Source organism: Arachis stenosperma, chromosome 7 (assembly GCF_014773155.1).
Source record: "Arachis stenosperma cultivar V10309 chromosome 7, arast.V10309.gnm1.PFL2, whole genome shotgun sequence".
NCBI lineage: Eukaryota > Viridiplantae > Streptophyta > Magnoliopsida > Fabales > Fabaceae > Arachis > Arachis stenosperma.
Window position 1 is genome coordinate 21,677,145 of NC_080383.1, and position 144,179 is coordinate 21,821,323.

Consider the following 144,179-nt stretch of genomic DNA (forward strand, 5'->3'; position numbering starts at 1 on the left):
ACCCATTCTTTGCACCGTCATCAACCTCAATCCAATCAAAATCATCAATCCACTCAAAAAAGTTGCATTTTGGTATCTTCCCACAAGTAACATACCTCCTACCATGGTCAGAAATGGCTGAGAAACGGTGGACGGTTACTGCTTCTCCACAGAAACACAGGTGTCTTCTTTCCTTCGAGTACGAGCTCCTAGAAACACAGCTTCTCGAAGAGAGAATGAATGAGATTCCTTGACTATGAGCCATAAATTTGGAGAATATGAAAACTGAAAATGGAAAAGGGAGAAGAAGAGAAACCTCAAAACTGCAACGAGAGTGTTTATAGGGAGAAGACAGGGGTAAATAAGTCATTCCACAGCTCACTAACGTTTTTTTAACATCAAACGTTAACAGGAACTTAATTGAAAAAAAAAGGTACAGGGAACCAATTGAAAAGAAAAAAGTATAGGGACCTAATTGAAAATTCGGTGAAACTATAGGGACCTGTAGAGTAATTAAACCTTCTTTTTTTATGGATACTTTTGTCAGTGTTCCCAAATTCATAGTTATAAATTGTTGTTTTTTCAAAAATCACTGTCTCACAAAGTAGTTGTTATGCAATAGCTAAATTAGTAAGAGTAGGAGTGGTGGTGGTAGTGAAAGAGAAGGAGGATTGGAAATTAGGAGGAGAATAGGATTAAAGTGGAGGTGTGGTTAGAGAGCAATAATATGAGAATTTTTAATATTTTTTAGAATTTTGGTAATTTTGTCAATAGAATCTAATTATTTATGGGTACAAGGTTAATTTTGCTTTTTTTTAATAAATTTGTCATTATTCTACATATTAATGAGTAGAATTAGTAGTTTATCCTATTTATTATTTGTCGAATACTAATTTATTGAAGAGTTCAATAATAATTTGTCAAAAAGATATTATTTTTAATATAATGTCTATATTTGTTTTCAACTCAAAAAGACTATTATATTGTGACCTATGAAGCACGAACACTTCGTTGAGTTGTCGTGTCCGTGTTGGATACATTTCGGACACGACACTCACCGACACTTGTCCGACACATATATCTGCTGTGTCCAACTGTGTCTTAATAAAAAATTAAAAATTCTTCTTCGAACACGCTTGGACATACCTAAATTTTTAGAATATCATAATTAGGGAACAAAATAAAAAAATATCAAATAATAAGGAAGATGATCAGAAAAAAATCAAAGTAATTTGTTAGGATATTCTTTCATAATTAGCATACTCATAGTCTATATATTGAGTAGAATCTTATAATCAAATAATATAAGAAATCAATATGATACTTTTCTAAAATATTCTTCTTCTTTTCTTTCCTAAATCCTTTGTACCATTGTGACATGGTATCAGAGCAGTGTTAGGTTTTGAAAACTCAAAAGTATCATTACTGACCCAGCAACACTACCAAAACCCAACATGTCGGTATTAGATGAAGAAACCAGCAAGATTACCAACCAAAAATCAACCACTTATGACGAATTGAAATTATAAATTGTAAATATGCTACGTAATAGTCTTAAAATACGATCAATCTGATAATTTGTCAATTGGTTTCAAATTAAATAGAGATAATTATCCATTATGGGCAACTCTGGTGAAAAAAGTAATTGGTGGAAGAGCAAAAAAAGCTCACCTAACAGGGGTACCTCTGACACCAGCAGAGACGAAACCAACATATGATCAATGGGAATAAGTAGATCAAACAGTTTTTACCTGGATTATCCAAAACATCGAAACAAACCTGATGAACAACATGTCTCAATTTCCAACTGTAAAGATATTATGGGACGGTCTGGCAACACTTATGGAAGCGGTACCGATCCGATGCAAATCTATGACCTACATCGATGAGCCAATGCTCAGAAACAAGAATAGGATACCTTAGAAGAATTTTGGAACAAATTTCAAGCCATATGGATGGCCATTAACAGAAAACAACCAAATCCCATGAAATGCCCAGAAGATATTCTGATTTTCAATCGATTAAAACAAGAATAGAAGTTGTATCAGTTTCTTATTGGAATTGGTGAAAGATTTGAAATAATTAGAAGGAATTTATTGAAGCAAGAGACAAATCCTTTGGTCGAGTCCGCCTACGCCGCTATCCGTAGGGAGGCATCCCGATTTCAGATCTTGAAGTCCACCACCGACGGAGGCGATGTATCACAAGGAAAATTGGGATCGGACTAGCTGCGAAAAATAGAGCAAACTAAGACGTACAGGGATGCAGCCGCTCAGAAACTGCTTTCAAGCATTCATCACCACGGGACAATGAGGACAAAAGTCATCTCTCCTGCGCACAATATGAAATTAAAAAACACACACAAAAACTACTTTAGGATTGTGGGTTACCCAGATTGGTGGAAAAACAATCCCAAGTCATCTAAAAATCAAAACAAGAAAACTGCCGCTATGAGCTCTGATCACCAGCAGCGGCAGCGGCGAGGCCAGAAGAGAGGAAGCAAATCGTGATGCAAGGTAGCAGTGGCGGTAAGGTCTAAAACTGTGCCGGAAGATAAGGAGGAGGAAAGTTTGTTGAGCCCTAACGGACTTTATAGCCCAAGAACTATCGAACTCCTTGGCTGCTCAGCCCAGACCGTGACTCAATATAAAAGGGAGACCCAAAATTAGAATCTAATTAAGAAAAATAAATGAATGGATTTTCGATAGTGGGGCTACCAATACTATGACTCATGACCTCTATGATTTTAACAGCTTGACTATACCCTCAAAAGCCCATATTGAAACCGCTAGTAGAGAATTAATTGATGTAAAAGGAGGAGGCTCCATTAATTTTTCAGAAAAATTGAAATTAAAAAATTGCCTCTATGTTTCTGCACTATCATCAAAATTATTATCTGTTAGTCAAGTAACAAAGAAACTAAATTGTGTGGTATTCATGTACTCTACCTTTTGCCTTTTGCAGGACATTCTTACGAAGGAAATCATTGGGTGTGGTACTGAGCGAGGAGGCCTTTACTACGTTGATGAGGTAGCACACCACGGTCATGCCATATTTGCTCACGGAATGATTACTAGGCAACTTTAGTTATGGCACATGTATCTCGGACATCCTTCATTTGGGTACCTCAAGTTTTTATTTTCTGGTCTTTTTACAAGTAGCACTGAACTTATCAAACGTAAAACATATATTCGTGTAAAAAATCACAGAGTTTCTTTTTCTCCAGCCAACACTAGAGTCAATTCTATTTTTTCTCTATACATTCCGATGTGTGGGGTCCGACCCCCTATTTTTCATAATAATTTTAAATATTTTGTGTTATTTGTGGACGATTTCTCTCCCATGACTTGGGTATATTTTTTAAAACACAAATCTAAAGTACCTGATAAATTCTTTGCTTTCTACCAAATGATTCAAACTCAATTCAACAAGAAAATCCAAGTACCTCGCTTAGATAATGGTGGAAAATTTATAAACTAATCAATGCGAGATTTTTTTAAAAGCAAAATGGCCTTATCCATCAAATTTCCTGCCCAAATACACCCCAACAAAATGATGTGGCTGAGCGGCAAAATCGTAAGTTACTTGAGATGACTCGTGCCATGCTCTTTGATGCACAAGTTCCAAAAATTTTTTGACCTGAAGTTATAGCGACCTCTGCCTACTTACTGAATCGCCTACCTAGCCAAGTTCTTCACCTCATAATACCATTTCAAGTCTTGGTTACTCAAATTGTAATCCTGCCTATTCTAACCTTACCACCTCGAGTATTTGGATACTCCGTCTTTGTCCATACCCCTCAAAGTCAATAGAACTAATCTTGACTCTTGTGCAAAAAAAATGTGTTGTCGTTGGGTATGCTACACACCAAAGCGGTATAAGTGCTACAATCCAATCACTCATCGTGTTCATGTGTCCATGTATTATGATTTTTTAAAATTTGAATTTTACTTCAGTTAACTAAATAACCTTTATTGTCCAGAAATTGTTCAAATAGAGCAAGCAGATGGAGCCACTGAGCATATTTCACTCAACGTAGTAAACATCTCGGTACATACAACCAGTGAAAATCCTTTTAAAAATGTCAGACAAGAGGTAAGTAATTGTTAATCTGGTAATTTACTCTTTTCATTTAATGAGGCCACAAACAATAGCAGTATAGCACTGGAACACGAAAAACTAGAGCCCAAGACCTTTATTCTTCCTCCAAGAAGAAATAGAGGGATGCCTCCTGATCGGTACTCACCAGGACATATTTTTCGTAACTCAAGATACCCGATAAAAGTGGCTAGAGAAGGAATAGCAAATGTTGCAAAGGCTTCTTCCACTACATTCTTGACAGAAGACATTTCAAGAACTGTCTGAAAAGCCAATGAGAAAGTTGAATGGCGAAAAGCCATGAATACATAAATGGAAGCCTTAGAAAAGAATGGAACTTGGGAGAAGTTATCCTACCGATAGGAAAAAAGCTAGTCCAGTGCAAATAGATGTTCACCATTAAACACAAGGCAGATGGCACTACTGAACAGTACAAAAAAAGGATGATGGTCAAAGGTTATACACAGACCTATGGTATCGACTACATTAAAACTTTTTTACTGGTTACAAAGATTAACTCCATCAGGGTGTTGTTTTCAATAGCAGCAAATGAATATTGGCCACTCCATCAATTTTATGTCAAGAATGCTTTCTTGCATGGAGAATTGAAAGAAGAAGTGTACATGGAAGCTCCTTCAGGTTTCTCAAAAGGATTTAGAAAATATGAAATTTACCGGTTAAAGAAGCCTCTTTGTGGGTTTAAACAATTTTCATGTGGCTGATTTGGAAGATTCACAGTGGCCATGAAAAGGTATGGGTAAAAGCAAAGCAACTCTGATCATACCCTCTTTTTGAAAAAAATGAAGAGATTTAATCACTTGCCTAATAATCTATGTAGATGATATGATCATAACAGAAAGCGATGCTGAAGAAATTGCAAAATTGAGAAGAAACTTATTTACAAAATTTGAAATGAAGGATTTAGAAAGATTAAAATATTTCTTAGGAATAGAGGTTCTACGATCCAACAAAGAAATCTTTATCTCCCAAAAAAAGTACATTTTAGAGCTTTTGGCAGAAACAGGAATAGTGGATTGCAAATCAATAGATACGTTCATGCAAGTTAATCACAAGTTGAAGATAGTAGAAAGTGCCACCCTAGCAGGTAAAAAAAAGGTGCTGGTTGGGAAACTAATTTACTTATCACATACTCAGGCTGACATAACTTATATTGTGAAAATAGTAAATCAGTTTATGTATAAGGCACAAGGAAGCCGCCATGAGGATAGTTTGATATTTGAAGAGAGCTCTAGGAAGTGGAATCATATTCAAAAGGAATGGCCATTTGAAGGTTGAGGCATATACTAGCGCAGATTGGCCAGGCAACCTAAATGATAGAAAATCAACAGTTGGTTACTTTACACTTGTTAGAGGGAACCTGGTAACTTGGAAAAGCAAGAAGTAGAAAAGTTGTAGCACTTTCAAGCGCACAGGTAGAATTTCGAGGGATCGTTAAAGGAATAACTGAAGTATTATATGGATAAGAAAATTGATAACTGATATTGGGTTTCCACTACAATTGCGAAGTCAGTTGAAATGTGACAACAAACTCACAATCAACATGTCAGAGAATTTCGTACAACATGATAGAACAAAACATGTTGAGGTGGATCAACACTTTATCAAAGAAAAAATTGAGAATGATACTATTTAGCTTCTATTTGTGATATCAGAAGACCAGTTGGCTGATATCCTTGTTAAAGTAGTTTCAAGACATGCCCTTGGTAAAGTTCTAACCAAACTAAGTATTGGTGATCCCACTACTCACCTAATATCATAATTAGAGAACAAAATCAGAAAAATATCAAATTATAAGGAAGAGATCAGAAAAAAATTAATGTAATTTATTAGGATATTATTTCATAATTAGCGTGCTCATTGTCTATATATTGAGTAGAGCCTTGTAATCAAATAATATAAGAAATCAATATGATACTTTTCTAAAATATTCTTCTTCTTTTCTTTCCTAAACCCATCGTGACATAAATATCATCACGTATTAGTATATCCAATCTTATTCTTATCATATATTTTTGAAATAAATTTAGATATAGTATATATTATTATTTATTAAAACAAAAAATATTTTAAATACTTAATATAATTAAAATTAGATATTAAAAATAATTAAAAAATTAATTTATATTTTAATATCAATAAAATATCAAAATATCATTACAATTTATCTAAAAAATATTTATCTAAAAAATATTTTATATTTCATATGTATGTGTATTCCTGTATTTTATAAAATTTTAGACATATTCTATATCGTATCGTATCTCGTATTCATATCAGTATCCGTACATCATAATTCATAAAGTGTGACACATGAAACATGAGAAGCTACATTTTGACAGCATGTTTAACCTTAGTATGGAACATGGAATTAATTGGAACAACAACAAAAATTTTGGTACGAAACCAAGTACACCAAAATATTTATTTATAGGAAACGAAAAGTTCCGTGAATCAGCTGCTTCCTTTTATTTATTTAATAATTGTTTTTCTGTAATTTTTTTTCTTCTTTTTTTTTTCAAAATTCAAGCCAACAATCGAGTATTGGTATGTGTCTTAACTAAATCATTTGGTATATATATCACTTATGCTTTTTCTGACGAGACCTTTTAATAAATCTAGTTGGTTTTATCTAGCAACCTAGCTATTCAAGACAAATAGCTAGGTACTAATGCACTATATACTACTATGCATTCCACAAAGGAAGATTTTGAGTCTATGATAAAATATAATTGAAAATTTGAAATTATTAAACTAATTAATTATTTATGAAGTTTAAACTCTTTAACGCACCAGGAGGGTTGATAGAGTCTAGCTAGGTAATTTAAGCAGCGGTAATAGGCTCAAAATAATCTCCCACTAGCCCCCGGGTTATATTATTATGATCATAAATAAAATCTTGCTAATTATTTTAATGAGAAGTCAAAAGAAGTAAGTGTGTTTTGATTTCATTAAATATAAAATTATTCATTCGATATAATACAAACAACGAAGAAACAATATTCATATGTTTCCGCAGGAACATGTAGCTCCTGGGATATCAAAACTTGTAACTATAAGTAATTAAATTATTACGACCAAAACAAAAAATAATTAAATATATAATAGTGGTTAATTTTATGAAATAGTTTAAATTAGTTTAGTGTATTAGGAATTTGAATGTTATAACAAGAGTAGAAATGACAGTTTTGATTATTGAATAATTTAGATGAATAATTAGAAAATTTTAATAATTATGTTATTAATAAGTTAATAAAGAAAAAGTACAAAAATATTGTGAAACTTGAATATTTGTTCACTTGATTATAATGAGTTTTATGATGATCTATTTATAGACTTCATAAGTTAATATATACATCATCATTTTTAAATTATTCTTTTTAAATATTTTTAGATATTAATCTAGATAATTTTAAATACTACTTTTAAATATTTTTAGAATTTAATTATTTATTTATTTTCTAATTTTTTATCATAATATTAAAATATTTATTTTTATTAAATAAAATCATAAAAATTCAAGAGATTTTCACAAATATATAACATAATTAATAATATACTACATTGAATAAAGGCATCATATGTTTTTTAAATAAGGGCTGTGAGGCGACACAGCTGGTAAAAAAAATGTGATAAAATAATAATAATAATAATAATAATAATAATAATAATAATAATAATAATAATAATATTACTCTAGGCTAGCTTCCGAGAAATATCCTATCATTATTTATTGTCTTTTTTCTTCTTTAAGACCCAATCACTCTCAGTGTTGTTTTCTGTTTGGACCGTCATGAATGCACAGTTTTTGTTAGGCAAACTACTCAAATCTTCAATAAGAAAGTTAATCTTGATTGACTATTTAAATAAAATCATTGACCAACTGAGTTTGGGACAATTATAGGACTAAATAATTGCTTATATTTGTATAATAATAAATATATATTGAGACTTTTATTTTAAAAAAAAAAGAGCTCATAGTTTCCTTTCAAAATAAATCATTTTATGTGACCATTTCATTACCATCATTTCAATAAAAATAAATTTAATATTAATCAAGAAAAAAGATCTTAAACTATATATGATAAAATGAAATAAACATTGTATGAGATTCCTTTATTCCATCCTTATGATATATGATCTAATGAGTAATCATGTCTTGCCTTGAAGATTGATTAGGAGAATTATGATATTGAAATGAATGGGACTTGACAAGGAAGGGGGAGCTGAATATTAATGAATTTGAGCCTACTTTGATTTTGGACTAGTCATACAAGTCAACAACAAGTCCAAACTCCACAACTTCTATAATTGACTCTCAAGGGGGAACAAAATTGACCAAGACCAACAAAAAAAAAAGTAAAATTTATCAGCTCACTCAGTCACTTGCACTTTAAAGTTCAAAGTTTTCCAAGACCAATTTTTTTTTTCAAATATTTCTTTTATGGTGAAAACTCAGCTGTAGTCGACTTCACGTGAAGTTGATAGTTGAAAGTCGTTAGATAAAAATTTAGTCAAATCAATCAAATCATCAAACGACTCTCACTTATCAACTTTACGTGAAGTCGAGTGCACCTGAGTTTCCATCTTCCTTTATTTATAGTTTATAGTGTTTATACTACGTAGGGAGAATCTTCACTCGTCAATTCTAATGATTTAGGTTTTGATAGAAGGTAATTATTTACATAAAAATAGTATATAATAATAATTAAAAATTGTTAAATTATTTAATATATTTAACGACTATTATAACATGTGTTCATATATTGGTTTATCATTTTTACATAAAGGCATTTTCATATAAGTGATGATTTTAATAAAATAGTTTTCAGTTGATTATAACTGTAATTTTCTTGTAGGGTTAATCTGTTATGTTCAACCCTGTCAAAAAAAAAAAAAAAAATCTGTTATATTCAACAATTTATTACATATGGACTTAGCCTTCAATAATTTAATCAATGATCTTAACCAGAAAACAAAGAAAAAAAATGGGTGTACTAACTCTAGAAGCAATATATAATTATATATAGTATGCAATTAGTTGGCACTCAGCCATTCACTATAGTGATTAAACATTGAAGTGGTATTATTATTGTCAAATTGATTATTTCATTGTTGACCGTTTCCCACCAAAATGGTATGTAGGTGTTTGTTGATTACAACTTTTCCCTATTTTTTCCATTTTTTCTTTTTGGTTCAGTCTACTTTGTTACATTTTTATGGTATTTTTCTGGATCCGAACAAAAATGATTAAATGTCATGCATAAGTTAACTTTCAAATTGGTGTATACAGAAGAAAAGCTACAATAGTATTAATTAAGCACGATTATGTCACAACAAATGTAATAAGAACATGTGCTACACATTAATAAAGAGGGAAATTCATACTATCTAATATCTACTACTAGGTCTCTAGAATAAGTGGACGAATAAATATAATTTTTACAAAAATCTAATGTAAGAAATGATGATTCTCTTATATTTATAAAAAGAGGAAGTATAGAGAGCTAATGGAGTATCTGTACAATATATATAATGGGGTTTAGGGATATTCGATTTAGTAGGATATCAGATGTTTATTATTTCTGGTATTCGGATGGTTATTTTGGATAATATGAGTGTATTGTGTTTGAGAAATTAATAGTATTTTACCCTAAATGTTTATTTTTTAACTCATATTGGACCAAATAAATAATTTATTGTACACATTGTATAAATATTCTATTGGCTCCCTAGCAAAATTCTTATAAAAATGATCGAGTTTTTATTAGATAATGTGAGATTTTATAATTATCGTTATTTTTTTCAAATTATTAATGAGTAACATAAGATGAAATCTTTCTTTCTTTCTTTTTTAATATTAGGTTTATAGTGGTGTATCTCACTAAAATGATATAAAAACGTATTGAACGTCGTCATAAGAGATAGGATGGCAGAAAAATGGCATCAACGTTAACTACAAAACAGCAATGACATTTTGTACAAAATTAAAATATCTTGCTATTTTGTGTTATAAAATTTTAAAAAAATTTGTAATTAAAACGGCTTTGCCATTTTATATTTCAAAATAAAAAAAATAAATCAAAATATCGATGTCATTTTCTTTTTAAAATATTAAAAAAATATTAAACACACACAAAATATCATCGATATTTTATACTTTTTAAAAAGTGAAAACTATCTCTTAACAGAATAAAATTCACTTACACAAAAATAATAAAGTATATCACATACTTTGTTATAATATTAAAAAAATTAAGTTCAAATAAGATGTCCTATATTTTAGAAATTTTTATAAAATTAATTTTTTATTTAATTTTATTTAAATTAATCATTTTTTATTTTTCCTCCTTGACAACAGCAGATTTTCACAAAGAAATCCAGGCTACAAAAATGGATTATTTTTTTTCCTTATTTTTCCAATAAAAAAGTTTTAGCTATGGACATCATATTTATTTTGATTATGTTAGATTCATAGTCGGTATCTCATTGAAAATTAGTCAGTTGTTTTCATGTCGATTTCAATAAACTGTTATTACAGTACAACAGTAGTAGATAATTAATAATTAATTGCAACTTAGGGTGAATGAGTTACTGAGTCTTGTAATTATAGTTTGATTTGCCTTGAATTGAAAAGACAAGTCACTAGTCTCTTTTTTGTTTTATATAGTATTTCTTAATTTAGTATGTCAAAAATTAATTGTCACGAATATAAATTTTATTTAAGAATTTATTATTGATTAATAAATTATTGTAGACACAAAATAAAATTTATACTTTTGATATTTATTTAAATAAATAAATTAATTAATTATTAAATTCATCCAACTTAATTTATTTTTATTTATTATTATTTTTTAACATACAAATGTGTGTGTGCGTGTTTTTTTTTTTTTTTTTGTCAGAACATAGAAATATGACAAATGATCAATGTTCATGCGCGGATAAACTGTTAGGCCCAAATTTCCTAAACCCGACAAGACTCTTGTATTTTTTTTTTCCTTGTCATGGAATTATAGTTTGAATTGCCTTGAATTATAAAGATAAATCACTAGTCTCTCCTTTTTTTTTCATATAGCATTCTTTAATTTAGTAGATCAAAAATTAATATGTCACGAATATAAGTTTTATTTAAAAATTTATTGTTGATTAATAAATTACTACAAATACAAAATAAAATTTAAATTTCTGATACTTATTTAAACGAATAAATAAGTTAATTATTAGATTAATCCAACTTAATTTATTTTTATTTATTACTATTTTTTAACATACAAGTGTGTGTGTATTTTGTTTTCTGCAATGTTCATTTGCAGATAAACTGTTAGGCCCAAATTTCCTAAACCCGAAAAGACTTTTATATTTTTTTTCCTTGTCATGGAAAAGGCTTCTTCAATTGTAGTGTAGTGAGTGATCTTTCCAATGTTTTTGCTCCAATTAGAGTTCTCTTCATATTTCAAAGAAAAACGGTTCCGATTTGAATTTCGCTTATACATGGAGTAACACATTGACCAATAATAAATCTTTAAATGAAATTTCTGTTTACAACAGATTAATTTTTGATTTGTCGAATTAAAAAATATTGTAGATAACAAAAAAATATTCAAAAAAAAAAATCCAAGATTTGACCATTTAGTTTATATTTTCGCTATTACGGTGTTATCCCAAAAAAGAGTTTACATTTTCATTTTTTTTAGTACTTATGAAAAAAAAAATAATTGTAAAAATATGATGAAAATAAATAAATAAATAAAAATAGAGATTTATATATAAGAATAAGAGAATTATATATTGATAATAATTTTACAATATAACATTTGATAATATAACAATTGATAATTTATGAGAATAAATTTTGTTACACAAAAATAAGGCGTAAAATCTTCACCAGAAACTATGTACAAGAAGTAGCAAAATTATGTAGCTAATGACTAGATATCTCTTATGTTTGTTATAGTGCGGAGGCTATCATCAAGATAACAAGATTCGAGAACACCTATTTATAGATGAAAATTGAGTCCAAATAATTAATAAACTGTTGACTACTTAATCGTACATAGAGGTGTTATCGGTTTGGTTTGATTCGGTTTTGGATCAAAAACTAACCGAACTGATATATTCAGTTTCTACAAACACATAACTATTCGGTTTATTACTTTTACAACAACTGAATCGAACCGAACCAACAACAGTTTGATTCGGTCGGTTTTTTCGATTTTTAATTTCTAATAAGCAAAATATGAATCACAATAATTAGAAGTTTAAAATAGTCAATAAACTAAAATAATAAGAGTAAAACATTGAAATAGTTAGGGGTTGAAAATTTTTGTTGTTAGGTTAAATATTAAAATGGTTAAAACATTGAAATGGATACATATGTTCGGTTCGATTTCTATCGAACCAACCAAAAACCGAACCGAACCGATCAGTTTTGTTAAACAAAAAAAAAACAAAAAAAATCGATTTTTTCGGTTTTCAAATCGGTTGTTATAATTTTTGGTTCGGTTTGCGATAATTTTCGGTCCAGTTTGGTAACTTACACCCCTAATCGTACATGTTTACTAGCTACTAGTGAAAACATGTATTATGTAGCTTTAATAATGTTTCATTAAGTGGTAGGACATTCACATTATAATTTTTTAACAAAAATAAAATTTTATTATAATAATTTTATAAAATTTTTGAAAATAAAAAAGTAGAAAATATAAATATAAACCGAACGAACCTTATATTTCTTATGCTTATTTATTATTCCAACTTTTTTTTAGAGGATTTCATACATTTTTTTCAGTGCAGTGCTAGCGCACTTTTCTCTTCTTTTTTTTTTTTTTTGCCAGAATAATTATGTAAGTCTGATCAAACAAAAATTTTATGATTTACTGGTTCAGGATTTCGGAGGAAACAGCATTGAAAATCCAAAATCGAAGCAGATCTTTTCACTGCATACAGATAAACCAAAAAAATTAAACACAGAAAAATGCCCAAGAAAAGAATATGTCAAAAAAAAAAGCATAAGGAGGAAAAAATTAAGGGCAAATTACCTTTTAGTGCTTGCTACTTGGTGGTTGATGTTATAAAGAGTAAATTATTAATTATGTCCACGAATTTGTGAAACGCTGACAATAATAACTCTAATATTTGTTAACGATAATTATATCTTCAAAAATTTTAAAAATGCTATAAATCTGCCCAACCGTGAGGAGAATCCTTTTCTGTTAAATGGAGTTTGGTGATGTGGCAGGCAAAATTTCAATGTGGCATCCGTTAAGGGCTTCAATTCCGTTTCTACTATATCCCTAATTCATGAAACCTTAATTACTAAATTCAAATTAAATGACCAAATTAACCTTAAATGAGACACCATATTAAACTATGACTATTTAGAATGCGTGAAACTGAAGAGTTTGTTGGTGGTGGTCTCTGTTTGTCTTGGTCTCTTGTGTCTTTGTATTCGTCTCTTGGAATTGGTAATGTCACATGCAGTCTCACGTTTGGCATTGATACCCAGTGAAAAAATCTCCATCGAATAACCAAGGTTTGGGTAAGTATTTTATGTTTCCGTTGTTCTTATTATCAGTTCATTGGGGTTTTCAATGGAGGTTCGATGATGGTGTTTTGATGTGTTGTTTTATCTTATTATGACTTATTTGATGATTTTTGTTAGATGGCAACTCATATCACGTTTGTCTATCACCATCAGGGTTGGTTAGAGAAGGATACTGATGGTGTGCTGAAGTATAATGGTGGTTTAGTGAGTATCATCGAGAAGGTGCATGTTGATACATATAATATGTTCCTTGTTGAAGGCTTATTTCTAGATTTAGGTTATACTAGGTATAATGAAGTGTATTGGTTGGAGCCAGTGATGGATTTAGCTAACGGATTACGGGTGCTAAGAAGGGATGCCGATGTGGTTAAGTTGTGTGATGCTGCACTGAGGAATGAAAACAGGATCCACTTGTATTTTGAGCATCTTGTTGATGCCGATCCAGAGTATGTTGATGAAATTGAGGTTTATGATGATGAAGAAGTTGAGGGACCTCTTTCAGAAGATCAGCAAAATCATCACGAGGATCCCCTACAATAGAGGAGCATGGAGGACCTGATGATATAGAAGTAAAGGGAGCTCCTTTAGAAAATCAGAAAAATCATCAAGATGATCCCCACAACACAAGGAGCAATAGCAAAAAGAGGGTGAACCAACGTTGAGTAAATAGGGGAATGATGAAGCATTGCAAAATGACATGGCTATTGAAAAATTATCTAATCAAACTCAAGCTGCAACAATTGAAAATGAGGCCCCCAATTCAGGAGACAACTATGAAACACATGTTGAAGACCAAGAGGGGCAATCTAATCCTGAAGAAGCTGATGGCAAGGGAAGGAAACGCAAGAAGAAACATCCAAGGCTCCAACCATCTGGTAGATCTCAAACTGCACCACAGAACAATAGTGATGCACATGCAGGTTAGTATATTTATTGTATATTTTTTGTTGATTAAAACATGCAATCATTCACAAATATCATGTTAATGAATTGTAGATCCTAGGAGTAATATTGTTTATTGTTGGGATTCTGTTTTACTTGCCAAAAGTTGTCGGTTAATTAATAAGTTAATCATATGAATGCGTAACGTTGTTAAGTTAGATGAGGATGCCTCTTGTGGGATACAAGGTCGGAGGCATCATCCAAGACCCCGTCCATCAAGACAGAGGATTCTGCCACATCGGGAAGAGAATCAGGCTCCAAGGATGGTTGTTCCTAACCCAAATGACCATAATGAAGAGCCAACTGAATATTGACGGAGGAAAAATATCAATAAAGATTTTCACAAAAATAATCACGTTACAAGTATAGTTCTAAACCGACAATTAAACCTAAATCAACATTTAAATTGTTTGTCACTTAAGCAAACCCAATAAAATTAACCGAAGTATTAAACCTCGGGTCGTCTCTCAAGGAATTGAGGGAAGTATTTATTATTGGTTATGATAAAGTGTATTTTTTGGGTTTTGTGATAAGAGACAAGTAATATAAATAACAAGAAAATAAAATAACAACTAAAAAAAGTCCAAACAAGGATTGATAATTGGAATTCATATCCTCATCATCATCCTCAATTGTGATGGTAATTCCCTTTTGCTTTCACTTAGTTAACCTCTAACAATGAAGGAAAGTCAAGTGAGTAAAATCAACTTAAGTTCACAAGTCCTAATCAAAGACTAGATTTAGTGAAACCTAAGCCAACTAGCAATTTTCAATCACCAATCAACAAAAGAACTTTGATAACTCGAGAGTCTCTAGTTGATCAATCCAAGTTAAGAACATAAAAAATAAATCCAACAAAGCATTTTATCAAACACTTGGAAGGCATAACATAAAAACATAGAAAACTAACGAGACATAGCAAAATCTAAAGCCAACCAAAGCAAAGAAATAACAATAACAAAGCAATTGAACAATAAGAAACGTGAAACATAAATTGCATTAATGAAAATTGAGAGTAACAATAGTGGTTCATAAACTAAATTGAAAAAATAAAGAAATCAACAAGAGAAGTAGATGAACTAAAATACTAGAACAAATAAAAATAGAAGAAAACTAAATTAAAACAAGGTAGAAATCTGAATTTGAAAAGAACTAAGATTAAAAGAAACCCTAAAACCTCTCTCTCTAGAAAACTACATCTAAAACCTAAAATTGTGTTAATGAATGTTGAATGAATAATTTTTCCTTTCCAGCTCCACTCAGCAGCCTCTAATTAGTAATTTCGAGCCTAAAACTGGGTCAAAAATAGCCCAGAAATCGCCCCCAGCAAGTTCTGTTAAGTGCAGCACGTGACGCTCTGTCACGCATATGCGTCGCTGAATAATTCCTGGTCACGCGTACGCGTCATCCATGCGTACGCGTCGCTTGCCTCTTGCACTGGTCACGCTGATTCTATGACGCACACGCATGGGCGATGCTTATGAATCACCTAAATGCAAGGTAATTATGGCAAATTGCATATCATTTTGAAGCCCCAGATGTTAGCTTTCCAACGCAGCTAGAATCGCCTCATTCGGACCTCTGTAGCTCAAGTTATGATTGATTTAGTACGAAGAGGTCAGGATTGACAGCTTAGCAATTCCTTCAATTTCTTGTGTTCCTTCCACTTTTGCATACTTCCTCTCCATCCTCTAAGCCATTCCTGCCCTATAAACCCTGAAAACACTTAACAAACATATCATGACATCGAATGGTAATAAGAGAGGATTAAAATTAGCAAATTTAAGGCCAAAGAAGCATGTTTTTAATCATAGCAAAAAATTAGGAATGCAAATGTAAAACATGCAAATTCTATGAATAAGTGTGAGAATAATGGATAAAATCCACTCAATTCAGTACAAAATAAACCGTAAAATAGTGGTTTATCAAATATCAGTACCAGTCTAAAGAGTTGCACACCCCGTCTGGTTCTGATTCTGAGGATGAAAATTCGGTATTCCCTCAGCACAATTCTGATACAAAGTTTGGCAAAATTAAACTGGAGTTAGAAATGGAGTTTGGCACGATACAGCAGTTTAAGGATGCAGTCAGGAAGTATAGTATTCAAATGGACAAAGAAGCATTTTTTCTCATGATTGAACCATATAGGTACAGAGTCATCTGTTACAACGAAGCTTGTCCATGAGAGGTGTATTGTGCAAGGAGAAACTAGCCACCTAGTTACCAAATAAAAACATTGGTTGATGAGCATACATGTCCTAGGAGTAATAAAAGTAGGTCAGTCACTTGTAAATAGATTTCGGAGGAGTTGATTAGCAAGATTAGGATCTGTCCCAATTTGTCCCACCGAGAGACTCGAGATATGTTCAAGGTTGAGTTTGATATATGTGTCAAAGAGAGAATGATGTTTAGGGCAATGGAAAAGGTTAAGGATGTGATTGAGGGCACAGAAAAGGAACAGTGTTTGAAGTTAAGGACTTACTTAAATGAGTTCCGTAAGGCCAACCCAGGATTCACTTGTCATATGGGCACAACCCCACAACAGGAAGGGTTGCCTAAGTTTGGAAGTTTATTCATCTGTCTAGATGCCTGCAAAAAAGGATTCAAGCAAGGATGTAGGTCTTTCCTATGCTTTGATGGAGCATTTTTGAAGGGTTATTTTGGGGGGCAGCTGCTAACAGCCACTGCTCAAGATGTCAACAATCATCTATTCCCAGTTACATATGGAGTAGTTGATGCAGAAACAAAGAAAAACTGAAAAAAATTCCTAAAATATTTATTGGCAGATATCGGAGACCATAGACAATTTGATTGGCACTTCATGTCAGATAAGCAGAAGGTTAGTTTTTAACTTGTGTATTCAATTATTTTATTCATCACCCATACCTCAAGCTATAGTATATGTTGTCTAACTAAGTTAATGACATGGGCTAATTCCTGCTCTACAAGAAGTTATGCGAGGGGTTAATCACAAATTTTGCACTATGCATATGTGGAGGAATTTCAACAAGCGTTGGAAAGACCTAAAACTTAAACAGTTGCTATTTCAATGTGCAAGGACATTAACTGATCAGGAATTTAATGAAGGTATGAATGCAATCAAGAGGATTAATACATCTTCTTGAAAATATTTGTCTATATATGAGCAAGAAACTTGGTCAAGGTCAAGATTCTCTACTTGGCCTAAAGTTGATAACATTATGAATAATAATGCCGAATCACTTAATACAACAATGGTGGGGCTAAAAGGTAAGAGCATCATTACCATGCTAGAGGAGATTAGATATTACCTCATGAAAACTATGGCAACTCATAAAGATGCACTAATGGCCTACATGGACAAATTGGCTCCTATTCAAACGAGTAGATTGGAGAAGGAAAAGAAGGAAGAAAATTATTAGGAAACTTAATGGGTGGGAGATGATGACCATAATGTATTTGAAGTTAGAAGGCAAGGTCGTACATTTCGAGTCAACACGCAAGAAAGGAATTGCACTTGTAGAAAGTGGCAATTGATATGCTGTCATGGAGTTGCTGCAATTCAAAGAAAAAATTAACGGCCAGAAGATTATGCCCACCATTGGCTGACTGTGGAGGCATACAACAGAACGTACTAATTTCACATCAATATTGTTCATAGTCAAGAATATTGGGCTGATGCAGAGGGCTTGTCATGTCTCTCTCCACCTTATAAGAGGCCAATAGGAAGACTTACAAAAAAGAGAGTTTGACATGAATCAGAGAGATAGAGTGGGAGCCAGTACAAAATTAAGAGGAGCTATGGAAAAACAAGTTGTAAATATTGCAGAAAGGTAAATAAAAGCTCACTTATTTCATAACTCTTGCTGTTGACTGTTCTCATCTATTGATGCTTGGAATGATCTTGTCTTCGTAGGTGGGACACAATTCCAAAACCTATCCTGATAAGAAGAATCATGTTGCAGCCGAGAAAGATGCAAATGCACAGCAAGCACCTCAAGCAGGTCAGCCAGATGAAGTACAAATCCAGCCAGCAACAGGAGCAAATGTGCTGCCCATGGGCTTAGAAGACATGTCAGAGTTAGAGTAGAAGAGGTTTTGGGAGGAAACCATGGATGCAATAGAAAAGGAGCTCACACAATGCCACGCGCACTCTGAAGCTGATGAAGATGTAGTACATATCTCAATCACTGCTGTTTACAATAACGTCACATGTAGTAATTAGAGTTAACTTCTTGTAGCCCAACATGAACATATCCGGTTCAACAAGTCATGGTGTTGGAAGGAGAGCTGCTGCATCCAACCTTGCAAGGAGAGCACCCAGATCTACCAAAAGTGCTACATCAACTCCTAAAACTCTCTCCAATACTGCTGCTGCCGCTGCTGCATCTACTAGCAGGAAAAGAATCAGGGTAAATATGCCTATTATGAGGCCTCATCAGCCCAACCCCATCTGAGACCCACAGCTCCAGCTCCAGCAGTTCAACCCCATGTTAGGCCCACAGCTCCAGGTCTAACAGCCACTCCAAGGCCCAATCCACCATTTAGGCCCCCATAAATAAGGCCCGTTGCACCTACTTCAATTGCTGCTCCTGGCTCAAGAGTTCCAAACTCCACAAGGACTCCAGTGGTGTTAAATAAAACTATGAATGGAGCAAGTAAAGCAATCACTTCTAAGTTCTCTAAGTTCATGCCAAATCAGCCAGTTTGAAGGAGATTTGGCTTTCTAATTAGTTCTTCTTTTGGGTTATAAGTTGATGTTTAGTTGCAATGGTTTTTCTATTTTTTGGGTTGTATGTTGATGTTTATTATGGATAGTTATTACCATTTGTTGGACAATTTAAGTATTTTGGTGTCTGGTATTAAGACTAATTAGCCAGTATATAGTATTTTGGTTGGAACAATTTGTGTTAATGTTTAATGTTATACAGACCAATTATTTTGGTTTTAATCTTGTGCTTTTGGCAAATTTGATTTCTTAAGTCTATTTCAACTTAGTTAACATATCTGAGTTGCCTTTTTTACTTAGTTGCACTTCACTCCATTCATACTTTTGTTAGTGATGCAATCGAATTTAAGACACAGATCCACTTCATTAACAAGTAAATAAATAGCCACAACAATGTCAACATAACTTTCAGACAACAATAACACATAACATCCATTAATAAACCCTGTCTTGCATGCATTTCTTGTCCTATCTAACCAGACAATTCAAATTCATAATCAAACTCAGTACAAGTCCACCCAGAATGATACATAGAAACAATTCAACTCTCTTCATGTGCTCCATCATCATCTTTCGATCTCCGTGTATCGTCTCAGTCTCAGCACTGGTAAATCTCTCTTTCAAGACTCCACATGCATTGCATACTAGTGTGCCATTCTTAGAGCATTTCTCCACCCCAACTGATTCTTCATTAGTTTCGTCCATCCACTGAAAATAACGGCACCCAGTGTTCTTCGTCTGCCCAGCACAAAAGCCATTCATCAAGCTCAATTCTCAATAGGGGAACAAATGAAGTAGAAAGTTCATACATACATTTCACAAAGGACACCTGAAAAATCATCTTCCTGGGTTTCTCCTCATCTTTGACTTCAACGCTACCACCTGAAGACGGCAGAAGCATGTCCAGTCATAGGGCTTGCTTCCATATTTTTCAAGCCCTTCAGAACTACTATTTTCTATTGACTGTGTCCTTCGATTATTATTAGACATGTCTCTGCTTCCACCATGCATGACAATGGTTAGGGTTTTGCTTTCTGGTGAAATTGGGAAAAACGTTCTCTCTCAATTCCATATAAAGGAGAAAAGGGATTGAAACTCTTAACGGATGCCACGTTAAAATTTCGTCTGTGACATCACCAAGTTTCATTAACCGGGAAAGGATTCTCCTCACGGTTGGACATATTTGTAGCGTTTTTAAAATTTTTAAAGGTATAATTATCGTTAACAAATATTAGAATTATTATTGTTGACATTTTACAAATTTAGAGGCATAATTAATAATTTAATCTATTATAAAATAGTGTATTATTTATACTATATATATAATGAAAATATAAAAAGAGTTAGCATATAACTTTTTTAAATATCATTTAATATATATAATTCATTAAAAAATCTGTTTTCAAGACTAATTTTTTTATTATTTTTACACATTTAATAAATAAAAAATAAATAAATGTCCAATAATATATTATTGATATGCTAGTAAATGTAATTATAAAATAATAAAAAAATTAATCTAATTTATTATATAATGCTATATTTAAATTAATCAAAAGAAAATGTTAAAAAATATTTTTTAAATTATGTTATTATACATAAATTCCTAATCCTTTTATAAAAAAAATTTTAATCGTACATTTTAAATTATAAATTCTAATCTTAAATTCTAGAAAAAAAACTTTTAAAATTAAAACAGAAAAAAGATATTTTCACATAAAAATAAACAATAACACAAAATTTTATCCCACTAAATAAAATTGACTACATAAATTACACTACGCTATTAAATTAAAAAATAAATCTTCTAATTTTTTTTCTTAATATTTTATCAAGTGTGATATTTTATTATTTAAAATCTTTTCTAAAAAATGAAAACATAAAAAAAGGGGGAAAAAAATAAAAGAAAAGGGGCAACGCACCGTTTTAGAGCGGAAAGAAGGGTTTTGGATTTTGGTCACGCAGCACAACCAACCATCATCATCATCTTCATTTCAGGGATTCGACTATCTTTGCTACATTCTATTCTTCACCATTTTGCATTTCTCTTTGCTTTATCAGGTTAGAATATTCCTTCCATATTTTTCTGTCTTTTTCTCATTTGCTTGGTGAAGTTCGTACTAAATCCATGCTACTATGATTTTGCTCAAATCGAAGCTTAATTTGATTTTGTTTAGGGTTACTTGTGCAGGATTTGATTTAGGTGGCTATCGTTGTTGTTCGAAAGTAGTTTATGAAGTTTTATCCTTTAAATTTAAGCTTTTGATTTGGTATCGTTTTACCTGTGTAGTAAAACATATAACATGTAATTTGGTTGTTATAAAATTCAATCAGTGCGGTTATGGCATTGCCGTTATTTGTTCTTAAGAAATTTTCCCCTTCTATGAGTTGTTGATCAAGATTATTTTGCTGATGTTTTTTAAAGTAATATTTTCCTTTAACTTAGGCTAATCATATACTAATGTTGCTTTCCATGTATTGCAGCAATTATGGCAGATGAAACACAAAATGATTTGAAGGAGGAGGTTTCGGAAGTAAGTTTATTTTCCCTTCTGTTTTTATAAGATGCCATTTTTTTATAATGTTGTAATGCATGATTTGTGGTATTTTAGTTTGCCGAAATAGTAATATAACTACTATCTTCTGATTCTCAAAAATTCTAAATAGCAGATTGCACCATTTGATCCTAGTAAGAAGAAGAAGAAGAAGAAAATCACCATTTTGGATCCTGCTGATGATGATTCAGTAGACAAGTTGACTGACAAGACAGAAAACCTGTCAGGTATGTGAATTAAAACAAACGATTTCTTTTCATGACTTTCGCATTCAATGCTGTCGTAAAATTGTGGTTTGCATTTGCTGATTTTAGTTAGCTCTTCATTTGCAGTTTCTGATGGGGTTGAGACTTCCTTTTCTGGTTTGAAGAAGAAGAAGAAGAAGCCTGTAAGTCATATAAGCTGTACATTTAGTTATAGTTATTTCTATTTATATTTATTTCCCTGTCAAATACTTCAAGCATCTGTTGTACCTAGTTCTTTGTTGGAAAAAGGATGAGAAATGATGTTTCTTGTTTATCGTAGGTTGAAATCAGTAACTTGATTGATGAGAGTGGAGATGCAAATGAAGATTTAGATGGTAAGTGGTTGAACATGTGTATAGAAGTTCCATGTTCTAAATAATGAACTCCATGTTGATCTGTCTTAAAGTATTCCGTTGAGGGAAGTAAACTGAATATTGGGTATTTGATATATTTCATTGTCCTTTAGATCATGCTGAAGATGATGAAGGAGAAGGGATTTCTTTGCAGCATCGATATCCTTGGGATGGGACTGATCGTGATTATGAGTATGAGGAGGTATGCCATATTTAACATGCTTTCTGCTATACTCTAACTTCACCTTTGAAATATCATTGGAAAAACTTCATTTCTGATTCAACAAAAGCATATTCGTCACTTCAAGCTTTGACACAGTCAAGTAGTAACCAGGGTGGAGATCCAGTGAAGGTGATTCCCTATCCCTATCTCTATCTGTCTAACTAAAGTTAGGGATGCAGCAAGTGGAACTAAAGCTTGTTTACGGAATAGGAGTCAGCCAGGTGATAGGACTATAGGGCTTATATGGGTCCTGGGAGAGACCTATGAATTTCTGTTGTTTATATCTGTATAACATAGTTCCAAAAGTGTTTGTGAAGTGGTTTTAGTCATCATACATGATTTTGATTATTTATCCTGTGGTTTTTGTGGGTTCCCCTTTCAATTGGCTGAATAGACCATGTTCAAGGATTTTAATAGGCCTAATACGTTAAACTCTTTAATGGGCTTCAAATTCTGAAGATGGAAGCATGTATTAAACAATTTACACAGCTCACTTGAATATCTGGTTTTATGGGTTTCCAACGAGACACATTTATTGGTGCTTTATTCTTGTTAGATCAATGGTGTGTGTCTTGTGCTTGAATTCGTATAAGAGGCTATAAATTTTGGCATGGTGTCTCAAAGTAAAAAATCTGTGAAATATTAACATGAGTGTTTTTTATTTCTGTCCACAGTTTTCTGCGTTTACCTGGATGACCTGTTTTGAATTCTTTCCCCTCCAGGATTTATTCCCCCTCTTAATTTTTAGTTTGGTTGTGCAGCTTCTTGGCAGGGTGTTTAACATTCTAAGAGAGAATAATCCTGAACTTGCTGGAGATCGACGGAGGACAGTTATGAGGCCACCTCAAGTTCTTCGTGAGGGGACAAAGAAAACTGTGTTCGTGAATTTTATGGATCTATGCAAAACGTATGTTAAATATTGTATGTGTCACTGTTTAAGCACACACTTATCTTGTGTCCACATGCACAGACATTCTGGATTTCCACGGCATATCTTAATTTTCTAGGAATAGTTGTTGACTGATTTATCTTAGAGCCTAACAACTCTCTGCAGTACCCCTTTTAAAACGTTTTTTGTTTCTTTGAGATTATATTTTTTTAAATGCATGAATCCAGAACTCTCATCCTAGGGTATGAAAGCTTGCATAATGAAAAAAATTAACACATTTCTATTTAGCTAGTTAGGGTTACCACTTTTTGAATCTTCTATTCACGTGAAGACTGGAATCCTCCCTGTCTTATTAAGATGACGTTCTAAATAACAAACTATTTTTCATCATCCCTCGTTCCCGATTTTGATATACTGCGACCCAATCTTTTAGGATGCATCGGCAGCCAGACCACGTCATGGCTTTCTTGCTTGCCGAATTGGGTACAAGTGGATCCCTAGACGGACAACAGAGATTGGTTGTGAAGGGAAGGTTTGCCCCAAAGAACTTTGAAGGAATTCTGCGACGCTATATCAGTGAGTACCTTTCTTTATTATGTAATTAATAAGCAGGAAAATCCCCATGATGTGTTATATTGTTCTTGTTTGATTCTGGCCATTTATTGAAGATTGTATAACATTCTTTCTCCCAGATGAATATGTCATTTGCCTCGGATGCAAGAGTCCAGACACTATACTTTCAAAGGAAAACCGTCTGTTCTTTCTCCGTTGCGAGAAGGTGAATTTCTCCGTTTTCACCGTGTGTCTCCATTTACTTCTTGCAAAATGCCTAACTTATGTTACAAGATTGAAGTTCAGGATTCTTGCTGTTATATTGGATAATGTTTGTTCATTGTTTACAGTGTGGATCTGGAAGATCGGTTGCTCCTATCAAGGCTGGTTTTGTTGCTCGCGTTGGCCGTAGGAGCACAGGAACATGATTTGCTCCTAGTTTTTATCCTCTCGTTCCAACTAGTTGCAGTAATGTAACTTTTCAAAAATTTTCCGTCTGTGTATTGGTATTCGGGAGAGTACTCTACATAATTTTGTGTAACGCATCTTTTCTTGGTTAACTTGAAAAAAACAAAGAAAATTTCTTAGTCATGGATATTTTTAATTCGGTCGAATTACACATCCAAGTGTTTTTGACAACCAAGTCCAACCAAATTGGTTCAAAACAAAAACCACTCTCATCATCCCAACGTGTATACATGTGTGTTTCAATAACGCAAAATGTATCTTTTTTCGTCTTTGTGTTCTTTCTTCTTCGCGTCTTCTTCGCTTTTCTCCTTTTTCGTCTTTGTATTCCTTCTTCTTCTTCGCTTTTCTCCTTCTTCTTTGATACGTGCTTCAAATGTTCGTGATATGAAGAGTTCAAGTGTTATTTAGAAGATATTAGTTTATATTTTTAAAATATTTTAATTTAATATATTTTGATTTTGTTTATTTAATTACTAGATTGGGCCTTATGTTTATGAGCTTTAGGGTTTTTCTTTGTTTTAACCTAATAAGAGGTTATAAATACCTCCTTAACTATTGTAATCGTAGTATAGAATTTCTAGAGGTTTCAAAACCCTTTTTGGTTTCGTGATGAAATTATGGTGTGGACAATTGAGGTTGATGAGTCTCTCTCTTGTTGCATTGGGGAATTGGTTAGAAAGTTGTGGAGTCCCTTCGACTCAATTCCCAAACTATGGTATTGACAAGTTAGGTTGAGGAGTCTCTCTCTTATTGCGTCAAGAAATTGGGTAGAAAGTAAAGTGATTCTCTTTGTACTCAATTTTAATCTATCCTTTTTATTTCTATTTTAATTTCAATGTATTTTTTTATTCAGTTTGAATCTTTATCTTTTTGTTTATTTCTTATTTCTTTATCATTTGATATCAGAACTCAGGTATTAGATTAATTTTCATTAATCTATATTTATTCTTTTATCATAAAAAAAAAGAGTCCATTGCCTGTTGTATCTTTCTTTAAGTTCTTGTGTCTTTGTTTTCGTTTGCGTTTCAGTAGTGTTTAAAAAAATAAAAAAAGCATAAAGTGAAAAAAAAAACAAGACAAAAGAAAAAAAAATATCTTCTTTGTAATTATTGTCCTTTTCATATATTATTATTTCACCTACATGATTCGAGGACGAATCTTTTTTGAAGAGGAGGAGAATGATACATACTTCAAATGTTCGTGATATGAAGAGCTCAAGTGTTATTTAGAAGATATTAGTTTATATTTTTAGAATATTTTAATTTAATGTATTTTGATTTTGTTTATTTAATTACTAGATTGGGCCTTATGTTTATGGGCTTTAGGATTTTTCTTTATTTTAAACTAATAAGAGGTTATAAATACTTCCTTAGCTATTGTAATCGTAGTATAGAATTTTTAGAGGTTTCAAAACCCCTTTTGGTTTCGTGATGAAACCATGGTGTGGACAATTGAGGTTGAGGAGTCCATCTCTTGTTGCATCGGGGACTTGGTTAGAAGGTTGAGGAGTCCCTTTGATTCAATTTCCAAACTATGGTGTTGACAAGTTAGGTTGAGGAGTCTCTTTCTTGTTGCGTCAAGAAATTGGGCAAAAAGTAAAGTGATTCTCTTAGTACTCAATTTCAATCTATCCTTTTTATTTCTATTTTAATTGGGGGTTGTGAGTTATATCACAATAGATAAGAATTATTCAGTAAAAGGAGACAAGAAAAGAATGACATCAAGAAGAGGAATTAATTGCATAAAGAGACACAGCAGAAACATAAAAGATAGATAAAGGTTTTTCCTACTAGACCTCTAAGATACCTATTCTTAGCAACCTAAGTCACCGGAAATGATTCCCTACTAGACCTTCAAAGAACTTGCCCTTGACAACTTAGATCAGAGGGATGAAAATTGAATCACTCAATCTTCTCCATGCAACAAACGAAGCAAATCACTCACCTCACTTAATCACACAATAAAACATGCTTAAAAGCAACTAAGGAAATTTTTATTCATCAAAAGTTATGTAAATTGTCTCACCAAAGGTATTTAAATAGACCTATTGAGCACGTATCAAAACCCCGAATAAATTAGCTAAAAGATAAGATAAGATAAATAATTTAAATCAGATTTGATCTTATTTGATTAGATCATATTTGATTTAAATTTTAAAATCCTAAAGATATGATAACTAATTTAAATCAGATTTGATCTTATTAGATTAGATAAGATTTGATTTAAATTTAAAATCCCTAAAAATACTACTAAACAAATCAAAAGTAAATTAAATCTTCCAACAAACTCTAACAACAAAACAAACTAAAATAAATGCCTAAAAATTCAAAAATTAAAAATAAATTATGCCTTCCATTGAATTTGAAAACCATTATTGGGCTTCTTGCTGTATTGACTTAGCCTATTGGGCCTTATGAGTTGTCGTCCTTTTAGCACCACTTGTTTTTGAGACGACTCTTGGTCTCCTTGATGTCCAAGACCAGCATGGTATGATTCTTCTAGTATTTAGATCTTTAAATATGACAAGATTACTATTCTGCCCCTTGGCTCCAAAATGACGAAAATTTCCTCCTGGGCACGTATCATCCTCTCCCTCTTCAAAAAGATTCGTCCTCGAATCTTGATTGAGAAGCTCTTTTTCCCTCCAAGGAATCCAAACCCAATCTCCCAGTTCAAATACCATGGTTGGCTCTGCTCTATCCATTGAATTGTGGCTATGTCCCTCATGTGTGCAAGTTCAATCTTTTCAACCATACTTTCACCATCTTGTCCAAAGTGTGCAATTTGTCTTTCTTCCTTTTCATCCATATATTAATGCCTTCATGATTGACCATGAATCTACAAAGCTTGGGAGAGTTGATATAAAAATACTAAAAATTTTATAGTTAGATGTATGAGAAACTAAGGACTCCGTGAAATTCATTGATACTAATGCACTCTTGTTTAAGCTAAAATTGTCTAGATCTTTCTCACAAGTGTATTTATTGCTCTCAATTTTTTTTCGCTCATTGACTCCTCTCGCTCACTATTCTCATCTTTTCTCTCAAAACTCTCGTTTTCAATCAAACATGGATTCTTTTCACTCAAACACTCAATCTCTTTCTCAATTTTTTTCTCTCATATTTTTCAAATTGCTCACATTCCAAGGACCCAGTTGAAAAATTCTGCACTTTTGAATCTTCTAAGGACACATCACCCTCTACAGCATACTCAACAAATTCTTCCATCTCTGGCTTTGAAGAAGAATGAAAGATACGCGGAGAAGAAATGATACGTGTTTCAAATGTTGATGATATGAAGGGCTCAAGTGTTATTTAGAAGATATTAGTTTACATTTTTAGAATATTTTAATTTAATATATTTTGATTTTGTTTATTTAATTACTAGATTGGACCTTATATTTATGGGCTTTAGGATTTTTCTTTGTTTTAACCTAATAAGAGGTTATAAATACCTCCTTAGCTATTGTAATCGTAGTATAAAAATTTTAGAGGTTTTAAAACCCTTTTTTTAGTTTCGTGATGAAACCATGGAGTGGACAATTGAGGTTGATGAGTTCCTCTCTGGTTGCATTGGGGAATTGGGTAGAAGGTTGAGGAGTCTCTTCGATTCAATTTCCAAACTATGGCGTTGACAAGTTAAGTTGAGGAGTCCCTTTCTTGTTGTGTAAAGAAATTGGGTAGAAAGTAGAGTGATTCTCTTTATATTCAATTTCAACCTATCTTTTTTATTTTTATTTCAATTACAATTTATCTTTTCTATTCAATTTCAAATTTTTATTTTATTTATCCTTTTATTTCTTTATCATTTGGTATCAAAGCACAGGTATTAGATTAATTCTTATTAATCTATATTTGTTCTTCTTTTATCATAAAAAAAAGAGTCCAGTGTATGTTGTGTCTTTCTTTAAGTTCTTGTTTCCATTTGCGTTTCATTATTGTTTAAAAAAAATAATAAAAAAGCATAAAGTGCAAAAAAAAAGGAAAAAAAAGGAAGAAAAAAAGAAAAAAAGAAACTATATTCCTTATAATTATTGTCCTTTTCATATATTATTTTTTTCACCTACAAGATTCGAGGACGAATCTTTTTTGAAGAGGAGGAGAATGATACGTGCTTTAAATGTTCGTGATATGAAGAGTTCAAGTGTTATTTAGAAGACATTAGTTTACATTTTTAGAATATTTTAATTTAATGTATTTTGATTTTGTTTATTTAATTATTAGATTGACCTTATGTTTATGAGCTTTAGGGTTTTTCTTTGTTTTAACATAATAAGAGGTTATAAATACCTCCTTAGCTATGATAGTCGTAGAATAGAATAATTTAGAGGTTTAAAACCCTTTTTTTGGTTTCGTGATGAAACCATGGTTGTTGACAATTGAGGTTGAGGAGTCCTTCTCTTGTTGTATCGGAAAATTTGGTAGAAGGTTGAGGAGTCCCTTCGATTCAATTCCCAAACTATGGCGTTGACAAGTTAGGTTGAGGAGTCCCTTTCTTGTTGCGTCAAGAAATTGGGTAGAAAGTAGAGTGATTCTCTTTGTACTCAATTTCAATCTATCCTTTTTATTTCTATTTTAATTTCAATGTATTTTTTTATTCAGTTTGAATCTTTATTTTTTTGTTTATTTCTTATTTCTTTATCATTCTTTTTCGCCTTCCTTCTTCTTCACGTGTTTTTTCTCAATCGTCATTTGTTGTTGTTGTTGTTGTTGTTGCTGTTGCTGCTGTATTTTTTTCCTCCTTTTAATTGAGGTTCATTTGGATCTAAAAATGAATTTTATGTGTTTTTATTGATGATTGAGTCTTTTTAACTGTTTGTTCAAAATTAACTAATTTTGTTTTATTTGTGTGTTAATTGAGACTCACCTAATGCTGTTAATAAGTATTGACCAAATTTTTTATTCCTTAAGTAATTTCGGTTTATTTCTTAGTTTATTTGAAGTTCATTTGGATTTAGAAATGAATTCGATGTGTTTTTGTTAAAACTATAATAATTATGTAACATCAAAATAGGTTGATGGATGATGAGAATCCATAAGTTGGATAGCAGATCAAAATAATGACACTATAAAAGTGACTAGAAAATCTAGTTTCAGGGTTGGACATGACTGGTGGTTTTATTATTGTTGTTCTTTCAATTATTGGAAGGGCCCCATCTCATTCCATAGTCATAAGCATCGTTCAAAGAGGATACCAATTTGAACTATGCACTCCAATTAATGTTGTCGTGTGTATTAGTCCACGAATTTATTAATTAAATAATAATAATAATAAATTTGAAGTTATAAAAACAATATGTTACATTAAAATCAAAATGCATGGGTTTAATTTTTAGAGTTAAGATTTTTTTTTATAAATTATACTATAAAAGATAGGGTAATTTACATAAATAAATTAACCTCCACCTAATATTATGCAAATCACCCAATGTGAATAATGTTATGTGAATCCCCCTCAACAAATTTTTATATAAATTGAAATAGATGAATCAGATTTAGGTTACCACATAAATCGAAACAAAGATGTTAGATTTATTCATTTCTGCATGATCTCCTAATAAATCTTGACAACCTGTTTCGATTTATGGCTACAAGAACGTACCCTACAAAATCTAAACGGGTTATTTCGATTTAGGCATACACGTAGTCCTTCTCAAATTGGAACATTTGTTGGAAGCAAACAAAGAACCATTGATAGAGGCACTACATTTACTGAAAAGCATCATCGCCTGCGTAGCTAGATATTAAATAGCCTCAAACAATGGGTAGGTCCTTGCCAAAAATGTCTAAATAGATAATTCTCAGCCTCATATTTCTATGCATCCCTTGCTTAATTTTGCCCCCTTTCAAATCTAAAGTATAGAATACTTCCATAATAATATAATATCCATATAAATTCATTAACCCAAATGCACATTTATCACTTTACTTTACTTTGTCGGTCACAAACTCTCACTATGTGCAACTCATAGGCAAAGCTATCCTCTCTTTCAAAGGTATCTTAATCTATTTCATTTCATTAGATGGTCTATTGAATAAATCGTCAAGTACAAATAATGTTCCATTAAACCCATTAATGTTCCACTGAGTTGAAGCTTCAGTATGGTAAAAAAAAGATACAAAAAATAGAATACAGTGACTTAAAAGTGGGAAAAAAAAACATACATCGATTCCTTCTTAGTCTTTTCTATCAAATCTCCATCAATTAAGAAGAGAACGCCAATATAAACCAAATGGACAGTCACCAAGACCAACTTCACGCACAGCGCAGACCTCCGAGCTAAAATTCAGTGACAAAATTCCAAAATACATAAATAAATAAAAAAAATTCGCATAATTTTTGTTAGGAAGACACATAAATGAAAGTCAGAACAGTTCAGCAACAGCATTCACCATTCAGCACGAAAATTCAGATAAAACAAAAACTAAGCTAATTTAAACAAAAAAGAAAAAGAAATTGCAGCAAACGCACCAGGGTCAATGAGGCATGGAAAGAATCCGAGGCAGCGATCCATGGGTTGATCCCAAGGGGAACACATAGGGCGGCATATACCAACGATCGTCATGAGACTAAATTAAGAGTAGAGCCATGTGAGAATGAAGCGATTCGCATCAGAGTGTTGGTTCGGTCTTCGGTGTTGTTTGATTCCAGGGGAAAAATTTTTCTTGGTAAGAACCGAACTTTCCCGAGAAAAGCAAAAGAGAGAAAATGGAAAGTAGCAGTAAGAAGGGATTTTGGATGTTGGATTTCGATCTTAAATTTTTTATTTATATCTTTTTATATTACATAGGTGTATGATGTATATCAATCTTGTGTTGAAAGGGGGCCACGGATTCGTTACTCCTGCTTTTACATGGAAGAAACATTAACCATCCTAAAAATATTTATAAATAGCACTCTGTTTTTTTATTTTTGGAAGAATTTATAGTTAAATATTTATCTCTGTATGTTTTCTTTTAATACATTCTTTCTTTTTCTTTTAATCATAGTTTCAAAAGAGACAAGATATTTGTCTCTGTTAGGATTTTTGTCTCCTTATACCACCGTCGTTCATTCTCTATTCTTCCCTCTCTGCGGTCGCTCGTTCACTATTCCTCTCTTTCTGGTCCCTCATTCTTTGATCATCGTGCTCTGTCGTTGGTTCTCTGCTCCTCATCATGCGCCGTTGCTACTGCTCTGCTCTTCCTCGTGTCTCACGGTCATTGATGGATGGTCTTGCTGTGTCTTACTTCCGTGTCTGCTCGAAATCGAAGCAACATTTTTTCTCTTGTCTAGACTCACTCCGGCTCTCTGCTTTAGTTCGATAGTTCAATTTAGGTATCTCTCTCAATTTAATTTCTTTCTTCTCAAAGTTTCAATTTTTCAATTTAAGAAATGAAAATAATATGAAAGAGTCTGCTGATATTTTTTTGACATGTGTGGAACTATAACATTAGTTAGTTTTAGCAATTTTGGTTAGTTATGTTCTTGTTAGTGGAAGATAAAAATTTTGCAAAACCGTTTGCATTCATCGTTGAGAAGCATTGCTATGTCATTATTATGCATGGACTAGGGTCAAGTTTGGAAGATATTGTAGTGGATTCTTAGAAATTATTACATGTCAATTCGATCGATTGTGTCCATATTTTATTTTATTACTGTCAAGCGAGTACTTGGCTAGGGAGTATTTTGTTCTTAATTCTTGTATCTAACATTGTCCTGCCACTTGGGTGTATCATTAATTCATTATGTTCAAAACACAATTTTTAGCGTTTTCATGTGTTTATACAGATCAGATTATTAACATTTTGATTAAGTATCTATTTTTTTTTGCTCGGCCTGGAGTTGAAATTGTCCCCGTCTTCGTTGGCCCAATTTCATACTTGTTGCTCTCCAAGTCTGCAAAAGATGTTGAGAACACCTCCTCTCATTTCTCCCCAAGATCCTCGTTGTATACAAGAACTTAAACTTTTGTATCGTGACTATTGTTTTTATGTGAGATTTATATGCGTGCGTATCTCGAACTTGCTCGTATTTGTAAAATCAAGGAATTCATTGGTCTTGAAGGCATTGTCGGTAAAGGTAGTCATTGATGCACATTCTATATGAAATTTGGAGGCCTTTACTTCTATTATAGCCACTTAATATGCCTATTTCCAAACTGAAACTCAAACTTCAAGAAACTCATCCCTAAGAATGACCATTGAAGCTATTTAAAAGGCCGTAAGTGCCTGACGTTTTATTATGTTCATTGCTCATTGGGTTCAATTCGATATGTTGTATAAATCATTACGCTTGTACTCATTGTTCTCGTTATTTTTCTCTCAGGCTGCTGCATTGAAGGGTTCTGAGGCTGATGCACTAGAAGAACCAAATTAATTTCATGTTTCGATTTTGATTGTTTGTTATATAACAAAAGGAGACTATTTTTCTTGTTAAAGTATTTTCTTTTTTTACTGTTATATTATCATCAGAAGGAGATTTTTTAGACATTTCTTAAGAAGTTTTGTAGAGCAAATATTAAATAACGTGAAATAAAAAGAAACTTAGTGATATTACAAGTTATTTTGTAATATTAATTTTATCCTAATTTTAATTTTTACATTTTAACAATTTTATCTAAATATCCTTTTTAAAGTAGCTGGTGGTGGATGGAATCATGAAACAGATAACAGAAAAAATGATTAAAAGAATATGTTACAAATTATTTTTATTTTTTTATAAAGACCATTTAAATTCTGGTTCTTCATTGAAGTTAGCTCCCAGTCTCCCACAAAATTTGGCCTAGAAAAGAACTAGCTCAATAACCATTTTGACCCAAACAAATTTTGTGAAAGATAGATATGTAAACAATCAAATTAGGTAACTACTTAAAAGCACATTTTTGTTTCTCAATCATAATGTAATTACCGCAAGTCTCACCAATGCTTTAAAGCAATTTTATAAACTAGTATGATTTTCTACAATAATTACTCTTATATTAACACCATTTGGTTACATTGCACAAAATAGTAGTTTTTATTCATTAAACAGATCAATATGCTATGAATTGTGTGACACAAGTTCTGTTTCATCATCATTTCATGCGATATTATGAGGACACATAGTTCAGTTTCTTGATTGAATTGAGATTTTTGGTGATTTAACACAACCTTATATGGTCATGTTATACATAATTACAATAGCATCTATTAGATATATCCAGGCACGGACCCATGCTTACTAGTGAGGGGGCACTTGCCCCACTCTCATTTCATATTTTTCAACAAAAAAAATTTATATATATATAATATGCCCCCATTTTAAATTTTAAATGACCCCACTACAAATAAACAAAGTCCAATTGTTAAAAGGTCCAAATCCATTTTATCTCTCTATCATTTTAATTATTAGTTAACCTAATTAAATTTAGTCTTCTTCTATTCTCAAATCCCAGCCGTCACTCATTTATTCTTTTAAATCCTCTTCTTAATTTCATATTTTGAACCTTCTTTTCTATTCCTTATCTAGTGGTCATTTCATATTTTGAACCTTCTTTTCTATTCCTTATCTAGTGGTCATTTTTTTTTCATCAAAAGGTAAATTTTAAACTCTCTTTTTTGTTTTATATAACTCTCTATGACTCTATTTATTTTTCAATTTCATTATTTCTCTTTTTGATATTTTCAATTGCAAATTTTAATTCAAATAATTATAATTTAGGTATTAATCTAATTTTATTTTATTCTCAATTTAGTGATTCTTATTATTTATTTGTTTATCTTTCGTTCTATTTTATTATATGTAATTATGTTGCATATAAATTTTTAAAGTAAATTGATCAATTTACTAATTTAAAATATATATTTTTTATTTTTAGAAATAATAATGAAAAAATATTTCAAAAGAAAGCTACCACTAGAATCTGAAGTCACTCCATTAGTCTCTTCTAATAAAAAGAATTTCTTAGAATTGAAGCGAAAAAAGTTAGCGGCTAATGTAATTTGTGGTTTTTTTTTATTCGAATAATGAATGTGCATTTTTATATTTTTAAATTTAAATTAATATATCTTTTGATAATAATGTGTATTATTTTTGCCCCCCAACATAAATTTTCTGGATCTGTCACTGGATATATCTAAGCATAAAAATAAGGCAGCATTGCTTCACCATTCACAATCACCAAGCTAATGAGGGTAAACAACAAAAATATAAATAAAAATTACATATGTCCACCAATATAGCCAAAATATTATTTATTTAAGACAATCATATGCTGCAATAGTGCAATAAATGCAATATTGCTGAAACTAGACCAAAAATGTCCCAAGTTAAAGAATGATTTTCATTTCTTAGGGAGAGACTATCTATTTTCAGAAACGAAGCAACAATGATGTAAATATAGAGTGAAACATAATATTGTCAACCGTTGTTAATGATATGTAAACACCAAGAAGGAAATGATGCTGTTAATGTATGGTCATCTGTTGTCTAAATTTTTTCAAATGTTGTAATATAAATACCAGTTATGCTTGATTTAACACATAACCATCCTGACGGTAGCTACCGAGTCCTACACGAAAAGAGCTACGAATAAAAGGGTAAAGAGGCCTAATGTGGAACTCATAAGAGTTGTGCTCACAATACAAATAGCATAGCAATCACATAAGTAGAACATTGTGCTCAATTTCAAATTCAAGTACAAAAGATTTAAAAGAAGCCTTGTTAGTTATTACCTCTTGCTAGTTATTACCTCTGACGCAAACCATATTGTTGTGAGGTATAAGTCACATTTGGCAATTTTTCACGAACTAGGTTCATCAAGTTGTGTGACTAAGTCAGGTTCATGAAGTGTACCTTTTTCTCTTGCGCATAGTTCTTCAGTGTAAGTAATTAAAGGAATTCCAAGATCAGGTTCAGGTCCTGGGTAAATCTCACTAAATCCAAGAGTCGAACTAAGCTCAGAAGAGAAAATGTTGGATGAAGTGTAATCTTTGTAAAAATTTCTATATGATGTTTTTACAAAGCAGCATATCCAATTTAAAAGTGAAATGGGTAAATAGATTGACTAAAGACTACCTTCAGAGACACTCCAAGGTAAGTAATGACAAATGGCTGTTTATACACATGAAAAAATAATAATTAGTCAATTAGGCATAACAATTTTATAGACAACAAGATTTAACTCCCAATTAATAAAGAAAGACCAATTTTACATGATGTATCTCCTAGTCTCATGTCTCATAAAATGTATTAGGATTGCGTCAACGACTTATAGCAAATTCATTTTGAAAAAGCAAAAAAACTGAGACAGAGGGATATAATAAAATCAAAAGTGTTGTGCGGAGACAACAGAATCACATCCAAATTCACGAATGTTTCCATAGAAAAGGCAATAAAATTAAATAAAGTAAAATGGAACTTGAGTAATTCGCAGGGGCAGAGACAAAGCACAACGCAGAGGAAGTAGAAGGAGCTGTGAGGTGCTGAGTGTAGGCGGCGACGACAACGGCGGTAGTAGCTGCGGGGATGGGATGAAAACATGAACATTAAGGGCAAGAACCCTAGTAGAGGCGACTGTCCGATCTCTTTGAATTTGTGATTAAAAGAAAGGGATTGTGTGTAAAAAGCAAAAACAGAGGGGTAAATTTTTAGTTATTAATTTTTTCAAAAACAAAAAAATGGGATTCTATATATAAATAATTTTAGGATGGTTAATGTTACTCCCACGTAAAAGTAGGTGTAACGAATCCGTAGCCTGGAAGGGGAATTGGAGAGAGAGAGAGAGAGAGAGAGAGAGAGAGAGAGAGAGAGAGAGAGAGAGAGAGAGAGAGAGAGAGAGAGAGAGAGAGAGAGAGAGAGAGAGAGAGAGAGAGAGAGAGAGAGGGGGTGCGCAGTGCGCATATTTTGGGGTAATTAGCGTTGTGTTCTGTCTTCCACTCTATAGCAGGCAGCAGCGAAGGCAAGGTGAGATTGATGAGTGAGACTGTTAGTTCAATTTTTCTTTTCTTCTCTTTTTTATTCTTTTTCTTTTTCATATTGTCATTGTTATGATTGAGGAAATTAATTCAAGCGAGTTAACCCCTATGTCCAAATCATTCATGATTCAACTACCCCCTATCTCGGAGCAGGTTAAGTGTCTGTGGACAACTTTTTTAATTGTTGAGGTAAATAACTAAATATTAATTCGGTATTTGAAAGATTTTAGTGTTGGCAAAATGATATCAGAATAATATTATTGACAAAATAGTTTTTGAAGATTAAAAATTGACAAGCATGTCTTTAGACTTGTCGAATCATTTTTTGTACGAGAAGAATACTAAACTGACTATCAATTTTTGATGATATGACATATCTCTTTAGCTAGTTACTAAATTGTCTTTTATAATTAATTTAAAAATTAAAAATTCTTAATTCTTTTACCTGGTTTTTACTAAGTAGGAAAATGTGCCTCCACCTCTTCTTTCACTATCGTCTGCCACTGTCCTCCCCTTTCACCTCCAAGCTCCTCCCCTCTCACTCTTAAGATCACCGAAGAACTGTCGTTGCGCGCCTGAGACCAGTCCGAAGAGAATGTCACCGTCACGTGCCTGACCCATTCCAAGGAGAACACCGTCTTCGGGCACCTGACTCAGCCAAGGAGAACATCGTCGTCATGCTTGACCTAGCCCGAGGAGAACGCTATCTTCATGTGCCTAAACAGAATCGTCAGAGGCAAAATCGTTGTGTCAAAGGCATAAGCATCACCTTCTTCGTCTTGTCAACGGAGAATCGTTTTCATCATCGTCCAGCAAGATCATCAGAGGTAGAATCGTCTTCGTTACAGTCCAGTCTCCTTCACTGCCTCCAACAAGATCGTTCTTCATTGCTGTCGTCAACCTTTTTCCATTTGTCACTATTCCTTTTGGTAAGTCAGCATCTTCAAATTTCATCTTTTGAATGTAAACAAAATTAAAACTAGCTTGTACTTAATTTTTATTTATGGGATTACTGAATGCTGATGAACAGAATTTGTATTCTTGGGATTGCTATTGAACTAATTTTTTATTGTTCTTCAATTTTTCTTTTTGATTTTTCTTTGTGAACTTTTTTGTTTTGTTGTCTAGCTGATCTGATTGTATAATAGAAGCACATTGATTGAGAGGATCATAAATTGAGAAGCACATTAGTGATAGTGATGCCTAGAACAACAATAGAGGAGGAATGAGGACCGTGGAAGGTGCGAAATGAACCCTCTTGTAGAGGATTTTTTATTTAAATAAATAAAATAAATATTTTAATTACTGAAATAAATAATTATAAAAATTATTAACAAAATCCGCTCTCCAGCATAAGCATGCACGTATCTCGTTTACACTGTAAACGAGATAAGATACGTGCACGTGACATGTGTATATCTCGTCTACAGTGTAAACGAGATACGTGCATGCTTATCTTGTTTACACTGTAAACGAGATACGTGTTAACATAATGTGTTTACAGTGTAAACGAGATACAGTAAGATAAATTTCTAACTGCTATAAAAGGATGTGCAACCCTTGGGATTCTCCACATACATTTCGTATTTTTTTCTCTCCCATTTTTCTTACAAAAAGTAGGCAAAATGTCCAATAATAGTGGATATATAGTTGTCTGTGTGTACCCTAATTGTCGTATGAGATACAACAACAATTGGGTGATATATAAGTGTGAGAATCCGTTACTATTGTGCACTTCGAGCGTAAGTTCGTTGTCCGAGTTGAAAAGTTTGATATTGAGCAACCTTGGTGGCACAGGAAGAAGAGAGATCAGAAGGGTGAGGTATAGGTTACTAGCATCGTTGGATAATAGAGTTTTCCGGTTTTGACTATTTCGGCTGCTCGGCGACGACCATGTGCGACTCATGTTCAACATCTATGGGAGAATCATGGAAGAACAAGTGATGGAGCTTTCCGCCGAGGTTGGTGATGTTGGTGGTGGTGGTTCTGTACACTCGACATTTGTGCAGGATGACCCACTTCTCACACCACCACCGATTCATGTTGCCATACCAGTGGAAGACATGGAGGTGGGTGAGAAAGACTCCGACGAAGAGTACGTTGTGGATAGAAACGATAGTAATTCTTTTGAATATGATGAGGAGGAGGAGTTTGTACTGGAGATGTCGGCCGAGACAGCGGTGCGCTATGTCCCCTCCCCTCCGGATTCTGGCACTATCAGATGTACCAAGTCACTATCATACATTGGATCTGGATGCCATACATGAGAAATCTCCTATCTCCAACACCGGGAAAGAGGATTACAACCTAGACGGTGGAGTGGAGTTTAGGGTCGGCCACATATTCAAATGCTGAGATGCAGTAATGTAGGGTGTAAAGAACTACAATATTCGCAAAAGTGCTTAGTACCAAGTGCTCGAATTAGACCGATTAAAGTACCATGTGCATTGCTGTCAAGCTGCAAATGGATGTCTGGTGCGCGAAATTGTGATCACTACAACTTCGCACAACTAACCAGCAAGTGCACTGGGTCGTCCAAGTAATAAACCTTACGCGAGTAAGGGTCGATCCCACGGAGATTGTTGGTATGAAGCAAGCTATGGTCACCTTGTAAATCTTAGTCAGGCAGACTCAAATGGGTATAGTGATATACGAATAAAGCATAAAGATAAAGATAGAGGTACTTATGTAATTCATTGGTAGGAACTTCAGATAAGCGTATGAAGATGCCTTCCCTTCCGTCTCTCTGCTTTCCTACTGTCTTCATCCAATCCTTCTTACTCCTTTCCATGGCAAGCTTATGTAGGGTTTCACCGTTGTCAGTGGCTACCTCCCATCCTCTCAGTGAAAACGTTCCTATGCTCTGTCACAGCATATGGCTAATCAGCTGTCGATTCTCGGTCAGGCCGGAATAGAATCCAGTGATTCTTTTGCGTCTGTCACTAACGCCCCGCCTGCTAGGAGTTTGAAGCACGTCACAGTCATTCAATCATTGAATCCTACTCAGAATACCACAGACAAGGTTAGACCTTCCGGATTCTCTTGAATGCCGCCATCAGTTCTCGCCTATACCACGAAGACTCTGATCTCACGGAATGGCTGGCTCGTTTGTCAGGCGAGCACTCGGTTGTCAGGCGATCAACCATGCATCGTGTATCAGGAATCCAAGAGATATTCACTAGAGCCTTGGTTGCTTGTAGAACAAAAGTGGTTGTCAGTCACCTTGTTCATAGGTGAGAATAATGATGAGTGTCACGGATCATCACATTCATCAGGTTGAAGAACAAGTGATATCTTGGACAAAGAACAAGCGGAATTGAATAGAAGGACAATAGTAATTGCATTAATACTCGAGGTACAGCAGAGCTCCACACCTTAATCTATGGTGTGTAGAAACTCCACCGTTGAAAATACATAAGAACAAGGTCTAGGCATGGCCGAATGGCCAGCCTCCCAAAGTGAGTTCAATCATAAAAACATGATCGAAAAGCTCTCCAATACAATAGCAAAAGGTCCTACTTATAGAAAACTAGTAGCCTAAGGTTTACAGAGATGAGTAAATGACATAAAAATCCACTTCCGGGCCCACTTGGTGTGTGCTTGGGCTGAGCAATGAAGCAATTTCGTGTAGAGACTCTTCTTGGAGTTAAACGCCAGCTTTTATGCCAGTTTGGGCGTTTAACTCCCATTTAGGTGCCAGTTCCGGCGTTTAACGCTGGAATTTCTGAGGGTGACTTTGAACGCCGATTTGGGCCATCAAATCTTGGGCAAAGTATGGACTATCATATATTGCTGGAAAGCCCAGGATGTCTACTTTCCAACGCCGTTGAGAGCGCGCCAATTGGGCTTCTGTAGCTCCAGAAAATCCACTTCGAGTGCAGGGAGGTCAGAATCCAACAGCATCTGCAGTCCTTTTCAATCTCTGGATCAGATTTTTGCTCAGGTCCCTCAATTTCAGCCAGAAAATACCTGAAATCACAGAAAAACACACAAACTCATAGTAAAGTCCAGAAAAGTTAATTTTAACTAAAAACTAATAAAATATACTAAAAACTAACTAGATCATACTAAAAACATACTAAAAACAATGCCAAAAAGGGTACAAATTATCCGCTCATCACAACACCAAACTTAAATTGTTGCTTGTCCTCAAGCAACTGAAAATCAAATAAGATAAAAAGAAGAGAATATACTATAGACTCCAAATTATCAATGAAACTTAGCTCCAAATTAGATGAGCGGGACTAGTAGCTTTTTGCCTCCGAACAGTTTTGGCATCTCACTTTATCCTTTGAAATTCAGAATGATTGGCTTCTCTAGGAACTCAGAGTCCGGATAGTGTTATTGATTCTCCTAGTTAAGTATGATGATTCTTGAACACAGCTACTTATTGAGTCTTGGCCGTGGCCCAAAGCACTCTGTCTTCCAGTATTACCACCGGATACATACATGCCACAGACACATAATTGGGTGAACCTTTTCAGATTGTGACTCAGCTTTGCTAGAGTCCCCAATTAGAGGTGTCCAGGGTTCTTAAGCACACTCTTTTTGCCTTGGATCACAACTTTATTTCTTTCTTTTTCTTTTCTTTTTCTTTCTCCCTTTTTTTTTGTATTCACTGCTTTTTCTTGCTTCAAGAATCATTTTTATGATTTTTCAGATCCTCAGTAACGTGTCTCCTTTTTCATCATTCTTTCAAGAGCCAACAATTTTAACATTCATGAACAACAAATTCAAAAGACATATGCACTGTTTAAGCATATATTCAGAAAAAAAAAGTATTGTCACCACATCAAACTAATTAAGCTAGTTTTAAAGATGAATTTGAAATCCTGTACTTCTTGTTCTTTTGTGATTAAAAACAGTTTTCATTTAAGAAAGGTGATGGATTCATAGGACATTCATAACTTTAAGGCATAGACACTAAGACACTAATGATCATAAGACACAAACGTGGATAAACATAAGCATAAAAATTTCGAAAAACAGGAAAATAAAGAACAAGAAGATTAAAGAACGGGTCCACCTTAGTGATGGCGGCTTGTTCTTCCTCTTGAAGGTCTTATGGAGTGCTTGAGCTCCTCAATGTCTCTTCCTTGTCTTTGTTGCTCCTCTCTCATGATTCTTTGATCTTCTCTAATTTCATGGAGGAGGATGGAATGGTCTTGGTGCCCCACCCTTAGTTGTCCCATGTTGGAACTCAATTCTCCTAGGGAGGTGTTAATTTGCTCCCAATAGTTTTGTGGAGGAAAGTGCATCCCTTGAGGCATCTCAGGGATCTCATGATGAGAGGGGTCTCTTGTTTGCTCCATCCTTTTCTTAGTGATGAGCTTGTGGTCATGCCTTCTCAGTTGAACCGGCTTCCCTCTTGAATCTCTCTTTCATTGAACGCCCTCTTCATAAATGTCTATGAGGACTTGGTCCAACCTTTGATCAAAGTTGACCCTTCTTCATGGCCACAACTTCATAGAAGTGGTCTTGATGCACCCTTGAGATGAATCTCTCCATCTCCCATGACTCGGAGGAGGAGGCTTTTGCCTTCCCTTTTCTCTTTCTAGAGGTTTCTCCGGCCTTGGATGCCATAAATGGTTATGGAAAAACAAAAAGCAATGCTTTTACCACACCAAACTTAAAAGGTTTGCTCGTCCTCGAGCAAAAGAAGAAAGAAGAGAGTAGAAGAAGAAGAAATGGAGGAGATGGAGGTGGCTTTTATGGGTGGGTTTGGGAGGGAAAGTGGTTTGAATTTGAATGGTGAGGTAGGTGGGGTTTTATGAAGGATGGATGTGAGTGGTGAAGAGGAGGAAGGGATTTGATAGGTGAAGGGTTTTTGGGGAAGAGGAGTTGAGGTGATTGGTGAGTGGGTGAAGAAGAGAGAGAGAGTGGTGGGGTTGGTGGGGATCCTGTGGGGTCCACAGATCCTGTGGTGTCAAGGAAAAGTCATCCTTGCACCAAATGGCATTCAAAATCACGTTTTGAGCCATTTCTGGCGTTAAACGCCGGGCTGGTGCCCATTCCTGGCGTTTAACGCCAGGTTCTTGCCCTTTTCTGGCGTTTAACGCCAGTCTGGTGCCCCTTTCTGGCGTTAAACGCCCAGAATGGTGCCAGACTGGGCGTTAAACGCCCAACTGCTAGCTTCACTGGCATTTAAACGCCAGTGGATTCTTCCTCCAAGGTGTGCTATTTTTCTTCCTGTTTTTCATTCTGTTTTTGCTTTTTCAATTGATTTTGTGACTTCTCATGATCATCAACCTACAAAAAACATAAAATAACAAAAGAAAATAGATAAAATATAACATTGGGTTACCTCCCAACAAGCGCTTCTTTAATGTCAGTAGCTTGACAGATGGCTCTCATGGAGCCTCACATTTTCTCAGAGCAATGTTGGAACCTCCCAACACCAAACTTAGAGTTTGAATGTGGGGGTTCAACACCAAACTTAGAGTTTGGTTGTGGCCTCCCAACACCAAACTTAGAGTTTGACTGCGGGGGCTCTGTTTGACTCTGATTTGAGAGAAGCTCTCCATGCTTCCTCTCCATGGTGACAGAGGGATATCCTTGAGCCTTAAACACAAAGGATTCTTCATTCACTTGAATGATCAGTTCGCCTCTATCAACATCAATCACAGCCTTTGCTGTGGCTAGGAAGGGTCTGCCAGGGATGATGGTTTCATCCATGCACCTCCCAGTCTCTAGGACTATGAAATCAGCAGGGATGTAATGGTCTTCAATCTTCACCAAAACATCATCTACAAGTCCATGAGCTTGTTTTCTTGAGTTGTCTGCCATCTCTAATGAGATTCTTGCAGCTTGCACCTCAAAGATCCCTAGCTTCTCCATTACAGAGAGAGGCATGAGGTTTACACTTGACCCTAAGTCACACAGAGCCTTCTTGAAGGTCATGGTGCCTATGGTACAAGGTATTGAAAACTTCCCAGGATCTTGTCTCTTTTGAGGTAATTTCTGCCTAGACAAGTCATCCAGTTCTTTGGTGAGCAAAGGAGGTTCATTCTCCCAAGTCTCATTTCCAAATAACTTGTCATTTAGCTTCATGATTGCTCCAAGGTATTTAGCAACTTGCTCTTCAGTGACATACTCATCCTCTTCAGAGGAAGAATACTCATCAGAGCTCATGAAAGGCAGAAGTAAGTCCAATGGAATCTCTATGATCTCATTTTGAGCTTCAGATTCCCATGGTTCCTCATTAGGGAACTCATTGGAGGTCAGTGCACGCCCATTGAGGTCTTCCTCAGTGGCGTTCACTTCCTCTCCTTCCTCTCCAAATTCGGCCATGTTGATGGCCTTGCACTCTCCTTTTGGATTTTCTTCTGTATTGCTTGGAAGAGTACTTGGAGGGAGTTCAGTAACTTTCTTGCTCAGCTGTCCCACTTGTGCCTCCAAATTCCTAATGGAGGATCTTGTTTCAGTCATGAAACTTTGAGTGGTTTTGATTAGATCAGAGACCATGGTTGCAAAGTCAGAGGGGTTCTGCTTAGAATTCTCTGTCTGTTGCTGAGAAGATGATGGAAAAGGCTTGCCATTGCTAAACCTGTTTCTTCCACCATTATTGTTATTGAAACCTTGTTGAGGTCTCTCTTGATTCTTCCATGAGAAATTTGGATGATTCTTCCATGAAGAATTATAGGTGTTTCCATAGGGTTCTCCTAGGTAATTCACCTCTTCCATTGAAGGGTTCTCAGGATCATAGGCTTCTTCTTCAGATGAAGCATCCTTAGTACTGCTTGGTGCATTTTGCATTCCAGACAGACTTTGAGAAATCAAATTGACTTGTTGAGTCAATATTTTATTCTGAGCCAATATGGCATTCAGAGTATCAATCTCAAGAACTCCTTTCTTCTGATTTGTCCCATTGTTCACAGGATTCCTTTCAGAAGTGTACATGAATTGGTTATTTGCAACCATTTCAATTAGCTCTTGAGCTTCTGCAGGCGTCTTCTTCAGATGAAGAGATCCTCCAGCAGAGCTATCCAAAGACATCTTGGATAGTTCAGAGAGACCATCATAGAAAATACCTATGATGCTCCATTCAGAAAGCATGTCAGAAGGACATTTTCTGATCAATTGTTTGTATCTTTCCCAAGCTTCATAGAGGGATTCTCCATCCTTCTGTCTGAAGGTTTGGACTTCCACTCTAAGCTTACTCAATTTTTGAGGTGGAAAGAACTTTGCCAAGAAGGCATTGACTAGCTTTTCCCATGAGTCCAGGCTTTCTTTGGGTTGTGAGTCCAACCATGTCCTAGCTCTGTCTCTTACAGCAAAAGGGAATAGCATAAGTCTGTAGACCTCAGGGTCAACCCCATTAGTCTTGACAGTGTCACAGATTTGCAAAAATTCAGCTAAGAACTGATGAGGATCTTCCAATGGAAGTCCATGGAACTTGCAATTCTGTTGCATTAGAGAAACTAATTGAGGCTTAAGCTCAAAGTTGTTTGCTCCAATGGCAGGGATAGAGATGCTTCTCTCATAGAAATCGGGAGTAGGTGCAGTAAAGTCACCCAGCACCTTCCTTGCATTGTTTGCATTGTTGTTGTTTTCGGCTGCCATGGGTTCTTCTTCTTTGAAGATTTCTGTTAGGTCCTCTACAGAGAGTTGTGCCTTAGCTTCTCTTAGCTTTCGCTTCAAGGTCCTTTTAGGTTCAGGGTCAGCTTCAACAAGAATGCCTTTGTCTCTGCTCCTGCTCATATGAAAGAGAAGAGAACAAGAAAATGTGGAATCCTTTGTGTCACAGTATAGAGATTCCTTGAGGTGTCAGAAGAACAGAAAAATAGAAGAAAGAGGTAGAAGAATTCGAACTTAATCAGAGAGAGTTCGAATTGTGCATTGAGAAGGAGTGGTACTCCATAAATAAAAGGATGTGGGAAGAGGGGAAGAGAATTTTCGAAAATTAATTAAAAAGTTTTTTTAAAAATCATTTTGAAAAATTGATTGATAATTTTCGAAAACTCACAGTGGAAAAGGAATCAAGTGATTTTTGAAAAAGATTTTGAAATTAGAAGTCAAAAAGATTTGATTGAAAACTTATTTTGAAAAAGATGTGGTTAAGAAGATATGATTGGTTTAAAAAAAATGTGATTGAGAAGATATGATTTGAAAACAATTTTTAAAAAGATTTGATGAAAAATTAATGACTTGCCTAACAAGAAAAGATATGATTCAAACATTAAACCTTTCTCAACAGAAAAGGCAACATACTTGAAATGTTCAATCAAATCATTAATTGTTAGCAAGTATCTTTGAAAAAGGAAAGAAATTGATTTTGAAAACATTTGATTGAAAAGATATGATTTGAAAAAGATTTGATTTTGAAAAACTTTGAAAACTTGAAAGAAAATTGATTTGAAAACAAAATTCTCCCCCTTGTGCCATCCTGGCGTTAAACGCCCAGAATGGTATCCATTCTGGCGTTTAACGCCCAAAATGCTACCTTTTTGGGCGTTAAACGCCCAACCAGGTACCCTGGCTGGCGTTTAAACGCCAGTCTGTCCTTCTTCACTGGGCGTTTTGAACGCCCAGCTTTTTCTGTGTAATTCCTCTGCTGCATGTTCTGAACCTTCAGTTCCCTGTACTATTGTCTTGAAAATTGAACCAAGATCAAATAAACAATACATGCAAGACACCAAACTTAAAATTAGACACTAGACTCAAACAAGAAACATAAAATCTTTTTGGTTTTTATGATTTTTAAAGTTTTTTTGTGCTTTTTTCGAAAATTATATGGAAATAGAAAATAAAAGTTTCAGAATTCTTAATTTGGATTCCAGGAATCATTGCAATACTAGTCTAAGACTCCGGTCCAGGAATTAGACATGGCTTCACAGCTAGCCAAGCCTTCAAAGAAAGCTTCGGTCCAAAACTCTAGACATGGCCAATGGCCAGCCAAGCCTTAGCAGATCATTGCTCCAAGAGCAAGATTGATGGAGATCAACAAGCTCTTGTGATGATCAGTTGAAACCTCGGTCCAATAAGATTAGACATGGCTTCTCAGCCAGCCAGATTTCAACAGATTATCATGAAACACTAGAATTCATTCTTAAGAACTCTGAAAAAAAAAATACCTAATCTAAGCAACAAGATGAACCGTCAGTTGTCCATACTCGAACAATCCCCGGCAACGGCGCCAAAAACTTGGTTCTGTTGCCGGATTTTAGCACTGATGTTACCGGACAAAGAGCTTGCTCAAAACTCGAACAATCCCCGGCAACGGCGCCAAAAACTTGGTGCGCGAAATTGTGATCACTACAACTTCGCACAACTAACCAGCAAGTGCACTGGGTCGTCCAAGTAATAAACCTTACGCGAGTAAGGGTCGATCCCACGGAGATTGTTGGTATGAAGCAAGCTATGGTCACCTTGTAAATCTTAGTCAGGCAGACTCAAATGGGTATAGTGATATACGAATAAAGCATAAAGATAAAGATAGAGGTACTTATGTAATTCATTGGTAGGAACTTCAGATAAGCGTATGAAGATGCATTCCCTTCCGTCTCTCTGCTTTCCTACTGTCTTCATCCAATCCTTCTTACTCCTTTCCATGGCAAGCTTATGTAGGGTTTCACCGTTGTCAGTGGCTACCTCCCATCCTCTCAGTGAAAACGTTCCTATGCTCTGTCACAGCATATGGCTAATCAGTTGTCGGTTCTCGGTCAGGCCGGAATAGAATCCAGTGATTCTTTTGCGTCTGTCACTAACGCCCCGCCTGCTAGGAGTTTGAAGCACGTCACAGTCATTCAATCATTGAATCCTACTCAGAATACCACAGACAAGGTTAGACCTTCCGGATTCTCTTGAATGCCGCCATCAGTTCTCGCCTATACCACGAAAACTCTGATCTCACGGAATGGCTGGCTCGTTTGTCAGGCGAGCACTCGGTTGTCAGGCGATCAACCATGCATCGTGTATCAGGAATCCAAGAGATATTCACTAGAGCCTTGGTTGCTTGTAGAACAAAAGTGGTTGTCAGTCACCTTGTTCATAGGTGAGAATAATGATGAGTGTCACGGATCATCACATTCATCAGGTTGAAGAACAAGTGATATCTTGGACAAAGAACAAGCGGAATTGAATAGAAGGACAATAGTAATTGCATTAATACTCGAGGTACAGCAGAGCTCCACACCTTAATCTATGGTGTGTAGAAACTCCACCGTTGAAAATACATAAGAACAAGGTCTAGGCATGGCCGAATGGCCAGCCTCCCAAAGTGAGTTCAATCATAAAAACATGATCGAAAAGCTCTCCAATACAATAGCAAAAGGTCCTACTTATAGAAAACTAGTAGCCTAAGGTTTACAGAGATGAGTAAATGACATAAAAATCCACTTCCGGGCCCACTTGGTGTGTGCTTGGGCTGAGCAATGAAGCAATTTCGTGTAGAGACTCTTCTTGGAGTTAAACGCCAGCTTTTATGCCAGTTTGGGCGTTTAACTCCCATTTAGGTGCCAGTTCCGGCGTTTAACGCTGGAATTTCTGAGGGTGACTTTGAACGCCAGTTTGGGCCATCAAATCTTGGGCAAAGTATGGACTATCATATATTGCTGGAAAGCCCAGGATGTCTACTTTCCAACGCCATTGAGAGCGCGCCAATTGGGCTTCTGTAGCTCCAGAAAATCCACTTCGAGTGCAGGGAGGTCAGAATCCAATAGCATCTGCAGTCCTTTTCAGTCTCTGGATCAGATTTTTGCTCAGGTCCCTCAATTTCAGCCAGAAAATACCTGAAATCACAGAAAAACACACAAACTCATAGTAAAGTCCAGAAAAGTGAATTTTAACTAAAAACTAATAAAAATATACTAAAAACTAACTAGATCATACTAAAAACATACTAAAAACAATGCCAAAAAGGGTACAAATTATCCGCTCATCAATGTCCATGGAGTCTCTGTGTTGTCTTCCGACAGAACCTCGGATATTGGTGAGTTCAAGTTTAATTGAGGTGTACTTACTCATTTATGATTGCTATATGTTGAGTAGTTTCCAACCATGGATGTTTTATTTCATTAGGGAGGTCTGGAGGGTTGGTGGAGCGCATACTTGTCTAGCACCCACCATGTCCCAAGACCATTGACAGTTGGATAGCAGCCTCATCTACAAGGTCATCCTGTCGTTGATACAGTCCAACCCATCCGTCAGCATCCCTGTCCTGCAAGGTGCAGTCCAGCAGAGCTATCACTTCAAACCCTCCTACAGAAATGTTTAGATGGCGAAGCAAAAGGCAATTGCACAAATATATGGGGATTGGGAGGAGTCATACAACAAGGTACCGAAACTGCTTTGCAGGCACTGCAGAATTGTTGTCTCGGAACTATTTATGAGCTCAGGGCCGTATCTTACTATGATGGGCACCTTCTGGTCCGCGACTGTAACATGTTCGACAAAGTATTTTGGGTTTTTCCATCATGTGTTGAGGTTTTCAAGCATTACAAGTCGTTTGTTTCTGTTGATGGCATGCATTTATATGGCAAATACGGTGGGGTGTTGCTTATTACAGTGGCACAAGACGACAACAGTAATATCCTTCTTATTGCTTTTACAATTGTGGAGTCTGAGAGTACGGAGTCATGGTCATTCTTCTATACTAGTCTGAGACGACATATTACCCCATAAGAAGGCCTGTTAATTATCTCTGATAGATCACAGGTGATCAAGGCTGCAGTCAGGGCTGATGATAGTAGTTGGCAACCTCCAATGGCGTTCCACGCTTATTGTATTAGACACATGGTAGCAAACTTCATGTCTCATTTTAAGTCATCCGAGGGCAGGCGATACCTTATAAATTCCGCTTATAGTCCAAGCAAGGCTGGGTACGAGTGGTACATGGATGCCTTGAGAGGTTTGTCGCGAGAGATGGCGGACTGGACTGCTCGTTTCAACAAAGAGCAACACTGCGACAGCGGTCGGCGATTTAGACATATGATAATAAATCTGTCGGAGTGCATTTAAACTCTAAATTTATAATTATATAGTTAATAACTTAATTACCAAAAAATGATAAACACAACCCTAGAATTACTATTTTCTATCAGTGACCTATTCCTAATGATACAAATTATATTCTAATTTTTAGCAAATACCCTAACCATGGTTATACATATATGGGATTACATAAAATAATAACTACATTCCTAGAATTATTAATTTATACCAGTGACCTATTCCTAATCATACAAATTGTATTCGAGTTCTTGATAAGATCCCTAACCATGGCTATACATGTTTGGGATTACATAAAACTCAAGAAAATAGAACTAACTGCAAAGTCTTCTGCCCCATCGTAGTGCCATGTCGCATTCAGCTGGTTGATGTCACGATCACGTGCATCTGTGCGCGCCATCTTCGTATTACTCGATAATATGGTCAGAAAGAGGTAAAAGAGAGGAGAAAGTGGTCGAAAGGTTCAAATTGGGACCCAAAACCTCTCTGTCAACGAAATGTATATATAGGTGTCCCCCTGCCTTATCTCGTTTACAATGTAAACGAGATAAGTATGCACGTATCTCGTTTATACTAGCATGCACGTATCTCATTTACAGTGTAAACGAGATACGTGCATACTTATCTCATTTACATTGTAAATTAGATTAGGGTGGGGAATGGATTTTAGTAATAATTTTTATAATTATTTATTTCAACAATTAAAACATTTATTTTATTTATTTAAATAAAAAATTCTCTTGTAGAGGTTGAGTGGGTAGCTTAGGGCAAAAGAATTGGAGATTTTTTTTAGTTTGTAATTGTTAAATTAATTATAAAAGACAACTCAATAATTAGCTAAAGAAACATGCCATATTATCAAAATTTGGTGGCCACCTGAGCATCTTTCTCGTGGGAGATGTGCTCTGGTGAGTCAAGGGATACGCTTGCCAATTTTTAAAATATTTCAAAGACCATTTTGTTGGTATCATTATTCAGATACTATTTTGTCAGCGCCAGAATATTTCAAGTAGCGAATTGGTATTTACTTCTTAATTATTTTTATTTTTTGGATAGAGTAGTATTTTTGGTAGTTCGGATCAAATTCTAGTTTAGTCTCAACTATTTTAAACATTCTATGTTAATCTTAAAAAGTTTTAAACATATTAAATGTTGTTTTACCGTTAAATTTGACTCGAATAATTAATGAAAAAGCTTTTACATTAGTGATCATTGGTAGGTCAATTTTCTTTAGTATTGATATAAACGTTGTATTGGCTCTATAACATGTTTATTGTTCGTGTCAAATTTAACTGTAGGACAATATTACACCCATTTGAATTTTAGTTTTTGAGAAAATAATTGTAGAAATTTATTAATCTAATTATTTTAACGGAAGAGGACCATCATGATATTTCAGAATGATTAGGGGAGTAGTTGAAAAAAATGGACTAACCTGAGTGATCGGACTAGAAAATTGGCGACCCGGCTTCTAGGCCGGTCTAGTCTGAACATTGAACTGGATAAAGAACAAATCCAGTGAGAATTAGGGGTGAGCACGGGTCGGGTTGGTTTGAGTTTAGTGTGAAATTAAAACCGAGCCAATTGAATTGTAATTGGTTCGGTTTAATTTGGATTTACATTTTTTTGTGTATGTACCTGAACCAAACTAAACCAATTAAGAATGGATTGGTTCGATTCGGGTAATTGGATACCCGATGAAATAGAAATTTATAAAAAAAATGAAATTTTTATCTTAAAAATTTCGTAAGTACAATAAACACATAAAATTAATAGAAATAATCCAAACATATTAAACACCAAATACATTAAAAACTAAACGCATTAAAATCCAAACATATTAAATACTAAACACATTAAAATCCAAACATGTTAAACACAAAAAACACATTAAAAGCGGAATACAAAAATGCAATAGAGAGAAACTCAAAATCATTAAAAGATATATATATTTTAAATTTTTATTTTTTTATTTAACTAATACATGGTCAGGTCCACGGGTTGATTCGGGTTCCGCACCTCCAGAACCATTACCCGGACCAATTACTAGAGGGCGTCATTGGTTTGGTTCGGGTCAGACCTGATTACCCATTAATTCCAGAACCAATTTACTTGGTTCTGATTCGGGCGGATAATCAAGTACCCGCTACCCGTGTTCACCCCTAGTGAGAATCAGTTTGACTCGGTCAGATTTTGCAAAAACCGATGAACCGATAGGTGTGAGGATTGGTTTAGAAATTTTTTAAAATCACGTCGTTTGTAAAAAGACCTAGGCTAGTTATGAACCCACCCCATCTCCCAGCTCTTCTCTCCTTCTCACTTTTGGAAACGGCACACCACACACGGAGGCACAGCACTAGCAGCTCACATCGGTTCACCGCCACTGGACGCTTGCCGCCGTCGCCGTGCCTCTCGCCGGGTTCTCCGAATCGTGTGCTTGCGAGTCGTATCTCGCCCCTCTCCTCCGTCTGTGCTGTGTGCTCGGCCTATCGTGTCTCGCCGCGCCTCCGCCGGTGAGTGCTCGATCTGGGCTTCCTACAGCTGTGTAGTGTGTCGTCAACGTTCGTGTCATAGCACCGAATGCCTGGTGTGCTCTACTGCTCGCGTCTTGCCTCTCTTCCTGCAGTCGTGCTTCCTAGTGAATGCTCCGTCTCGAGCGCTGCGCCTCCGTTCCTCCCTCTACTCTATTTCGTGGTTGTTGATTCTTGAACTGCTTCTCATCGTCCACCTTCTACCTCTGCAACAACAGGTGAGCATTTAATTTTTTCTAGGTTGATTCATTAATGTTATTGCTGTGAATTTTATTGTTGATTGGTTTATGAGCTGATTAGAAATAAATATGGCAGTGGTTGAATTGAAATGTTGAATCGATTTCTGAATTGGTTTATGAATATGAATGTGCAAGGGTTTGTGATGAGCGGATAATTTATACGCTTTTTGGCATTGTTTTTAGTATGTTTTTAGTATGTTTTAGTTAGTTTTTATTATATTTTTATTATTTTTTAGTTAAAATTCACTTTTCTGGACTTTACTATGAGTTTGTGTGTTTTTCTGTGATTTCAGGTATTTTCTGGCTGAAATTGAGGGACTTGAGCAAAAATCTGATTCAGAGACTGAAAAGGACTACAGATGCTGTTGGATTCTGACCTCCCTGCACTCGAAGTGGATTTTCTGGAGCTACAAAAGCTCAATTGGCGTGCTCTTAATGGTGTTGGAAAGTAGACATCCTGGGCTTTCCAGCAATGTATAATAGTCCATACTTTACTCGAGATTTGATGGCCCAAACCGGCGTTTCAAATCAGCTCAAAACTGCCCGGCGTTAAACGCCGGAACTGGCACAAGAATGGGAGTTAAACGCCCAAACTGGCACAAAAGCTGGCGTTTAACTCCAAGAAAAGTCTCTACATGAAAATGCTTCAATGCTCAGCCCAAGCACACACCAAGTGGGCCCGAAAGTGGATTTTTATGTCATTTACTCATTTCTGTAAACCCTAGGCTACTAGTTATCTACAAATAGGACCTTTTACTATTGTATTTTCATCTTTAGATCTTTGAATCTTTGGATCCTTGATCATCTTGAGATCTTTGAGTCTTTTGATCACGTTTTGGGGGCTGGCCATTCGGCCATGCCTAGACCTTGTTCTTATGTATTTTCCACGGTGGAGTTTCTACACACCATAGATTAAGGTGTGGAGCTCTGCTGTACCTCCAGTATTAATGCAATTACTATTGTTCTTCTATTCAATTCATCTTGTTCTTATTCCAAGATATTCATTCGCACTCAAGAACTTGATGAATGTGATGATTATGTGACGCTCATCATCATTCTCACTTATGAATGCGTGCCTGACAACCACTCCCATTCTACAAGCAAACAAGGCTTGAATGTTTATCTCTTGGATTCCTTAATCGGAATCTTCGTGGTATAAGCTAGAATTGATGGCGGCATTCAAGAGAATCTGAAAGGTCTAAACCTTGTCTGTGGTATTCTGAGTAGGATTCAATAATTGAATGACTGTGACGAGCTTCAAACTCCTGAAGGCTGGGCGTTAGTGACAGACGCAAAAGAATCAATGGATTCTACTCCAACCTGATTGAGAACCGATAGATGATTAGCCGTGCTGTGACAGGGTGCGTTGAACATTTTCACTGAGAGGACGGGACTGTAGCCACTGACAACGGTGATTCCCAGCATACAGCTTGCCATGGAAAGGAGTAAGAAGGATTGGATGAAGATAGTAGGAAAGCAGAGAGACGGAAGGGACAAAGCATCTCCATTCGCTTATCTGAAATTCTCACCAATGAAATACATAAGTATTTCTATCCTTGTTTTATGTTTTATTCATAAATCATTCATAACCATTTGAATCTGCCTGACTAAGACTTACAAGGTGACCATAGCTTGCTTCATACCAACAATCTCCGTGGGATCGACCCTTACTCGCGTAAGGTTTATTACTTGGACGACCCAGTGCACTTGCTGGTTAGTTGTGCGAAGTTCTGATAGAGAGTTGAGATTGCAATTGAGCGTACCATGTTGATGGCGCCATTGTTGATCACAATTTCGTGCACCAAGTTTTTGGCGCCGTTGCCGGGGATTGTTGAGTTTGGACAACTGACGGTTCATCTTGTTGCTTAGATTAGGTATTTATCTTCAGAGTTCTTAAGAATGAATTCTAGTGTTTCAAGGTGATGTTCTTATCATCACCAAAGCTGATTGATTCTCATCAATTTAGCTCTTGAATGCAATGTCCTGCTGAAGCTTGGCTAGCCATGTCTAATTTCTTTAGACTAAAGCTTTAGACTAACATTGCATGATTCCTGGAATTCTCATTAATAATTTTGATACATTTATTTTCTTTTCCACTTAATTTTCGAAAAAACCAAAAAAATTACAAAATCATAAAAACTAAAAATATTGTATGTTTCTTGTTGAGTCTAGAGTCTCATGTTAAGTTTAGTGTCAATTGCATGTTTCTGTTCTTCTTGCATTTTTCGAATTCATTCATGTGTCTTAAGTGATCTTCAAGATGTTCTTGATGATTTCCTTGCTCTGATCTTTGAATTCTCTTAACTTGAGTGTTTTGTTATTTCTCATGTGCATTCTCATTTTGTTAGTGTCAGTAGTATACAAACTACTAAGTTTGGTGTCTTACATGCATTGTTATTTGATTTTAGTTGCATTTTGATTATTCCTCATTATTAAAAATCCAAAAAATTTTTATTTGTGTCTTTTCAAGTCAATAATACAGAGAATTGAAGATTCAGAATATACAGCAGAGGAATTATACAGAAAAAGCTGGACGTTCAAAACGCCCAGTGAGGAAGGCAAACTGGCGTTTAAACGCCAGCCAGGGTACCTGGCTGGGCGTTTAACGCCCAAAAGGGTAGAGCTTTGGGCGTTAAACGCCAGAATGTGCACCATTTTGGGCGTTTAACGCCAGGATGGCACAAGAGGGAAGATTCTGTTTTCAATTCAAATTTTTTTCAAGTTTTCAAAATTTTTCAAAATCAAATCTTTTTCAAATCAAATCTTTTCAATCAAATCTTTTTCAAAATCAATTTCTTTCCATTTTCAAAAATACTTGCTATCAATTAATGATTTGATTCAACATTTCAAGTATGTTGCCTTTTCTGTTGAGAAAGGTTTAATGTTTGAATCATATCTTTTCTTGTTAGCCAAGTCATTAATTTTTAAAATCAAATATTTTTAAATTGTTTTTCAAATCATATCTTTTCAATCACATCTTTTTAAAACCATAACTTTTCAATCATATCTTTTTAATCACATCTTTTTCAAAATAGTTTTCAATCATATCTTTTTTATTTCTAATTTAAAAATCTTTTTCAAAAATCACTTGATTTCTTTTCCACTCTTGGTTTTCGAAAATCAATTAGTGTTTTTCAAAATGTTTTTAAAATCTTTTACTTAATTTTCGAAAATTTCTTCCCCTCTTCTCACATCCTTCTATTAATGGACTAACACTATTCCTTAATGCACAATTCGAACTCCATCTTTCTTGATAAGTTCGAATTCTCTACTCCTTCCTTCTAATTTTCTTTTCCTCTGACACCTCAAGGAATCTCTATACTGTGACATAGAGGATTCCATATTTTCTTGTTCTCTTCTCTTTCATATGAGCAGGAGCAAAGACAAAAGCATTCTTGTTGAGGCTGACCCTGAACCTGAAAGGACCTTGAAGCGAAAGCTAAGAGAAGCTAAGGCACAACTCTCTGTAGAGGACCTAACAGAAATCTTCAAAGAAGAAGAACCCATGGCAGCCGAAAACAACAACAATGCCAACAATGCAAGGAAGGTGCTGGGTGACTTTACTGCACCTATTCCCGACTTCTATGGGAGAAGCATCTCTATCACTGCCATTGGAGCAAACAACTTTGAGCTTAAGCCTCAATTAGTTTCTCTAATGCAACAGAATTGCAAGTTCCATGGACTTCCATTGGAAGATCCTCATCAGTTTTTAGCTGAATTCTTGCAAATCTGTGACACTGTCAAGACCAATGGGGTTGACCCTGAAGTCTACAGACTTATGCTATTCCCTTTTGCTGTAAGAGACAGAGCTAGGATATGGTTGGACTCACAACCTAAAGAAAGCCTGAACTCTTAGGAAAAGCTAGTCAATGCCTTCTTAGCAAAGTTCTTTCCACCTCAAAAATTGAGTAAGCTTAGAGTGGAAGTCCAAACCTTCAGACAGAAGGAAGGAGAATCCCTCTATGAAGCTTGGAAAAGATACAAACAATTGATCAGAAAGTGTCCCTCTGATATGCTTTCTGAATGGAGCATCATAGGTATTTTCTATGATGGTCTCTCTAAACTGTCCAAGATGTCTTTGGATAGCTCTGCTGGAGGATCTCTTCATCTGAAGAAGATGCCTACAGAAGCTCAAGAACTAATTGAAATGATTGCAAATAACCAATTCATGTACACTTCTGAAAGGAATCCTGTGAACAATGGGATAAATCTGAAGAAAGGAGTTCTTGAGATTGATACTCTGAATGCCATATTGGCTCAGAACAAGATATTGACTCAGCAAGTCAATTTGATTTCTCAAAGTCTGTCTGGAATGCAAAATGCATCAGGCAGTACTAAGGATGCTTCATCTGAAGAAGAAGCTTATGATCCTGAGAACCCTTCAATGGAAGAGGTGAATTACATGGGAGAACCCTATGGAAACACCTATAATTCTTCATAGAGAAATCATCCAAATCTCTCATGGAAGGATCAACAGAGACCTCAACAAGGTTTCAACAATAATAATGGTGGAAGAAACAGGTTTAGCAATGGCAAGCCTTTTCCATCATCTTCTCAGCAACAGACAGAGAATTCTAAGCAGAGCCACTCTGACTTAGCAACCATGGTCTCTGATCTAATCAAAACCACTCAAAGTTTCATGACTGAAACAAGGTCCTCCATTAGAAACTTGGAGGCACAAGTGGGACAGCTGAGTAAGAAAGCTACTGAACTTCCTCCTAGTACCCTTCCAAGCAATACAGAAGAGAATCCAAAAGGAGAGTGCAAGGTCATCAACATGGCCGAACTAGGAGAGGAGGAAGAGGCAGTGATCGCCACTGAGGAAGACCTCAATGGACGTCCACTGGCCTCCAATGAGTTCCCTAATGAGGAACCATGGGAATCTGAGGCTCACACTGAGACCATAGAGATTCCATTGGATTTACTTCTGCCATTCATGAGCTCTGATGAGTATTCTTCCTCTGAAGAGGATGAGTATGTCACTAAAGAGCAAGTTGCTAAATACCTTGGAGAAATTATGAAGCTAAATGACAAGTTATTTGGTAATGAGACTTGGGAGGATGAACCCCCTTTGCTCACCAAAGAACTGGATGACTTGTCTAGGCAGAAATTACCTCAAAAGAGATAAGATCCTGGGAAGTTTTCAATACCTTGTACCATAGGCACCATGACCTTTAAGAAGGCTCTGTGTGACCTAGGGTCAAGCATAAACCTCATGCCTCTCTCTGTAATGGAGAAGCTAGGGATCTTTGAGGTGCAAGCTTCAAGAATCTCACTAGAGATGGCAGACAGTTCAAGAAAATAAGCTAATGGACTTGTAGAGGATGTTCTGGTAAAGATTGAAGACCATTACATCCCTGCTGATTTCATAGTCCTAGAGACTGGGAAGTGTATGGATGAATCCATCATCCTTGGCAGACCCTTCCTAGCCACAGCAAAGGCTGTGATTGATGTTGACAGAGGTGAACTGATCATTCAAGTGAATGAAGAATCCCTTGTGTTTAAGACTCAAGGATATCCCTCTGTCACCATGGAGAGGAAGCATGAAGAGCTTCTCTCAAAACAGAGTCAAACAGAGCCCCCACAGTTAAACTCTAAGTTTGGTGTTGGGAGGCCACAACCAAATTCTAAGTTTGGTGTTGAACCCCCACATTCAAACTCTAAGTTTGGTGTTGGGAGGTTCCAACATTGCTCTGAGTATCTGTGAGGCTCCATGAGAGCCCACTGTCAAGCTACTGACATTAAAGAAGCGCTTGTTGGGAGGTAACCCAATGTTATATTTATCTATTTTTCTTTGTTATTTTATGTTTTTTGTAGGTTGATGATTGGTGCACGAAATTGTGATCACTACAACTTCGCACAACTAACCAGCAAGTGCACTGGGTCGTCCAAGTAATAAACCTTACGCGAGTAAGGGTCGATCCCACGGAGATTGTTGGTATGAAGCAAGCTATGGTCACCTTGTAAATCTTAGTCAGGCAGACTCAAATGGGTATAGTGATATACGAATAAAACATAAAGATAAAGATAGAGGTACTTATGTATGTCATTGGTGAGAGCTTCAGATAAGCGTATGAAGATGCCTTCCCTTCCGTCTCTCTGCTTTCCTACTGTCTTCATCCAATCCTTCTTACTCCTTTCCATGGCAAGCTTATGCAAGGGTTTCACCGTTGTCAGTGGCTACCTCCCATCCTCTCAGTGGAAATGTTCAACGCACCCTGTCACGGCACGGCTATCCATCTGTCGGTTCTCGATCAGGCCGGAATAGAATCCAGTGATTCTTTTGCGTCTGTCACTAACGCCCCGCCCTCAGGAGTTTGAAGCACGTTACAGTCATTCAATTATTGAATCCTACTCAGAATACCACAGACAAGGTTAGACCTTCCGAATTCTCTTGAATGCCGCCATCAGTTCTAGCCTATACCACGAAGATTCCGGTTAAAGAATCCAAGAGATATTCATTAGAGCCTTGTTTGCTTGTAGAACAGAAGTGGTTGTCAGGCACTCGTTCATAGGTGAGAATGATGATGAGCATCACATAATCATCACATTCATCATGTTCTTGGGTGCAAATGAATATCTTAGAACAAGAACAAGCGGAATTGAATAGAAGAACAATAGTAATTGCATTAATACTCGAGGTACAGCAGAGCTCCACACCTTAATCTATGGTGTGTAGAAACTCCACCGTTGAAAATACATAAGAACAAGGTCTAGGCATGGCCGTGAGGCCAGCCTCCCAATGATCTAAGATAGCATAAAATGAAGATAGCTACCCGGCTGTCTCAATACAATAGTAAAAGGTCCTACTTATAGAAAACTAGTAGCCTAGGGTGTACAGAGATGAGTAAATGACATAAAAATCCACTTCCGGGCCCACTTGGTGTGTGCTCGGGCTGAGCAATGAAGCATTTTCGTGTAGAGACTCTTCTTGGAGTTAAACGCCAGCTTTTATGCCAGTTTGGGCGTTTAACTCCCATTTTGGTGCCAGTTCCGGCGTTTAACGCTGGGAAATCTGAAGGTTACTTTGAACGCCGGTTTGGGCCATCAAATCTTGGGCAAAGTATGGACTATCATATATTGCTGGAAAGCCCAAGATGTCTACTTTCCAACGCCGTTGAGAGCGCGCCAATTAGGCTTCTGTAGCTCCAGAAAATCCACTTCGAGTGCAGGGAGGTCAGAATCCAACAGCATCTGCAGTCCTTTTCAGTCTCTGAATCAGATTTTTGCTCAGGTCCCTCAATTTCAGCCAGAAAATACCTGAAATCACAGAAAAATACACAAACTCATAGTAAAGTCCAGAAAAGTGAATTTTAACTAAAAACTAATAAAAATATACTAAAAACTAAACCAAATATGCTAAAAACATACTAAAAATAATGCCAAAAAGCGTATAAATTATCCGCTCATCAATGATCATGGAAAGTCACAAATCAATTAAAAAAGCAAAAACAGAATGAAAAACAGAAAGAAAAATAGCACACCCTGGAGGAAGAACCTGCTGGCGTTTAAACGCCAGTAAGGGGCAGCAAATGGGCGTTTAACGCCCAGTCTGGCACCATTCTGGGCGTTTAACGCCAGAAAGGGGCACCAGACTGGCGTTAAACGCCAGGAAAGAGCAAGAAGCTGGCGTTAAATGCCAGAAATGGGCACCAGCCCGGCGTTTAACGCCAGAATTGGCACAGAGAGAAATTTTGCTCGCCACTTGGTGCAGGGATGACTTTTCCTTGACACCTCAGGATCTGTGGACCCCACAGGATCCCCACCTACCCCACCACCCTCTCTCTTCTTCTTCACCCATTCACCAATCACCTATCAAACCCCATCTTTCTCTTCACCACTCACATCCATCCTTCATAAATCCCCACCTACCTCACCATTCAAATTTAAACCACTTTCCCTCCCAAACCCACCCTCCCATAACCAAAACCTACCCCTCTCTCCACCCCTATATAAACCCATCTTCATTCCCTTATTTTCACACACCCTAAACACTACTTCTTTCCCTTTGGCCGAACCACAAAGCCATCTCCATCTCCCCTATTTCTTCTTCTTCTACTCTCTTCTTTCTTCTTTTGCTCGAGGACCTTTTAAGTTTGGTGTGGTAAAAGCATTGCTTTTTGTTTTTCCATAACCATTTATGGCATCCAAGGCCGGAGAAACCTCTAGAAAGAGGAAAGGGAAGGCAAAAGCTTTCACCTCCGAGTCATGGGAGATGGAGAGATTCATCTCAAGGGTGCATCAAGACCACTTCTATGAAGTAGTGGCCTTGAAGAAGGTGATCCCCGAGGTCCCTTTCAAACTCAAAAAGAGTGAATATCCGGAGATCCGACATGAGATTCGAAGAAGAGGTTGGGAAGTTCTTACCAATCCTATTCAACAAGTCAGAATCTTAATGGTTCAAGAGTTCTATGCCAATGCATGGATCACCAAGAACCATGATCAAAGTGTGAACCCGGACCCAAAGAATTGGCTTACAATGGTTCGGGGAAAATACTTAGATTTTAGTCCGGAAAATGTAATGTTGGCATTCAACTTGCCCATGATGCAAGGAGATGAACACCCTTACACTAGAAGGGTCAACTTTGATCAAAGGTTGGACCAAATCCTCACAGACATTTGTGAAGAGGGCGCCCAATGGAAGAGAGATTCAAGAGGGAAGCCGGTTCAATTGAGAAGGCATGACCTCAAGCCCGTAGCTAGGGGATGGTTGGAGTTTATCCAACGCTCAATCATTCCCACTAGCAACCGGTCTGAAGTTACTCTAGACCGGGCTATCATAATTCATAGCATCATGATTGGAGAAGAAGTAGAAGTTCATGAGGTTATAGCCCAAGAACTTTATAAGGTGGCGGACAAGTCCTCTACCTTGGCAAGGTTAGCCTTTCCTCATCTCATTTGTCACCTCTGTTATTCAGTTGGAGTTGACATAGAGGGAGACATCCCCATTGATGAGGACAAGCCCATCACTAAGAAAAGGATGGAGCAAACAAGAGACCCCACTCATCATGAAATCCTTGAGATGCCTCAAGGGATGCACTTTCCTCCACAAAACTATTGGGAGCAAATCAACACCTCCCTAGGAGAATTGAGTTCCAACATGGGACAACTAAGGGTGGAGCACCAAGAACATTCCATCCTCCTCCATGAAATTAGAGAATATCAAAGAATCATGAGAGAGGAGCAACAAAGGCAAGGAAGAGACATTGAGGAGCTCAAGCACTCCATAAGATCTTCAAAAGGAAGAACAAGCCGCCATCACTAAGGTGGACCCGTTCTTTAATTTTCTTGTTCTTTATTTTCCTGTTTTTCAAAAATTTATGCTTTTGTTTATCTATGTTTGTGTCTTGTGATCATTAGTGTCTTAGTGTCTATGCCTTAAAGTTATGAATGTCCTATGAATCCATCACCTTTCTTAAATGAAAAATATTCTTAATTGAAAAAGAGAAGAATTGCATGAATTTTAAATTTTATAACAGATTAATTATTTTGATGTGGTGGCAATACTTTTGTTTTCTGAATGTATGCTTAAACAGTGCATATGTCTTTTGAATTTGTTGTTCATGAATGGTTGGCTCTTGAAAGAATGATGAAAAAGGAGACATGTTACTGAGGATCTGAAAAATCATAAAAATGATTCTTGAAGTAAGAAAAAGCAGTGAATACAAAAAAAAAGAGAAAAAAAAAAACGAAAAAAAAAGGGAGAAAGAGAAAAAGAAAGAAATAAAGTTGTGATCCAAGGCAAAAAGAGTGTGCTTAAGAACCCTGGACACCTCTAATTGGGGACTCTAGCAAAGCTGAGTTACAATCTGAAAAGGTTCACCCAATTATGTGTCTGTGGCATGTATGTATCCGGTGGTAATACTGGAAGACAGAGTGCTTTGGGCCACGACCAAGACTCATAAAGTAGCTGTGTTCAAGAATCATCATACTTAACTAGGAGAATCAATAACACTATCTGGATTCTGAGTTCCTATAGAAGCCAATCATTCTGAATTTCAAAGGATAGAGTGAGATGCCAAAACTGTTCAGAGGCAAAAAGCTAAAAGCCCCGCTCATCTAATTAATACTGATCTTCATAGATGTTTTTGGAATTCATTGCATATTCTCTTCTCTTTATCTTATTTGATTTTCAGTTGCTTGGGGACAAGCAACAATTTAAGTTTGGTGTTGTGATGAGCGGATAATTTATACGCTTTTTGGCATTGTTTTTAGTATGTTATTAGTATGTTTTAGTTAGTTTTTATTATATTTTTATTAGTTTTTAGTTAAAATTCACTTTTCTGGACTTTACTATGAGTTTGTGTGTTTTTCTGTGATTTCAGGTATTTTCTGGCTGAAATTGAGGGACTTGAACAAAAATCTGATTCAGAGACTGAAAAGGACTGCAGATGCTGTTGGATTCTGACCTCCTTGCACTCGAAGTGGATTTTCTGGAGCTACAGAAGCCCAATTGGTGCGCTCTCAACGGCGTTGGAAAGTAGACATCCTGGGCTTTCTAGCAATGTCTAATAGTCTATACTTTGCCTGAGATTTGATGGCCCAAACCGGCGTTCCAAATCAGCTCAAAACTGCCCGGCGTTAAACGCCGGAACTGGCACAAGAATGGGAGTTAAACGCCCAAACTGGCACAAAAGCTGGCGTTTAACTCCAAGAAAAGTCTCTACACGAAAATGCTTCAATGCTCAGCCCAAGCACACACCAAGTGGGCCCGGAAGTGGATTTTTATGTCATTTACTCATTTCTGTAAACCCTAGGCTACTAGTTATCTACAAATAGGACCTTTTACTATTGTATTTTCATCTTTAGATCTTTGAATCTTTGGATCCTTGATCATCTTGAGATCTTTGAGTCTTTTGATCACGTTTTGGGGGCTGGCCATTCGGCCATGCCTAGACCTTGTTCTTATGTATTTTCAACGGTGGAGTTTCTACACACCATAGATTAAGGTGTGAAGCTCTGCTGTACCTCGAGTATTAATGCAATTACTATTGTTCTTCTATTCAATTCAGCTTGTTCTTATTCCAAGATATTCATTCGCACTCAAGAACTTGATGAATGTGATGATTATGTGACGCTCATCATCATTCTCACTTATGAACCCGTGCCTGACAACCACTCCCGTTCTACAAGCAAACAAGGCTTGAATGTTTATCTCTTGGATTCCTTAATCGGAATCTTCGTGGTATAAGCTAGAATTGATGGCGGCATTCAAGAGAATCCGGAAGGTCTAAACCTTGTCTGTGGTATTCTGAGTAGGATTCAATGATTGAATGACTGTGACGAGCTTCAAACTCCTGAAGGCTGGGCGTTAGTGACAGACGCAAAAGAATCAATGGATTCTACTCCAACCTGATTGAGAACCGACAGATGATTAGCCGTGCCGTGACAGCGTGCGTTGAACATTTTCACTGAGAGGACGGGACTGTAGCCACTGACAACGGTGATGCCCCAACATACAGCTTGCCATGGAAAGGAGTAAGAAGGATTGGATGAAGACAGTAGGAAAGCAGAGAGACGGAAGGGACAAAGCATCTCCATTCGCTTATCTGAAATTCTCACCAATGAAATACATAAGTATCTGGTGTGCGAAATTGTGATCACTACTTTTCACAACTCAAATAATCCCTAGTAATGGCCCCAAGAACTTGGTGCTCAATACCATGGCATAAACACAACTTTGCACAACTAACCAGCAAGTGCACTGGGTCGTCCAAGTAATAAACCTTACGCGAGTAAGGGTCGATCCCACGGAGATTGTTGGTATGAAGCAAGCTATGGTCACCTTGTAAATCTTAGTCAGGCAGACTCAAATGGGTATAGTGATATACGAATAAGGCATAAAGATAAAGATAGAGGTACTTATGTAATTCATTGGTAGGAACTTCAGATAAGCGTATGAAGATGCCTTCCCTTCCGTCTCTCTGCTTTCCTACTGTCTTCATCCAATCCTTCTTACTCCTTTCCATGGCAAGCTTATGCAAGGGTTTCACCGTTGTCAGTGGCTACCTCCCATCCTCTCAGTGAAAACGTTCCTATGCTTTGTCACAGCATAGGCTAATCATCTGTCGGTTCTCGGTCAGGCCGGAATAGAATCCAGTGATTCTTTTGCGTCTGTCACTAACGCCCCGCCTGCTAGGAGTTTGAAGCACGTCACAGTCATTCAATCATTGAATCCTACTCAGAATACCACAGACAAGGTTAGACCTTCCGGATTCTCTTGAATGCCGCCATCAGTTCTAGCCTATACCACGAAGACTCTGATCTCACGGAATGGCTGGCTCATTTGTCAGGCGAGCACTCGGTTGTCAGGCGATCAACCATGCATCGTGTATCAGGAATCCAAGAGATATTCACCCAATCTAAGGTAGAACGGAGGTGGTTGTCAGTCACACGTTCATAGGTGAGAATGATGATGAGTTTCACGGATCATCACATTCATCAAGTTGAAGAACAAGTGATATCTTGGACAAAGAACAAGCGGAATTGAATAGAAGAACAATAGTAATTGCATTAATACTCGAGGTACAGCAGAGCTCCACACCTTAATCTATGGTGTGTAGAAACTCCACCGTTGAAAATACATAAGAACAAGGTCTAGGCATGGCCGAATGGCCAGCCTCCCCAAAGAGGGTTCAATCATCAAAGCATGATCAAAAGATGTCAAATACAATAGTAAAAGATCCTACTTATAGAAAACTAGTAGCCTAAGGTTTACAGAGATGAGTAAATGACATAAAAATCCACTTCCGGGCCCACTTGGTGTGTGCTTGGGCTGAGCATTGAAGCATTTTCGTGTAGAGACTTTTCTTGGAGTTAAACGCCAGCTTTTGTGCCAGTTTGGGCGTTTAACTCCCATTCTTGTGCCAGTTCCGGCGTTTAACGCCGGGCAGTTTTGAGCTGATTTGGAACGCCGGTTTGGGCCATCAAATCTCAGGCAAAGTATAGACTATTAGACATTGCTAGAAAGCCCAGGATGTCTACTTTCCAACGCCGTTGAGAGCGCACCAATTGGGCTTCTGTAGCTCCAGAAAATCCACTTCGAGTGCAAGGAGGTCAGAATCCAACAGCATCTGCAGTCCTTTTCAGTCTCTGAATCAGATTTTTGTTCAAGTCCCTCAATTTCAGCCAGAAAATACCTGAAATCACAGAAAAACACACAAACTCATAGTAAAGTCCAGAAAAGTGAATTTTAACTAAAAACTAATAAAAATATACTAAAAACTAACTAGATCATACTAAAAACATACTAAAAACAATGCCAAAAAGCGTACAAATTATCCGCTCATCACAACACCAAACTTAAATTGTTGCTTGTCCCCAAGCAACTAAAAATCGAATAAGATAAAGAGAAGAGAATATGCAATGAATTCCAAAAACATCTATGAAGATCAGTATTAATTAGATGAGCGGGGCTTTTAGCTTTTTGCCTCTGAACAGTTTTGGCATCTCACTCTATCCTTTGAAACTCAAAATGATTGGCTTCTTTAGGAACTCAGAATCCAGATAGTGTTATTGATTCTCCTAGTTAAGTATGATGATTCTTGAACACAGCTACTTTATGAGTCTTGGCCGTGGCCCAAAGCACTCTGTCTTCCAGTATTACCACCGGATACATACATGCCACAGACACATAATTGGGTGAACCTTTTCAGATTGTGACTCAGCTTTGCTAGAGTCCCCAATTAGAGGTGTCCAGGGTTCTTAAGCACACTCCTTTTGCCTTGGATCACAACTTTATTCTTTCTTTTTCTTTCTTTTTCTCTTTTTTTTCGGTTTTTTTTTTTTTGTATTCACTGCTTTTTCTTGCTTCAAGAATCATTTTTATGATTTTTCAGATCCTCAGTAACATGTCTCCTTTTTCATCATTCTTTCAAGAGCCAACATTCATGAACCACAAATTCAAAAGACATATGCACTGTTTAAGCATACATTCAGAAGACAAAAGTAATGCCACCACATCAAAATAATCAAACTGTTATAAAATTCAAAATTCATGCAATTCTTTTTCTTTTTCAATTTAAGAACATTTGTTTATTTAAGAAAGGTGATGGATTCATAGGAAATTCATAACTTTAAGGCATAGACACTAAGACACTAATGATCACAAGACACAAACATGGACAAACATAAGCATTAATTTTCGAAAAACAGGAAATAAAGAACAAGGAGATTAAAGAACGGGTCCACCTTAGTGATGGCGGCTCTTTCTTCCTCTTGAAGATCCTATGGAGTGCTTGAGCTCCTCAATGTCTCTTCCTTGTCTTTGTTGCTCCTCTCTCATGATCCTTTGATCTTCTCTAATTTCATGGAGGATGATGGAGTGTTCTTGATGCTCCACCCTTAGTTGTCCCATGTTGGAACTCAGTTCTCCTAGGGAGGTGTTCAGTTGCTCCCAATAGTTTTATGGAGGAAAGTGCATCCCTTGAGGCATCTCAGGGATCTCATGATGAGTGGGGTCTCTTGTGTGCTCTATCCTCTTCTTAGTGATGGGCTTATCCTCATCAATGGGGATGTCTCCCTCTATGTCAACTCCAACAGAATAACAGAGGTGACAAATGAGATGAGGAAAGGCTAACCTTGCTAAGGTAGAGGACTTGTCCGCCACCTTATAGAGTTTTTGGGCTATAACCTCATGAACTTCCACTTCTTCTCCAATCATGATGCTATGAATCATGATGGCCCGGTCTGGAGTAACTTCGGACCGGTTGCTAGTGGGAATGACTGAGCATTGGATAAACTCCAACCATCCTCTAGCCACGGGTTTGAGGTCATGCCTTCTCAATTGAACCGGCTTCCCTCTTGAATCTCTCTTCCATTGGGCGCCCTCTTCACATATGACTGTGAGGACTTGGTCCAACCTTTGATCAAAGTTGACCCTTCTAGTGTAAGGATGTTCATCTCCTTGCATCATGGGCAAGTTGAATGCTAGCCTTACATTTTTCGGACTAAAATCAAAGTATTTCCCCCGAACCATAGTAAGATAATTCTTTGGATTCGGGTTCACACTTTGATCATGGTTCTTGGTGATCCATGCATTGGCATAGAACTCTTGAACCATTAAGATTCTGACTTGTTGAATGGGGTTGGTAAGAATTTCCCAACCTCTTCTTCGGATCTCATGTCAGATCTCCGGATATTCACCTTTTTTGAGTGAAAAAGGGACCTCGGGGATCACCTTCTTCAAGGCCACAACTTCATAGAAGTGGTCTTGATGCACCCTTGAGATGAATCTCTCCATCTCCCATGACTCGGAGGTGGAAGCTTTTGCCTTCCCTTTCCTCTTTCTAGAGGTTTCTCCGGCCTTGGATGCCATAAATGGTTATGGAAAAACGAAAAAGCAACGCTTTTACCACACCAAACTTAAAAGGTTTGCTCGTCCTCGAGCAAAAGAAGAAAGAAGAGAGTAGAAGAAGAAAAAATGAGGAAGAAGGGAATGGCTTTTGTGTTCGGCCAAAGAGGGGGAGAAGTGGTGTTTAGGTTGTGTGAAAATGAAGGGGTGAAGAAGGGTATATATAGGGGAGGGGGAAGGGTAAGGTTCGGTCAAGTGAGGGTGGGTTTGGGTGGGAAAGTGGTTTGAATTTGAATGGTGAGGTAGGTGGGGTTTTATGAAGGATGGATGTGAGTGGTGAAGAGAAAGAAGGGATTTGATAGGTGAAGGATTTTTGGGGAAGAGGTATTGAGGTGATTGGTGAATGAGTGAAGAAGAGAGAGAGAGTGGTGGGTTGGTGGGGATCCTGTGGGGTCCACAGATCCTGTGGTGTCAAGAAAAAGTCATCCCTGCACCAAATGGCATGCAAAACCACGTTTTGAGCCAATTCTGGCGTTAAACGCCGGGCTGGTGCCCATTTCTGGCGTTTAACGCCAGGTTCTTGCCCTTTTCTGGCGTTTAACGCCAGTCTGGTGCCCCTTTCTGGCGTTAAATGCCCAGAATGGTGCCAGACTGGGCGTTAAACGCCCATCTGCTAACCTTACTGGCGTTTAAACGCCAGTAGGTTCTTCCTCCAGGGTGTGCTGTTTTTCTTCCTGTTTTTCATTCTGTTTTTGCTTTTTCAATTGATTTTGTGACTTCTCATGATCATCAACCTACAAAATAAAATAGAATAACAAAAGAAAATAGATAACATATAACATTGGGTTGCCTCCCAACAAGCGCTTCTTTAATGTCAGTAGCTTGACAGATGGCTCTCATGGAGCCTCACATTTTCTCAAAGCAATGTTAGAACCTCCCAACACCAAACTTAGAGTTTGAATGTGGGGGTTCAACACCAAACTTAGAGTTTGGTTGTGGCCTCCCAACACCAAACTTAGAGTTTGACTGTGGGGGCTCTGTTTGACTCTGATTTGAGAGAAGCTCTTCATGCTTCCTCTCCATGGTGACAGAGGGATATCCTTGAGCCTTAAACACAAAGGATTCTTCATTCACTTGAATGATCAGTTCGCCTCTATCAACATCAATCACAGCCTTTGCTGTGGCTAGGAAGGGTCTGCCAAGGATGATGGTTTCATCCATGCACTTCCCAGTCTCTAGGACTATGAAATCAGCAGGGATGTAATGGTCTTCAATCTTCACCAAAACATCCTCTACAAGTCCATGAGCTTGTTTTCTTGAGTTGTCTGCCATCTCTAATGAGATTCTTGCAGCTTGCACCTCAAAGATCCCTAGCTTCTCCATTACAGAGAGAGGCATGAGGTTTACACTTGACCTTAAGTCACACAGAGCCTTCTTGAAGGTCATGGTGCCTATGGTACAAGGTATTGAAAACTTCCCAGGATCTTGTCTCTTTTGAGGTAATTTTTGCCTAGACAAGTCATCCAGTTCTTTGGTGAGCAAAGGGGGTTCATTCTCCCAAGTCTCATTTCCAAATAACTTGTCATTTAGCTTCATGATTGCTCCAAGGTATTTAGCAACTTGCTCTTCAGTGACATACTCATCCTCTTCAGAGGAAGAATACTCATCAGAGCTCATGAATGGCAGAAGTAAGTCCAGTGGAATCTCTATGGTCTCATTTTGAGCCTCTGATTCCCATGGTTCCTCATTGGGGAACTCAGTGGAGGTCAGTGCACGCCCATTGAGGTCTTCCTCAGTGGCGTTCACTGCCTCTCCTTCCTCTCCAAATTCGGCCATGTTGATGGCCTTGCACTCTCCTTTTGGATTTTCTTCTGTGTTGCTTGGGAGAGTACTAGGAGGGAGTTCAGTAACTTTCTTGCTCAGCTGTCCCACTTGTGCCTCCAAATTCCTAATGGAGGACCTTGTTTCAGTCATGAAACTTTGAGTGGTTTTGATTAGATCAGAGACCATAGTTGCTAAGTCAGAGGGGTTCTGCTTAGAATTCTCTGTCTGTTGCTGAGAAGATGATGGAAAAGGCTTGCCATTGCTAAACCTATTTCTTCCACCATTATTGTTATTGAAACCTTGTTGAGGTCTTTCTTGATTCTTCCAAGAGAAATTTGGGTGATTTCTCCATGAAGAATTATAGGTGTTTCCATAGGGTTCTCCTAGGTAATTCACCTCTTCCATTGAAGGGTTCTCAGGATCATAAGCTTCTTCTTCAGATGAAGCATCCTTAGTACTGCTTGGTGCACTTTGCATTCCAGACAGACTTTGAGAAATCAAATTGACTTGTTGAGTCAATATCTTGTTCTGAGCCAAAATGGCATTCAGAGTATCAATCTCAAGAACTCCTTTCTTCTGATTAGTCCCATTGTTCACAGGATTCCTTTCAGAAGTGTACATGAATTGGTTATTTGCAACCATTTCAATCAGCTCTTGAGCTTCTGTAGGCGTCTTCTTCAGATGAAGAGATCCTCCAGCAGAGCTATCCAAAGACATCTTGGATAGTTCAGAGAGACCATCATAGAAAATACCTATGATGCTCCATTCAGAAAGCATGTCAGAAGGACATTTTCTGATCAATTGTTTGTATCTTTCCCAAGCTTCATAGAGGGATTCTCCATCCTTCTGTCTGAAGGTTTGGACTTCCACTCTAAGTTTACTCAATTTTTGAGGTGGAAAGAACTTTGCCAAGAAGGCATTGACTAGCTTTTCCCATGAGTCCAGGCTTTCTTTAGGTTGTGAGTCCAACCATGTCCTAGCTCTGTCTCTTACAGCAAAAGGGAATAGCATAAGTCTGTAGACCTCAGGGTCTACCCCATTAGTCTTGACAGTGTCACAGATTTGCAAGAATTCAGCTAAAAACTGATGAGGATCTTCCAATGGAAGTCCATGAAACTTGCAATTCTGTTGCATTAGAGAAACTAATTGAGGCTTAAGCTCAAAGTTGTTTGCTCCAATGGCAGGGATAGAGATGCTTCTCCCATAGAAGTCGGGAGTAGGTGCAGTAAAGTCACCCAGCACCTTCCTTGCATTGTTTGCATTGTTGTTGTTTTCGGCTGCCATGTGTTCTTCTTCTTTGAAGATTTCTGTTAGGTCCTCTATAGAGAATTGTGCCTTAGCTTCTCTTAGCTTTCGCTTCAAGGTCCTTTCAGGTTCAGGGTCAGCTTCAACAAGAATGCCTTTGTCTCTGCTCCTGCTCATATGAAAGAGAAGAGAACAAGAAAATGTGGAATCCTCTATGTCACAGTATAGAGATTCCTTGAGGTGTCAGAAGAACAGAATAATAGAAGAAAGAGGTAGAAGAATTCGAACTTAATCAGATAGAGTTCGAATTGTGCATTGAGAAGGAGTGGTACTCCATAAATAGAAGGATGTGAGAAAAGAGGAGGAGCTTTTTCGAAAATTAAGTTAAAGAATTTGAAAACATTTTGAAAAACACTAATTAATTTTCGAAAATAAGAGTGGGAAAGAAATCAAGTGATTTTTGAAAAAGATTTTGAAATTAGAAATCAAAAAGACTTGATTGAAAATTATTTTGAAAAAGATGTGATTAAAAAGATATGATTGGTTTTTTAAAAAAAAATATGTGATTGAGAAGATATGATTTGAAAACAATTTTAAAAAGATTTGATTTTAAAAATTAATGACTTGCCTAACAAGAAAAGATATGATTCAAACATTAAACCTTTTTCAACAGAAAAGGCAACATACTTGAAATGTTGAATCAAATCATTAATTGATAGCAAGTATCTTTGAAAAAGGAAAGAAATTAATTTTGAAAACATTTGATTGAAAAGATATGATTTGAAAAAGATTTGATTTTGAAAAACTTTGAAAACTTGAAAAAAAATTGATTTGAAAACAAAATCCTCCCCCTTGTGCCATCCTGGCGTTAAACGCCCAGAATGGTGCACATTCTGGCGTTTAACGCCCAATGCACTACCTTTTTGGGCGTTAAACGCCCAACCAGGCACCCTGGCTGGCGTTTAAACGCCAGTCTGTCCTTCTTCACTGGGCGTTTTGAACGCCCAGCTTTTTCTGTGTAATTCCTCTGCTGCATGTTCTGAATCTTCAGTTCCCTGTACTATTGACATGAAAATAGAACCAAGATCAAATAAACAATGCATTGCAAGACACCAAACTTAAAATTAGACACTAGACTCAAACAAGAAACATAAAATATTTTTGGTTTTTTATGATTTTGAAATTTTTTTGTGCTTTTTTTTTTCGAAAATTATATGAAAATAGAAAATAAAAGTTTCAGAATTCTTAATTTGGATTCCAGGAATCATTGCAATGTTAGTCTAACACTCCGGTCCAGGAATTAGACATGGCTTCACAGCCAGCCAAGCTTTCAAAGAAAGCTTCGGTCCAAAACACTAGACATGGCCAATGGCCAGCCAAGCCTTAGCAGATCATTGCTCCAATAGCAAGATTGATAGAGATCAACAAGCTCTTGTGATGATCAGTTGAAACCTCGGTCCAATAAGATTAGACATGGCTTCTCAGCCAGCCAGATTTCAACAGATCATCATGAAACTCTAGAACTCATTCTTAAGAACTCTAAAGAAAAATACCTAATCGAAGCAACAAGATGAACCGTCAGTTGTCCATACACAAAACAATCCCCGGCAACGGCGCCAAAAACTTGGTGTGCGAAATTGTGATCACTACTTTTCACAACTCAAATAATCCCTAGTAATGGCCCCAAGAACTTGGTGCTCAATACCATGGCATAAACACAACTTTGCACAACTAACCAGCAAGTGCACTGGGTCGTCCAAGTAATAAACCTTACGCGAGTAAGGGTCGATCCCACGGAGATTGTTGGTATGAAGCAAGCTATGGTCACCTTGTAAATCTTAGTCAGGCAGACTCAAATGGGTATAGTGATATACGAATAAGGCATAAAGATAAAGATAGAGGTACTTATGTAATTCATTGGTAGGAACTTCAGATAAGCGTATGAAGATGCCTTCCCTTCCGTCTCTCTGCTTTCCTACTGTCTTCATCCAATCCTTCTTACTCCTTTCCATGGCAAGCTTATGCAAAGGTTTTACCGTTGTCAGTGGCTCCCTCCCATCCTCTCAGTGAAAACGTTCCTATGCTCTGTCACAGCATAGGCTAATCATCTGTCGGTTCTCGGTCAGGCCGGAATAGAATCCAGTGATTCTTTTGCGTCTGTCACTAACGCCCCGCCTGCTAGGAGTTTGAAGCACGTCACAGTCATTCAATCATTGAATCCTACTCAGAATACCACAGACAAGGTTAGACCTTCCGGATTCTCTTGAATGCCGCCATCAGTTCTAGCCTATACCACGAAGACTCTGATCTCACGGAATGGCTGGCTCGTTTGTCAGGCGAGCACTCGGTTGTCAGGCGATCAACCATGCATCGTGTATCAGGAATCCAAGAGATATTCACCCAATCTAAGGTAGAACGGAGGTGGTTGTCAGTCACACGTTCATAGGTGAGAATGATGATGAGTGTCACGGATCATCACATTCATCAAGTTGAAGAACAAGTGATATCTTGGACAAAGAACAAGCGGAATTGAATAGAAGAACAATAGTAATTGCATTAATACTCGAGGTACAGCAGAGCTCCACACCTTAATCTATGGTGTGTAGAAACTCCACCGTTGAAAATACATAAGAACAAGGTCTAGGCATGGCCGAATGGCCAGCCTCCCCAAAGAGGGTTCAATCATCAAAGCATGATCAAAAGATGTCAAATACAATAGTAAAAGATCCTACTTATAGAAAACTAGTAGCCTAAGGTTTACAGAGATGAGTAAATGACATAAAAATCCACTTCCGGGCCCACTTGGTGTGTGCTTGGGCTGAGCAATGAAGCATTTTCGTGTAGAGACTCTTCCTAGAGTTAAACGCCAGCTTTTATGCCAGTTTGGGCGTTTAACTCCCATTTTGGTGCCAGTTCCGGCGTTTAACGCTGGAATTTCTGAGGGTGACTTTGAACGCCGGTTTGGGCCATCAAATCTTGGGCAAAGTATGGACTATCATATATTGATGGAAAGCCCATGATGTCTACTTTCCAACGCCGTTGAGAGCGCGCCAATTGGGCTTCTGTAGCTCCAGAAAATCCACTTCGAGTGCAGGGAGGTCAGAATCCAACAGCATCTGCAGTCCTTTTCAGTCTCTGAATCAGATTTTTGCTCAGGTCCCTCAATTTCAGCCAGAAAATACCTGAAATCACAGAAAAACACACAAACTCATAGTAAAGTCCAGAAAAGTGAATTTTAACTAAAAACTAATAAAAATATACTAAAAACTAACTAGATCATACTAAAAACATACTAAAAACAATGCCAAAAAGCGTACAAATTATCCGCTCATCAGTATCTCTATCCTTGTTTTATGCTTTATTCATAAATCATTCATAACCATTTGAATCTGCCTGACTAAGACTTACAGGGTGACCATAGCTTGCTTCATACCAACAATCTCCGTGGGATCGACCCTTACTCGCGTAAGGTTTATTACTTGGACGATCCAGTGCACTTGCTGGTTAGTTGTGCGAAGTTGTGATAGAGAGTTGAGATTGCAATTGAGCGTACCATGTTGATGGCGCCATTGTTGATCACGATTTCGTGCACCAGTTTGCTGATTATGATTATGGTTTAATTGTTGAATATGTAGTGGTCTTGTTAATTGTTGAATTGGTTTATGAATTGGTTTCGCTAATTATGAATTTTGTTGATTGTTGATTGTTGTTACTGTAATGATGCTGGTTTCTTTTGCTATTAGTTACTTAGTTGATTGAATTTTTTTCTTTTTATGGGATTTTAAGATGGCTTCATCAGAAACACCATCATCCCAAGAACATCAGATGAAGATATACCTATACTTTGAAATTACTCCTTGGAGATAGTTTATGGATTGTTATTTTTATTGTGTTAAATTAAGACACTATTGTATTAGTGTTGACTAATTTTATGTCTATTTTTGTATTAGTTAATTTTAAAATTTGAGATTTGATTGTTGTTCAAATGTTAGTGAAGACATGCATTTCAATTTTTGACTATTTTATATTTTTCTTTAAATAAGACCGAATCAATCGGTTGAACCAGTGACCCAGTAATCTGATCGTTTTGATCACCGGGTTAGTTATGACAACTATATTTTGGGGACGCTACTTCAAATGGCCAGGGGTGGAATATTACTCATATTGTTTATTTTTTTAGATATTGGTAAAACTTTGGTGTAACATTCAGTTATTGAATTTTTTGGTGTTTTTCAAAATTCTGACCAATACACAGGGGCATATTGTCCCGCCCCTAGAATTTTGAAAAATACCATAAAATCCAGTAACTGAGTGTTACACCAAAATTTTTTCTATATCCAAAAAAACTAGCCAATAAATTTATCCAAGATTTTTCTTATGTCCATTTTTTTATACGGTAGTAACCCAATAGACACCTGTTAACAGATTAGTATTTGCAGTGGCGGGACATGGGATGCTGAGAAACTTGCGAATGAGCTCTGGTTCCAGCTGAACACACTGACGGTGACTCCCACAAAATTAGGTGTTGCTCTTCATTCACTCCTTTCTTGGCAACTCCATTGCCTTTCCTCAAGGTATGCCTCAATTTCAGATTCTAGTTTGTGATTAACAAGAGTTGGGTGCTTTGCTTTATTCCACTGTCAAATTCTTGACGCCCCTCTCCAATGCTACTTTGTTGTTGTTCCTAATCTCAACCTCGTTCCTCTCAAATCGAATCATCTGGCGGCGGCAAAGTACCAAACCCGGGTTGAGTGAGCCTCACTATCTCCGGCATTTAAGAAAATGTAGAAATTTTCGAGAAAAACATTGCTTTTCTTCAAAAAAGTTAATTTTTTCCAACTTCCCTTCACAAATTCATTAACAGTCATTGGACATGAAAACACACTATCCCAGCTGTTTTCTACTAGTTTTGAGGCGTATTCACCACCACTCAATCATAAGTCCTCAGTATTTGATAATAGTAGCAGCTCATCAGTAGTGCCACGACAAAAAACCATTTTGGCCTTATTTGTCTTCAATGTAGTCCAGAAAAGGATGTAAATGACCAAAGCTACGATGTGTTTGCCTCTTATGTGGAAAAATTTTATAGAATATTGAGAAAATACCATTCTAGGGTTCCCAAATTGGAGCTTGCTTTGAAAAAATCTGGAATCTTGAATTGACGCAGCGATGCTAGAAATTTGGCGTATAGATTCTATGCATGGGCTTCTAAGCAGTCCGATTATCAACACAGTCAAGAAGTTTACAAAGCTATGATTAAGGTTTTGGGCAAGATACGGCAATTTGGAGTTGTTTGGACACTAATTGAGGAAATGAGGCAAGAGAATCCTATGTTAATTTCTCCACAAATGTTTGTTATTCTGATGAGGAAGTTTGCTTCTACAAGGATGGTTCAGAAGGCCATTGAAGTATTAGATGAAATGCCCAATTACAGATATGAGCATGATGAATATATTTTCAGGTGTTTGTTGGATGTATTGTGCAAGAATGGTAGCATTAAGGAAGCCGTTTCGCTTTTTGAGGACATGAGATATCGATTTCCTCCAACCATCAAACATTTCACTTTCTTGTTGTACGGTTGGTGTAGAGAAGGGAAACTTATGGAAGCAAAACATGTGTTGGTGCAGATGAAGGATGCAGGCATTGAACCGGATATCGTTGTTTATAACAATTTGCTTAGTGGTTATGCTCTAGCTGCGAAAATGGGAGATGCTTATGATCTTTTGAAGGATATGAGAAGGATAGGTTGTGGACCGAATACAACCTCGTACACAATTTTGATCCAGTCACTATGCAAACATGAAAAATTGGAGGAGGGAATGCGGTTATTTGTTACGATGCAGAGAAATGGCTGTGATGTGGATGCCATAACCTATACAACATTGATTAGCGGGTTTTGCAAGTGAGAAAAGGTTGAAAGAGGTTATGAGCTTTTGGATCGAATGATACAACAAGGCATTGTGCCAAATCAGCTGACTTATCATCATCTCATGTTGGCCCATGAAAAGAAGGAAAAACTGGAGGAGTGTATGGAACTGGTGAATGAGATGCACAAGATTGGTTCCACTCCTGACCTTAACATCTACAATACGGTTATTAGGTTGGTGATAAACCCCATTTTGAGGGTTTATCTTGTATCGATTTCAGGGGTTTTATCAATAATTCCACACGCTTTTCATATGAAAATACAAGACTTTGTGTTCCTTTCCTAATTTTTGCCTCATGGATGAAAACATGCTTATTTTGCACTAAATTAGATACATTTCTAATCCTCTCTTGGTACCATTCGATGCCGTGACCTGTGTGCTAAGTGGTTTCAGAATATAGGGCAGGGATGGACCGGAAGAGAGAAGGAGAAAGGGCGCAAAGGAAGAGAGCATGAGAAATTGAGCTTTGGAAACTTCAGCAAGGGCGCGTGCGCGTACTTGGCGCGCTCGCGTGGATTGCGCAGCTAGAAGTCAAAGCTAGAAGCCAAGCCATGAGCCGGCTTGTGTAGCGGCTAGGCCATAATCTCCATGGGCGCGCACGCGTACGTTACGCCTCCGTGCGCATTACAAGATGCCCCAGTGGCGCGCACGCGTGCTTTGCGCGTGCGCGCCGATGCTCGAATATGATTTTTTAAGAGTCACGTGACCTGGGCGTGGAGACAGTTGGGGATCTCATCTTGGGGAAGTGCCTTGGCGGGAAGAGCTTAAGAAGACCAAAGGTTGAAGGGTTAAGGGACTTTTTGCTCATTTTTTAGATTGTTCTAGATATTTTTGCTATTGGTAGTTACACTCTTGTGGTAGAGAGAGAGGGAGATTCCAAGCTCCCATTAGGGTTCATCTTCTTCACTATTGAATTCTCAATCACTCTTTGGTGAGATCCATTGCAATTCTCAATTTACTTTGTTCATGTCATAGATCTTCTTCTCCAATCTCAATTAGTGCTTGTAATTGCTCAATTCTCATAGATCCTAGATTCAACTTTGTAGTTTTGAATTTTATCAATTCCTTGAGAATTTCATTTCCATTGTTGTTCTTTGTTAATTGTTGTTAGTTTCTTGTGTTGAAGCATTTTTAATTCTACTTTCTTCTCATTCTTACTATGCCTTTCATTCTTGCTCATCAATTGTTTGATAAAATGCCAACACTAGTTATGGAGTAAAAGTTTCTTGCTTGGCATAGGGTTTGGGCCATTAGAAGGAGTTGAATAGTTTATATCAGTTGTTGATTTGGAATTAGAAATTGCTAGTTGACTTGGAGTGCACTAAAGCTAGATTTTCCTAAGGTAAAACTAGAACTTGTGACTCAAGTTAGTTACTCTCATTTGACTTTCCTCTATACCTAGGGGTTAACTAAATGAAGCAAGGCCTAATTGTTGTCATCATTGAATGGACTATAAGGACTTTGAGCTAGTGAAAGTCCAACTTAAGGACGGTAAACAAAAGTGCTAGGTGGGAGACACCCCACCATGGTAAGATCTACCATTTGTACATAGCCATTGAATTCTTCTTTGATTGATACTTGCTTAACACTTGCCTTCATGTTTGGTAGCTAGGTAATTGATGTAGTTGTAGCTAGATTTCATTTCAAATTTTGTTTCATTTGTTGAGTTCATTTGGTACTGTATCATGTTTAAACATCCTTCTATAAGTGCTTAAAGCGGCTGTTTGGAGGGTCAGAATGCTGAAAGTGGTGCGAAAACATGCAAACTTGAAAAAGGCACCCTTCCGCGCGTGCGCGCATCTGGCGCGCACGCGCCCATGAAGCTTTTTTCGACCATCCACGCGGACGCGCGACGTGCGCGGACGCGTGGATTGCAAAAAGTACCCCTCCATACATTTTCCAGAGAGTTGCGCCCACACTACGCCAGCACCATGCCTGAGGCACAGGCCAAACACGCGTGCGCGCACATGGCGCGTACGCACTCTTTGACAAGTCCGCAGATCGACGCGCTAGCGCACCTGGCGCGCGCGCACCGATCGCCCCTGTGCACCCCTGGTACATATTCCAGAGAGTTAGGCCACTCTCGTGCCTGCACTAAGCCACCAGCCCACTACCTCTGCCGCGTACGCGCACTAGGCGCCAACGCGCCCATATGCTCACAACACGAGGCACGCGCACGCGCCCATGCCGCGCACGCGTCCCTCGTCCTGCACCAACCTCTAGGCCACTCCACAGAGAGTTAAGCCCACCCCAGGCCCATCTCATGCCTGGGGCATAATAGCATTGCCGCGTGTGCGCACCGTGCGCGCGCGCGCCAACACCCCTGCAGCCAACTTCTGGTACCTCTTCCAGAAAGTTATGCCACCTCTAAGCCACCCGTGTGCTACCAGCACAAGCACATGGGCGCCCACGCGCACCGTGCGTGCGCGCGCCATCACCCCACCCCGCTTCCTTGCGCGAGCGCGCACCGTGCGCGCATGCGTGGGTGACCGACGTAAGCATAATAGGGAAGCACACTTGCTCCCTTCATTCCTCTTCTCCCTTTTTCTTCTTACCTCCTCTACTAACCATTTACTTACTACCATTTCTCCTTCCAATCAGCCACCTCCTACCATCACCTCCGGCGACCACCCACCTCCAATGGCCCTTACATTGCCCCCTCCATTCTCCATCATTCCACTCTACAACTTCTTCTCCCATACCCTTTTCCATCTCTCTCAAGGTACTATACTAGGCTTCCCTCTTGCTCTACTTCTCTCTTTTTGCTTCTTAGTCAGTTAATTTCATTCTCTTTTAGGTAGTCTCTTTCTTTTTCTCCTCCCTCTTTTAGTTACTTCTTTGGGGTGTTTTTGATCTTTTTTCAATTAACTCTTCATAGGCATTTGGGTCCTAACTTCTTTTGCATTGGTAGATGAGATGTGTTGCATGATTTTCTTACAACAACTGTGCATTGTAGTGATTAATATTGGTTTGTGGAATGTTACATTGATTTCCCCCTCATCTATTTACATACTACAAAAAGGATGCACGCCAAGTGTTTGAGGAAAGGCATACATGAGTTTTGAGCTCATTTTGACTAATTGCCTCTTAACTAGTCACTTTTGAGTGCATCCCCACATTCTCCAATCCACCCACTCACCTTTTCATAAATTGCTTCCCACTTTTGGTATTTGAGGGTGTATGCTTCTCATGCCTCTTACTTGCATGCTTAAACCGCCCCTATACCACATGCCAATGATTGGCCCTGATTGTCAAATGTCATCTTCGTTACATGTTGCAGCTGTCATGTAATAAGGATACCCATATTCTTAGGGCACAATTTTTCTTGGCATAATGACATTCAATTACGCTTCTTTGGGTTTGACGTTATCTCCCTTTTACTATCGCAGGATGGTCATCAAAAAGAACAAAGGGAAATCCCTGAAGAAGCCAACCTCCAATAGAGCGCGCCAAGAACTAATGGCCAAGCCACTCCTAAAGAAGGCTAAGGGCCCCGTTGATGTTCTAGAGAAGGACAACCCTCCAAAGGATTCAAACAAGTTCCCTAACCGCTACTGCGAACTTGTTTACTCAAGGATGATTGAAAGGAATTATCACCCAGAGCCTCTTCTAGTCCTACCGGCCCACCTCACTCCGATAGTGATGCCACACATTGACCGGAGGCAATGGAGGTTCCTCTTGAGGCAACCAAAGGAGGCCAATTTATCATGGGTGGTGGAATTCTACTCCAACTACCATTCACCCCTTCTCACATCAATATTTGTGCGCCGGAAGCAAGTGTCAGTCACAGTGGAAACCATCCGAGGAGTCCTTGGGATTGGGCCATTAGCGGATGGATATGATGCCTATCAAGAAGTCTTGACTGCATGCGATGACCGTGAGTTCGATTGGAGCGCGGTTCTCTGCGTAATTGCTTTACCCGACGCATGTTGGATTCGGGGGACCATAAAGCAAAGACCAAAAGGTTTGGATGCACGCTTCCTCACTCAAGAAGCCATGGCATGGGCCCAAATTCTAGCTCACTACGTGCTCCCGAGCACCCATGGGCCATCCATTACCGCCGAGCTTGCCTTATTGATATGGTGCATCTTAACCGAGAAACCAGTTGACATTTCGCATGCCATTCGCCAATCCATGGGGCGCATTCATGCCAAGGGAAATCTACCATTCCCCGCTATGGTGACCAAATTAGTAGCAACAGCCGGCGTCCACCGAGAGGCTAAGGATAGGAGGACCTCAATTCCGGTCGAGGGCGATGTTATTCCGACCAAGAGGTGCTTCAAGCCTCCGGAATTCACCAAGGACTCTGGACTACCCACACCAACTCGCAACACCACTACATCATCCACACCACAAAAATCAGCCACCCAACGCCTTGAAGACCTTCACAAGAAGTTGGACCGTTATGAGAGGCGTAACCAACGCCGATATGCTCACGTGAAGAAACTTCTAAGCATTGTCACCCCACCTATGGAGGTACCAGATATCTCCACATCCACCGCAACTTCAAGCGGGAATAGCGATGACAATGGAGATGAGGAACACTCAGGACTCGGCCACCCATTGCGCCTCACCTATAGCACGGAGGACCGTGCTAAGTTTTAAGTGTGGGGAGGTCGGCTGACCGATCTCCGTAGGTAACACCCGAATAAATTTTCGTTCTTTGAACTCCTTTGTAGTTAGGATAGGTTGCATGATTAGGTTTTCTTTGATACCAATTGCATGATAAGTTTACTTGGTTGGAACAATGAAACTCTTTCTTAGGAAACTAATACTTTGGGGCAACCTTGACATTGCCAATTTTGAATATTTTGATGTCAAACTTGCTTGAAGAATTGTATTTTAGAACATGGCTTTTGAGTTAAGAACACAAGCTAGTGAGCTTTGAGCCTTGTTTTGTGGCTACATCTTATAGTCACATATTCTCCTTCTTGTGTGCAATTGTTTTCTCTCTATGAGTGTGATCCTTGCTTTGTTTGAGTCTATATGTCCATTATTCCTTGTATTCATGCATTTATATGATTGAGGCCATCACTTCATTAGCCCACGTACCAAATAGCCTCACCTCTTATCTTCCCTTGTTAGCCAAATTTGAGCCTACGCTTAACCCACTTGTTCTCAATTTAGCACATTACAAGCCTTAAAGCGGAAAACAATAAAAGTCCTTATTTGGATCTTTGATTAGCTTAGGCTAGTGTGTGTGAGTATCATTTAAGTGTGGGAACCTTGGGACATTGGGTGAATGAAAGGGGTAGTTTTGTATTGTTATTAGAAATATTGGGAATTGGGTACATACTCATGTATTGGTCAAATGTAAAACCTTATGCATTGAGACCCTTGTATAAAAAAAATGAGAAAAACAAAAGAAAAAGAAAATTATATGGAAAAGAAAAGAAAAAAAAGGAAGAGAAAGAAAGGAATAAAAAGGGGACAGAATGCTCCAAAGTGAAGCTCAATGAAATCAATGCATAAGTGTTGTGAAATGAAAAGAAAATGCATGAGTATGTGAAAAAGTGAGAAATGGGTAGTTAGGTTAGCTTTGAAATTGTATAGAATGTCATAGGTTAGGTGGGAAGTTTAAGCTTATTAAAAGATCCAAATTTCAAGCTCACTTGGCCAAATATGCATCCTACCCCGACCCTAACCCCATTACAACCTAAAAACAAGACCTCGTGATAATTGTATACATACATGGAATAAATGTTGATTGTTAGATGGAGAACAAATCTTGGGGAGCATGATTAGGAGAAAATTGAGAGAATCAACCCTAGACACTTGAGCGAATAGAGTGTAAACACTTCCGGTGAGGGTTCGAAGGCTCTAATTCATGATCCCCGGCTCTCACGAGCATTCTTCATGCAAGGTTGCATATATTGCACTTGATGCTTGAAAATTGGTAAGTCCTATATATTGACCACCATCGTACCCTATATGCTTGCATATATCTTAGGAAGGTTGATTTGTTCTTAACCAAGTAGATAGTAGCACTAGTCGTAGTTGCATTCATGTAAGTAGGTTGCACTTCATGAGTCTTATACCTTTATGATCCTTCGGTCTTTTGCGTTTCTTTTTCATTTCTCTAAGCATGAGGACATGCTAGAATCTAAGTGTGGGGAGGTTGATAAACCCCATTTTGAGGGTTTATCTTGTATCGATTTCAGGGGTTTTATCAATGATTCCACACGCTTTTCATATGAAAATACAAGACTTTGTGTTCCTTTCCTAATTTTTGCCTCATGGATGAAAACATGCTTATTTTGCACTAAATTAGATACATTTCTAATCCTCTCTTGGTACCATTCGATGCCGTGACCTGTGTGCTAAGTGGTTTCAGAATATAGGGCAGGGATGAACCGGAAGAGAGAAGGAGAAAGGGCGCAAAGGAAGGGAGCATGAGAAATTGAGCTTTGAAAACTTCAGCAAGGGCGCGTGTGCATACTTGGCGCGCCCGCGTGAATTGCGCAGCTAGAAGTCAAAGCTAGAAGCCAAGCCATGAGCCGGGTTGTGTAGCGGCTAGGCCATATCTACATGGGCGCGCACGCGCACGTTACGCCTCCGCGCGCATTACAAGATGCCCCAGTGGCGCGCACGCGTGCTTTGCGCGTGCGCGCCAATGCTTGAATATGATTTTTTAAGAGTCACGTGACCTGGGCGTGGAGACAGTTGGAGATCTCATCTTGGGGAAGTGCCTTGGCGGGAAGAGCTTAAGAAGACCAAAGGTTGAAGGGTTAAGGGACTTTTTGCTCATTTTTTAGATTGTTCTAGATATTTTTGCTATTGGTAGTTACACTCTTGTGGTAGAGAGAGAGGGAGATTCCAAGCTCCCATTAGGATTCATCTTCTTCACTATTGAATTCTCAATCACTCTTTGGTGAGATCCATTGCAATTCTCAATTTACTTTGTTCATGTCATAGATCTTCTTCTCCAATCTCAATTAGTGCTTGTAATTGCTCAATTCTCATAGATCCTAGATTCAACTTTGTAGTTTTGAATTTTATCAATTCCTTGAGAATTTTATTTCCATTGTTGTTCTTTGTTAATTGTTGTTAGTTTCTTGTGTTGAAGCATTTTTAATTCTACTTTCTTCTCATTCTTACTATGCCATTCATTCTTGCTCATCAATTGTTTGATAAAATGCTAACACTAGTTATGGGGTAAAAGTTTCTTGCTTGGCATAGGGTTTGGGCCATTAGAAGGAGTTGAATAGTTTATGTCAATTGTTGATTTGGAATTAGAAATTGCTAGTTGACTTGGAGTGCACTAAAGCTAGATTTCCCTAAGGTAAAACTAGAACTTGTGACTCAAGTTAGTTACTCTCATTTGACTTTCCTCTATACCTAGGGGTTAACTAAATGAAGCAAGGCCTAATTGTTGTCATCATTGAAGGGACTATAAGGATAGAACTTCTAATGCCAACCCTAGGCCAAGTCTTTTAAAGATTGATTGTTTGTCATCTATTTTGCTAAACCTTCAAAGAATCATAACAAGGCTTCCTAATCAATGAGATACATGCTCTAGCAATTCCAAGGGAGGACGACTCGGGAGACTAGTACTCTCGGTTATAGATTGTAGGATTGTTTGATGCGAAGTTTGAATGTCGATTAGACTATACTCACGATTATATCCATTATTGAATTCTATATCGGCATGATAAATTTCGTTTATCAGTTGGCTTGCAAGTTGGGAGAGATTAAGGAAGGTGTTCGGCTTTAGAATGAAATGGAAGCAAGTGGGCTTAGTCCAGGCATTGACAGCTTTGTCATAATGATTAATGGCTTTCTTGAGCAAAGTTGTCAGATTGAAGCTTGTGGACATTTTAAGGAGATGGTTGGCAAAGAGCTTTTTACTATCCCTCATTATGGTACATTGAAGGAGTTGATGATTTCCCTTTTAAGAGCTCAAAAGCTTGAACTGGCTAAAGATACTTGAAATTGTATCACATCTACTAAAAGGTGTGAGCTAAATGTGGGTGCATGGACAATATGGATTCATGCACTCTTTTCAAAGGGGCATGTGAAGGAAGCTTATTCCTTCTTCATAGACATGTTGGATCAGGGGTTAATGCCACAGCCGGATACTTTTGCCAAGCTAATGCGCGGTCTGTGAAAACTATATAACAGACAATTTGCGGTAGAGATCACTAAAAAAGGTGAGAAAAATAGCTGCTAATCAGAAGATCAATTTCAAGATGTACAAGCGGAGAGGAGAGAGGGACTTGAAAGAAAAAGCGAAGGAGAAAAAGGATGGGAGGAATAGGAGGGCTAGTCAATGCCATTAGGGTGGAAGCCGTCAGAAATCTAACACGTTATAAATTTCACTAGTGAAACTTGACATACATTCTCGAGGTTCCCCAAACGAGACACTTATTTTGGACTAGAATTTGGTGAAACAATTTAATTGGATGAAAATTAATGATGTTATTTAGTTTGATTCAAGGCATGATCGAAGACATAGGAGAAGCTGCTTCGTTCTTTTAAGTATCAATTTTCTTGTTTTACTTAATGCCTTAATAGATAGATATTGAGGCAAGGAGTGGTTTGCATTTTAAATTGGACAAGGGTTTATGAATGACAAAGGTTTATGAATGCAATTGAATGCTTTATATTAAGCTTATTATTACTTTTTTTTAATGTGAAAAAGGGCTTGTATCGTAACATCAGTAGTATATTATATTACAGATTATTTGTTGAAAATTTTTAATATATACTGATTTTTTTTTACTTCTCTCACAGAGGATATGACCCATCCACTTCACCATATCAGTGCTATTAAGCACATTGCTCATGGGCAATTTGAAGAGGAACTTCTGAGATTCCTGCAGCATTGTGCAATATTGATTCAGGGGCTCTGGATTGCAAAAGCGCATTGCTACTTCTTAAAAGGTGAAATTAAATGCTTCACTTGCTTCTTGTACATTATGCTCCGATTGTACTTTAGTGTTTTTGGCAGCAACAAATTTAAAATATTCTCTATTTAGGTAAATAAAACCATGAATAACAACAAACGCACCAAAAAATAGAGTATAAACTTTTCTCTATATTTGATTTGATTGTATAACAATTGCATTGTGTTATTTACATATGTACAAAATTAGTGGGATCAAAATTGCTTTATGTTGAACATAGTATATATTGGGATAATATGTTCAAAAGGGTTGTCCTAGTCTTAATCATACTCCTAAATAAGCTCTCTAATTTTTTTCTCAATGCTTTCAATATCTCCAAAGCCTCCAATTGCTCATTTCCTGCTTTCATGTTCGAACCATCAGCACCTTCCTTTAAAATGAGGTTCAAAGCTGCATCCACCAATTGCAATTCATTGCAATTCTTCATGTTATCTTCAGATGCAATCACTCCCTTATGCATCAACTTGTTCATCCATTTGGTTGCCTTTGACTTCGACGCTGGACGAGCGAAAAACGTCAAAAGCAGTAAAGCATCAAAGCATTCTTCTGTTAACAAAAATTTTCTCTAAAATAAAAACAAAAGATAGGTCTTGAGGACGAGGATGAGCCCCATGCAATAGAAACACTAGACATGGTCGATGGATAGCAAGATCGCTTGAGACAACTCAAGCACGAGGCCGAACGACAACGAGAGGCCAAACGAGAGCTATGGAAAAATGTAAGGTGACGCAAGAAGTTAGAAGAAAAACTCCAAAAACTAGAGGCTAACCTTCGAAGTCGGACCTCAAGGTCGGACAGGGAAAAAAGCCCTCTCGGAGGAGAGGATCCGTTCACAGAAGAGATCATGATGGCCAAAGTTCCCAAAAATTTCAAATCGCCCAACATGGATCTCTACAACGGGACGTCTAACCCAAAATACCACTTAAATAATTTCAAAACTCGAATGTATTTGGTAGACGCCTCTGACGCCACACATTGCAAAGCCTTCCCTACCACTTTGAATAAAGCTGCCATGAAGTGGTTTGATGGCCTACCACCAAGGTCGATCACCAGCTTTGACGATCTAGCTAGGAAATTCCTGACTAGGTTTTCTATCCAAAAGGATAAAATAAAGCATGCCCCGAGCTTGTTATGGATAAAACAAGAGGTTGAAATAACCCTATGAGATTACATGGAAAGGTTTAACCAAACTTGTTTGGAAATTCAGAGTTTGCCAATAGAAGCCATAATTATGGGCTTAGTTAATGGCCTCAGGGAAGGACCATTCTACCCGTCAATATCCAAAAGGTACTCAACCTCTCTTAACGAAGTTCAGGAAAGAGCCGAGAAGTACATCAATATGGAAGAAAACTCCCGGCTCAGAGAGTCTCCTTCAAGGTCAAACCTACCCTATTCACCCCGGGACAAAGAAAGGGAGCCCAAGAAAAAAGATGAGCCAAAAATAAAGAAACCTTAAAAGTACCACAATTATACTCCCCTCAGGGTCTCCTTAGTGGATGTCTACAAAGAAATATGTCACACAGAAAAGCTTCCACCTCCTCGTCCAATTAAGCACAAGAAAGCCGGAAGTCGGACGGAGTATTGGGAGTATCACAAGCTCTATGGACACTCCACCAATGAATGTTACAACCTAAAGAACATCATAGAAAAGTTGGCTAGAGAAGGCCGACTTGATAGATATCTAACAGACAGGTCAGACGACCCGAGGAAAAGAAGAAGGGATGAGGGGGGACCCGAGCTCGCGAAGCGTTACGCCCCCAACCTGAAGGAAAAATCGAAGAGGTCTTAATCGGAGATAACCCCGACAAGACAAGAAGAATAGGGGCGAATTTAAAGAGAGCCTGAAGAAACAGCTCGTCAACTTATTGTGCAAAAACTCTGACATCTTTGCCTGGAAAGCTTCCGACATACCCGGTGTAGATCCCGACTTGATGTCCCATAAGCTTTCTGTGTACCCTGGCTCCCAACCTGTACAACAAAATGCAGAAAGCTCGGACCAGAGCGAGCACAAGTCGTAGAAGAACAAGTACAGGCTTTGCTAGAAGCGGGATTTATAAGGGAGGTGAAGTACCCACTTTGGTTAGCCAACGTTGTATTGGTGAAAAAACAAATCGGGAAGTGGAGAATGTACGTCGATTACACCGACCTCAATAAAGCCTGCCCTAAAGATCCCTATCAACTCCCCAGTATTGACACTTTGGTCGATGTGGCTTCAGGCTACAAATATCTCTCATTCTTGGATGTCTACTCGGGATACAACCAAATCTCGATATATAAGCCAGACCAAGAAAAGACCTCGTTCCTAACTCCAAAGGCAAACTATTGTTACGTAGTAATGCCTTTAGAGTTAAAGAACGCATGAGCTACATATCAACGATTGATGAACAAGGTGTTCTGCACCACATAAGAAAACTAATGGAAGTTTATGTGGACGATATACTTGTTAAGACCCAAGAGGAAGAGACACTGCTGTCCGCCTGTCTGACCTTTCTAAGGTATGTTCTACTATAAGGAAGCATGAAATGAGGTTAAATCCCTCAAAATGCACCTTCGCAAAAAGTTCTTAGGGTTCATGCTGACCAAAAGAGGCATAGAAGCAAAACCGAACAAATGTCAGGCCATACTCAACATGAAGAGTCCGACTTGCGTGAAGGAAGTCCAACAGTTAAATGGAAGGTTAGCAGCTCTGTCCAAATTCTTAGTTGGATCAGCTCTAAAATCACTTCCCCTCTACTCAATCCTGAGGAAAGAGGAGCAATTTGAGTGGACCCTAGAGTGCGAACGAGCTTTCCAAGACTTTAAAGCATTCTTGAGACAACCACCCATACTTACCCGACCTATTAAGGGAGAAGAACTTGTGTTATACTTGTTCGTTGGAAGTCAGGCTGTAGCTTCAGCCTTGGTCCGAGAAGATGAAAAGGGGCAGCAACCTATCTATTTCATCAGCAAAGCCTTACAAGGGGCCGAGCTAAACTATCAAAAGATAGAGAAATTTGCATATGCCCTCATCCTTACATCCAGAAGGCTTCAACCTTACTTCCAGGATCACACCATCAAAGTCCGCACTAATTAACCAATGAAACATATCTTACAAAAAACGGACTTGGCAGGAAGAATTCTACAATGGGTGGTAGAGCTGTCCGAGTTTGACCTTAGATACGAAACTCGGACATCTATTAAGTTGCAATATCTAGCCGACTTCATTGCTGAATACACTGAAAGCCCGGGTGACCACGTCATGTGGAGCTTATATGTAGATGGCTCATCAAACAAAGCTGGCAGTGGAGCATGCATCATACTAGAAAATGATCAAGGAACTCGGATAGAATTTTCCTTGAAGTTTGAGTTCCCTGCCTCCAATAACTAGGTAGAATATGAAGCCTTACTTGTTGGCTTGAAACTGGCTAAATAGGTGGGAGCAGAAAAGGTAATGGTTTTTAGCGATTTCCAAGTAATCACTTCACAGATCAATGGAACCTACCAAGTCAAAGACCCCACTATGAAGAAGTACTTGTAACCTGAATAGATATTATAGTTAGAAGCCTTGAACTAAGGTGCACTCTTTTTCCCAATGAAAAGGGTTTTTTAATGAGGCACCAGGATAAGGGCTAGGGACACTTAAGCCTTTAGTAACTATCTCTGTAAAAGAATTTTACACATTAATAAAATTCCTAATCCATTTATCTTTTTTCAAAGTTTCCTATTTCAAACGCATTAATTTAATCTCGACAAACCATAAAAATCATTGCCCGACCTAAAGTGGTCAGCAAAATGAAGCGACAAGGTACAAGTTAATGTAGGAAGTTATACAAGTAACTCGTACAAAGCGATCTCCAAATAGGTTGGATAAAAAATAGAGTTGCAAAAGTAACTTGAAAAGAAGCCAACTACACGAAGTCAAACACAAGAAAGGAAATTAAGGAAATTTAAAAAAGTATTACAAATTCTGAACATTACTTAAAAGTTGAAAGATCAACTAAAAGAAAAAGTAAAGTGTTCACAAGGCCACTAGCTATTACAAAGTTCAAATGTTGAAAACCCACGGGCCGGGTTACCATAAAATATTGACATAAGAAAAGAGATCATGACTTTTCACCCATGAGAGACAAGCTTCTCTCCGGTCACAAGATCTACACCTTCAGCCGAAGAAGTCGGAGGAAGCATAGAGACCATAACGGCCGAAATCACCTTAGGAGTAGCGGAAGAGGTTTCCACCACAACTTCTTCAAATCGGGCCCCTGAAGAAGAGGACGAAGTCAAGCAAGGCACTGTTTATACCTTGACCCAATGTACAAAAGCCAGGCCCAACAACACTTAAAGGGCCAGCAAAAAGGTGGACCTCATGATAAGTCTGACCTTTTTGAAGATGTCGAACACCTGACTCCAAAGGACAAAAGCTCTACTTATTCGAAGCAGACAAACTGCTTCCTAGAATCTCGGCCTCATCTAGAAGGTGGATTTTAACAAACTCCCAAGAAAAATGGAGCGCTCATCTATCAGAAAAGATAAAAGCATTTCAACAAAGGTGGTTAGCAATTCTACTATAAATATACCGGCACCCCCCAAGTATAACTCACGTTCTAATATACAAAAAACCTGCTTAAAACCTTTGTTAACTTAAGCATCAAAGTCTCTTGCAGGTATCACCCTCAACCTCCTCACGAGTAATTTGGACAGGCAACACCTTGGCATGACAAGTCAGACGTTGCCACACAAAGGGATCTGGACCTCACGTTCAGGCCCAAATCAACGTTTCAGATAACCTCCAAAACATAAATTAAAATTTAAAAATCAAATTTAAATAAGATGTGCAAATGGTAACTATTGAATTGAGATCTAGAATTCATTTGGTAGATTTAAACTTTGTATTATCATCATTGAAAATTTTAAATACTATTATAAAATTCTAGATTTTTTTATCTTATTATTCTTAAATTATACATTATATTATGTATTCGAAGAGTTTCATCTTTTTTTAAATAAGTGTGATATTATATATTTTTTTGGATACAAAGGGATAATGAAGTTGAAGTGAGTAACAAAATTGATTATATAATAAGATACAAATTTTTAGAATTTCTAGCACAATTGACAAATTTTTAGTTTCAAAATAAATTTTTACTTTATTTTTTATCTTTTATTTGATTTTTTTATAATTTTTTATTTCTTAATTAATTATGATTATAATAATTCATCACAAATTTGTGTTTCTAGAGAAAATTTATCAATCATAAAATATATAAGACTTGACCAAAAAATTTAAAAAATATTGATTAATCACAAAATAAAAAATTATGAATTGTGCTTTAATTATGTTGTAAAATTACAAATTGAAACTATTTAAAATTAGTTTTTTTACCACCAATGTTAACTTAAATTATAATAAGGTAAAAAGTAAAAATTGTATATAATAATTTTATTTAATTAATTATACTACCAAAATTATTCTTTATTATATTCCATTCATTTTTATTTATTGGTGATCTTTAATTGTCTATTTTAAATAGAAATTTGAATTGATGGAATTGATTTTTTTTAATTAGTAATATAATTATTGTGACATTTGCTTTGTTGAGTTATATTTTTTAATTTATTTTAATTTGATTAATCATCTCTTTCTTATTTTATGCTAATTTAATCAATTAAAGTTAATAAATTTTAGTTATTTTAATTCTTGCAATTTTTTATTCTAATAATGTATTTCAATTAATGCATTAATACAATTTTAATATTTATATGACATCTACTTAATATACTAAAATTGGGTTTTTTTCTCAACTAATAAAAGTGAGGTGTCACTTTCTCGTAAACTCATTTTTCCTCCAAAATGAATGCATTTAATGAATAATACATAATTATATTAATTTAGGAAAATATCTTTATTATAATTATATAAAATCAATATTTAATACATTATTAAACTACTTATCAATTATTAATCGAAAATATTTTTAATTATTTTAATGAATAATGCATAATTATACTAATTTAGGAAAATATCTTTATTATAACTATATAAAATCAATATTTAATACAATATTAAACTAATTATCAATCAGAAATATTTTTAAACATTTTAATTATATTCATTTTAATTATATTTATGTACCCTTTTAATTCTTATTCATTATCCAATGATTTTATTAGTGGCAAGTTGTTAACCCATTTATATTGATAATAATAATAATTTTATTAGAATAAATATCAAATTCTATTCCTAATATAAAAATATAAAATTTAATTTCTTCCATTTTTATTTTACCACTATAAAAGACCATGTATGCTAGAAGAAAATATCATTCGTTTACCAATTACTCTTTCATTGGATAACTTTTACAACAATTCTTTTTCTTCCTATGAGGCGTCGTTGTAAGAAGGCAACTATCGTGGACACAAACTACCACACTCTCCAACTTTCGTGCTCATCATTCGGAGCTATATATGATCTGTTATCCATGAAGTATTTATAGACCATGGTGTTATCATGTATGCATAAATAAAAAATATTTCATATTTAAATTTAAGTTATTTACCTGTATGTGGTATATTGTAGTGTGAAATTTCTTTCAATTTGTATTGTGTAATGATATTATGCTCTAATTTAAGCTTTTACTTTAGAACTGTATTATGATTTTATCTCATCATTTTTTCTTAGATATCAAGTTGACGTATTTTTATTTATTATTATTATTGGAACGGATGTGATATGAAATGTACCAAAAAAAAAACCGTCACACTTAATTTATTTTATTGTAGTCTTCTGTCTATTTTATTCTTTTTATTTTCTTCTTATTTATTTTATTTTCTTTTTAAATGTTATATAATTTATTATAATTTATACCAATTAATTAATTATAATTCATTATATCTGTTAGTTTAATTCATTAATTTATAATATGCATAATAAAAATAGATCATTTGTTACTTATAACGTTAATTCTTCTAAAATCTAAATTTAAATAATTATATTTTTATTTTTTGTTATGAATAAAACATTATTAATAATAAATAATAATTAACATTGAAATAGTACCGTTTGATTTTAAAAAAATTTAATGTTAAATATAATAAAATCCAACCATCTAATTTTTAGATTGTGAATAGAAAAAAAGCAAAATATACCCTCCAATCTTTCTATTTTATAAAACAAACATGAATTTGTGTAAAACACTAAAACACAAAAAACACCAATTATTATGTAATATATAGTTTTATACACTGCCCTCCTATATATACAAAGTTAAGCCACTTTTATAATTATATAAAATTATTTTTAAAAAAATTCCAAAAAATAAATATATCTAATTTATTGTCACTTAATAAAAAAGAAAAAAATATCACATTTAAATATTTAATAATATCTGGATGAAGTAGTTTAAGAGGAGAAGTAATTTTCGAAATTATTTAAAATCTTTTATGATAAAATATTGTGTTTGGTATTTAAATGAAAGGATTTTTAGATTTAAAATTTCAATAAGATTTTTAATTACGTTATACAATATTATGTTTCGATAAGATATTTTCAAATTTAAATATTTTATACGCATGATAATTTAAAAAAAATTTCAATTAAATTTTTTTCTATTACATATTTTCTTATTTTGATCAAGTAAATATATTATTTTTATTTATAAAATTTTTGTGCACCAAGTTTTTGACGCCGTTGTCGGGGATTGTTCGAGTTTGGACAACTGACGGTTTATCTTGTTACTTAGATTATGACTGTTTTATTTTTGTTGGTTTAGAGTCTTTTATTTGAGTTTAGTTTCATATTTTAAGTTTGGTGTCAATTGCATGCTTTTGTTTTCTTTTATTTTTTCGAATTTGCATGTCCTTAGTCCTTTCTTGATCCGTAAAAATTCTAAGTTTGGTGTCTTCTTTGTGTTTTCCTTTAAATTTTTGAAAATTTGTGTTTGATTTTCTAAAAATTTTAAGTTTGGTGTCATTTTGTTGTTTTTCTCTTTCCTCATTTCAAAAATCAAATCTTTTTCAAAATAATTTTCAATCATATCTTTTCAATTGCTAATTCTAAAATCTTTTTAATTAACTAATTGATTCAGTTTTCAATTTGCTTTGATCTTATTTTCTTTTAGTTTTTGAAATTTTATTTTATTTTCCATTTATTTTATTTTATTTTTTTTCGGTCACCTTTAATTAAAAAAAATATTTACTTTACTTGTGAATCCATATCATATTCTCTTTCTCCATCATGGACCTAAGTGGAATTGAACAGTCCAGAAGAACTCTGGGGTCATATGCTAACCCCATTACAGCTGTATATGGGAGTAGCATCTGTATACCTCCCATTAAAGCAAGCAGCTTTGAGCTAAATCCTCAACTCATTATCATGGTGCAGTAAAATTGCCAGTATTCCGGTCTTCCACAGGAAGAATCTACTGAGTTTCTGGCGCAATTCTTACAAATTACTGACACAGTACGTGATAAAGAGGTGGATCAGGATGTCTACAGACTATTACTGTTTCCATTCGCTGTAAAAGATCAAGCTAAGAGGTGGTTGAATAACCAACCTACAGCAAGCATAAAGACATGGAAACAGTTATCAGACAAATTCCTGAATCAATTTTACCCTCCAAAAAGGATGACACAGCTAAGGCTGGACATCCAAGGCTTTAAACAAGAGGATAATGAATCCCTTTATAATGCCTGGGAGAGGTATAGAGGTATGCTAAGAAAATGCCCCTCTGAAATGTTTTCAGAGTGGGTACAATTAGACATCTTCTACTATGGGCTTACAGAAAAAGCTCAGATGTCTCTAGACCACTCAGCTGGTGGATCTATACATATGAGGAAGACGATTGAAGAGGCTCAAGAGCTTATAGATACTGTTGCTAGAAATCAACATTTGTACTCTAGCAATGAGTCCTATACAAAAGAAGAAGTTATGGCAGTAGCCACTGATCCTAATCCTCAAGAACAGATGGTTGAGCTTAATCAGCAATTACACCTGATGACAAAACAGTTAGCAGAATTTAAAGAGATGCTCCAAGAAACTAAAATTGCTAACAAGAACATAGAATCACAGTTGAATCAGGCAAAACAGCAGTTATCTAAACAGATAACAGAAGAGTGCCAAGTAGTTCAACTGAGGAGTGGGAAGACATTGAATAACACTGCTCAAAGTAGCAAAAAGCCAATAAAGGAACAATTGACAGAGGATAACCAAACCACTGTCCAAAATCCCTCTGAGGACAGTAAGATCCCAGAGAGGAATACTCTTGGCGTCCAAACGCCAGAAAGGGGGGAAAAGTTGGCGTTAAACGCCCATTCTTCACCCAATCCTGGCGTTCAAACACCAATAGGGAATCAGACACCTGAGAGTGCTGGTAGTAACCCCTCTAAAAAGGCTTCTCCAATCACCTCTGTAAGGAATAAACCTGCAGTAACTAAGGTTGAAGAATATAAAGCCAAGATGCCTTATCCTCAGAAACTCCGCCAAGCGGAACAAGATAAGCAATTTGCCCGCTTTGCAGACTATCTAAGGACTCTTGAAATAAAGATTCCGTTTGCAAAGGAACTTAAGAAAATACCTTCTTATGCTAAGTTAATGAAAGAGATCTTAAGTCATAAGAAGGATTGGAGAGAAACCGAAAAAGTGTTTCTCACTGAAGAATGCAGTGCAGTCATTCTGAAAAGCTTACCAGAAAAGCTTCAAGATCCAGGAAGCTTTATGATACCATGCACATTAGAAGGTGCTTGCACCAAGACAGCCCTGTGTGACCTTAGAGCAAGTATCAATCTAATACCTGCATCCACTATCAGAAAGCTTGGCTTGACTGAAGAAGTCAAACCAACCCGAATATGCCTCCAACTTGCTGATGGCTCCATTAAATATCCATCAGGCATAATTGAGGACATGATTGTCAAGGTTGGGCCATTTGCCTTTCCCACTGACTTTGTGCTGGAAATTTAGGAGCACAAGAGTGCAACTCTCATTCTAGGAAGACCTTTCTTAGCAACTGGACGAACCCTCATTGACGTCCAAAAAGGGGAATTAACCCTGAGAGTCAATGAGGATGAGTTCAAGTTGAATGTTGTCAAAGCTATGCAGCATCCAGACACATCAAATGACTGCATGAGCGCTGATATTATTGACTCTTTGGTGGAGGAGGTCAATATGACTGAAAGTCTCGAATCAGAGCTAGAGGACATCTTTAAAGATGTTCAGCCTGATCTGGAGGAACTAAAGGAAATAAAAGAACCTCTGAAAATTCCTCAGGAAGAGGAGAGACCTCTTAAACCCAAGCTCAAACCACTACCACCATCCCTGAAATATGCATTTCTGGGAGAGGGTGACACTTTTCCAATGATCATAAGCTCTGCTTTAAATCCACAGGAAGAGGAAGCACTAATTCAAGTGCTAAGGACACACAAGACAGCTCTTGGGTGGTCCATAAGTGATCTTAAGGGCATTAGCCCAGCAAGATGCATGCACAAAATCCTATTGGAGGATGATGCTAAGCCAGTGGTTCAACCACAAAGGCGGCTAAATCCAGCCATGAAGGAGGTGGTACAGAAAGAGGTCACTAAGTTACTAGAGGCTGAGATTATTTATCCTATTTCAGATAGCCCTTGGGTGAGCTCTGTCAACGTTGTCCCCAAGAAGGGAGGCATGACAGTGGTTCATAATGAAAAGAATGAACTAGTTCCTACAAGAACAGTTACAGGGTGGCACATGTGTATTGATTACAGAAGGCTCAGTACAGTCACCAGAAAGGATCATTTTCCTTTACCATTCATAGACCAGATGCTAGAGAGACTAGCAGGTCATGAATACTACTGCTTTTTGGATGGCTATTCAGGTTACAACCAAATTGCAGTAGATCCTCAGGACCAAGAGAAAATAGCATTCACATGTCCTTCTGGAGTATTTGCCTACAGAAGGATGCCTTTTGGTCTGTGCAATGCACCTGCAACCTTTCAGAGGTGCATGCTCTCTATCTTCTCATATATGGTAGAGAAATTTCTGGAAGTCTTCATGGATGACTTTTCAGTATTTGGAGACTCATTCAGCTCCTGCCTTAACCATCTAGCACTTGTTCTGAAAAGATGCCAAGAGACCAACCTAGTTTTAAACTGGGAAAAATGTCACTTTATGGTGACTGAAGGGATTGTCCTTGGGCATAAAATTTCAAACAAGGGAATAGAGGTTGATCAAGCTAAAGTTGAAGTAATTGAAAAATTACCACCACCTACCAATGTTAAGGCAATCAGAAGCTTTCTGGGGCATGCAGGATTCTACAGAAGGTTTATAAAGGATTTTTCAAAAATTGCCAAACCTCTGAGTAATCTGCTAGCTGCTGACACGCCATTTATCTTTGATAAGGAGTGTCTGCAGGCGTTTGAGACTCTGAAAGCTAAGCTGGTCACAGCACCAGTCATCTCTGCACCAGACTGGACATTACCATTTGAACTAATGTGTGATGCCAGTCACCATGCCATTGGTGCAGTATTGGGACAAAGGCATGGTAAGCTTCTGCACGTCATTTTTACGGCAGCCGTATTCTAAATGATGCACAGAAGAACTACACAACCACAGAAAAGGAGTTACTTGCAGTGGTTTATGCCATTGACAAGTTCAGATCTTATTTAGTAGGATCAAAAGTGATTGTGTACACTGACCATGCTGCTCTTAAATATCTACTCACAAAGCAGGATTCAAAACCCAGGCTCATAAGATGGCTGTTGCTTCTACAAGAGTTTGATATAGAAATAAGAGACAGAAAAGGGACAGAGAATCAAGTAGCTGATCACCTGTCCCGGATAGAACCAGTAGCAGGAGCATCCCTCCCTCCTACTGAGATCTCTGAAACCTTTCCGGATGAGCAATTGTTTGCTATTCAGGAAGCTCCGTGGCTTGCAGACAGTGCAAACTATAAGACTCAAGGTTCTCCTTCTGTAACCATGGAGAGGAAGCATGAAGAGCTTCTCTCAAAACAGAGTCAAACAGAGCCCCCACAGTCAAACTCTAAGTTTGGTGTTGGGAGGCCACAACCAACTTCTAAGTTTGGTGTTGAACCCCCACATTCAAACTCTAAGTTTGGTGTTGGGAGGTTCCAACATTGCTCTGAACATCTGTGAAGCTCCATGAGAGCCCACTGTCAAGCTACTGACATTAAAGAAGCGCTTGTTGGGAGGCAACCCAATGTTATATTTATTATTTTCCTTTGTTATTTTATGTTTTCTATAGGTTGATGATCATGGAAAGTCACAAAATCAATTGAAAAAACAGAAACAGAAATTAAAACAGCACACCCTAGAGGAAAACTTGATGGCATTTAAATGCCAGTAAAGGCAGCAAATGGGCGTTTAACGCCCAGTCTGGCACCATTCTGGGCGTTTAACGCCAGAAAGGGGCACCAGACTAGCGTTAAACGCCAGGAATGGGCACCAAGCTGGCGTTAAACGCCAGAAATGGGCACCAGCCCGGCGTTTAACGCCAGGATTGGCAGAAGGAGCATTTTTGCTCGCCACTTGGTGCAGGGATGAATTATCCTTGACACCTCAGGATCTGTGGACCCCACAGGATCCCCACCTACCCCACTACTCTCTCTCTTCTTCACCCATTCACCAATCACCTCAATACCTCTTCCCCAAAAAACCCCTCACCTATCAAATCCCACCATTCTCTTCACCACTCACATCCACCCCTATATAAACCCATCTTCACCCCCTCATTTTCACACATCATACACACTACTTCTCCATCTCCTCCATTTTCTTCTTCTTCTACTCCTTTCTTTCTTCTTTTGCTCGAGGACGAGCAAACCTTCTAAGTTTGGTGTGGTAAAAGCATTGTTTTTGTTTTTTTCATAACCATTTATGGCATCTAAGGCCGGAGAAACCTCTAGAAAGAGGAAAGGGAAGGCAAAAGCTTCCACCTCCGAGTCATGGGAGATGGAGAGATTCATCTCAAAAGCTCATCACTAAGAAAAGGATGGAGCAAACAAGAGCTTGAGCAAATTTCTCATCATGAAATCCCTGAGATACCTCAAGGGATGCACTTTCCTCCACAAAACTATTGGGAGCAAATCAACACCTCCCTAGGAAAATTGAGTTCCAACATGGGACAACTAAGGGTGGAGCACCAAGAACATTCCATCCTCCTCCATGAAATTAAAGAAGATCATAGAATCATGAGAGAGGAGCAACAAAGGCAAGGAAGAGACATTGAGGAGCTCAAGCACTCCATAAGATCTTCAAGAGGAAGAACAAGCCGCCATCACTAAGGTGGACCCGTTCTTTAATCTCCTTGTTCTTTATTTTCTATTTTTCGAATTTTTATGCTTATGTTTATCTATGTTTGTGTCTTATTACATGATCATTAGTATCTTAGTGTCTATGCCTTAAAGCTATGAATGTCCTATGAATCCATCACCTTTCTTAAATGAAAAATGTTTTTATTACAAAAGAATAAGAAGTACAGGATTTCGAATTTATCTCTGAAACTAGTTGAATTAGTTTGATGTGGTGACAATACTTTTTGTTTTCTGAATGAATGCTTGAACAGTGCATATGTCTTTTGAATTTGTTGTTTAAAGAATGTTAAATTTGTTGGCTCTTGAAAGAATGATGAAAAAGGCGAAATGTTATTGAGGATCTAAAAAAAATTATCAAATTGATTCTTGAAGCAAGAAAAAGCAAAAAAAAATAAAATAAAAAAAAAAGAAGAGAAGAAGAAAAAGCAAGCAGAAAAAGCCAATAGCCCTTTAAACCAAAAGGCAAGGGTAGAAATAAAAAGTGATCCAAGGCAAAAAGAGTGTGCTTAAGAACCCTGGACACCTCTAATTGGGGACTCTAGCAAAGCTGAGTCACAATCTAAAAAGGTTCACCCAGTTATGTGTCTGTGGCATGTATGTATCCGGTGGTAATACGGGAAGACAGAGTGCTTTGGGCCACAGCCAAGACTCATAAAGTAGCTATGTTCAAGAATCATCATACTTAACTAGGAGAATCAATAACACTATCTGAATTCTGAGTTCCTATAGATGCCAATCATTCTAAACTTCAAAGGATAAAGTGAGATGCCAAAACTGTTCAGAAGCAAAAAGCTACTAGTCCCGCTCATCTAATTGGAGGTAAGTTTCATTGGTATTTTGGAGTCTATAGTATGTTCTCTTCTTTTTATCCTATTTGATTTTCAGTTGCTTGGGGACAAGCAACAATTTAAGTTTGGTGTTGTGATGAGCGGATAATTTATACGCTTTTTGGCACTATTTTTAGTATGTTTTTAGTACATTTTAGTTAGTTTTTAGTATGTTTTTATTAGTTTTTATTTAAAATTCACTTTTCTGGGCTTTACTATGAGTTTGTGTATTTTTCTGTGATTTCAGGTATTTTCTGGCTGAAATTGAGGGACCTGAGCAAAAATCTGATTCAGAGGCTGAAAAGGACTGCAGATGCTGTTGGATTCTGACCTCCCTGCACTCGAAGTGGATTTTCTGGAGCTACAGAAGCCCAATTGGTGCGCTCTCAATTGCGTTGGAAAGTAGACATCCTGGACTTTCCAGCAATGTATAATAGTCCATACTTTGCCCGAGATTTGATGGCCCAAACTGGCGTTGCAAATCAGCTTCAGAATTCCCGGCGTTTAACGCCGGAACTGGCACAAAAATTGGAGTTAAACGCCCAAACTGGCATAAAAGCTGGCGTTTAACTCCAGAAACAGTCTCTACACATGAAAGCTTCAATGCTCAGCCCAAGCACACACCAAGTGGACCCCGGAAGTGGATTTTTACGTCATTTACTCATTTCTGTATACCCTAGGTTACTAGTTCACTATTAATAGGGCCTTTTGATATTATATCTCTACCTCATGACACTTTACACGTTTCTCATTGTATCTTCTACAGCATGAGTCTCTAAACCCCATGGTTGGGGGTGAGGAGCTCTGCTGTGTCTTGATGGATTAATGCAATTACTACTGTTTTTCATTCAATCACGCTTGCTTCTATTCTAAGATATCACTTGTTCCTAAACCTGATAAATGTGATGATCCGTGACACTCATCATCATTCTCACCTATGAACGTGTGCCTGACAACCACCTCCGTTCTACCTTAGATTGAGTAGATATCTCTTGGATTCCTTAATTAGAATCTTCGTGGTATAAGCTAGAATTGATGGCGGCATTCAAGAGAATCCGGAAGGTCTCAATCTTGTCTGTGGTATTCTGAGTAGGATTCAAGGATTGAATGACTGTGACGAGCTTCAAACTCCTGAAGGCTGGGCGTTAGTGACAGACGCAAAAGAATCACTGGATTTTATTCCAACCTGATTGAGAACCGACAGATGATTAGCCGTGCTGTGACAGAGCGCGTTGAACATTTTCACTGAGAGGATGGGAGGTAGCCATTGACAACGGTGAAACCCTACATACAGCTTGCCATGGAAGGAGTCTTGCGTGCATGAAGAAGAAGACAGTAGGAAAGCATAGATTCAGAAGATAGAGCATCTCCAAAACCTCAACCTGTTCTCCATTACTGCAAAACAAGTACTTATTTCATGTTCTTTTACTTTTCACAATTAAACCTGATAATTATTGATATCCTGACTAAGAGTTACAAGATAACCATAGCTTGCTTCAAGCCGACAATCTCCGTGGGATCGACCCTTACTCACGTAAGGTATTACTTGGACGACCCAGTGCACTTGCTGGTTAGTTGTGCGGAATTGCAAAAGTGTGATTGCAATTTCGTGCACCACATACCTTAGCCGATTTCCCAAGCTCAATCGGAGCACTTCCAAACCACTTTTCCTCAAGCTCTCAAGGCCTCAACACTTTCAAGAACAGATTTTTCACCACCAAATCCCTTTTCAAGCTTTTCAAAATCACCAATCAAGCTCCAATATTCACACATACACAACCTAAGCCACAATCATCATACCCATACACAACATCTCAATACCCAAACATCATAGAACAACAAATTACACTAGGGTTGAGAATCTTACCACACCCAAGGTCCAAGAAGACGAGATTAACCTTCTCCTTCAAGAGAGTTGGGTCCTATAACATCAAAGAGCCCAAAATCTCAACATTTTTGCTCATGAAACTCGAAATCAAAGCTGGAAATTTGAAGAGCAAAACGTGGCTTACCTCAAGATTGATTGTATGGGTTTTGTAGAGCTCTTCGTGGTGAATGCCTGGCCGCAAATGGAGTGGCGATCGGAGCTCTAGATCAAAAGTTATGGTGGTTTGAAGATCAAGGGAGAGATAGAACTTGAGAGAGTGTTCTTCCCCCTCTTCTCTCTAATTTCAGCGTGAATTGAGTGTTGTGAGGAGAGAGAGTGCTGAAAACTAGGGTTTTAGTTTAGTTATGTTGGGCCAAGGGCCCACTTTGGGTCCGGTTGGCCCGATTTGGCCCGTTCGGTCCAATCTTGGTCTGATTTCTATAAAATTGGTACCGGAATTCTCATCTCAATCTCCTCTATCACATTTAGCCATAAAAATCACATTTTGGGACTTCTAGAATAAATTATCATTTATGGGTTAATTAGCCGTTAATTAACCGGGTCTTACATTCTACCCACCTAATTGGGAATTTTGCCCACATAATTCAAATGCAATTACCTGAGAATAAGTGCGGATAATCCGATCACATCTCCGACTCAAGTTCCCAAGTGTGTTCCTCCACACCGCCTCGACTCCATGCCACTTTGACTAATGAAACCTCTTTTCTACACAACCGTTTGATACTAGTATCATCAATTCTGACTAGAGCCACTGGAAGCGTCAAATCTTCCCTTAACTGAACCGATTCAGGTTCTAACACATGGCTAGCATCAGGAGTGTACTTCCGAAGCTGCGACACGTGAAACACGTCGTGCAGGTTCGAAAGATGAGGTGGTAGAGCCATTCGATACGCCACCGGTCCAATCCTCTCCAGGATTTGAAATGGACCAATGTATCGAGGATTCAACTTCTTTGCTTTAATCGCCCTACCTACTCCCGTGGTTGGAGTAACCTTAAGGAAAACATGGTCTCCTTCCTCAAATTCTAAGGGTTTTTGCCTCTGATCGGCGTAACTCTTCTGACGACTCTGCGCCGTAAGCATCCTATCTCGGATTTTCTTGACTTGTTCAGTGGTCTCAACTATCATTTCTGGCCCCAACAAGCCTTTCTCCCCAGCTTCATACCAACATAGCGGAGATTGACATTTTTTCCCATATAAGGCCTCATACGGAGCCATTCCGATGCTCGCATGGTAGCTATTATTGTATGCAAACTCCACTAACGGCATATACCGAACCCAACTCGCCGGTTGGTCCAAAACACAAGCTCTCAACATATCCTCTAGTGTTTGGATCGTCTTCTCAGATTGACCATATGTTTGAGGATGGTAAGCCGTGCTCAAGCTTAGTCGGGTTCCAAAAGCTTTCTGAAATGCACCCCAAAATCTTGAAGTGAAACGAGGATCTCTATTAGAGATTATAGTAGCAGGTACACCATGAAGTCTCACAACCTCTTTTATATACAACCGTGCTAGCTCCTCAAGGGTGTAAGTCATACGAATGGGTAAAAAGTGAGCTGACTTCGTCAGTCGGTCCACAATCACCCAGATAGCATTAAAACCAGCCCTAGTCCTTGGCAATCCTGACACAAAGTCCATTGCAATACTTTCCCACTTCCATTGTGGAATCTCTAAAGGTTGCAACATCCCGGCAGGTCTTTGATGTTCAATCTTTACCTTTTGACAAGTTAAGCACTTAGAAACATATTCCGCCACATCATTTTTCATACCCGGCCACCAAAACATCGCCTTTAAATCATGGTACATCTTAGTACTTCCCGGGTGAATGGAGAATCCGCTTTTATGTGCCTCTTTTAAGATATCCTGCCTCAAAGTGCCAACATCCGGCACAATGATCATACCCTTGAATCTCCGTAACCCATCTTTTTCTTCCGACACTCTCCACTGTTTCCCTTGTTCAATGGCCGGTAACACCTTTGATAATGCATCATCGTTCTCATGAGCCTTCAGAAGTTCAGACTTAAAGTCACTCGAGATCTGTAATCGACTCAAACACAGAGTCCCAGACACTTCTTGAACACCAATTTTTAGACTCTCGAACTCTTTGAGCAACTTCTCTTCTTGAAGTGTCATCCAAGCAGCATACAGCGACTTTCGACTCAACGCATCCACCACTACATTCACCTTTCCCGGATGGTAATTCAACTCAAAGTCGTAGTCCTTCAACAATTCCATCCACCTCCTCTGCCTCATATTAAGCTCTTTCTGATCAAAGAGGTACTTCAAGCTCTTATGATCAGAGAAAACTTGGAACTTAACCCCATAGAAGTAATGCCTCCACACCTTCAAGGCAAACACGACCGCAGCAAGCTCCAAATCGTGCGTAGGATAATTAACTTCATGTGGTCTCAACTGCCGTGAGGCATACACCACCACATTATGATGCTGCATCAGCATGCACCCTAGACCCTTTAATGAGGCATCACAGTACACCTCAAATGGTTCGTTCGGCTCAGGCAACACTAACACAGGTGCGGTGGTCAAATTTTTCTTCAATGCCTGAAAGCTCTCCTCGCACTCAGGAGTCCAAACAAACGGAGTGTCTTTGTGGGTTAACTTTATCATTGGCAAAGCTATCTGTGAAAAGTCTTTGATAAACCTTCGGTAATAGCCAGCTAAGCCCAGAAAACTCCTTATCTCTGTTACGGTGGTTGGTTGCTTCCAATCAATCACAGCCTCCACCTTAGTTGGATCTACGGCTATTCCCTTCTTACTCACCACGTGACCCAAAAACTTCACCTCACTCTTCCAAAACTCACACTTAGACAGTTTCGCATAGAGTTTCTTCTCCTTTAAAATCTGCAACACGGTCCTCAAGTGTTCCGCATGCTCTTCCTCAGTCTTAGAATAAATCAGTATGTCATCAATGAAGACAACAACGAATTTATCCAAAAATGGACGGAAAACTCTATTCATGTAATCCATAAACACTGCAGGAGCGTTCGTCAATCCAAAAGACATTACAGTGTACTTGTAATGACCATAACGAGTCCTAAAAGTGGTCTTAGGGATATCCTCACCCCTCACCCTTATCTGGAGATAACCGGATCGCAAATCGATCTTGGAGAAAACTCCAACTTTCCAAGACTTTAAAGCATTCTTGGGACAACCACCCATACTTACCCGGCCTATTAAGGGAGAAGAATTTGTGTTATACTTGTTCGTTAGAAGTCAGGCTGTAGCTTCAGCCTTAGTCCGAGAAGACGAAAAGGAGCAGCAACCTATCTATTTCATCAGCAAAGCCTTACAAGGGGCCGAGCTAAACTATCAAAAGATAGAGAAATTTGCATATGCCCTCATCCTTACATCCAGAAGGCTTCAACCTTACTTCCAGGCTCACACCATCAAAGTCCGCACTAATTAACCGATGAAACATATCTTACAAAAAACGGACTTGGCAGGAAGAATTCTACAATGGGCGGTAGAGCTGTCCGAGTTTGACCTTAGATACGAAACTCGGACAGCTATTAAGTCGCAATATCTAGCCAACTTCATTGCTGAATACATTGAAAGCCCGGGTGACCCCGTCATGTGGAGCTTATATGTAGATGGCTCATCAAACAAAGCTGGCAGTGGAGCAGGCATTATACTAGAAAATGATCAAGGAACTCGGATAGAATTTTCCTTGAAGTTCGAGTTCCCTGCCTCCAATAACTAAGTAGAATATGAAGCCTTACTTGTTGGCTTGAAACTGGCTAAACAGGTGGGAGCAGAAAAGGTAATGGTTTTTAGCGATTTCCAAGTAATCACTTCACAGATCAATGGAACCTACCAAGTCAAAGACCCTACTATGAAGAAGTACTGGACAAAACATAGGAACAGCTCACACATTTTGCAGAAAGTGAGGTTCGGCATATAACTCAGAAACACATTGTCCGAGCTGATGCTCTCTTAAAATTAGCTAGTACCAAGCCAAGGGCAACAATAGGAGTCTCATCCAAAGGACTCTGCAGTCTCCATCAATCTCAAAAGAGGAAGAAGTACTGACCATATCCAACCAGCAGCTAGGGTGGATAGATCTTAAAGTCAACTACCTCAAATTTGACATACTCCCTAAGGAAGAGAAAGAGGCCAAAAGAGTTGTAAAAGAGGCAAAAAACTACACATTGGTTTACAAAGTCTTGTACAAAAGAGGGATCTCAACACCCCTCTTAAAGTGCGTCCCGACCTCCAACACAAAGGAAGTCTTAGAGGACGTCCACAACGGCATATGTGGAAACCATCTAGGAGCTTAGGCACTATCCAAAAAAGTGATCCGAGCCGACTTCTTTTGGCCGACCTTTCAAAAGGAAGTGATCGAGTTTGTTAAAACGTGCCCACTCTGCCAGAAACACGCCAATTTCCATGTAGTGCCTCCTGAAGAACTTATCAGTGTCACTTCACCATGGCCATTCGCAAAATGGGGACTTGATCTCCTTGGATCATTCCCACAAGCACCGGGACAAGTCAAATACCTCATAGTAGGAATTGACTACTTCACTAAGTGGATTGAGGTAAAGCTCCTAGCAACCATCACTACTCAAAGAAGTCAGAAGTTCTTATATAGGAACATTGTCACAAGGTTTGGAGTTCCCCAATCCATCACCACGGACAATGGGACCCAATTTACCGACTTAAGTTTCAGGAACCTGGTGGCCGACCTAAAGATTAAGCACCAGTTCACTTCGGTAGAGCACCCTCAGGCCAATGGATAAGCCGAAGTAGCAAATAAAGTCATACTGGTTGGGCTAAAATGCCGACTACAAAATGCAAAAGGAGTTTGGACTGACGAACTCCCTCAAGTGTTGTGGGCATATCGGACCACCCCACACTCCACAATGGGAGAATCACCCTTTCGACTTGCTTACAGAATGGAGACAATGATTTCCATAGAAATAGATGAAGAATCACCTAGGGTCATATTCTACAACGAAGGAGTCAACCCCCAGACGCAAAGGGAAGAACTCGACCTCCTTTCAGAAGTCCGAAAAAGAGCTCGGATTAGAGAGGAAGCCTTTAAGCATAGGATGGCTCTAAGATACAACCAAAGGGTGATCAAAAGAAGCTTTGCCACTAACGACCTCATCCTGATTCGAAATGATATCGGGACGCAGAAGTCGGTAGAAGAAAAGTTTGCTACAAACTGGAAAGGACCTTATAAGACAATTGAGGTCCTAGGCAAAGGTTATTATAATGTGTCTGACCTCCAAGAGCGAGAGCTCCCGAGTTCTTGGCACACTTGTAACCTGAAAAGATATTATAGTTAGAAGCCTTGAACTAAGGTGCACTCTTTTTCCCAATGAAAAGGGTTTTTTAATGAGGCACCAGGATAAGAGCTAGGGACACTCAAGCCTTTAGTAACTATCTCTGTAAAAGAATTTTACACATTAATAAAATTCCTAATCCATTTATCTTTTTTCAAAGTTTCCTATTTCAAACGCATTAATTTAATCTCAACAAACCATAAAAATCATTGCCCGACCTAAAGTGGTCGGCAAAATGAAGCGACGAGGTACAAATTAATGTAGGAAGTTATACAAGTAATTCGTACAAAGCGATCTCCAAATAGGTTGGATAAAAAATAGAGTTGTAAAAGTAACTTGAAAAGAAGCCGACTACACGAAGTCGAACACAAGAAAGGAAATTAAGGAAATTTAAAAAATTATTACAAATTCTGAACATTATTTAAAAGTTGAAAGAGCAACTAAAAGAAAAAGTAAAGTGTTCACAAGGCCACTAGCTATTACAAAGTTCAAATGTTGAAAACCCACAGGTCGGGTTACCATAAAAGATTGACATAAGAAAAGAGATCATGACTTTTCACCCATGAGGGACAAGCTTCTCTCCGGTCACAACATCTACACCTTCAGCCGAAGAAGTCGGAGGAAGCATAGAGACCATAACGGCCGAAATCACCTTAGGAGTAGCGGAAGAGGTTTCCACCACAACTTCTTCAAATCGGGCCCCTGAAGAAGATGACAAACTCAAGCAAGGGCACTGTTTATACCTTGACCCAATGTACAAAAGCCAGGCCCAACAACACTTAAAGGGCTAGCAAAAAGGTGGACCTCATGATAAGTTTGACCTCTTTGAAGAGGTCGACCAACTGACTTCAAAGGGTGGTGCGCGAAATTGTGAACAATACTTTTCACAACTCTTATAATCCCCGGTAATGAACCCCAAAAACTTGGTGTTCAATACCATGGCATAAACACAACTTCGCACAACTAACCAGCAAGTGCACTGGGTCGTCCAAGTAATAAACCTTATGCGAGTAAGGGTCGATCCCACGGAGATTGTTGGTATGAAGCAAGCTATGGTCATCTTGTAAATCTTAGTCAGGCAAACTCAAATGGATATGGTGATATACGAATAAAACATAAAGATAAAGATAGAGATACTTATGTAATTCATTGGTGGGAATTTCAGATAAGCGCATGAAGATGCTGTGTCCCTTCCGTCTCTCTGCTTTCCTACTGTCTTCATCCAATCCTTCTTACTCCTTTCCATGGCAAGCTTATGCAAGGGTTTCACTGTTGTCAGTGGCTACCTCCCATCCTCTCAGTGGAAATGTTCAACGCACCCTGTCACGGCACGGCTATCCATCTGTCGATTCTCGATCAGGCCGGAATAGAATCCAGTGATTCTTTTGCGTCTGTCACTAACGCCCCGCCCTCAGGAGTTTGAAGCACGTCACAGTCATTCAATCATTGAATCCTACTCAGAATACCACAGACAAGGTTAGACCTTCCGGATTCTCTTGAATGCCGCCATCAGTTCTTGCCTATACCACGAAGACTCTGATCTCACGGAATGGCTGGCTCGGTTGTTAGGCGATCAACCATGCATCGTGTATCAGGAATCCAAGAGATATTCACCCAATCTAAGGTAGAACGGAGGTGGTTGTCAGTCACACGTTCATAGGTGAGAATGATGATGAGTGTCACGGATCATCACATTCATCAAGTTGAAGAACAAGTGATATCTTGGAACAAGAACAAGCTGAATTGAATAGAAGAACAATAGTAATTGCATTAATACTCGAGGTACAGCAGAGCTCCACACCTTAATCTATGGTGTGTAGAAACTCCACCGTTGAAAATACATAAGAACAAAAGTGATCATTGGCTTCGGTCCCAGAGAGGGAACCAGAAAGACCCAGATGAAAATACAATAGTAAAAGGTCCTACTTATAGAAAACTAGTAGCCTAAGGTTTACAAAGATGAGTAAATGACATAAAAATCCACTTCCGGGCCCACTTGGTGTGTGCTTGGGCTGAGCAATGAAGCATTTTCGTGTAGAGACTCTTCTTGGAGTTAAACGCCAGCTTTTGTGCCAGTTTGGGCGTTTAACTCCCACTTTGGTGCCAGTTCCGGCGTTTAACGCTGGAAATTCTGAAGGTGACTTTGAATGCCGGTTTGGGCCATCAAATCTTGGGCAAAGTATGGACTATCATATATTGCTGGAAAGCCCAGGATGTCTACTTTTCAACGCCGTTGAGAGCGCGCCAATTGGGCTTCTGTAGCTCCAGAAAATCCACTTCGAATGCAGGGAGGTCAGAATCCAACAACATCTGCAGTCCTTTTCAGTCTCTGAATCAGATTTTTGCTCAGGTCCCTCAATTTCAGCCAGAAAATACCTGAAATCACAGAAAAATACACAAACTCATAGTAAAGTCCAGAAAAGTGAATTTTAACTAAAAACTAATAAAAATATACTAAAAACTAACTAGATCATACTAAAAACATACTAAAAACAATGCCAAAAAGCGTACAAATTATCCGCTCATCACAACACCAAACTTAAATTGTTGCTTGTCCTCAAGCAACTGAAAATCAAATAAGATAAAAAGAAGAGAATATGTAATGAATTCCAAAAACATCTATGAAGATCAGTATTAATCAGATGAGTGGGGCTTTTAGCTTTTTGCCTCTGAACAGTTTTGGCATCTCACTCTATCCTTTGAAATTCAGAATGATTGGCTTCTTTAGGAACTCAGAATCCAGATAGTGTCATTGATTCTCCTAGTTAAGTATGATGATTCTTAAACACAGCTACTTATTGAGTCTTGGCTGTGGCCCAAAGCACTCTGTCTTCCAGTATTACCACCGGATACATACATGCCACAGACACATAATTGGGTGAACCTTTTCAGATTGTGACTCAGCTTTGCTAAAGTCCCCAATTAGAGGTGTCCAGGGTTCTTAAGCACACTCTTTTTGCCTTGGATCACAACTTTATTTCTTTCTTTTTCTTTTCTTTTTCTTTCTCTCTCTTTTTTTTGTATTCACTGCTTTTCCTTGCTTCAAGAATCATTTTGATGATTTTTCAGATCCTCAGTAACATGTCTCCTTTTTCATCATTCTTTCAAGAGCCAACATTCATGAATCACAAATTCAAAAGACATATGCACTGTTTAAGCATGCATTCAGAAAACAAAAGTGTTGCCACCACATCAAAATAATCAAACTGTTATAAAATTCAAAATTCATGCAATTCTTCCCTTTTTCAATTAAGAACATTTTTTTATTCAAGAAAGGTGATGGATTCATAGGACATTCATAACTTTATGGCATAGACACTTAAGACACTAATGATCATAAGACACAAACATGGATAAACATAAGCATGAAAATTCGAAAAACAAGAAAATAAAGAACAAGGAGATTAAAGAACGGGTCCACCTTAGTGATGGCGGCTTGTTCTTCCTCTTGAAGATCTTATGGAGTGCTTGAGCTCCTCAATGTCTCTTCCTTGTCTTTGTTGCTCCTCTCTCATGATTCTTTGATCTTCTCTAATTTCATGGAGGAGGATGGAATGTTCTTGGTGCTCCACCCTTAGTTGTCCCATGTTGGAACTCAATTCTCCTAGGGAGGTATTCAGTTGCTCCCAATAGTCTTGTGGAGGAAAGTGCATCCCTTGAGGCATCTCAGGGATCTCATGATGAGAGGGGTCTCTTGTGTGCTCCATCCTCTTCTTAGTGATGGGCTTGTCCTCATCAATGGGGATGTCTCCCTCTATGTCAACTCCAACTGAATAACAGAGGTGACAAATGAGGTGAGGAAAGGCTAACCTTGCCAAGGTGGAGGACTTCTCCGCCACCTTACTGAGTTCTTGGGCTATAACCTCATGAACTTCCACTTCTTCTCCAATCATGATGCTATGAATCATGATGGCCCGATCTAGAGTAACTTCGGACCGGTTGCTAGTGGGAATGATTGAGCGTTGGATAAACTCCAACCATCCTCTAGCCACGGGCTTGAGGTCATGCCTTCTTAGTTGAACCGGCTTCCCTCTTGAATCTCTCTTCCATTGGGCGCCCTCTTCACAAATGTCAGTGAGGACTTGGTCCAACCTTTGATCAAAGTTGACCCTTCTAGTGTAAGGATGTTCATCTCCTTGCATCATAGGCAAGTTGAATGCCAACCTTACATTTTCCGGACTAAAATCCAAGTATTTTCCCCGAACCATAGTAAGCCAATTCTTTGGATCCGGGTTCACACTATGATCATGGTTCTTGGTAAGAACTTCCCAACCTCTTCTTCGGATCTCATGTCGGATCTCCGGATATTCACTCTTTTTTAGTGAAAAAGGGACCTCGGGGATCACCTTCTTCAAGGCCACAACTTCATAGAAGTGGTCTTGATGCACCCTTGAGATGAATCTCTCCATCTCCCATGACTCGGAGGTGGAAGCTTTTGCCTTCCCTTTCCTCTTTCTAGAGGTTTCTCCGGCCTTGGATGCCATAAATGGTTATGGAAAAACAAAAAGCACTGCTTTTACCACACTAAACTTAAAAGGTTTGCTCGTCCTCGAGCAAAAGAAGAAAGAAGAGAGTAGAAGAAGAAGAAATGAGGAAGAAGGGAATGGCTTTGTGTTCGGCCAAAGAGGGGGAGAAGTGGTGTTTAGGTTGTGTGAAAATGAAGGGGTGAGGAAGGGTTTATATAGGAGTGGGGGAAGGGTTATGGTTCGGCTATGGGAGGGGAAGTGGTTTGAATTTGAAGGGTGAGGTAGGTGGGGTTTTATGAAGGATGGATGTGAGTAGTGAAGAGAAAGATGGGATTTGATAGGTGAAGGGTTTTTGGGGAAGAGGTGTTGAGGTGATTGGTGAATGGGTGAAGAAGAGAGAGAGTGGTGGGGTTGGTGGGGATCCTGTGGGGTCCACAGATCCTGAGGTGTCAAGAAAAAGTCATCCCTGCACCAAATGGCATGCAAAAATGCGTTTTGAGCCAATTCTGGCGTTAAACGCCGGGCTGGTGCCCATTTCTGGCGTTTAACGCCAGGTTCTTGCCCTTTCCTGGCGTTTAACGCCAGTCTGGTGCCCCTTTCTGGCGTTAAACGCCCAGATTGGTGCCAGACTGGGCGTTAAACGCCCACCTGCTAGCCTTACTGGCGTTTAAACGCCAGTAGGTTCTTCCTCCAGGGTGTGCTATTTTTCTTCCTGTTTTTCATTCTGTTTTTGCTTTTTCAATTGATTTTGTGACTTCTCATGATCATCAACCTACAGAAAACATAAAATAACAAAGAAAAATAGATAAAATATGACATTGGGTTGCCTCCCAACAAGCGCTTCTTTAATGTCAGTAGCTTGACAGAGGGCTCTCATGGAGCCTCACAAATGCTCAGAGCAATGTTGGAACCTCCCAACACCAAACTTAGAGTTTGAATGTGGGGGTTCAACACCAAACTTAGAGTTTGGTTGTGGCCTCCCAACACCAAACTTAGAGTTTGACTGTGGGGGCTCTGTTTGACTCTGATTTGAGAGAAGCTCTTCAAGCTTCCTCTCCATGGTGACAGAGGGATATCCTTGAGCCTTAAACACAAAGGATTCTTCATTCACTTGAATGATCAGTTCACCTCCATCAACATCAATCACAGCCCTTGCTGTGGCTAGGAAGGGTCTGCCAAGGATGATAGATTCATCCATGCACTTCCCAGTATCTAAGACTATGAAATCAGCAGGGATGTAATGGTCTTCAATTTTCACCAGAACATCCTCTACAAGTCCATAAGCTTGTTTTCTTGAATTGTCTGCCATCTCTAGTGAGATTCTTGCAGCTTGTACCTCAAAGATCCCTAGCTTCTCCATTACAGAGAGAGGCATGAGGTTTACACTTGACCCTAAGTCACACAGAGCCTTCTTGAAGGTCATGGTGCCTATGGCACAAGGTATTGAGAACTTCCCAGGATCTTGTCTCTTTTGAGGTAATTTCTGCCTAGACAAGTCATCTAGTTCTTTGGTGAGCAAAGGGGGTTCATCCTTCCAAGTCTCATTTCCAAATAACTTGTCATTTAGCTTCATGATTGCTCCAAGGTATTTAGCAACTTGCTCTTCAGTGACATACTCATCCCTTTCAGAGGAGGAATACTCATCAGAGCTCATGAAAGACAGAAGTAAGTCCAATAGAATCTCTATGGTCTCATTTTGAGCCTCAGATTCCCATGGTTCCTCATTAGGGAACTCATTGGAGGCTAGTGCACGCCCATTGAGGTCTTCCTCAGTGGCGTTCACTTCCTCTCCTTCCTCTCCAAATTCGGCCATGTTGATGGCCTTGCACTCTCCTTTTGGATTTTCTTCTGTATTGCTTGGAAGAGTACTAGGAGGGAGTTCAGTAATTTTCTTGCTCAGCTGTCCCACTTGTGCCTCCAAATTCCTAATGGAGGACCTTGTTTCAGTCATGAAACTTTGAGTGGTTTTGATTAGATCAGAGACCATGGTTGCTAAGTCAGAGTTACTCTGCTTAGAACTCTCTGTCTGTTGCTGAGAAGATGATGGAAAAGGCTTGCTATTGCCAAACCTGTTTCTTCCACCATTATTATTGTTGAAACCTTGTTGAGGTCTCTGTTGATCCTTCCATGAAAGATTTGGATGATTCCTCCATGAAGGATTATAGGTGTTTCCATAGGGTTTTCCCATGTAATTCACCTCTTCCATTGAAGGGTTCTCAGGATCATAAGCTTCTTCTTCAGATGAAGCATCCTTAGTACTGCTTGGTGCATTTTGCATTCCAGACAGACTTTGAGAAATCAAATTGACTTGTTGAGTCAATATCTTGTTCTGAGCCAGAATGGCATTCAGAGTATCAATCTCAAGAACTCCTTTCTTCTGATTAGTCCCATTGTTCACAGGATTCCTTTCAGAAGTGTACATGAATTGGTTATTTGCAACCATTTCAATTAGTTCTTGAGCTTCTGTAGGCGTCTTCTTCAGATGAAGAGATCCTCCAGCAGAGCTATCCAAAGACATCTTGGATAGTTCAGAGAGACCATCATAGAAAATACCTATGATGCTCCATTCAGAAAGCATGTCAGAAGGACATTTTCTGATCAATTATTTGTATCTTTCCCAAGCTTCATAGAGGGATTCTCCATCCTTCTGTCTGAAGGTTTGGACTTCCACTCTAAGCTTACTCAATTTTTGAGGTGGAAAAAACTTTGCCAAGAAGGCATTGACTAGCTTTTCCCATGAGTCCAGGCTTTCTTTAGGTTGTGAGTCCAACCATGTCCTAGCTCTGTCTCTTACAGCAAAAGGGAATAGCATAAGTCTGTAGACCTCAGGGTTAACCCCATTAGTCTTGACAGTGTCACAGATTTGCAAGAATTCAGCTAAGAACTGATGAGGATCTTCCAATGGAAGTCCATGGAACTTGCAATTCTGTTGCATTAGAGAAACTAATTGAGGCTTAAGCTCAAAGTTGTTTGCTCCAATGGCAGGGATAGAGATGCTTCTCCCATAGAAGTCGGGAGTAGGTGCAGTAAAGTCACCCAGCACCTTCCTTGCATTGTTGGCATTGTTGTTGTTTTCGGCTGCCATGGGTTCTTCTTCTTTGAAGATTTCTGTTAGGTCCTCTGCAGAGAGTTGTGCCTTAGCTTCTCTTAGCTTTCGCTTCAAGGTCCTTTCAGGTTCAGGATCAGCTTCAACAAGAATGCTTTTGTCTTTGTTCCTGCTCATATGAAAGAGAAGAGAACAAGAAAATGTGGAATCCTCTATGTCACAGTATAGAGATTCCTTGAGGTGTCAGAGAAGAAGAAAAATAGAAGGTAGAAGGAGAAGAATTCGAACTTAGTCAGATAGAGTTCGAATTGTGCATTGAGGAGGAGTGATGCTCCATAAATAGAAGGATGTGAGAAGAGAGGAGGAAATTTTTCGAAAATTAATTAAAAAGATTTTAAAAGCATTTTGAAAAACTTTAATTTGATTTTTGAAAATCAAGAGTGAGAAAGGGATCAAGTAATTTTTGAAAAAGATTTTGAAATTAGAAATAAAAAAGATATGATTGAAAACTGTTTTGAAAAAGATGTGATTAAAAAGATATGATTGAGAAGATATGATTTGAAAATAATTTTAAAAAGATTTGATTTTAAAAATTAATGACTTGCTTAACAAGAAAAGATATGATTCAAACATTAAACCTTTCTCAATAGAAAAGGCAACATACTTGAAATGTTCAATCAAATCATTAATTGTTAGCAAGTATCTTTGAAAAAGGAAAGAAATTGATTTTGAAAACATTTGATTAAAAAGATATGATTTGAAAAAGATTTGATTTTGAAAAACTTTGAAAACAAAATCCTCCCCCTTGTGCCATCCTGGCGTTAAACGCCCAGAATGGTGCACATTCTGGCGTTTAACGCCCAATGCACTACCTTTTTGGGCGTTAAACGCCCAACCAGGCACCCTGGCTGGCGTTTAAACGCCAGTCTGTCCTTCTTCACTGGGCGTTTTGAACGCCCAGCTTTTTCTGTGTAATTCCTCTGCTGCATGTTCTGAATCTTCAGTTCCCTATACTATTGACTTGAAAATAGAACCAAGATCAAATAAACAATGCATGCAAGACCCCAAACTTAAATTTAGACACTAGACTCAAACAAGAAACATAAAATATTTTTGGTTTTTATGATTTTGAAATTTTTTTGGATTTTTCGAAAATTATATGGAAATAGAAAATAAAGGTTTCAGAATTCTTAATTTGGATTCCAGGAATCATTGCAATGCTAGTCTAAGACTCCGGTCCAGGAATTAGACATGGCTTCACAGCCAGCCAAGCTTTCAAAGAAAGCTTTGGTCCAAAACACTAGACATGGCCAATGGCCAGCCAAGCCTTAGCAGATCATTGCTCCAATAGCAAGATTGATAGAGATCAACAAGCTCTTGTGATGATCAGTTGAAACCTCGATCCAATAAGATTAGACATGGCTTCTCAGCCAGCCAGATTTCAACAGATCATCATGAAACTCTAGAACTCATTCTTAAGAATTCTGAAAAATACCTAATCTAAACAACAAGATGAACCGTCAGTTGTCCATACACGAAACAATCCCCGGCAACGGCGCCAAAAACTTGGTGCACGAAATTGTGAACAATACTTTTCACAACTCTTATAATCCCCGGTAATGAACCCCAAAAACTTGGTGTTCAATACCATGGCATAAACACAACTTCGCACAACTAACCAGCAAGTGCACTGGGTCGTCCAAGTAATAAACCTTACGCGAGTAAGGGTCGATCCCACGGAGATTGTTGGTATGAAGCAAGCTATGGTCATCTTGTAAATCTTAGTCAGGCAAACTCAAATGGATATGGTGATATACGAATAAAACATAAAGATAAAGATAGAGATACTTATGTAATTCATTGGTGGGAATTTCAGATAAGCGCATGAAGATGCTGTGTCCCTTCCGTCTCTCTGCTTTCCTACTGTCTTCATCCAATCCTTCTTACTCCTTTCCATGGCAAGCTTATGCAAGGGTTTCACCGTTGTCAGTGGCTACCTCCCATCCTCTCAGTGGAAATGTTCAACGCACCCTGTCACGGCACGGCTATCCATCTGTCGGTTCTCGATCAGGCCGGAATAGAATCCAGTGATTCTTTTGCGTCTGTCACTAACGCCCCGCCCTCAGGAGTTTGAAGCACGTCACAGTCATTCAATCATTGAATCCTACTCAGAATACCACAGATAAGGTTAGACCTTCCGGATTCTCTTGAATGCCACCATCAGTTCTTGCCTATACCACGAAGACTCTAATCTCACGGAATGGCTGGCTCGGTTGTCAGGCGAGCGCTCGGTTGTCAAGCGATCAACCATGCATCGTGTATCAGGAATCCAAGAGATATTCACCCAATCTAAGGTAGAACGGAGGTAGTTGTCAGTCACACGTTCATAGGTGAGAATGATGATGAGTGTCACGGATCATCACATTCATCAAGTTGAAGAACAAGTGATATCTTGGAACAAGAACAAGCTGAATTGAATAGAAGAACAATAGTAATTGCATTAATACTCGAGGTACAGCAGAGCTCCACACCTTAATCTATGGTGTGTAGAAACTCCACCGTTGAAAATACATAAGAACAAAAGTGATCATTGGCTTCGGTCCCAGAGAGGGAACCAGAAAGACCCAGATGAAAATACAATAGTAAAAGGTCCTACTTATAGAAAACTAGTAGCCTAAGGTTTACAAAGATGAGTAAATGACATAAAAATCCACTTCCGGGCCCACTTGGTGTGTGCTTGGGCTGAGCAATGAAGCATTTTCGTGTAGAGACTCTTCTTGGAGTTAAACGCCAGCTTTTGTGCTAGTTTGGGCGTTTAACTCCCACTTTGGTGCCAGTTCCGGCGTTTAACGCTGGAAATTCTGAAGGTGACTTTGAACGCCGGTTTGGGCCATCAAATCTTGAGCAAAGTATGGACTATCATATATTGCTGGAAAGCCCAGGATGTCTACTTTCCAACGCCGTTGAGAGTGCGCCAATTGGGCTTCTGTAGCTCCAGAAAATCCACTTCGAATGCAGGGAGGTCAGAATCCAACAGCATCTGCAGTCCTTTTCAGTCTCTGAATCAGATTTTTGCTCAGGTCCCTCAATTTCAGCCAGAAAATACCTGAAATCACAGAAAAACACACAAACTTATAGTAAAGTCCAGAAAAGTGAATTTTAACTAAAAACTAATAAAAATATACTAAAAACTAACTAGATCATACTAAAAACATACTAAAAACAATGCCAAAAAGCGTACAAATTATCCGCTCATCAAAGGGCAAAAGCCCTACTTATTCGAAGCAGACAAACTGCTTCCTAGAATCTCGGCCTCATCTAGAAGGTGAATTTTAACAAACTCGCAAGAAAAATGGAGCGCTTAGCTATCAGAAAAGATAAGAGCACTTCAACAAAGGTGGTTAGCAATTCTACTATAAATACATTGGCACCTCCCAAGTATAACTCATGTTCTAATATACTAAAAACCTGCTTAAAACCTTTGTTAACTTAAGCATCAGAGTCTCTTACAGGTATCACCCTCAACCTCCTCACGAGGAACTCGGACAGGCAGCACCTTGGCATGACAAGTCGGACGTTGCCACACAAAGGGATCTGGACCTCACGTTCAAGTCCAAATCAACGTTTCAGATCCCTCGGAACATAAATTAAAATTTGAAAATCAAATTTAAATAAGATGTGCAAATGGTAACTATTGAATTGAGATCTAGAATTCATTTGGTAGATTTAAACTTTGTATTATCATCATTGAAAATTTTAAATACTATTATAAAATTCTAGATTTTTTTATCTTATTGTTCTTAAATTATACATTATACTATGTATTCGAAGAGTTTAATCTTTTTTGAAATAAGTGTGATATTATATATTTTTTTGGAGTAACAAAATTGATTATATAATAAGATACAAATTTTTAGAATTTCTAACAAAATTGACAAATTTTTAGTTTCAAAATAAATTTTTACTTTGTTTTTTTATCTTTTATTTGATTTTTTTATAATTTTTTATTTTCTTAATTCATTATGATTATAATAATTCATCACAAATTTGTGTTTCTAGAGAAAATTTATCAATCATAAAATATAGAAGACTTAACCAAAAATTTAAAAAATGTTGATTAATCACAAAATAAAAAATTATGAATTGTGCTTTAATTATGTTGTAAAATTACAAATTGGAACTATTTAAAATTAGTTTTTTTACCACCAATGTTAACTTAAATTATAATAAGGTAAAAAATAAAAATTGTATATAATAATTTTATTTAATTAATTATACTACCAAAATTATTCTTTATTATATTCCATTCATTTTTATTTATTGGTGATCTTTAATTGTCTATTTTAAATAGAAATTTGAATTGATGGAATTGATTTTTTTTAATTAGTAATATAATTATTGTGACATTTGCTTTGTTGAGTTATATTTTTTAATTTATTTAATTTGATTAATAATCTCTTTCTTATTTTATGCTAATTTAATCAATTAAAGTTAATAAATTTTAGTTATTTTAATTCTTGCAATTTTTTATTCTAATAATGTATTTCAATTAATGCATTAATACAAATTTAATATTTATATGACATTAATAATAATAATAATCTCATTTCAATTAATACAACTCTATGGGTTTAATCTCATTTATCCAAATCAAAAGTAATAATGACTTATTTAATTCAATATTTATGACAATAAATGAGATCACCGTTATATAAGTCATTGAATGTGAAATTACTTAATTTGCGATTATAATTAATATATGTATTGCTCATAAATATATTAAGAAATAATAATTTCTTAACAATCTTTCACTTGGGCTATACATATATATTTTCCTGAGATAATCATATCTTATAAATTTTATGCACACATCTGAATATTATTTTCCTGATTACTTTAATAATCTGGTCTGTCTCATATATTAGTTATGAAATTACCACAGCTTTTATCACATTAGTGTCGTAACGAAACCACGATGATAGCCATACTAAAATACTCAACCACATAGATCAAATTTGGATGAGAAAATTTAGAAATTACATGAAAAAATGATCTCATGCATGCCTATTTCCAACTGGTCCTACTTGAATAATAATTTTGTTTTATTTGGTGACAGACTCAGATGAAACTATAACGGCAACGCTCGGGCTCATAGCGGCAACGCTCGGGCTCATAGCGACAGCGACTAAATGATGAGTCTGTAGAAGAAGAAGAGAAAAGTTAACAGACTCACAATGCGAGACTTGTGCAAAATCTTCAACTCCCTTGCCACTATACCAATCATTCTTCTTTGCTAATTATAAGCTAATAATAATATATAATAAGAAAATTTACATGACAATGCTCTAAGTTAACAACCATACACTAGTTCATATGTCTAACATTAATTTTATTTATATGTAACTTTTTTTTAGATTAGACCATTAAATTAAAGGCTAATAATTTATATAAATTATATATATATATCATATTAAAGTAATAAGCTAATGAAATTTATATATAATTATTTAAATTTAAATAATATAAAATATTAAACCCTAATTTTTATTTTTTAATAAATATTGTATTATAATTTTATATATTTATTTAATTATTACCGGGTTAAACGGTTCGACCACTGACCCATCGGTTGAACCACTAACCCAGTGACCCAGTAACTTCACCGGGTCGATTGCCGGTTCGGTTCTGATAACTATGCTCCATTTATTAAGGATTTACTGCTAGCCGATGGATTGCTACACACACAAGACGAGATTCTAATTTTTAATAGTTACTTAAGCAAACGAGTAAGATGATCACTCAACAAATTCAAATTGATTAAGACAAATACTAATTAAAAAATATTTTATATATTTTAATATTAAAAATCCTAAAAGTTTGATTTTAATTATAACTTTATAACATATTTATAATAATAATTATTATATATATTTTATTTAATTTTTTAATAAATTTTTTTATATAATTTTATATATTATCTCATACTGAGTACGAAACACATATACCTAATTGACTTTAAAATTCAATTTCATCATACAACATATTAAAATTATAATTTATTTAAAAATAAATTATAATTTTAATTTTTTTTTCTTTTGGAATCAGAATCTTTTCATTAGTTGTTGATATCCCAATTATTTTTTATGGATTTTTTATTATAAATTTTAAAAAAACTTTATTTTTCGAAGAAAATTAAACAAACTTTAATTTTTTTGAATACAATTTTTTTTTGTGATATTTAAGATGAGTTTGCCGTACCAACAATAAACTTCTAGTTTTATATAGAGCTTTCGATGAACTTTATTTTGAGATAGAATTAAATTTCTTTAAATTATTTTTATACATATATATATATATATATATATATATATATATCATAAACATAAATTTAATTTTATAAAACATATATTAATGCTATAGTATAAAACATAAATTTTTCATTTTTTATTTATTACTTTAATATTAATAGGTGGTGCATATATATATATATATATATATATATATATATATATATATATTTATTTTATTTTAATGACAATAAGAAAATAATTATTTTTATTGTAGATAAAAGAAAGGATGGATCGAAATTAAAATCTAAAATTTAGAGGGTCTAAATTTAAAATCTACCAACATAAAAATGATCTATTTTTTTAAAGCCTTCAAAATATTGATATACTTTCGAACGAAGAAGAAAGTTTTCTGTATTGTTTTTATTTTTCTCTGCAAAAGAGGAATTTATAAAAAACGTGACGAATTCTAAATAAAACTAAAAATTTGCTGGTATATATGATGAACCTTATAAAAATAACAAAGTTCACCTTTAGGTACAATAAATTTATCCCAAATGCCAAACAAAAAAATCGTATTTCAAAAAATTAAAATTCGATTAATTTTTTTTGAAAAATAAAGTTTTTTTTTAATCTATAATAAAAAAATATTTTTTTTATTGTTAATTTCTTTTTTGTTAATGCTTTCTCACTTCCTATCCCCTACACACACTCTCTCTCTCTCACACTGACCCAGGAAAAACCGATCGAACCCTAAATTCGTTCTCCCGTCACAAAATCAGCGGAACGCAGTGTATGGTTTTTGTTCTCCCTCGCAAGCTAAGGCTATGGCTTCCGATACTGCCTTTTCTCGCTCGAGTTCCGCCGCGGATTCCTACATTGGTTGCTTGATCAGCTTGACCTCCAAGAGCGAGATCAGATACGAAGGTGTTCTCTACAATATCAACACCGATGAGTCCAGTATTGGCCTCCGAAACGGTACTTTTTCTCAAAACCCTTTCGATTTTCAGCTTAATTTGGTGTTATGTGCGTCTTAGATCTTTGAAATGATGGTAAAAAGAAAATTCGTGTTTTATCTGTTTTGAGTGAAATTCGTGTGAATTTCCTTTTTCTTTTTGGGTGTTCCAATGAAGAGTTGATTTTTTTATTGCAAGGTTTTATCATGTGGATTGACCTTGAGTTTGAATCTGAGCTTCGTATGGTGTTATATGGTTCTTGTCATTGTGTTTTTAGTTGGTTTGAAAGCTTTGTGGTGACTTGTCTATGTTTTAGTTTTATGAATTATTGTGCTTCTCTTGCTGTTTCGTGCAATTTTGATGTGTAAGTGTTTATAGTGTGATTGTATGTTTGATCATTGATTATATTATGGCTACTAACGATAAAAGGGTTAGTGATGCTGCTTTGTAAATGATTATCTGTTCTGGAGGGAAGAAATTGCTCTGTACTTCTGATTGTTTAGGGTTCTTTTCTTTAAAAGGTGTAAGCACTAACTAATTTTCAAAAGGTTTCCACTTTCTGTTACCATTGAGGTTTCATTTTTCTATTTATACAATGAAATTGAAAGGTTTTTACCACATCTCAGATTGTTTTCAGTGGTTTGAAGGCTTTTTGATAATCTATCTGGCTTTTTGGTTTTCTAAGTTGTCTTGCTTTCTTTATGACTTACGATTTTCATTCTCACTGGACGATGCTTTGGCTTTTGGACATTTGGTTTGTGTTTTTGTTTGGTGCCCCACTTAATATTATGATTGTGACTTGTGAGTCTTTAGTTATGTGTTGGTCATGGTAAAAGCCTCTGAAATTCCCATCATATGGTCAGGGCAGCAGTAGACATTAATTTGTTTTGCTGATTATAACATGTATCTGGCTCATGAAGAACATGAAGAGCGTGTTAGTTGATGTCATGAACTTGCGAATGCATAAAATTGGATGTCATTTTCAATGTTGAAGTCTATTATTTCTGTTTACGTAATTAAACAATGACAAAGGTTTCTTCATAGGTGTCTTACCGTCAAAAGCGGCTTTGGTGTACTGATTCTTTAGTCTTTGGGTTTTGTGGTGCAGTGCGATCTTTTGGAACTGAAGGAAGGAAAAAAGATGGTCCACAGATTCCTCCAAGTGACAAGAACTGAAGGAAGGAAAAAAGATGGTCCACAGATTCCTCCAAGTGACAAGGTGTACGAGTATATACTATTCCGTGGGACTGACATCAAGGTATCATATACAGATCAAATACTATTACCTTATTGAATAGCTGATGTGGTGTTGTCTATTGTGTTAATTTTCTTTTGAAAGAACTGCATGTTATTATGTGATATTTTTATCTCTAGGACTAATTAATACTACAAGAATTGGAATAACGGGTAATTGATGCAAATAATCTAGCATTTATCTTCATCCCCAATTTTATGTAGAGGTTTATTTCTAGTAATTGTCAGCAAATCACATCTTGTATACATTGAAGTAGGGAGGAAGCCCATCCGGATTTTCTTATGTCATTTTATTGAATATTCCGATGTTGTTATTACACAACATCTGCTTTATGTTACTGCATGTGGACTCTGAATGATTTATTTAAACCAGATTGGCTGAAACATCCTATAATACTTTTTGCAGGATTTACAGGTTAAATCTTCTCCACCTGTCCAGCCTACTCCACCAATAAATGCTGATCCAGCTATTATTCAGGTTGATAAGCAACTTTTTGAATACGCAACGCATCGATTTAAAATCACATACTAACATGTGAAATTGCCTTGTAGTCTCAGTATCCTCGCCCAGTCACCACCACATCTACAAATATACCTCCAGTAACTGGATCTTTGACAGATTTTAGTTCTCAAAACACACAGCTAGGACTCCATGGATCAAATTATCAAGGACCATTACCTTTATATCAACCTGGAGGGAACATAGGATCATGGAGAGCTTCTCCAAATGCCCCAAATGCAAATGGTGGTGGACTAGCTATGCCACCAATGTATTGGCAGGGATATTATGGTGCTCCAAATGGGCTTCCTCAGTTACAACAGCAATCTTTGCTTGGACCACCACCTGGGTTATCAATGCCTTCATTTATATGTATGAATAGATAATCTGTTAACAAACTTGGCACAATAATTTTTCAAAAAGAAACATTACTATAATTTAAGAAAAAAATAGCCATACTTAGCACAATACTTGATTAACTTTATTTAATTAATATTTAAAAGAATTATAAAATGCACCTACATGACAAGTGCGATGAATTGGCAAGCCTATTTTATATGAATTTATAGAAAAATAATATAATATTCAAATAGAAAGATATTATTATTTTCTATTATTAGAATAAATATTTTTTTATTCTTTATCTATTTGTTTAAAGGACAAAACATTTTTTTATAATTCAAAAAACTCTAACCAGTCCTTAATAATTTGATAAATTAGTCTAAAAGGCCCTTGTAATCGATAATATCTTGACGTGTTAGGTCTAAATACCATGTGAATGTCACAGAGCCAATTTTAAAAAGGTGCCTACTACTGTAAAGATGCATCTTTACAGATTTTTGTCTTTTATGGCAAAAAAGCGTGTCACTAAAAAGCGTTGCTTTAAAGAGAAAAGTGTTATCCTTAATCGTTAACTTGGCTCTGATACCAATTTTTATCAATGCAGGTTTTTGAAATATTTTTCTTGGGTTGGATTTGCATTATTAAAATTTTCTATTTCTTTTAACAAATTTTCTATTTCTCTTGATATGCTTTCTATACAATTTTTACAGAATTGTTCCACTTCTTCTCTATTTCTTGTGTAAATGTTACTATTCTGTAATCTTACTTCATAATATCTTTTTTTACTTGTCTGAAAATCTAAATCATTTTTTAATTCTTGTATCGTTTGATTTGCTAAACCAGGCATTTTATACTTGTAATTCTTGTTCAGATTCAATTTGTACTTGTTCTAGGGGTTCAACCTGTAGAGGTTGTATTACTTGAATATTTTGAACATGTATTCTTGATTCAAAAGCTTGTAATGCAATCATATTTTGTATGTGAAGATAATGCAATCTTCGAGCACGATAAATTTGTTTATTCTTAATATTTTTTTTTAAATTTTTGACTGATTTTTTAGTTTTAAAACGTTGTATTAATTTTCTTGTTCTAAATATCTTTTTGTTTACCTTCTTGATTTCTGTTTCTAAATCTGAAGATTCAGTTGTCAAATTTCTTATTTTTATAGATATAGCCATTATTCTTGTTTTCATATTCCTTTTAATTATTTTTAAAGAAATAAGACTTTTTTGAAAATCTTTCATATTAGAATTTCTGCATCTTCTGCCATAGCTTCATTGTTATTTTCTAAAGATTCTATTATTTTTTCTAATTCTTCGACTTCTTTTTTCATATTGTTATAAGATAATACTAAAGTTTTGAAAGCTCTTTGGTTTATTTCAGAAAACTTTAAATATTTCAAATGATTTTCTCTTTCAAAGAGTTCTTGTTTCTTATCTTGATAAGACACGTATATTTCTTCTTTATTTATCGTCATAATTTATTATTTAAAGTTTCATTCAACTTTTCAATTCTTTTTGTTAATTCCTTTATTTCAGAATCTTTTTCTTCAATTTTTAAATGAGATAGACTTAGAGGGCTGTTAATTTTAGATTCTCTTATTCTAAAACTAGATGATGAAAATGAATTTCTTGACGGTTATTTTAATAACAAAACTGGGCTTTCAATAGCCTTATTTCTTGGAATTTCTGTTTTTACAAACTTTTGAAATAGTTCATCAACATAAATTCTTTCTTTATCTTTGAAGTCTATACTATGATGACTATTTGTCAGCGCATAATTAATTGCATATGTGATAGAAAATGGTTCATCATTTTGTTCCATTAAATCTATCTTATGGAATTTATAAGCCAGACTTAAGGATCTGCCGAGATTTTCGGTTGATAGAGGAATAGCGTATCCAATATGAGCATTGAATTTAACATTTACATTTGCCAAGTTACCATGGATTATTCCAATTATTTGATCTCTAGGATTAGTGATTCTTTTATCACAGATTGCCAGACTTATTGGAGAATTAATTCCTTTCATGTATGTGGATTTAACTAAAACTTGAATGGTACTAATATGAATCCATCCAATTTTAGATCTTTTTGTTGATCTTTAATTTTTCCAATTTGTTTATTTACATCTTGTTCATTTATCAGAGCTATTTCAAGTTCTCCATTTGCGGATTGTATTTTTATTGGAGTTTCAATCTGAATTTTTCCATAATATATTATATTTTTTCTATTAAAGATTTCTTTTAGAGGATTTTGTTTATTAAAATTATCGTTAGGTTTAAGATCTAATTCCGTTTTTAAAATAGCTTGTTTTTCATTATCAAGTAAAGCAGTTAGCTTATAGTAATCAGATTCTTCAGTTATTTCTATATCTTCTAAATAATTCATAACTTAAAAAGATTGGGATAAAGATGTACCTTTCTGGAGAATAAACTTCTTTATTTATTGCTATTTTACAATATGTGTTTTGTTCTCCAGAGGGGAGATTTTACAAATTAATTCCAGAGGGGAATTTCTTAGAATTATTTTTCTAATGGATCAGACTCCAGAATCGCCTCAGCTACTTCCTCTTCGCCCTCCTGGCCTGTGAGTACTCTAAGCTTCCTGCTTTCTGATTTCTGATGCTCTATCAAATGACTTAGCACTCTATTTATAATGGTTGGGTTTGATGGACAAATCCCATCCTTACCCTTCTTATGACGTCATTGCTTACGTCATTGAGCAATAATTCGCACCAACTACATTATTGGTGCCTTGTGACGAAAGCTCTTACATCATTCAACAATAATGTTGATGGATGACTCAGATGTCTCATCCTCTTCTTTTCCCACGTGGGTGGGGTCTTCAGCATTGTTGCTTTCTTCAGACATTTCTGAGGCGCACAGCTGGCACCTATGGTCTTCTTTATCTTTTAGTAAATGGCATAGATTCCTCCTTATCCCGTCAGGAAGTTTTTCCAGTAATCCAGAAAAGTTGTAAAATGCTGATTCAAAATCTACTAGGAGTCTCATTTCTCTTGATTCAATTTGGTTTTTCTTACTAGAAACAATTAGAGTGTTTCTGCTTTTATAGTTTATTCTTGTTCTGGATTCTTTGTTTATTTTTTGGGCTCTCTCGAAGACTCTTGCCAATGTACTGGCCAATCTTCCTTCGTCACTATAAATTGATAGATCTTGAACTTGTTCTATTGGTTGCCAGGGAAGACTGACATGAAAACTACTTGAAATGCTGGGATTAGACATTCTCCTTCTTCATTGAAAATTGGTTGACTACTTGTGAATTTTAGGGATATATCCCTTGGTTCTCTTGCATCAATCATACTTTTAAACTTTTTCACTGCATCTATGAAACCTGCAGGAAATTCTTTAATGATATTTAAATTGTCAAAAATTAGGATTGTATCAATTAATCCGTATTGGGAAAATTGATATGTATCAGAGGGTGAAGCCTCTGGGAAGATTACCAGCTTTGTTAGCTGTTCTTTGTTAATGGGATAATATCCCAATATTGCTCTTTTATCTAGAGTCCAATTTAGAACCAGATTTAAGGTTTCTCTACAGTTTGATCTGCAGACCCTTTTTTTGTCATTTATTTCGGCCCTTGTGGGAATATTTTTCATTAGTCCAGTCCTTTGGGCTTGGGCTGTTCTTTGGATTTGTACTGGAACTTTTTCTGCTCTTTTTAGAATTTGCTCTGGATGGAGCACTTCATATTCTCTGAGGGATTCTTTTGCGTCTTCTATTGTCAAGAAACCTCCTTTATGAATAGTTTTGGGCTGATGGGTGAATGGTGCTGCTTTAGCCCAATCGTCGTAGACTCCTTTCATTGGGCCATTATAGATGACATAATATTTTTTTTTCCTGAGTTGATTTTTTAATTATTTCTGCCAAAGTTTTATTTTCAGAAATTTTTTCAATTTTTGGTTGGTCCACCACGCTTAGCTGGCTGAACTCTGATGGTGTTGCCAATATTGGTATTGAAGCAGGTAATGTTGCCTGCTGGGTTACTTTCATGGCTTCCATGGCCTTCTTGATGGATTGAATTTGAGCTCTTAGCTGATGACAGTGATTGCACCTTTCAAGCTCTTGTTCAAGCTTCTGGATTTCTTGATTCATTGTATTGACAATGAACTCCATTCTCTTGTCAATGTATCTGCAATAATATTTTTATTTCCTTTAATGTACTCGATTTTTATCGGATATTGTAATAGAAACATTTGCCATCTTACCAGACGACCCTGATTATAGTCAGATTGTAAATTATATCTAATAAAACCTGTTAAATAACTTGAGTCTGTTCGTAATGTAAATTCCCTTGGAAGTAGATCAATCCTCCATTTCTTAATAGTTTTTATTGCTGCTAGAGTTTCTTTTTCATGGGTAGTATACCTCTGTTCTGTTGGTGTAAATGTTCCAGAAATATATCTGCATAGTAATTCCTTTGAGGAATGTTTAGAATCTAGTGATTCTTTTTCTTTGTTCAAGCTTTTTTCAGCTTTTTTAGCTTTTAGACAGCCTGACCAGGTCTTGTCTGAAGCATCTGTTTCTACTATTAAATAGTCATCTTCTTCCGGAATATAAAGTTCTGGAAGATTTTTACAAAGTTCTTTAATTTTTTGAATCTGCAGGCTATCCTTTTCTTCCCATTTCCAACTCTTTTTTATACTTATTTTTGAAAATAAGTTTTTAGTATAATCTGTTATATTCTTTAAAAATCCTTGATCAGAAATATAATTTATGCATCCTAAAAATCTTTGTAATTGTTTTCTATCTTCCATTTTATCAGGAAATAAATCTACTTTTTCTAATACATTTGGTTGAAGTTTTAACTTCCCTTCAGTAGATAGAATTAATCCAAGAAATTCTATTTCTTGTTTTGCTATCTTAGCTTTCTTTTTACTGAGGACTAAACCTTTTTCCTTACATCTTTCTAAGACGATTAGTAATTTTTGAAGATGATCTTCTTTATCTTGTTTTGTAAAGATTAGTATATCATCAATGTAAACTAGAACAAAATCATTTAAATCTTTTAAATTTTCTTCCATAAATCTCTGATAAATACCTGGAGCTTGTTTTAGTCCAAATGGTAGGACATTCCATTCGTAGAGTAAAACTCCTGTTGATTCTTTTGTTGGACAAGTAAAGGCAGTTAATTTCTTTGTTTCTTCGTCTAAACGAAGTTGCCAATATCCTGATTTTGCATCGAGCGATGAAAACCAAGTTGCTCCTTTGATTTTTTCTAGAATGGAATCCTTTCTTGGGAGCTTATGAGCATCTCCTATGGTTGCTTCATTCATTTTTTTATAATTAATAACCATTCTTCGTTTTCCTCTTTTAATTTCGTTATTGTTTTCAACATAGAAGGCTGGGGCCGCATGAGGGCTTTTACTTAGTCTTATAATTCCTTTATCCAAAAGATCCTTACATTCGGATGAAAATTCTTCCTTATCTCGAGCTGAATATGGGATTCTATTTGGAACATTTATTTCCCTTGTAGGAACTTTTAGCTTAATACTTATTAATTCTTTGTTTGTATTTTTAATATCTAAAGGATTTTCAGCACAAACTTCATTTAAAAGTTCTTCTATTTTAATTTCAAGGTCATTTTTTGGAGTTTTTATCTGAAAATATAGGTTCAAATAACATTCTTCTAGAATAGAAAATATTTTGAATTTTAGAATTTCGTTTATAGTAGTAGTTGGGATTTTTATTAATTTTGCCCTTTGATTTAGAGAGGAATCATATGGGGCTTTTAGAACTATATATGTTAATTCTTGGATAAAAGGGTGATAAAGTTTAAGGAAATTATTTCCTATAATTAAATCTATTCCAGATTCTAATTTATATATAGCTGGAATGATGAATCTGTAATTTTGAATGAAGACTTCAATCATTTCTGCTTTAAAATTAATTTTGTGTATAGATTTATCGGCTATTCTAATTCTTAGTGGATTTTTTAATTTTTTCCAGTTAAGTTTTATATTTGAACTTGCAAAATATTTTGTTGCCCCTGTGTCTATGAAGGCATTAATAAATTTTTCTGTAATTTTTACAGTAATAAATGTAGCGCTATTACTCAGTTCCTGAGTTTGTCTCTGAGTCTGTTTCTGAGACATATTCAAAAATATATTTTAGTTCATCATCAGATTCTTCTAAAGGTTCCATAAAACAAGTTTTTGCGACTTCTAGTTGTTTAGTTAGGTCTTTTTTATCCTTCTTTTTTGGACATTCATTTGCATAATGTCCTTCCTCTTGACAATACCAACATTTACAGTTTTCTTTTTTATTTGGGCAATAGTTCTTTTGTTTTTTATTGATACTTCTTTCCCTAAAATATCTCTTTTTCTCCAATTTGGATAATATTTTCTTTTTCTAAAATGATATTTTCTTTTTCTTTGGATATTTTTATAAGGATGGTATTTCCGAATATTTTTATTAGAACCATATTTTTGAGGAATTTCTTCGTTATCTTGACAACAAATTCTAATTATTTTATTAAATCTTTTCTGAGTAGCTTCTTGCATACAGCGTTCTTTTATTTCCTCTCTTATAGCAAATGTTGCTCCACCGAAATTATTTTCAATTGTTTTATTATTTATTTCTCTTATAAATCTTCCCATAATAATTTCATTAACAGGATATGGAAGTTTTGTAATATACATGCTAAGATAATGTTTTTTATCTTCTTCTTTTAGTTTATAATAATATATTCTGTATTCACAAATATAGGATTCTATATAACAAAGATCGAATATCTGAATATTGGCCAAATAATTTTTTGCTTCTAAATACTCTTTTTCAGAAATTTCATTTCTATGATCTATGACATTTTTTCCAAAGAATTCTTTATATAAAATTCTCATTATGTGTGCTATTTTATCATAAGCTGTTGTCTTTTCATCTAATTCTTCTATTATTTTATTATCTACTGATAACATAATTTCTTATAGTTCCTTTTGTGTGGAAACCTATGAAATTCCAGATATCTAATCCAGATAATTCATTTAATTTTGGGTTTGTATAAGCTTCTAATAAAAAGGAGTTCATCCAATCTTCGAAAATTTCTTTTTCGTTCCTTTTGCAATCTAGATCAAGCATTCTTTCCCCTTCTAGTTCTTGAATTTTTGGAATATATTTAGATGGTATTTTAGTATATTTTGAATTTTTGCTTATAAACCCTTTTTTGAAAGCATAATTTTCAAAACCTGTTTCCCATTTAAATTGGGTTTGATTACTATTCCCAGATGTTCCAGCTTCATCCTTTACCTGTACTGGATGTACTGGTTCTTCATCACTTGAATAGTCTAAAACATATTCTTCTCTTTCAGAAAAATCTGGTTCTTCTTTAATCTGAAAACCTTGTTCCATAAGATTATCTTCTTGAGCCATTTTTAATTGTTTAAAAAGCATTGTAACTTCTTCTAATTTTTCATCAATATTCATAATTTTAGAGGTGGTCTAATCTTTAGATTTGTTGTATCGATTTTATTTTGGACTTCTTCTTTTTTAGGAATTTCTTTTTGGAAATGTTTATCAAGTATTTGTTCAATTTTATTTATCATATTAGGTTCTTCCTTTTCTTTATTTTTCTGAAATTTTAGAGAAACTAATATTTCTTCAAGCATATCTATTATAGAATTTAATTGTGGATTAAAAGTATGATGAAGGTGGGGATAATTATCTCCCTGATAACATTTTTTAGAAACTCCATGTGAAATATAAGTTTTTTCGGGCTTTTGAAGTCCTTCAATAAAACTTATAGTAAAATAAAGATTTTGAGAAAAATCATTTTGTATTGATTTTAAGAATTCGGTGTCATTACAATTGACATTAGTTAAAATCATTAGTTTTTGATCTATTAATTTTGATAGATTAATAATTTCTTCTCTTAAATCTTCTAATTTACTAGTTTTTTCCATAAGGTGACGCTTTTCTTTGAAAAGGGCAATGGTTTTAAATTAAAAGTGTGGTTTTAGAATGAGTGGTTCAGATTTTGCCACATATCACATCTTTAAAACAACATCTTTACCATATATTTCACCTTTTAAAAAATATGGACTAATAAATTCTTAGAAAGATCTCTCTCTTCTCTAACTCAATGTCTATGTGTCTCGTTTTCTTTCTCTTTGGATGTTTATGAGCAATTAGAGTAATTCTTGACGCATGAGTCCTTTAGAATTTGACAATAACTGACGAAGATAAAGGCTCTTACAGCCTCATGCAATTGAGATAACGGAGATGGACATGACGATGTGGCACTAATAATTAACACATTACATTGCACATAATCTGACACATCTATATGTAATCGTTTTTGAAAAAATAATGGTAGAAATTTATAAATCTAATTAATTTAACGGAAGAGGACCATCATGATATTTTAGAATGAATAGGGGAGTAGTTGAAAAAAATGGACTAACCTGAGTGATCGGACTAGAAAATTGGTGACCTGACTTCTAGGCCGGTCCGGTTTAAACATTGAACTGGATAAAGAACAAATTTGGTGAGAAATTGAGAATCAGTTTGACTCTGTTAGATTTCGTAAAAACCGATGAACCGGTAGGTGAGAGGATCGCTTCCTAAATTTTTGAAAACCATTCCAACCCCAAAATTCAAAACCACATGTCGTTTGTAAAAAATTCTAGGCTAGTTCTGAACGCATCCCATCTCCCAACTCTCCTCTCCCTCTCACTTTCGGAAATAGCACACCACACATGGAGGCACAGTACTAGCAGCTCACATCGGTTCACTGCCACCGGATGCTCGTCGCCGTCGCGCGCCTCTCGTCGGATTCTCCGAATCGTGTGCTTGCGAGTTGCGTCTCACCCCTTTCCTCCGTCTATGCTGTGTGCTCGGACTCTCACGTCTCGCTGCGCCTTCGCTGCTGTGCAGCGTGTCGTCGTTGTCCGCCATCACAGCACCGAACGCTTGGTGTGCTCCATTGCTCGCGTCTTGCCTCTCTTCCTGCAGCTGTGCTTCCTGGTGAGTGCTTGCGTCTCGCACGCTGCGCCTCCGTCCCTCCTTCTACTCTATTCCGTGGTTGTTGTTGTCTGAACTGCTTCTCGTCGTCCACCTTCTGCCTCTGCAACAACAGGTGAGCATTTAATTTTTTTCAGGTTGATTCATTGATGTTATTGCTGTGAATTTTATTGTTAATTGGTTTATGAGCTGATTAGAGAAAAATATGGCAGTGGTTGAATTGAAATATTGAATTGATTTCTGAATTGGTTTATGAATATGAATATGCAAGGTTTTGCTGATTATGAATATGGTTTAATTATTGAATATCATAGTTATTAGACCCAGCCGATTCAATCGATAACCCGATCACCCAATCACTTGGTCGGATCGAGCCACTCGTAGAACCGGATATGCAACAGACCCGGCCGAACCCGGTTTGACTCGATGGATTTTCATAAAAACTGACAACCCCGGCCGGTTAATTTAATTCGGTTGGGATCGTTTTTTTTTTCTAATCCCTGAAACAGTGTCGTTTCAGACGCTCCCTCCCCTTTCCCTTTGGATGAAACCCTAATGCCCAAATGCCAAATCTAAGACCAGAGTCCGTGCCCTCTCCGCCTCTCCCCCTCACCCTCACCCTCACCTCGTCACTCTCTCGTCTCTCCCCTCACCTCGACAGTCGTCACTCTCAGTCTCTCACGGCCTCACCTCGTCGCTCTCTCAGTCTCTCACCTCGTCCCCTCACCTCGATCGTCGTCGCGGTCCCGTGCCCCTGCCCTCGCTTCGCCGGCAGCAGAAGCAGACGGAACCGGATCTGGTCCCTTGGGTGGTGGTGGTCGTCGTCTTCATGCTTCTCACTGTCTCTGTCTCGCACCGGGTCTCGACCTCTCCCTTCCCTGCGCTCTTCGTCGCTGGTAGCAGAGGCAACAGATCCCGGTGGGCTGGTCTTCGTTGTCGTCTTCTTGCTTCGAGCCTTGCCGTCAGCTTCTCCCCCGCCATTAGCTTCTCGTTCGCTGTCAGCTTCCTTCGTGCAACCCGATTTGGTGAGTTCCCCTGTTCTTTGTGTTTCAATTTTGTTGCTGCATCACTGCACTTTGATTTTGTTGCCAAAATAATTTGTTGCTGAAAGTGTTGATTGTGATGCTGAAATTTGTTACTGATTATCATGAACCTTGATTTTGTTGATGAGTTTCCCCTGTTCCTTCTGTTTCAATTTTCTTGTTCTTTTTGCTGCCTGAAAGTTATCATAGTTTAAGTTTTTGTTGCTGCCTCATAGTTATCATAGTTATCATAGCTGAATTTGTTGCTAGAACTCTAGAAGGAGAATTTGTTGTTAGCTGTAAGTTGAATTTGATGCTCAACATATCATAAATGTTGTTGCTGGAAGTAGGAAGTAGAATTTGTTGCTGGATAACTGAGTTGAGTTGAATTTGTTAATGAACCTTGTTGTTATGTTGCTTAAAAAATGCTAAATCTTTTGTTGCTGTAAGTTAAGGGATAAGAGATAAGAGTGTTGGTCAATAACAAAATCAGTTTGGTACAGTTAGTTATTTCTGATATCTGATCTTTCTCTTTTCCAACTCTGTTATAAATGAAGCTCTTGCATCCCTCTAAGAGGTGTGTAGAATTGATTCATTGATGGAAGAATAAGATGAAGTTAATTCAATTCACTAGTTTCTTGTACCTCTCTCTTCAAACTCTTCTTTCTTTTTTCTGATGATATGCATAATGCAGTGTTTCTTATGGAAGATATAGATGTAAATCAAAATGAGGAAAATGTTGATCAAGCTCCAAATTTATCCTATGAAGATATAGATGTCGATTTTAATCTTTAAGATCACTTGGACTTGATTTATCAATTGTGTTATCTTTTACTTGCTCTTGTTTATTTAAATGGAGAAAGTATTTTGTACTAGAAACTAGTTTATTATCTCTTTTTACATCATAAGTTATGTCTAAAAATTAATATTTGATTATTATTATTATTATGTTTGTTCAGACTTGCATTTTAAGTTTTAATACGTAATTTTAATTTTATTTATATAATTTATATTTTTTAAAATTATGACCGGGTCAACCAGGTGAATTAGTGATCCACTGGTTGAACAAGTGACCCGGTGACCCGGTCAAGTGACCGGGTTGATTGCCGGTTCGGTTCTGGTAACTATGTTGAATATGTAGTGGTTTTGTTAATTGTTGAATTGGTTTATGAATTGGTTTTGCTGATTATGAATTTGTTAATTGTTGTTGCTGTAATGATGCTGGCTTCTTTTGCTATTAGTTACTTAGTTGATTGAATTTTTTTTCTTTTATGGGATTTTAAGATGGCTTCATCAGAAACACCATCATCCCAAGAACATCAGATGAAGATATACCTAGACTTTGAACTTACTCCTTGGACATAGTTTATGGATTGTTATTTTTATTGTGTCAAATAAGACACTATTGTAGTAGTGTTGACTAATTTTATGTCTATTTTTGTATTAATTATTTTTAGAATTTGAGATTTGATTGTTGTTCAAATGTTAGTGAAGACATGCATTTCAATTTTTGATTATTTTATGTTTTTCTTTAAATAAGACCGGATCAATCGGTTGAAACCAGTGACCCAGTAGTCCGACCGTTTTGATCAACCGGGTCAATTACGACAACTATATTTTGGGGATGCCACTGCAAATGGCCAGGGGTGGAATATTACTCATATTGTTTATTTTCTTAGATATTGGTAAAACTTTGGTGTACAATTCAGTTATTGGATTTTATGGTGTTTTCAAAATTCTGACCAATACACGGGCGTATTGTCCCGCCCCCAGAATTTTGAAAATCACCATAAAATCTAGTAACTGAGCGTTACACCAAAGTTTTTTCCATATCCAAAAAAACTTGCCAATAAATATATCCAAAGTTTTTCTTATGTCCATTTTTTATACGGTAGTAACCCAATAGGCACGCGTTAACAGATTTGTATTTGCAGCGGCAAGACATGGGATGCTGAGAACCTCATGGATGAGCTCTGGTTCCAGCTGAACACACTGATGGCGACTCCCACAAAATTAGGTCTTTCTCTTCATTCACTCCTTTCTTGGCAACTCCATTGCCTTTCCTCAAGGTATGCCTCAATTTCAGATTCCAGTTTGTGATTAACAAGAGTTGGGTGCTTTGCTTTATTCCACTGCCAAATTCTTGACGCCCTTCTTCAATGCTACTTTGTCGTTGTTCCTAATCTCACCCTCATTCCTCCCAAATCTAATCATCTGGCGGCGGTGGAGTACCAAACCAGGGTTGAGTGAGCCTCACTGTCTCCGGCATTCAAAAAAATGCAGAGATTTTCGAGAAAAACATTGCTTTTCTTCAAAAAAGTTAATTTTTCCCAACTTCCCTTGACAAATTCATTAACAGTCATTGGACATGAAAATACACTATCCCAGCTGTTTTCTACTAGTTTTGAGGAGTGTTCACCACCACTCAATCATAAGTCCTCAGAATTTGATAATATCAGCAGTGCCGCGTCAAAAAATCATTTTGGCCTTATTCGCCTTCAATGTAGTCCAGAAAAGGATGTAAATGACCAAAGCTACGATGAGTTTGCCTCTGATGTGGAAAAAGTTTATAGAATATTGAGAAAATACCATTCTAGGGTTCCCAAATTGGAGCTTACTTTAAAAGAATCTGGAATTGTTGTGAGGCCTGGATTAACTGAGCGCATCTTGAATCGATGCGGCGATGCCGGGAATTTGGCGTATAGATTCTATGCATGGGCTTCTAAGCAGTCCGATTATCAACACAGTCAAGAAGTTTACAAAGCTATGATTAAGGTTTTGGGCAAAATGCGGCAATTTGGAGCTGTTTGGGCACTAATTGATGAAATGAGGCAAGAGAATCCTATGTTAATTTCTCCACAGATGTTTGTTATTCTGATGAGGAAGTTTGCTTCTGCAAAGATGGTTCAGAAGGCTATTGAAGTATTAGATGAAATGCCCAACTACAGATGTGAGCCTGATGAATATGTTTTCGAGTGTTTGTTGGATGCATTGTGCAAGAATGGTAGCATTAAGGAAGCCGCTTCGCTTTTTGAGGACATGAGATATCGATTTCCTCCAACCATCAAACATTTCACTTCCTTGTTGTACGGTTGGTGTAGAGAAGGGAAACTTATGGAAGCAAAACATGTGTTGGTGCAGATGAAGGATGCAGGCATTGAACCAGATATCGTTGTTTATAACAATTTGCTTAGTGGTTATGTTCTAGCTGCGAAAATGGGGGATGCTTATGATCTTTTGAAGGAGATGAGAAGGATAGGTTGTGGACCGAATGCAACCTCGTACACAATTTTGATCCAATCACTATGCAAACATGAAAAATTGGAGGAGGGAATGCGGTTATTTGTTGAGATGCAGAGAAATGGCTGTGCTGTGGATGCTATAGCCTATACAACATTGATTAGTGGGTTTTGCCAGTGGGGAAAGGTTGAAAGAGGTTATGAGCTTTTGGATCGGATGATACAACAAGGCCTTGTGCCAAATCAACTGACTTATCATCATCTCTTGTTGGCCCATGAAAAGAAGGAAGAACTGGAGGAGTGTATGGAACTGGTGAATGAGATACACAAGATTGGTTCCACTCCTGACCTTAATATCTACAATACAGTTATTAGGTTGGCTTGCAAGTTGGGAGAGATCAAAGAGGGTGTTCGGCTTTGGAATGAAATGGAAGCAAGTGGGTTTAGTCCAGGCATTGACAGCTTTGTCATAATGATTAATGGCTTTCTTGAGCAAGGTTTTCAGATTGAAGCTTGTGAACATTTCAAGGAGATGGTTGGCAGAGGGCTTTTTACTAGCCCTCAGTATGGTACATTGAAGGAGTTGATGAATTCCCTTTTAAGAACTCAAAAGCTTGAACTGGCTAAAGATACTTGGAATTGTATCACATCTACCAAAGGTTGTGAGCTGAATGTGGGTGCATGGACAATTTGGATTCATGCACTCTTTTCAAAGGGGCATGTGAAGGAAGCTTGTTCCTTCTGCATAGACATGTTGGATCAGGGGTTAATGCCACAGCCGGATACTTTTGCCAAGCTAATGCGTGGTCTGCGAAAACTATATAACAGACAATTTGCAGTAGAGATCACTGAAAAGGTGAGGAAAATGGCTGCTGATCAGAAGATCAGTTTCAAGATGTACAAGCGGAGAGGAGAGAGGGACTTGAAAGAAAAAGCGAAGGAGAAAAAGGATGGGAGGAAGAGGAGGGATAGGCAACGCCATTGGGGTGGAAGCCGTCAGAAATCTAACACATTATAAATTTCACTAGTGAAGCTTGACATACATCCTAGAGGTTCCCCAAACGAGACACTCATTTTGGACCAGAATTTGGTGAAGCAATTCAATTGGATGAAAATTAATGATGTTATTTGGTTTGATTCAAGGCATGATCGAAGACATAGGAGAAGCTGCTTCGTTCTTTGAGGTATCAATTTCTATGTTTTACTTAATGCCTTAATGGATAGATATTGAGGCAAGGAGTGGTTTGCATTTTAAATTGGACAAGGGTTTATGAATGACAAGCTTTGTGGTGACTTGTCTATGTTTTAATTTTATGAATTATTGTGCTTCTCTTGCTGTTTCGTGCAATTTTGATGTGTAAGTGTTTATAGTGTGATTGTATGTTTGATCATTGATTATATTATGGCTACTAACGATAAAAGGGTTAGTGATGCTCCTTTGTAAATGATTATCTGTTCTGGAGGGAAGAAATTGCTCTGTACTTCTGATTGTTTAGGGTTCTTTTCTTTAAAAGGTGTAAGCACTAACTAATTTTCAAAAGGTTTCCACTTTGTGTTACCATTGAGGTTTCATTTTTCTATTTATACAATGAAATTGAAAGGTTTTTACCACATCTCAGATTGTTTTCAGTGGTTTGAAGGCTTTTTGATAATCTATCTGGCTTTTTGGTTTTCTAAGTTGTCTTGCTTTCTTTATGACTTACGATTTTCATTCTCACTGGACGATGCTTTGGCTTTTGGACATTTGGTTTGTGTTTTTGTTTGGTGCCCCACTTAATATTATGATTGTGACTTGTGAGTCTTTAGTTATGTGTTGGTCATGGTAAAAGCCTCTGAAATTCCCATCATATGGTCAGGGCAGCAGTAGACATTAATTTGTTTTGCTGATTATAACATGTATCTGGCTCATGAAGAACATGAAGAGCGTGTTAGTTGATGTCATGAACTTGCGAATGCATAAAATTGGATGTCATTTTCAATGTTGAAGTCTATTATTTCTGTTTACGTAATTAAACAATGACAAAGGTTTCTTCATAGGTGTCTTACCGTCAAAGCGGCTTTGGTGTACTGATTCTTTAGTCTTTGGGTTTTGTGGTGCAGTGCGATCTTTTGGAACTGAAGGAAGGAAAAAAGATGGTCCACAGATTCCTCCAAGTGACAAGGTGTACGACTATATACTATTCCGTGGGACTGACATCAAGGTATCATATACAGATCAAATACTATTACCTTATTGAATAGCTGATGTGGTGTTGTCTATTGTGTTAATTTTCTTTTGAAAGAACTGCATGTTATTATGTGATATTTTTATCTCTAGGACTAATTAATACTACAAGAATTGGAATAATGGGTAATTGATGCAAATAATCTAGCATTTATCTTCATCCCCAATTTTATGTAGAGGTTTATTTCTAGTAATTGTCAGCAAATCACATCTTGTATACATTGAAGTAGGGAGGAAGCCCATCCGGATTTTCTTATGTCATTTTATTGAATATTCCGATGTTGTTATTACACAACATCTGCTTTATGTTACTGCATGTGGACTCTGAATGATTTATTTAAACCAGATTGGCTGAAACATCCTATAATACTTTTTGCAGGATTTACAGGTTAAATCTTCTCCACCTGTCCAGCCTACTCCACCAATAAATGCTGATCCAGCTATTATTCAGGTTGATAAGCAACTTTTTGAATACGCAACGCATCGATTTAAAATCACATACTAACATGTGAAATTGCCTTGTAGTCTCAGTATCCTCGCCCAGTCACCACCACATCTACAAATATACCTCCAGTAACTGGATCTTTGACAGATTTTAGTTCTCAAAACACACAGCTAGGACTCCGTGGATCAAATTATCAAGGACCATTACCTTTATATCAACCTGGAGGGAACATAGGATCATGGAGAGCTTCTCCAAATGCCCCAAATGCAAATGGTGGTGGACTAGCTATGCCACCAATGTATTGGCAGGGATATTATGGTGCTCCAAATGGGCTTCCTCAGTTACAACAGCAATCTTTGCTTCGACCACCACCTGGGTTATCAATGCCTTCATTTATATGTATGAATAGATAATCTGTTAACAAACTTGGCACAATAATTTTTCAAAAAGAAACATTACTATAATTTAAGAAAAAAAATAGCCATACTTAGCACAATACTTGATTAACTTTATTTAATTAATATTTAAAAAAATTATAAAATGCACCTACATGACAAGTGCGATGAATTGGCAAGCCTATTATATGAATTTATAGAAAAATAATATAATATTCAAATAGAAAGATATTATTGTTTTCTATTATTAGAATAAATATTTTTTTATTCTTTATCTATTTGTTTAAAGGACAAAACATTTTTTTATAATTCAAAAAACTCTAACCAGTCCTTAATAATTTGATAAATTAGTATAAAAGGCCCTTGTAATCCATAATATCTTGACGTGCTAGGTCTAAATATCATGTGAATGTCACAGAGCCAATTTTAAAAAATATGGACTAATAAATTCTTAGAAAGATCTCTCTCTTCTCTAACTCAATGTCTATCTGTCTCATTTTCTTTCTCTTTGGATGTTTATGAGCAATTAGTGTAATTCTTGACGCTTGAGTCCTTCTTTAGAATTTGACAATAAGTGACGAAGATAAAGGCTCTTACAGCCTCATGCAATTGAGATAACGGAGATGGACATGACGATGTGGCACTAATAATTAACACATTACATTGCACATAATCTGACACATCTATATGTAATCGTTTTTGAAAAAATAATGGTAGAAATTTATTAATCTAATTATTTTAACGGAAGCGGACCATCATGATATTTTAGAATGAATAGGGGAGTAGTTGAAAAAAATGGACTAACCTGAGTGATCGGACTAGAAAATTGGCGACCCGACTTTTAGGCTGGTCCGGTCTGAACATTGAATTGCATAAAGAACAAATCCGGTGAGAAATTGAGAATTAGTTTGACTCTGTTAGATTTCGCAAAAACCGATGAACCGATAGGTGAGAGGATTGCTTCCTAAATTTTTTAAAACCACTCCAACCCCAAAATTCAAAACCACACGTCGTTTGTAAAAAATCCTAGGCTAGTTCTGAACGCATCCCATCTCCCAACTCTCCTCTCCCTCTCACTTTCGGAAACGGCACACCACACACGGAGGCACAGTACTAGCAGCTCACATTAGTTCACTGCCACCGGATACTCGCCACCGTCGCGCGCCTCTTGCTGGATTCTCCGAATCGTGTGCTCGCAAGTTGCATCTCACCCCTCTCCTCCGTCTATACTGTGTGCTCGGACTCTCGCGTCTCGCCGCGCCTTCGCTGCTGTGCAGCGTGTCGTCGTTGTCCGCCATCACAGCACTGAACGCTTGGTGTACTCCACTGCTCACGTCTTGCCTCTCTTCCTGCAGCTGTGCTTCCTGGTGAGTGCTTGCGTCTCGCACACTGCGCCTCCGTCCCTCCCTCTACTCTATTCCGTGGTTGTTGTTGTCTGAACTGCTTCTCGTCGTCTACCTTCTGCCTCTGCAACAACAGGTGAGCATTTAATTTTTTCCAGGTTGATTCATTGATGTTATTGCTTTGAATTTTATTGTTAATTGGTTTATGAGCTGATTAGAAAAAAATATGGCAGTGGTTGAATTGAAATGTTCAATTGATTTCTGAATTGGTTTATGAATATGAATATGCAAGATTTTGCTGATTATGAATATGGTTTAATTGTTGAATATCATAGTTATTAGACCCAGCCGATTCGATCGAAAACCCAATCACCCAGTCACCTGGTCGGATCGAGCCACTCGTAGAACCGGGTATGCAACAGATTCGGTCGAACCCGGTTTGACTCGACGGGTTTTCATAAAAACTGAACCGGCCGGTTAATTTAATTCGGTTGGGGTCGGTTTTTTTTCTAATCCCTGAAACGGTGTCGTTTCAGACGCTCCCTCCCCTTTCCCTTTGGATGAAACCCTAATGCCCAAATGCCAAATCTAAGACTCTGACTCTGAGAGTAACAGTGGAACCCCCCTAACCCAGCCAGTCTCTGTGCTCTCTCCGCCTCTCCCCCTCACCCTCACCCTCACCTCGTCACTCTCTCGTCTCTCCCCACTCCTCGACAGTCGTCACTCTCAGTCTCTCACGGCCTTACCTCGTCGCTCTCTTAGTCTCTCACCTCGTCCCCTCACCTCGATCGTCGTCGCGGTCCTGTGCCCCTGCCCTCGCTTCGCCGTCGGCAGAAGCAGACGGAACCGGATCTGATCCCTTGGGTGGTGGTGGTGGTCGTCTTCTTGCTTCTCACTGTCTCTGTCTCGCACCGGGTCTCGACCTTTCCCTTCCCTGCGCTCTTCGTCGCCGGTAGCAGAGCAACAGATCCCGGTGGGCTGGTCTTCGTTTTCGTCTTCTTGCTTCGAGCCTTGCCGTCAGCTTCTCCCTCGCCATTAGCTTCTCGTTCGCTGTCAGCTTCCTTCGTGCAACCCGATTTGGTGAGTTCCCCTGTTCCTTGTGTTTCAATTTTGTTGCTGCATCACTGCACTTTGATTTTGTTGCCAAAATAATTTGTTGCTGAAAGTGTTGATTGTGTTGCTGAAATTTGTTACTGATTATCATGAACCTTGAATTTGTTGATGAGTTTCCCCTGTTCCTTCTGTCTCAATTTTCTTGTTCTTTTTGCTGCCTGAAAGTTATCATAGTTTAAGTTTTTGTTGCTGCCTCATTGTTATCATAGTTATCATAGATGAATTTGTTGCTAGAACTCTAGAAGGAGAATTTATTGTTAGCTGTAAGTTGAATTTGATGCTCAACATATCATAAATGTTGTTGCTGGAAGTAGGAAGTAGAATTTGTTGCTAGATAACTGAGTTGAGTTGAATTTGTTAATGAACCTTGTTGTTGTGTTGCTTAAAAAATGCTAAATCTTTTGTTGCTGTAAGTTAAAGGATAAGAGATAAGAGTGTTGGTCAATAACAAAATCAGTTTGGTACAGTTAGTTATTTCTGATATCTGATCTTTCTCTTTTCCAACTCTGTTATAAATGAAGCTCTTGCATCCCTCTAAGAGGTGTGTAGAATTGATTCATTGATGGAAGAATAAGATGAAGTTAATTCAATTCACTAGTTTCTTGTACCTCTCTCTTCAAACTCTTCTTTCTTTTTTCTGATGATATGCATAATGCAGTGTTTCTTATGGAAGATATAGATGTAAATCAAAATGAGAAAAATGTTGATCAAGCTCCAAATTTATCCTATGAAGATATAGATGTCGATTTTAATCTTTAAGATCACTTGGACTTGATTTATCGATTGTGTTATCTTTTGCTTGCTCTTGTTTATTTAAATGGAGAAAGTATTTTGTACTAGAAACTAGTTTATTATCTCTTTTTACATCATTAGTTATATCTAAAAATTAATATTTGATTATTATTATTATTCTTATGTTTGTTCAGACTTGCATTTTAAGTTTTAATACGTAATTTTAATTTTATTTATATAATTTATATTTTTTAAAATTATGACCGGGACAACCAGGTGAATTAGTGACCCACCGGTTGAACAAGTGACCCGGTGACCCGGTCATGTGACCAGGTTGATTGCCGATTCGGTTTTGGTAACTATGTTGAATATGTAGTGGTTTTGTTAATTGTTGAATTGGTTTATGAATTGGTTTTGCTGATTATGAATTTTGTTGATTGTTGTTGCTGTAATGATGCTGGTTTCTTTTGCTATTAGTTACTTAGTTGATTGAATTTTTTTTCTTTTATGGGATTTTAAGATGGCTTCATCAGAAACACCATCATCTCGAGAACATCAGATGAAGATATACCTAGACTTTGAAATTACTCCTTGGACATAGTTTATGGATTGTTATTTTTATTGTGTCAAATAAGACACTATTGTAGTAGTGTTGACTAATTTTATGTCTATTTTTGTATTAGTTATTTTTAGAATTTGAGATTTGATAGTTGTTCAAATGTTAGTGAAGACATGCATTTCAATTTTTGATTATTTTATATTTTTCTTTAAATAAGACCGGATCAATCGGTTGAAATCAGTGACCCAGTAGTCCGACCATTTTGATCAACCGGGTCAATTACGACAACTATATTTTGGGGACGCCACTGCAAATGGCCAAGGGTGGAATATTACTCATATTGTTTATTTTCTTAGATATTGGTAAAACTTTGGTGTAAAATTCAGTTATTGGATTTTATGGTGTTTTCAAAATTCTGACCAATACACGGGCGTATTGTCCCGCCCCCAAAATTTTGAAAAACACCATAAAATCTAGTAAGTGAGCGTTACACCAAAGTTTTTTCCATATCCAAAAAAACTAGCCAATAAATCTATCCAAAATTTTTCTTATGTCCAT

General features: G+C 36.9%; 3 protein-coding genes, 1 long non-coding RNA gene, 3 other non-coding genes and 2 pseudogenes across 11 annotated transcripts; 8 read left to right on the forward strand and 1 right to left on the reverse strand.

Moving 5' to 3' along the window:
* The first annotated feature begins 21,216 nt into the window (after window positions 1–21,216).
* Window positions 21,217–24,723, forward strand: LOC130940430 (eukaryotic translation initiation factor 2 subunit beta-like). Its single transcript, XM_057868560.1, has 10 exons — window positions 21,217–21,353; window positions 21,777–21,826; window positions 21,963–22,074; window positions 22,180–22,235; window positions 22,373–22,427; window positions 22,559–22,647; window positions 23,430–23,575; window positions 23,991–24,133; window positions 24,250–24,335; window positions 24,460–24,723. Exons 2-10 carry the CDS (start codon window positions 21,782–21,784, stop codon window positions 24,535–24,537), a joined length of 810 nt encoding a protein of 269 aa, XP_057724543.1. The 5' UTR covers window positions 21,217–21,353; window positions 21,777–21,781; the 3' UTR covers window positions 24,538–24,723.
* A 5,850-nt stretch (window positions 24,724–30,573) lies between these two features.
* LOC130941836 (uncharacterized) lies at window positions 30,574–31,414 on the reverse strand. Its single transcript, XR_009070718.1, has 2 exons — window positions 31,049–31,414; window positions 30,574–30,856 (listed from the first exon to the last, which is right to left on the reverse strand). It is a non-coding gene; the product is annotated as an uncharacterized LOC130941836 (long non-coding RNA).
* Window positions 31,415–44,562: 13,148 nt separating this feature from the next.
* Window positions 44,563–44,670, forward strand: LOC130942863 (small nucleolar RNA R71). The gene has a single exon (XR_009071410.1). It is a non-coding gene; the product is annotated as a small nucleolar RNA R71 (small nucleolar RNA).
* Window positions 44,671–70,118: 25,448 nt separating this feature from the next.
* On the forward strand, window positions 70,119–70,226 carry LOC130942961 (small nucleolar RNA R71). Its single transcript, XR_009071504.1, has one exon. It is a non-coding gene; the product is annotated as a small nucleolar RNA R71 (small nucleolar RNA).
* Window positions 70,227–74,309: 4,083 nt separating this feature from the next.
* On the forward strand, window positions 74,310–105,134 carry LOC130939550 (putative pentatricopeptide repeat-containing protein At5g65820; annotated as a pseudogene).
* An 8,623-nt stretch (window positions 105,135–113,757) lies between these two features.
* LOC130942738 (small nucleolar RNA R71) lies at window positions 113,758–113,865 on the forward strand. The gene has a single exon (XR_009071297.1). It is a non-coding gene; the product is annotated as a small nucleolar RNA R71 (small nucleolar RNA).
* A 7,351-nt stretch (window positions 113,866–121,216) lies between these two features.
* On the forward strand, window positions 121,217–123,760 carry LOC130939152 (protein decapping 5-like). Of its 2 annotated transcripts, none has more exons than XM_057867253.1 (4): window positions 121,217–121,496; window positions 122,583–122,732; window positions 123,135–123,206; window positions 123,287–123,760. In XM_057867253.1, the coding sequence occupies exons 1-4, from the start codon at window positions 121,470–121,472 to the stop codon at window positions 123,611–123,613; spliced, it is 576 nt and encodes a 191-aa protein (XP_057723236.1). In that variant the 5' UTR covers window positions 121,217–121,469; the 3' UTR covers window positions 123,614–123,760. The 2 variants fall into 2 exon arrangements, with proteins under 2 accessions (XP_057723236.1, XP_057723235.1); XM_057867252.1 differs by having other exon boundaries at window positions 123,281–123,743.
* A 9,576-nt stretch (window positions 123,761–133,336) lies between these two features.
* LOC130939151 (putative pentatricopeptide repeat-containing protein At5g65820) lies at window positions 133,337–139,785 on the forward strand. Of its 4 annotated transcripts, XM_057867251.1 has the most exons (6): window positions 133,337–133,574; window positions 135,506–135,640; window positions 135,812–137,994; window positions 138,911–139,011; window positions 139,414–139,485; window positions 139,566–139,785. In XM_057867251.1, exon 3 carries the CDS (start codon window positions 135,849–135,851, stop codon window positions 137,826–137,828), a length of 1,980 nt encoding a protein of 659 aa, XP_057723234.1. In that variant the 5' UTR covers window positions 133,337–133,574; window positions 135,506–135,640; window positions 135,812–135,848; the 3' UTR covers window positions 137,829–137,994; window positions 138,911–139,011; window positions 139,414–139,485; window positions 139,566–139,785. The 4 variants fall into 4 exon arrangements, with proteins under 4 accessions (XP_057723234.1, XP_057723231.1, XP_057723232.1 ...); XM_057867248.1 differs by having other exon boundaries at window positions 135,506–137,994; XM_057867249.1 differs by having other exon boundaries at window positions 135,506–137,994; window positions 139,560–139,624.
* A 2,003-nt stretch (window positions 139,786–141,788) lies between these two features.
* The window catches only part of LOC130939551 (putative pentatricopeptide repeat-containing protein At5g65820), a 4,352-nt pseudogene continuing 1,961 nt past the window's right edge, over window positions 141,789–144,179 (forward strand).

Bases quoted from the DNA above. Each gene is read 5' to 3' on its own strand.
- LOC130940430 (XM_057868560.1), top strand. From the start codon at position 21,782: ATGGCAGATGAAACACAAAATGATTTGAAGGAGGAGGTTTCGGAA. The intron at 22,075-22,179 runs GTATGTGAATTA...CTTCATTTGCAG, and splicing joins CAAGACAGAAAACCTGTCAG to TTTCTGATGGGGTTGAGACT. The intron at 24,336-24,459 runs GTGAATTTCTCC...CATTGTTTACAG, and splicing joins TCTTTCTCCGTTGCGAGAAG to TGTGGATCTGGAAGATCGGT.
- LOC130939152 (XM_057867252.1), top strand. From the start codon at position 121,470: ATGAGTCCAGTATTGGCCTCCGAAACG. The intron at 122,733-123,134 runs GTATCATATACA...TACTTTTTGCAG, and splicing joins TCCGTGGGACTGACATCAAG to GATTTACAGGTTAAATCTTC. The intron at 123,207-123,280 runs GTTGATAAGCAA...ATTGCCTTGTAG, and splicing joins CTGATCCAGCTATTATTCAG to TCTCAGTATCCTCGCCCAGT.
- LOC130939151 (XM_057867248.1), top strand. From the start codon at position 135,849: ATGCAGAGATTTTCGAGAAAAACATTGCTTTTCTTCAAAAAAGTTAAT.